General features: G+C 36.8%; 3 protein-coding genes across 4 annotated transcripts; 2 read left to right on the plus strand and 1 right to left on the minus strand.

The window, feature by feature from the left end:
* Positions 1-3,178: 3,178 nt before the first annotated feature.
* On the minus strand, positions 3,179-91,848 carry LOC593255 (vacuolar protein sorting-associated protein 13A). Its single transcript, XM_030994176.1, has 72 exons — positions 91,684-91,848; positions 86,283-86,476; positions 82,923-82,966; positions 82,012-82,054; positions 78,368-78,571; positions 72,220-72,284; positions 68,667-68,765; positions 60,318-60,377; positions 59,207-59,351; positions 58,270-58,507; positions 57,394-57,625; positions 55,672-55,798; positions 55,163-55,272; positions 52,642-52,778; positions 51,314-51,662; positions 50,861-51,007; positions 50,085-50,172; positions 49,591-49,708; positions 49,221-49,293; positions 48,529-48,606; positions 47,685-47,868; positions 46,987-47,126; positions 46,259-46,484; positions 45,671-45,744; positions 44,862-45,004; positions 44,050-44,141; positions 43,380-43,572; positions 42,488-42,578; positions 41,746-41,910; positions 40,580-40,654; positions 39,901-39,930; positions 39,475-39,716; positions 38,259-38,406; positions 35,886-35,982; positions 34,956-35,128; positions 34,072-34,250; positions 32,947-33,074; positions 31,601-31,748; positions 30,844-31,030; positions 30,172-30,288; positions 29,615-29,770; positions 29,008-29,104; positions 28,680-28,864; positions 28,131-28,259; positions 27,746-27,953; positions 26,953-27,114; positions 26,080-26,214; positions 25,403-25,566; positions 24,159-24,245; positions 23,248-23,408; positions 22,241-22,370; positions 20,785-20,868; positions 19,166-19,246; positions 18,410-18,606; positions 17,216-17,327; positions 16,604-16,732; positions 16,304-16,390; positions 15,433-15,654; positions 14,835-14,918; positions 14,184-14,294; positions 13,380-13,532; positions 12,324-12,455; positions 9,991-10,124; positions 9,310-9,445; positions 8,455-8,566; positions 7,739-7,887; positions 6,933-7,175; positions 6,363-6,497; positions 5,353-5,504; positions 4,762-4,864; positions 4,046-4,168; positions 3,179-3,319 (listed from the first exon to the last, which is right to left on the minus strand). The coding sequence occupies exons 2-72, from the start codon at positions 86,380-86,382 to the stop codon at positions 3,179-3,181; spliced, it is 9,723 nt and encodes a 3,240-aa protein (XP_030850036.1). The 5' UTR covers positions 86,383-86,476; positions 91,684-91,848.
* Positions 91,849-105,672: 13,824 nt separating this feature from the next.
* Positions 105,673-117,278, plus strand: LOC100891604 (transcription termination factor 1). The gene is made up of 11 exons (XM_030995325.1): positions 105,673-105,718; positions 109,672-109,827; positions 110,388-110,464; positions 111,334-111,442; positions 111,867-111,945; positions 112,447-112,580; positions 113,125-113,293; positions 113,903-113,998; positions 114,644-114,712; positions 115,338-115,423; positions 116,036-117,278. The coding sequence occupies exons 2-11, from the start codon at positions 109,692-109,694 to the stop codon at positions 116,575-116,577; spliced, it is 1,497 nt and encodes a 498-aa protein (XP_030851185.1). The 5' UTR covers positions 105,673-105,718; positions 109,672-109,691; the 3' UTR covers positions 116,578-117,278.
* A 1,637-nt stretch (positions 117,279-118,915) lies between these two features.
* LOC753999 (dual specificity protein kinase TTK) lies at positions 118,916-137,715 on the plus strand. Of its 2 annotated transcripts, none has more exons than XM_030995145.1 (20): positions 118,916-119,002; positions 120,591-120,695; positions 120,916-121,141; positions 121,768-121,874; positions 122,175-122,315; positions 122,556-122,604; positions 123,390-123,482; positions 123,858-123,998; positions 124,311-124,631; positions 125,107-125,317; positions 126,225-126,323; positions 127,323-127,480; positions 129,084-129,238; positions 130,110-130,330; positions 131,669-131,845; positions 132,299-132,383; positions 133,158-133,264; positions 134,097-134,171; positions 134,550-134,795; positions 135,892-137,715. In XM_030995145.1, exons 2-20 carry the CDS (start codon positions 120,617-120,619, stop codon positions 135,901-135,903), a joined length of 2,703 nt encoding a protein of 900 aa, XP_030851005.1. In that variant the 5' UTR covers positions 118,916-119,002; positions 120,591-120,616; the 3' UTR covers positions 135,904-137,715. The 2 variants fall into 2 exon arrangements, with proteins under 2 accessions (XP_030851005.1, XP_030851006.1); XM_030995146.1 differs by having other exon boundaries at positions 134,553-134,795.
* Positions 137,716-144,179: the final 6,464 nt, after the last annotated feature.

The raw sequence follows: 144,179 nt of genomic DNA on the forward strand, positions 1-144,179 counted from the left end.
TTTGCTTCATGCACGCTCTCCTGGGATGTGATACTATTCCCGCGTGCATGGCTTCCCTTCACAAATTCAAAATCAGTGCCCACTTCCGTTAACAAGCAATTGTGTTTGACATGAAGACCGACAGCGTCCACCGATAATGTTGTAGATCCAAGCAGGAGAGAAAGCCATGGCATGCCTGTACAATGGGAAGCCTGCAGAGTCACTCAACCTGGCGCGACATAAGCGGTTCTGCTAGAAGGTCGCCTCCAGTCGTCATCTGTGTCCCTCACATGCATCTGCTGCAAGATCCTTGAGCACATCATTCTGAGCCACATGTCCAAGATTCTGGCAAAAAATGACATCATCACTCCAAATCCACACGGATTCCGGCAAGGGCGTTCCTGTGAAACCCAGCTTGTGGAAGCCGTTAATGATTGGGCTAGCAACATCAACCAGCAGCACCAAACTGACGCGATCTTTCTTGACCCTTGACCTTTGACTTCAACATCAATGGGAAAGCAGTTCCCAAAGCTACTTCCTAGAAATACCTCAGAGTCACAGTGGCAAACAATCTGAGCTGGAACACCCATGCACAGAAGATCCAAGCAAAAGCTGCAAGAACTCTTGGAGTTGTACGACGAGCATACAAGCAGCTTGTACGACCCCAGTTGGAATATGCCTCAAGTGCATGGAATCCACACACCCAGAAGGAGATCAAACTCATAGAGAGCATACAGAGACAAGCTGCCAGATTCGTCCTCCATGACTATAGAAGAGAATCTAGTGTCACCACCATGCTGTCATCTCTTGGCTGGGACACACCGCCGCTTGCTCAATCAATGCGAGCTGCTTTTCAAAGTACACCACAAACTTGTCCAGATCTCCTTGCCTCCTGACATCCGACTTATCACAGGCATCACCAGACCGCAACGAGCACAACATCAAAGCCACAACCTCAGATTCACCCAACCATTTTGCCGAGTTAAGTGCTACATGTACAGCATGTTTCCCAGAGCAGTCCGTGTCTGGAACACTCTCCCAAGCAACGCTGTCACTGCAAATACAATTCTTGGCTTTAGGGGAGCGGCACTACCCACCATACAGACTATGGCGCCGCCCCTGCCCCTGAAGATGTTGTAACGAGGGACACACCTGCACCACCTACACACTGCACCCTGCACATTGTATATAGTGCACGGAGAACAACCACCATCACTTCACCAACAGCACATCACCAACAGCACGCAACACAGCACAGCCCTCTCCAGGACAGCGTTCACGCTTTTGGGAGAGTAATTCTTCAAGGTTCAAGGTTCCAGCATTTCTCATGTGCAACCCCAAAGTCTACCGCCCACTTCAGCAGCAGCAAAACACCACAGCCTTCGTGCCTACTACCATGACCGGAAGTGGAAGGGCATTGCAGCTGATGAGCTACTACCAGATGACTGGGGTTGGCGGTGGACGAGTCGTGCCCGTACAGACGGACTTGCCACCAGCTCCGGAAGAGCTCCTCAAGATGATCCGCTGCAACTGCCAGATAGACTGCAGCAGTCTGAAGTGCACCTGCAAGAAGCAGAGCATAGAGTGCTCAGCTGCATGTGGCAACTGTAGAGGTTCAGCATACACGAACTCAACCCAAGTTGCATGTGACAGTGATGACAATGAATAGACTTTTTGAGGAAGATTGATGGATCGAAGATGGTAGTCTGAGGCTATGGAAACTACATGCAGTATTATAATAATTATGACCTATACATGTACGTTGTCCATCAGGCATACGGCATGCCATGGTATATAGTTGACACATCCTCAGAATGAATGCTTATTAAAAGGTGTGTCATTGGATTCCTAGCCCCAGAAAATGTATGTTTTGCACTAAAATTCTAAGCCTTGGGAAGCAGAAATATTGGGAATTAGCAGGTTTATGGCGGCCATTTTGTAAAATGGCTGCCGTTTCGGCTTTTTGGCTAGGTTTAGCTCATTAAAAGTTAATTAAGTTGATTCCTTGTCTCTGGAAAAGTATGTTTAGCACTTAAAATCGAAACTCTATGTTATTTAGAAGCAGAGATATGGGAAATATTAGATTTACAACAAAAATATGCGTTTAATATCGGTTGCTAGGCATATTATTACCATAGCAACGGGAACTAAGCGATATTTATCATTAACATAGGATGAAAATGCATCATTCGACATCATACTTCCTATAAAAGTAGTCATCTGCTTGGTGATAGCAATTTCCTGTGATATATTCTATTTCTCACGCCAATATGTTGCCGTTGCTAAGGAGAAGATAGCCCTTAGCAACCAAATTTGCCATTTTGGCTCATAATAAAGTTTCAACTTTAGAGCGCTATAACTTTTTAGTTTGATAAGTAATAGACTTGAAATTTAGATATGATATCAACCAGGATGCTGAACAATTTTTCAGCAAGTTTCAAGTCGGTTAGCATAATAATCAAATAAATATGGAAAAATATGTATTTTGGCGCAATTCATATTTTTGAAAAAAATTGTAAAAAATCACACTTTTGGCTCAACATTGGTAAGCAAATCATCCTTAAACCCAATGAATGAGGTATCATCTTGTAGGAAATGTAATTGTCTTTCATATGACACCTTATGCATGGTAAAATGAGGTGCTGTTAAAAAATAATCCCCAGAATTGTACAACAGTAATTATACATGGCGGCCATTTTGAAAAATGGCCGCCACGGAACTTTCCCCCACCAGGATTCCTTAAGACTTTTGATATGTTATAGAGGACATATTTCTGGGTATAAAACAATTGACAGACTTTCTGTTGCAATTAGTGGGAGGTTGACCCCTTTTTTTTCACGAAATGCCTGGACTATATTCACTGAAAACTATTTTGCAGGACACTTTTCAAGCACTTAAAGACATATTCATGTGCAATTCAAACATTCTTAATCATTTGATGATACAAATACCACTAAAGGTGATGTCCTAATAAGTCCTAAGTAAACAACTATAAAAGGTACATTTTGGGGACTTGCGAACTAAGGTACGGAAAGTGTTTCCTGGGACCCGTTTCACAAAGCCTTTTATCACTGACAAATGACAAAAATCAGTGACAAATCTGCTGATAACCAATCAGAAGCAAGGATTTCAGTAGCTTATAACAAAAACTGTCATTTGTCACTGATGACAAGTTTTGTGAAACACCCCCCCTGGTAACTTACTTGAGCTCTACCTCGGTGACCTCTGTAAGCGTTGAGCCGATACTCTCTAGAAGGACACGCCCTAGATCACGCTGGAAGGATCCAGGCTTATCACTGGTTATGTGTGGCTCTCCACTCAGTGATAGACTCACTATGAACTGAGGGTAAAAAGTACAAATGTTATGAGTAAAGTAAAGACTACTGTATGTACTGCACATCCAAGGTACATGAACAGAAAGGTTGGTTACTTTTGATGAAAGAGAAGGCTTGATGTTGAGGATTGGTATGGTCACTATTGATGACAAACTAAACAATAATTCTTCAGAGACTATAACATTTTAATTCAAGAGGCATTTCCTTTTGGCTTCATCCTGAATAATAACCAGCTTACAATTCAATAGGTTTAGATTAGAATGACTCCTTGATGTTAACTCTAGAGAAACTCTCTCTTTACAGATGGCATTCCAGTGATAGCCTCAAATTGGTAATTCATACACATATTCATTATGAAAATTCATCAGAAATCCAGTATGGTACATTTAAATTATCCAGCAGTACCAGCACATGTTATCTCTAGATAGAGCAATATGACACAATATTCAACAAGTTTCTGTCCACTTTTCCTTTTGGAATCATGACAATACTATTTGTGAGGCATGTGCGTGTGCATGTGAAACCTGTTTATAGAGACCACCCAAGGGAGACAAGAAAAGTGGTCTCTATTGGCAGGTGGTCTTTAAGTACAGGTTCCTTTAGCACATGTTTCAATGAGAAACTATTTTCGAGGGAAACAAAAAATGTGGTCTTTGTAGACAGGTGGTCACTAAAAGCAGGTTTGACTGTATCATGCCAGAAAACATTGAATGACATGTCCTTTGTAATACCTTGAGTGGAGATAGATGGAAGAACTCAAAGAAGATTGGGTTGGCCGTGCTGCTTGATATGGTGTTAGATGTCTCCTTGAGTGAACTCTGGATGTAGTTCAGATCCGTACGCAATGACAGCACCTACACAAAAAACAAAACCAAAATGATTGTTGAAATCTTGAATACAGAAAATCTTATATCAACCTCCATTTTCTACTTTTATGATGATGATCATCATCATCAACATTCTCAACACCTTTATCATTATCAGAAGCAGCTGTACTACCATCGCTAGGTGAAAGTGACTAGAAATTCAATTCGATTATGATTATACTGTAGTGCTGTATAGTCATATTTTACATGCGACACACTGTTTAATGAACGTACATTGTAAATTCAGAATGATACAGTACATGTACATTAGTATTACAGAATCAATGGAATATGACTAAAGTTCACAATTTATCAAGTCTTTATCTCTGCCCCCCCCCCCCCCCATTGGCAAAAAACAAGCCAAAAAAACAACAACAACTCAAAAAAATCTTCTATATTCCCGTAAGCACAACAAAGTTGTGATAAAAATTAAAAAAAATTAATGTAAAATGAAATTTCTCTGACTGGTCTTTATCACACTTTTCACTAACTTGAAATACAACTAAAAGCACAACTTCAATTTCAAACTGAAACAAAACCTGAAGTAGAGAATACAAGTAACTTTCTAATCCATCGCTTGCCTCATCTTGTTCCTCCTGCAGGTGTGAGAAGACATCTAGTACAGACAGGATGAAACCATTGTCAACCTTCAAGCTAGCCTCCTGCACCAGCACCTTGAAGTATCTGTAGACAATAAGCCAATCAATTTGACACATATTGTTTGCGAATTGTTGATGAAACACCTGGGAGAGCACTGATGTGGAAAACTGATGTGAAAATAAATTGTTGAGATGAAATCGAATGTACATGTAAAAGGCACTTAGAGAATTACATTAAATTAAAATAGATGATCATGGGGTATTTAAATATTTTCAACTTCATGCAAATGCTTTGCACTACATGTAGCCCATGCATATCCACATCGTGAAGAAGAAAGAATAGCTTTGTCACAAATGTGATGATTGAGCATGACTGTATTAATATTGCAAAAGCCCTCCAACTTCCATTTTTGTCAAAAAAAATAATGCAATTAATTTATATTCTTTAAAATGAATTTCACAGTTTTGAAAGAAGGTCTTACTCACAACACAATGCAACTCCCACATCCCTCTATGTTAATATAAAAGTAAAGATAGGCAAAAGTCTGGTAATCTATCCTTTCTCAGACTTACTTGATAGTGTCGGCACCATACTCTGGCATCTGTCTCCTGAGAATGGACACCTCAACGAATGGTCGGGGACCAGTCTTCTTCAGAACATCCTTGGGCAGGGCATTCACATGTAGTACATTGGGAAAGTAGGCATCAAACAGCTGGTTGTCAATCTGATAATGAAAGAAGTATGTGAGAAAATGCAACCATTAAATTGCCTCTTATTTGGTAGGAGGAGGGGGGGGGGATGTTAAGAGAGAAAATATATTTTGTTAAAAGAGTGTGAATTAATCTTGGCTTAATTTTCAGATGGTCTCTATATGGACACAAACAGATTTTGAATGTGTACATGCTAGTTTCTGTTGATACATAAATGTATTAGAACTCAATTGAAATATTTGTTACTTTCTTCTTTATTTACCAGCATCGTGATCATCAAAATTGACATCATGCTCATCACAATCGACATCATAATCAACATCAGAAGCATTACTACTCGATTCAGTAGCAGCATCATTTCCAACACAGTAATAACCTTAATTAATGATGATCTTCATAAAAAGTAATGGCATGATCATTTTTTTCCTCATCCTCCTGCTCCTCCTGCTCCTCCTCTTCCCCAGTCCCCATCCCAATCATCACCATAATCACTACACATAGCTTCACATCCTAACCACCAGCTTCATGGCAAGAAACATTTTAACAACATCGTCAAGGCCACTACCACTACTACTAGCATCTCCAACACTATCACCACCAACATCACCAGCCCATCATCACCACCACCACCACCATCATCACCACCGCAACCAGCCCATCATCATCATCATCATCATCATCATCATCATCATCACCATCACCACCATCATCATCATCATCACCATCGTCACCATCACCACCACCATCATCATCAGGATCACCATCATCACCATCATCATTATCATCATCATCATCATCACCACCACCACCAACCCATCATCACAACCACCACCACCCCCATTATTATCACCATCATCACCACCACCACTAACCTGTATCTTCTGTATCTTGAGATGCAGTCCCTGATGATGGTCAGACTTCCTGAAGTGGATCCACAACCCTGGGTTATGGATCCTCTTCAGAGCTCCCTGTACTGGCTTGGCAATGGTTTGAGCTCTCAGATCAGCCTACACGAACAAGGAATGAGTGAAAATATAGTTCAAGAATACATACAATGTGCAGATACATGTACATTTATGAAATGACTTTCAGACAACTCTTTATTCCACATATAAAGTGTATGAGATTTCCTTTGACTAACCATTTTTTTCTTCTTTCTAATCAATAACCAGCACCAACATAAATCGCTATTTTAAGTGAACAGTAAAAATGTGGTACATTAAACACACAATGGATAGTTGGAACTCTACATGAACATGTAACTATAAATGTCTAAACATCAGAAAGAACATCATCCTCCTCCTCATCATCATCACCATTGTCTTTGTTTTCTTCCTTTACATGAAATAATATGGAATTTATTGAGCACAAGTAAAAATACAGTGTAGATCATGAAAAATACAGTTATTTATATGAATCAGGAATCTCTCATGAGAACCAACCTGTATCGTTCCATTATCATCAACAATGACCTCCTGTCCGTGTTTCCAGGCGTTCTCTAGCACCCCTGTGAGCTCCATGCCCAGTGCCTTCCACCTGTTAGCCTTAGACTCCACCTCCCAGCGGGCTGGGGAGCTGAACAGACTCAGATAGGCCACCTCCTCATACGCAGTGTTTACCAACGATACACCAATGCCCTGAAGAGAGGCTAGGAACTCCAGGGTGGCCGGCTCGGAGACGTTGGACTGCAAAGAGGACAGGGGATAAACAAAGTACATGATTGATATTTACCACTTCTAACTTGGGAAATCAATGGGTGAATGTGTAGATGAGGGAAATCCTAGGCTGAAATTTGGCTTGAAATTCCCTAGTGGTTGCCAAAACAAAAGGAATAATTCTAATGGAATGGAGATGGTGCACATTTTGTGTGTGGGGACATAACTCTGATGGCAAGGCTAATGATACATGTACAATGATAGCAAGTAAAGGGTACATGAATGTGATGCTCTTTTCACCATTCTTGTGTCATTATCTCATCATCATCATCATCTTCCTCCTCCACCTGCTATTCCTCTTCCTCTCTATGCCCCACCCCCAAACTCCAGCCCCCTTTCCCTACCCACATCCCCATCATCATCAACATCACCATCTTCATCACCACCGCCACCACCATCATCATCACCACCATCATCAGCAGCATAAGTAACGTTAACAATGTTACCACTATCATCATCAATATCATCATCACTATCATCATCATTATCATCATCACTATCATCATCGCCATCATCAACATCTTTATCATTACCTGAGCTGCTGCTCTAGCTATTCTAGAGCTCTGTGTATAGACAAGGACCCTCTGTAGCCCATCCATGTAAGACACCCAGTAGATTGTTGTTCTCTGTTTCTTGTTCATCAAAGGGTGCTCGAGGAGGCCATCGGATTCTGTCACGCCCTCTGAACAAAATATAAAGAATGTGAAAATAAATCCAAAACTGATTTAAAAGCAACTGAATTTGGTGTAAAATTAATTTGGCACATAAAACTGTATGTAAATCATACATGTACGCAAATAATCTCTTCAGAAAATACAACAATCACGCTGAAATTGTATTTTCATTCAACCATTCAAGATAATAAAAGATTGACAATGACAAAGAAATTCAATACTGATAACCTTACATTTTCAATGAATTTGGGTTTGATGATTCTTTATTGATTGTATGTTTACTGGCAGAGTTTTGATGGTTTTCACTATTGCTTTGTTAAAAACACAGCAATAGTGAAAAAAATCAGAGAAAGAATATTGAAAAGAGGAGAATGAATTTCAAAGAGCTGCTAGTGTTCATTTCCTTTATGTACATGTACATGTACCTACTAAAAAAAAACACTTAAATATTCAATTCTATTTTGTTCTTCTCAATTACATGTATTTTTTCTAATAAATAATTATAGCCAAAAGTCCTTGTAAAGATAACTACAGAAAGTTGCAAGAATCATCTCATTCATATAATTCATCCTCACCATCATCGGTGCTATAGACGCTTGCATCATCTCCCTCTACATAGAGTCCATCACCAGGCAGTGTGCTTCGATTTACACTATCTAAGCTCACCATCACCTTACCCCAACCATCCTGGAGAAAAAAAAACAAGAAAAGTGTTTGCTGTTGGCAGTATTTTAAATTATGTGCATACAATCATATAAATTGCGGTTTGAAGGATGAATATTCACAGAAATCAGCACCACTTTCTCCAACTTTCCAATGCAAGGGAAAAATACACACTCATTTATCCCATAAAATTGAGTAAATGCAATGTATTGCATTTTCTTTTCTAATCAGATGCATGTTATTGGGGGTTTTATGTCAGAAGGAAGTAGCATTATAGAATTGCCAATTTGAAGAGAAATAAGTGATCTATCCTCTATGGTCCACATTTGTACTAATTCAGTGAAATTCAGTATCATGTTTAACAATTTAAGAAAAAAAAAATCAGACCTCAGACTAACTTACTTTACCCAATTTCAGACAGAAGTCTAAATAATAATAATAATTCTACAGCATTTGTTATGCGTCATCGATCTAGTAAACTATTCTGAGGCGCAGAGGGAGATTGTTACCCTGGCTTTAGCATAGCTACCATTACTGTGCTCTAGCATTTCAAGGAATTAATTTCTGCCAGGTACCCATTTACATCACCTGGGTTGAGTGTGGCAAATGTAGATCAGGTTCAAATTCCACCAGAATATGGGCCCATGTGTTTAAACTACATATATATTCCTTTTTAGGGAATTTTTCAAAATAAATGAATACAATTCTGAAACTTGACAAACTTTAGACCATAAGATCATTTTTACTTGAGTAATTGCAATAATTACCTGCTCAACTAGGCATTCAAAGCTCTTCTTATTCCTATTGTAGAGGTTCCACATCAGGATCCTCTCTGCAGTGGGGTCATCCCATGTGTACAGCAGACTGCGGTGAGGCCGCACTAGGTGACGGCTTCCATTGTTCCTGCAAAAAAGATGTTTCATAGTTTTTTATCACTTTAATGATTACCATTCAATTTTCTGTCAATTTTTACTTGCCACATTGTTACATGGCAATGAGAGGTCATCTGCACTACATAATTATTAATTATGAGTAAGAGATTTAAAATCATTTGCGACTCCTAATATAACACTAAAACGCAGATTATAGACGACTGGTTTGATGGCCAAGTATACCTTTCAAAAAGCAATGTGTAAATTTAGCTTTTATGACATACATGTAGATATGCAACTCTAATGCTAATTGCTGCTCATCCAACACTTCTGCATATATGCAGGTTCAAATCCTGTCAAACCAATCGTAATTTGATATTAATCTTAGCTCTGTACAAGTTGATAGGACTTTAGAACTTCATTGATTATTGTGCCTGAGAAACATCTTTCATCAGTTTAGAAAACCAGGAAACATGCCTTAATATATGGCAACACAGTAATGCTATGTTATTCCATGCATACAATAATAAGCATAAACACACATCAAATTGTTTTCTTTTTTCAGAGGGGACTTACTTTTGATTGATTCTAAGGTTGAGGTCATCACACAGGTTATCTAACCGGACTGGTGAATGTCCTGAGGTATATGCTAGGAATGTAATAGTAGTAGGCTCTTGAACACCTCCTTCAACTTGAATTGTGATACCAGTCTGTAAAGAGATATGGTATAAGACTGGTGAGTGCCTTGAGGCAGGCCTTAAATTAATCGACGGCCATCGACGGCCAGGCCGTCGATGCCCCTATGACTGGCCGCGGTGCCCTCCCAAAAAAAGATAAATTCACGGCCAAAAAGGCCGTGCCCTTTTTTTCAAACTGGCCGACGTGCCTTTTTTTCCAACTGGACGTGCCCTTTTTTTTTTTAATTTGCGCACATAAAACCACCAATTGCGCCCATAATCATCTAAACTAGACGGCAAGGCGCAAGTGTTTTCCGTGAAAATGCGCCCATAAATTATTAGAACAGTAAAAATACACGAATCACGAACAGTCTGCCGCCCACGAGCTCTCTTCTAGCTTCGTATTTAGTGCTTTAATAAGGCGCAAGTGCCGTGAAAATGCGCCCTTTGTTATTATATAGGCAATGCGCTAGCGCACGTACGTACGTTCATGCGATCGCATGATATGCATATGGTGCATGCTGTTGACGCACGCACGTACGTACGTACAAATCGAAGGCCAGGATCAAGAAAACAAATCGTCAAATGGAGAAATAAACAAGCATTCAAATAGTCATTAGAGATCTGTCGAGGTTTGTTTGTAGGTCTAGTTTATTATTTTATCTCAAATAGAATTTAGAATTATCTTATTACTAAGTTAAGAACACCTACGATGTTCTCGATCGTAGTTACTCTCATTTTGCCACCAGCCGACCTCGCTTCAAAAAGCTACCCCGCCAGCTTCCCAAGACGAACGTTTCGAGTCCCGGTAAAATTACGCGCTGCGAATCTCCGAGGGTGCATCGGTTTCGCTGGCAAACTTCCAGCCCGACAGCTTCCCACCAAAAGTGGCGAGAGTGTGTGTGCGAGGAACGATTTTGGTTTCGTGAATGCACGTTACGCAACTGAGCTGAGCGTGTCACTTTCACCTGTCGAATGTCTATAAGGACATTTTTTCATCTTATTTCATTAGTTAGGCCTATCTAGACCTTTCTATACAACAGTTAAAAAGATAATTTCTTCAAATTTGCTCCTACTACCGAGAGAGTGGCGGAAGGTTTGTGTGTGAGGTGCGATTTTGATTTGGGATACCCGGCCCGGTAAACTTGCCAAGTCCTTCTGACTTTCGATGTTTGTGAAATTGACAATTTATTATTCATTTGCTCATCAATATTTTTAGTTACTTTAAAATACTGTTTAATGTGCAAGTTTGATGTTCTTAATCAATCTTTCCTGTTCATATTGTTAAGATTAAAAAGTTATTAAATTGATCGTTCGATCTTTTCACATTATGAAATTAACATTTGTAGACTCTCTTTGAACTTATGATTAGATAAGGGGCCTATCTGTTTTTGGAAAATTGCCCCTTGCTCTGGTAAATTCCCGTGGCAAAGGGCAACTTAAAAAAAAATTGCCCCTTGCTCCTGGCTGCTAAATCTAAGGCTTGCGGGCCGCCGCCTTGTTTGTATGTACCGTAGACCTCTATACATTCTGTGAAGAAGCTGGTGCTAAAAGTCATGGGAAATTGATCCAGCACAAGTTTCATAAAATACACATGACATCTAACAAAAATAGAATCAATTTTTTTGGCCTCATACTCGATGCCCTTTTTGTAAAATATTTTGGCCTTGATGCCCTTTTTGTAAAAATATTTTGGCCTTGGTGCCCTTAAAAATATGAGGTACTCAAGGCCAAACTGGCCTTGCCCTAAAAATGACGAAATTTAAGGCCTGTTGAGGTCATGTGGGGGGGGGGGGGCTTAGGAGCCCCCTCCCCAGGCTATGCAGTTTCAAATTAGCCCAAGCTAGATAGGGTTAATGCTGGATATACAGTTAACAACAGAATTTTGTCATACTCCTTGTAAATTTGATGCTTTTTTTCTTCTTTCCGTTACTCACAAATGAAAGATGGACTGGATGAATGTTATTGCCTTTGTTGAATACTTTTAAGATGTAAGCTTTAATATGTCACATTCTCAAGAAACATAACTTGGGACGAATATCATAAGGTATTAATTATGTATATAGTTGTTAACTGTAAGTCCTTCAACTGTAAATGTAAGCACTTACAAGATGCCAATAATATCATTGATATCAGTCATTTTCCTCGAGTCATTTTACAAACATGTTAACCTTGCACACAATGTCCCACAGTACAATAATGAACGCTTGTAACTTCTGTCATGTGACTTACCCCTCTCTCCATTCTAAGAACGGTGGTACAGGGTCTGTCAATCAGGAAAGGTCGTGAACTCAGGTTATCAGGGGTCGTTGACCTCCGCAGTATGAGCTTCATGGACTCAGAGCCGGGCCAGAATGGAAGCACCTAATAAAGTAATTCAAGTGTGATAGAAAACTAGCATCAAGTAACGCAAAGTTCCTGGTTATCATCAGGAGGGTGTTTCACAAAACTTTTTGTTATAAGCTACTGAAATCCTTGCTTCAGATTGGTTATCAGGAGATTCGTCACTGATTTTTGTCATTTGTCATTGAAAAAAGGCTTTGTAAAACGGGTCCAAGGTCTTAATGGGCTTTTAAAAGGAAATCCATCTCACCTTTGATGACCTTGATACTGACCCAAACCCAGGCTTTGACCCCGTTAGACAGCATTGGACAGCTCTTGATTAGTATTCTTGTAGATATTTCATTTCATTTCATTTTGTTTACTTCCATTTTCAACAAAATAAATAAAGTACATGGGATTGCATTGTACATAGTAAAACAATGAAACAGATATGACACTGCCCCCTTCCCATCACCTCCTCAAACCTCTTTTTCCATTCCCCAATTTCCTTCACCTTCCCCCAATATTCCTTCGCCTTCCCTATCCTTTCCAAGCCCTTCTTTATACCTCTAAAGGTTTCATATTGACCCACATTCTAGCTTTGACCCCACCCTCAGGGTAGATAGCTCTTAGTCATTCCTGTTGTGGATGACTGCACTCCCTTTCCCAGATCCCAACCTCCCTCCTCCTCCCCCCCCCCCCCAATTCCCAACCTCACTACCCTCTCCCAACCATCCCTTCCCCCTCTATAACAACACTCCCACCTCATTTCCCCTCCTAACCCACACCTCCTCTCCCTGCACTCTTGTACATGCCCCCCCCCCCTCCTCTACAATCCATTCAAACCCTCCTTACCTCTGAAGGTTTAATATTGACCCAAACCCCAGCTTTGACCCCATTTTCTGCACATTCCATCTCTCCCTGCTCCCCCTCACCCCCTCCCCCAATCATTCAAGCCCTTATTACCTCTGAGGGTTTAATATTGACCCACACCCCAGCTTTGACCCCATCCTCCGCATAGGACAGCTCCTGGTCAGACTTGTTGTGTACGAGGAAGTAGGGTGTGAGGGTGACTAGCTTGGTGAAGGGAAGGTGAGACATACGGATGTCCAGCCAAAACTATAAGCAAGCACAAAAGAAATCACAAGTACAGTAAATGAAAGAAATCATTCAACGAAAGATCAAGTACAGTATATGTTAAGAGATATTATTGATGATATAGAAAAAGATATCAAATGTCGTTGCCAATATAAATGTGTCAATGTAAACATTTTATTTGTTTTTATTCATTGAGTTATGGCTCATGGAGGATCTTAAAGTTTTTATGACAATTTTATCTAACACAAAGCTTAGCAATCAATTACTATTATCATTATCATTATTATTATTTATATACTGCGCTTTTCCCAGAGTGGCCCAAAGCGCTTACAACAAAAAATCCTACCAAAAATGAAAATGAAAACTTACAGAATCCTAAAAATATGGATTACAAAAATAGATTAATTACTAAGCTGTGTTTCAGGGCTCCAGACAATCGTAGTTTAGCACATACATGTACCTGCATGCATGTTGTTTCTTTACAGAGCGATAACTTGAAAATAAAAATCCAAGCTCTCGGTTTATCCACTGACTCTTTCATTAAATATGTACAACATGACAGGACAGGACATATGTTGAAGTACACTGTGTGCTGCCTAGATATTCAGAAGAAGCATTTTTGCTGTAAATTAGCTTGCATACAAACATCAAATTCTCAAATCTTTGACTCACCTGGTATGTTCTGTCATGATCTTCGTCCTTGCAGATGACGACCCCTGAACTTCCTACCGTGTCCAATGAGAAGGAAGATGACCAGATGGAATCAAACACTCTCAGCTTGGCCTGAAAGAAAACAATAAATACAATGTAAATGCAAAATGAACCCATTGACTCCTGAATCCATTTATTCCCATAGGCTTGATACAGAAGCCACCCGGTTCACGTAGGCAAAAGGTTGAAGTCCTATTATAATAATAGTTCACTTGAAACAACCATGAAAGACCTTCTACAATATCATATGGGCATAGAACATTTCAACATGCATTCCCTCAACTATGGAACAAACTTCCTATTGATATCAAAGAATGTTCATCTCTTGATCTATTTAAGCCTCTGCTGAAGTCTTTCCTTTTTCAAACATACTTTTGTACCATTCTTTATACAATACAACGTATTATACAGGTAGTTTCCAGATTGGATATTTATCATGCTATTATGTTCTTATTATTTTATTTCTACTTCTCTATTTACTTGTAATTTGTGCTATATAAAAACTGGGTATTATTATTATTATTGTACAGAAAAATGTATACAGTGCATGGACATGTTAATTTGTGTATACCAAATATTAATCATTTTTCTACCAAGAAATTGCAAACTCACCTTTTTCCTCTTTGAGTTTGAGAACGTAAAGAGAACTGGATCACTCAGGGAGTGCGTGCTGAAGATCTTCCTTGATCGAGATGCCTATTAGAAGAAGAAAAAAGATGCACATAAAGAAAGAAAGAATGAGATGGGTTTGAAGAAAACCTGTATGAAATAAGTTACATTGTCTCGTAAAGACAATTGTTCCACAAATATACAGTATCACAATTCTCTCCACAAGCATATGAAGAGCTTAATTCCCAAAGGAGCTAAATCCACTTTGATGAAAATTGAGTTATTGATATCAGAACATTGTTTGCTCCAATACTCGTCTTTCAACAAAAACATTTATCTAAATTCTGGGAACAATTATGAGAAAAATGCACCTTCTAAAATCACTTTTCCATAGACTGTACAAAATCTGCTAAACAATTTCTTTTTTCTCTGAAGTTACAAAAATGGATTTAGCTCCTTTTGGAATTAAACTCTTCATATAGAGATATATTTGATTAAACCAAATGGATCATTGAATTACACATGTGACCGACCCTAAGAATGACCATAATATTCAAATAAAAGAATGACATTGGCTCTCCTGGCGTATCAAAGCTCTCACCCTTATCTCAACCGGTAGCTCTGACTTGTTGACGAACCAGTACGGTGAGTAGAGGAAGATATCCCATGATCCTCCCTCGCTGGAGCTGTGGGCCCACAGCGTCAGGTACTTGCGCTGGTCAGAGTGAACCTGTTTGGTTGCCATGGTGATGGATTCTGTTGTCTTCATCTCCCTGGAGACCGGGAGATGCCCCTCCCAGTTTGCAGAGAGATACTGTTTGACCTGTCAGGAATACAACAAGAAATCGGGGATATTGTCATAAATGGTTGTGTTGCAAGTCTGTCCAATGTCACATTATTCTCAAGCAGGTCAAAAAACAACATTATCACTGTATTAAAGGCTAGTGTGTGATTTTGTCTCTTGTTTTAACAACTTCACAGCCAGGGATCATTAAACTAACAAGAATGTACATGTACAAAGCCAAAGATCTTTGGAAGTGCAAACAGTATATGATAAATATGTTAAATGCGCTACATACTTTAAGAACCAAAATATTATAAGTCTCATTATTATGTGTACATGTATATCAATACAAGCTGGATAAGGCGTTTAAAAAAAAATGTTGTATTGCCCTTTAGGTGCCAGCACATGGGTCGGTCAGCTAATAAAAAAAATAAAAAAATAAAAAAATCCCCCCCCCCCTCGATACGTTTCAGTTTTGAATGCTTTATTACATATTTTTTTATTAATTAAACATTTTTTTCTTAAAAAATGGTTTTAAAAAAGCTGACTGTATTTTGGGGTTGGTCGCAAAGGGCAAAACAACAATTTTTTAAAAGCCTAATAGGAATCTATTAAAATTAAATTATGTTACAGTCAAAACAAAAGAATGGCTTCTCTCATGTTCTTCCCCTTCCCCCTATATTCTTACCTGAATTTTCATGCTTTGGGGTTCAGACAGATCGGTGGAATATATCGCCATCTTGTCTCCTTTCAACAAGAACTTTAGACCTGTCTCCTGTGATTCAGTAAAATACACGAAGATTGAACGCTTCCACATAATGGAAACATGTACATGTACAATAATGCATGTAAAACAAGAATTTAAAGACATCTGATTGTAGGTTTCCACAGAGAATTTGACAAATATAGCTTATTGCAACATATGGAAAAATAAATTAGAAAGAAATCTGAATGAAATATCATAAAGTAACATAGTTCTACGACTTACTTCTAGGGTATAGACGACATCATAGGGGAGGTAGTTGTGTAACGTGACCGGTGGGTAGAGGTTGAGGGTGTAACAGGGGGCATCTTCTAACCCCTCTGGGCGAGGGATCTTCTCGTCTTTCCTCTTCACCTGTTGCAAAAAAATTATAAGAGAGAATTCAGGAAATAAATAAGAACATAATTGTTAACATCTTCATGAGCTAAGATGTTCTTGGCACTGGCAAAAGTTCACATATTACATGTGCATTGCTGCATACATGTTTATGTACAGTACTTCATACTTCAATGTGATGCACAAGTAGAAGCATGGACTGTTCAACTTACAAAAAATATTGAGTATAAATATCATTCTCTCTCTCCTTCAGTGTGGCAAAACAACATCCCTAGGATGATTCATCTTATAATGTACCGACTTGAACTATATGTTATGATTTCAAATTGTTAAAGTCCATCTGTACTAGTGTACAGGAGGGATAAGACCATGCTCCAAGGTCACTGACAGGTGGTTATCTCATCAAATCAGCATAAGAAAAAGAGGATCATGGGGGACCAATGTTTGCTATATAGAGGGCGCAAGTAGCTATAAGTAGTGCAGTGGGGCTTTAATACTGACCTTGAAGTAAAACGGTGGAAGCGCTCCTCTCTTGCTCGGTGGGCAGAGGTAGGACATCTCAGCAGGTTCCTGTAGATCCTTCCACAGGATGGGCTTCTCACTCACACCATACCTATGAACAACATGTTCAAGTCTGAAATCATTTTATTGATGTGAATGGGGCATGCATTTTCATTGCATGTATACAGAGTAACATATAGTGTGGTATGAGATCGCGTACATGATGTGAGTGGGGTATGCATGTAGAAATAGTGGCCAAAGCTGATGTCAGTTACTTGATGTGAACAGGACATACATATGCACTTCATGTGTTACCTTTGTACCTTTGTTTAAAGTCTGAGTTCACAATGTTTGTGTGAAAAGGGCATGCACTAAACAGCATGTGAAAAAAAGATAGCCAAATCATAGACTTTTTACTTGATGTGAAAGGGCCATGCACGCTTTTACATGAAATTGCATAGACATACATTTTCAATCCCAACAAGATCGTGAATGATAATCAAATCTAAAATAATATCACTGATGTGATCAGAGCAAGCATGAGCATGGCCAGAAAAAAAAATGGTAAAGATGAAAGTCAACTTCATGATATGAAAGAGATATGAATGTGCAAAGAATGAGAAGTTCTGAAACCAGTTAAACAGTGTAAATGAGGCATCTATCAATACTATCACCATCCTTCATCTCTTCCTCCTCCTCTTTCTTATCACCGCCATCATCATGATCATCATCCATTGTCATCATCAATCACCATCACTGTCATTATCACCGTCATCATCAATCATCATTATCATCACCATTATGATAACCATAATCATCATCATCATCATCATCATCACCACCATCATCATCATCATCAGCACCATCGCCAACACCATCATCACCATCATCAATAACCATTATCATCACCATTACCATTACCACCACCATCACCATCATCATCACCATCATCATCATCATCCCCATCAACATCACCATCATCATCGCCGTCATTATCACCATCACCACCACCATCACCATCATTACTCTCAGCACTATCACCATCAACATTTACAATCATTCCCACTATCATCATCATCCTTATCATCATCACCAAGACCATCAACATCAACATCATCATCATTACCATTATCAACATCCTCCTCCTTCTCCTCCTCTTCATCATCATCTCTATCCCTATCAATGTTGTCTTACCCCTGGTCTACTGGACATGCATAGATGCCCGCATGGTAGGCCACGATGACCGGTATGTCCATCACCTCGTCCGGCTGGATGATACCAAGACTGGTGAACTCTTCTTCATCCAACCCCGGTATGATGGCCCCATGAAGGGTCTGCAGGTCAAGCTTCTTGTAGAACAGCTGCACTGCCACCAAACAGTGGTTGGCTACCTGCTCAAGGAGACAGAGAGAGAGAGAGAGAGAGAGAGAGAGAGAGAGATTGTGAGATTCAAATGTGGCTAGAGATCATGGGTACCAAGAGTGATTTCTGACAATATTTTGTAGACTTGCAGTCAAAGACTTTCATGACACACTTCCTTTATGCAGTCTTTTACATACATGTAAACACCTTTAAGAATTTTAAACAACCATTTAATTAGCAGCAGCAGCAGCAAAAATAGCACAGCATAGCATATTTATATATTTTATATAACTTTAACATCAAGAATATGAACTACATAGTTTGATGAGACTTTTCCAAAATGATGTCCAATGCTTTTAAAGTTGATTGTGGGCATCGATGGCATGTGGAATATCATAATTTCATGAGAGAAGGAAGACAGATACAATATTATCAATTTCTGACAACTGCAATACAATGAAATGTTATTTATTCATAAGACTCCATATATTCACAAAAAAATATGTACCCCCAAAATTCTACTTAGAGCAATAACGGAATTAAATTGTATACTGAAGGATATCGTTTTGGCAGACAAACTAGACTTACCTGAAGGGGTGATCTGAGTTTGATTCTCTCTTTACCATGGCTGATCTCAACCTCACGTACAATCCCATAGATCTTGTCAGACTGTTTTTTGTGGGGAAAAAAATATATTTATTTCTCAAAATGTTAACGTCTTGGTTGAGAATATACGAAAGTATCCAAGCGCTACACATATAAAGTTCTGAAATTGTGGCATTTGATTGGCTGAGAGCAAAGTTGTCAAAGAAATTGAACATTAGTTATTGATAATGATTTCTATTAAAAAGGGCCAAGCAGTTCAAAGCAGGGACAGAAATGTCCTCTTTACTACAAGATTATTTTTTTAAAACTGCTTTCTACGATTCTCAATATGCGTAAATTGCATTTGATTATGTTACTGCACAAACTAGAATATATACATGCTTGTACAAAATGACTATCGACATTTCCCGCGAAATACATACTTACACAATGTGGAAACCATGCAGGGATTTCGGAGATATGCTTTACATTGTACAATGTTACTTTAATGTTAAATGCAATTACAAACAATAAAATGAATTATAGACAAATGTAATGATAAACTTCAATAAATTATGGTGAATTAGATATTAAGAAAATCTGCATATGATGAAAAACACTTGCAAATAATGACTGAAGGAGATGAAATATATAAATATTATCATCAAATAGAATCATTCAAAATATGAGTGAACATGTACGAAGATGAAGAAGAGTAATAATTAGAAATATGTATTTAAGTCACAGCTTGGATGAAATAATCCTCTAATCTAATCAGCTGTAATACGAACCTGATATTACTTACCTGAGGGTGAGAGGGAGAGTGGGGATAAAGATACATGTACCTCCCTGGCCATTTTTCACATATCTATATTTGTTATGGTATTTCAAGGAAAACTAGGCTATTTTTCTCAATTTTTTAATGGTAAAATATGAAAAATAAACAACAACAAAAACCTATACTTTAGGCTAAAGATTTGGAACAAAAGATACAGGAAAACTATATTCAGTGTTGATTTTTCCACTATTTTTTAAATTTGATTTTGACTAGGGCTGTGTAAACGGCATGGATGGCTGGGATCAGGAGGGGGTATTGTGGTCTAGTAGATAGGTCATAGAGTGTAGATCCCAAGGTGCAGGGTTCAAATCCTGGCCCGGCACTAATGTCTTCATCTTTATGTGCCACTCGACACCCAGGTGTATTGGGTTATTTATGAGTTATTTTGGCGACTCAGCTATAATCGGGGTAACGATGTTGAAGCATTGTAGCATGAAGGAAATGAGTGCTATACATATATATATATATATATATATATATATAAGATGCCATTATTAATATAAGAGGTATGATGGCTCAGTGGTAGAGCAGTGGTCTCCTAACCAGGGGGTACCGGGTTCGAAACCAAGTTGATGCACTAGTGCCCTTTGGTAAGGCAATAATCCTCATTACCAAGTCTCTTGGACAGGACTTAAAGCCATCAGTCCTCTGGTTGCTTACTTACATGTACAAGCAAAAACATGCATTCTTTAATAGAAATCAGGTGAAACAAACAATCAAACAAATACAGACAATTTCCTGTACATAATTTATGTACATGTAACATGCAGATGATATTACTTGCCTGAGAGTTAGAAGGAGAGAGAGGATAAAGAGAAGTGCCAGCTATAGCAGGAATCAGATTAGTCAGGGATCGGAATCCATCAACCTGGTCCAGGAGAAAATAAAGAGCAGATTTCAAAGTTGCTCATGCGTGGGTATATAGAGGGCAGCACACTGAGCCAACAGGTATTATGCTCCAGTGCGTACTAGTGTCCCTTTATGCGTACATGTACATCCGTACGGGAGCGTAATATCTGTTGGCTCTCTGTTATGTAGTGATTGCCAAGTTGCCTACTTCACGAACGACTATACCCACGCATGAACATCTTTAAGCAATGTTTGCAGAAAGTTTAATTGATTTTCTATGATGTAAAGATAGTAAATGGAGAATAATAAAAGTATAATCATGTAACTATTAACTACAAAGATTTCAAATCAACATGTTACTACTAAAAGCATTAACACTTCAATTCTGTAGTTTTCATACAAAATGAAGAAAAACAAGAATGGCTACGCAATATGAATACTGAAGAATCTTTCTAATATAGTGTATAGCCTGCAATAAATTTGCAAAATTCTTTTCAGGATTTGAAAGTACTAAATGGAGAAACAAAGAAGTAATTAATGCAATATTACATGTACATACGTTTTAAATTATATGTACCAGTATTACATACTGTCAAGTTATTAAAAGAATCTAGAAAGTTATCATGTTCTAAATGGATGAAAAGAGCATTATGAATGTTGCTACATCTGACTAATGTATGTACAATAGACCAAGTTTCATTTGGTTTTCACATTTCAGGATGTACAACTATTAAATGATGATTTAGACTGCATTCTTACAAATAATAGATTTTCAACACAAACAAATATATTAGAAAAACATACAGAGTTCAAAAGTTTGTACATGTATACACATTTAAACACAATCAACAGTCAAGTAGAGTTCAGTATTATATTGTTTAAGCAAATTAATTTTGTTATCACTCTTACTGTAGACTAACAAACAAAGTAAATACAATATATATCTGATTAGTAAATATTGATATTTACATGTATATTAAATATTGAGTAATCAATTTAAATTGAGTATATATTGATTTGTTAGTTGAACAGCAGTGCTTTTCTTTATAGTGAAAGATGTAAATGGCTTGGTGCCAATTGAAATATTACGTGCAATAATATATGTTTTTTAATTGTTGTTGTTTTGTTTGCTTTCTTTAATTACACGGAAAAAATACATACCGGATCCTACAAAATTTTGAATAGGAACTGAAATCTTCAAATTAGCAATACATTTATAGATTTAAAGAATTGTCTTCCCTAAAATTGGCATTTTAAAGCCCACATAAATTTCAATTAACGTATTTACATTTTAGATTCACAACCTTTCATGGGAATCGCGTAACAGAAAAAAATAGTGTTGCCAATTTGGCTTCGAAAATCCCCATCTACTATGTATATAACGAGCATACCTCTAGCGTGACTCCATTTTGATTGACATCCTGAGCTCCGCTGTCTGTCTCGTCTGCTGAAATGCAAGAGACATGTGACTTTTCCTTGCAGTACTTGGAAGTCCGAACCACCTCCTCTAAGTCATCAAGCCTAACAGTGATTGAGAGATAATAAGAGAGATTAATGATCATAATACAGTCAACCTGTCTATAGTGACCGCCCACGGGAAACACAAAAAGTGGTCTTTGTAGAAAGGTTCCTTTAGTACATGTTTCAATGAGAAACCATTTTCAAGGGAAACAAAACTGTGGTCTTTGTAAACAGGTGGTCACTAAAGCACGTTTGACTGTAAATGTAAATGAAAAAATGAATGTATTAAAATTTTGTGAATGAAACCACTAGCACAGTTTATACTCCAAAACCATAACAGAGATTGAGATTGAGGGATTAACAAAAGAAAGAAAAACTCAAGAGCTTTGAGTGATTTAGTTCAGGAAAGTCTGAAAGAGGTCTTGACAACTTCAAAAATTGCTCCGGTAAAACACAGGCAAACTGAATTTCATTTTGACATAACTTTACAATATATAAGCTTATATTCCGGTGCCATGCTGCCCGAACCATGGCGATACTTGGGCAGCAAGGTGCCCGAATATTGTCATATCATTATAGGGACATTCACAGACTTTGCTGTCTGAAACTATCCTGTTTCTAAATTTTGCATGTGAGCGATGCGAGTAAGGAAAAAGGCACTTTCCTAACCATGAAACATCATTTCCTAAAATACCCAAAGTTATATACATTCAAGCATCATGCGGTTTCTGATACTTTGTTTCCATGAAATTGATGTTATTCTAACGTATCTCATTATATTTTCTCATATAGTTTTTCCTTTTCCTTCATCTCTCCCCCAGCTCTTAATGTACCTACGCACTGCTAACATGAATTAAATATATGATACTTAACAATTTACACACTCATGTACGGTAATATTTGTCAGAGTGGGTTGTCCAGACAGTCCATAACTTACCCCTCTGTTTCTAAGGGATCCTCGGGATCGGGCGAGGCTGTATCAGGGGCGTCGACCCCGTGGGTCTCCTCTGGTGTGAGGGGCTGGTGGTTGGCCCTGCTGGGTGCCACCAGTCCCCCATTGATGGGTACAAGGCTGATACCCACAGACTCTGCATTCTCCTACATGGCATAATGATGAGAGGGGGAAATTTGAAAGATTCCAGAAACATGCAGCTTTCAATACACATTGACATAGACATACACACTGTACAGATTTCTTTGTAATGTATGTTATTTTGTTTTTATATGTAAATGTATGCGATACTGTATGCTATTTTATCTAAATGTTTTTTTTTATGAGGAGTGAAATAAATTTGACTATCTATCTATCTACAATTTATAAGTTGCACATGCATCATAAAACATTATGCAACTTTTATTTATTGAATTCTCTAAGAAAATGAAGTACAAGAGTAGAAAAATAAAAATACCCCTCCCAAATCATCAAAGAGACAAAGAACCCTTTATGGCTCACATTTATAAGATAACTAAATGTATATGAGAGTAAAATGACAATATGAAGTATAAATGTGCGAAAGTACAGTATACAGTATATATTGTTTTAAGTGATATTTGATGAATCATATGCAGTGTATCGTCCGTTCAGAGCCAGAAGGGCGTTATCTGTGTGTTAAAGTATATGAGTTTTAATTTTCAATTCAATTCAATTTTGTAGGAAAATAAGAATATCCCTCCCAGTTAACTCTCTTCTGACTCCCAACAGACTGCATATTGCAGACACAGGAAGAGAAGATTTTGAAGCTACATATGTACATGTACATTTGTATGCATATATACAGGACTATCAATTTACAATTGGATATTTCATTGATTGTATGTAAAGAAAATAGATAATGTATATGTACTTACAATGAAAGATGAAGGCACTAGTAGTCTTGCATTCAAACCTGTTGTGTTGACTATTTGAGTGGATGCTTCTGGTATATTCCTCATTATCTGTTAGAAAGATTTCACATCAATTTCATAATCATCATTACCACCTAAAATAAGTCCATCCCTGCTACACCTGCACATCCTCCTCCTCCTTATCATCATCCTCTACATCACCATCATCATCCTCCACATCATCAGCTTCATCATCAGTACCATCATCTTCCTCCTCCTCATCTCCATGATCATCAACATCATCATTATTCTTTTCATCATCATCCCCATCTTCATCATCATCATCATCGATATCATCACCGTCCTCTATATCACATCAACACAATCATCTTCATCACCATTATCAGCATAAGCATCATCATCATCACCCATATCATAGTCAACATCATCATCACTAAGATCGCCAGCATTTTGTCATCATATCATCATCATCATCATCCTTTTCATTATCCTCATCACATTCATTGACATACTTATCACTGTTAGAGTGCTTAAATCTTCTCAATCACCATCCCCAACCACTCAATTACTCCATCAAAAGTAGAAAACAAATCATGCATCAAACCAATAAGCCACTACAGAGATACTATCTGATCATGGACAGATAAATTTTAATTTTACAAAACCCATAGTAATAACTGCTGGATATGTGTTCATGAAAGTTGTGTAATCATCATTCATTTATGCACCGCGGTACATTCTTTTTTCAACCGGGCAAACAATAGGTAATTCATGAAGCACCTCCATCACTTTGGCATTGTTATTCTAAAATACACAAAGTGTGACGTCTCCATGTGTAAAAGATCTGTTGTTCTTATTGTTGGTTTTAATGGCGTTTTCCATCGTTGTTGGATGATTTTCGCCAGGCAATGTGAGAGGGCATAGTTTCTGGTCCTCTCTCGTATATTTGCTCTGTTGGATCGACGATAGCCTGTGGTATTGTGTTTATGAAATTTATAATGTCAGTAAATTTTCAGTAGTTATTTACTGTTGTTATTTTAAAGAATAAATTAGGAAGGAAAGGATGAAGTGGTTGAATATTAGTTGCCTTCAGTTTGTTATGTTAAGACGTTAAATTTTGATATTTAATGTGGATATTTAGGGGTCATTAGTACAATTGTATCTCCAAGGTGGGTTATTATTGTCAAGACTCTCATCATCTTGACACCCCCTATCAGTCATCCCACCAGCCTTTTATTAACCCTTACCTGTAGCTGTGGTTCTGGAACTGTACTGAAAGCCTCAGCAAGGTCCTTCACGATCCCCAGCGAGACAGGGGTCACCGTCACTTGGAGTTTGTCCTGTGAGTTCACGATGATGTAGTTGGCCATCGTCTCCACGTCGGTGACCTCTGTATCGCTATCCATTTCATCTGGAAGAAGAAATTACTTGATGTTATTTGATATGGAATACAAGAGAGAAAAAAACAGCAATAACAACAAAACAATGAAAAAAATAAAATTCTTGTTGTATTTTGCTTGGGTGAGAAAAGGATGCTTGTATTCAGGGTACACATGGCTTCATATTCTATCTGAGGGACTTGGTAATTGAGGATGCATTCCTTGCCCAAAGTTTAACCCCTCCTCTCCATCTCTCTCTCTCTCTCTCTGTTCAACTCTCTGTGAAATATTAAATATTTCACAAAACTCTTGGTTCTGAGCTAGCTAGTGAGCTATATATACCCAGTGAGTTTGAGTTCCTGGATGACGATGATGTTCCACTGTTCCAATACCTCTCTAACTTCCAGCCCCTCCATCCCCTCTTTCCCCCTCTCTCTTTCTTTCTCTTTCTCTTTCTCTCTCTCTTTCCCTTCCTCCTCTCCCCCTCTTTCTGTTTCTGTCTCTGTGTCTGTCCCACTCTGCATAACCTCAATTATTTGACAAACCTCTTGGTTCCGAGCCAGCTAGTGAGTTTGAGTTCCTTGCCGATGATGATATGCCACTATCTGACTGCCCTGTATTCACTCCTGCTGATAGAGCCAACTCCATTCTCCTACCGCCATCCGTTTCACTTCTACCTCCTACATGATAATCAATATTAAAACACATAAATTGAAATCTTTGTTTTATAATATAGTAATTAAACTATAAACATACATGTACATGTACTTGCTATCTCATTTTAAAGAAAGATACCTACACTTCCTTCAGTCAATGATCATATCAGCATGCACCTAGCAGAAGGACATCAGCACATGTTTACGCCTCAAAGCAAAAAGTTCTGATAATTTGCTCATGATTTTTTGACTGATTTGAACACTATTATTCCAACTTGTAAACATGACAGAGATTTCTCTCTTTATCAAGTAATAAAGCAAAGGAATGGAATCAAAATACCTAATTCCAGTAGTAACATGTCAAATAAGCACATATTTTGAAGACTCAATACAATAGTGTACGCCCACATTTTTATCAGAATGTCGCAACGCACGTAAGCCCTTCTGCCAGCCGCAAGATGATACTTTCCCCCTCATCACCATCTTCCCCGTACAAGGTTATCTTGGGTGGTTGCATCTTCTTCTGCTGGGCAGTCTCTCTACTCATACAATGTACAACAATGCAATTGCATTCTTTTAAAGATATTTAGATTTCACAATACAATCATGATTATTTCCCTCAAAGAATAATTCTTTTCCATGGGTGATTAAACAAACTCAATGTAATGAACACTCCCTTTATTGATTTTCAATGCGAGACATGAGATAGGTGTTAAACTATTTTCCTCTCAAGGCAGTGTTAACATGCATTAGTATACAAACCTCCAGCAGCCTCCTCCTCTTCCTCCGAATCACTCGTGAATATGTCCCTGAAGATATTCTCCACCTTGTTGAAGAATCCTCCCTCGTCTTCATCATCATCTTCGTTCTCAGACTTGCTCTCCGTCGGTGGGTTCCTGTCTTCGTCCTGAGGGCTAGCAATGTCTGAAATTCATTTCCAAATTTAAAAATTCATTTAAAATTCATAGAATGTTAATATTTCTTGTTAGACACATCCTCCATCTACAGCTTCTCCATGGATTTCTTACACAAGTTGAATTCTAAATTTAACAGCTTGGACTAAACACTATACTACATGTATGTCAGAAAACGTTTACCATAACGCTATTCATACTCTGTATCTTGAACAAAATAAATTTCAAGCCCTAAGCATACATCAACTAGGTCATGTTTTGTATAAATGTACATGTCATATTACCAATTTTACCGGTGAGTGTTTTAATATGTTAGATGCTGCTTATAAGTATCGGCTTGCATGGTGATGTAGATATACAGTAGGCTTACGGTTATACCGTGAGAGAGAGGGGGAGGATTGGGGAGTCCTGAAAAGGACTGTCAGTAATCTTTCTAGAGCATATAGTTCTAAAGAAAACTATAGCGCCGGTAGGAGAGGAGGGGTAGTAGTATCATCGTCAAGATATAAATATATTACATAGAACAATACATCAATTACATTTTAATTTACTGCATCTTCTTTGTTTTTCTTTCTTGGGCTGTTAATGAATCATTGCCTAAATGAATCACTTAAAAGAAGGTAAAAATGAATGAAACTCACCGCTGCTGAGGAAGCTACTGCTGTAATGTCCATCCCACTCCAGCTCTGTCTCACTGGTCGTGTCACTATCAGAGTCTGTCTCAGTCACCGGGTAGGAACCAGGGGTATGGACCAGCTGGATACCTCCATCGACACTGTCCCTCGGACCATCAGGGCTCCGATCACACATGCTGTAACACTTGATCGGGTGACTCTCTGCCCGGGTCAACTAACAAATAAATTCATAATGATAATACATCATTATCATTATATCATCATTGTCATTATATTATTATCATAATCATCATCAGTATCATCATTACCATCACCATCACCATCACCATCACCATCACCATCGCCATCATCATCATCACCACCACCATCATCATCAGCACCATCATATTACCTTTGCAGTGACTTCCCATGGTCTGTAATCTCCCTCTTTTGCCATGACAGGTTCAATGATGGGCTCCCACACTGAAAGCTTCTCATTGAAGGATGTCATACCCAGATGCATCTCAGCCTCGGCTCGCAACTGAAATAAGAAAGAAAAAAAAATGAATTGAATTGAACTGGTTTATTGATTTAAAAACATAGCAGCTGAAGGCTGAAACAAGTTGAAATTACTGATATAAAAGATTCTTTTAAAAATAAATCTAAATGCAATACAATGCGCGCAATGTGCACCATCAGAACTCCCTGGAGAGAATTCCTACCATATGGTCACCATGAGGGCATATGGCTATTACTAACACAAAGGGTTTCGTCATCCTACCAGAGGTCAGCCTCAGCAGGGCCACATGGTCTAGGGATTCCTCTAGCTCCATGGAGGCCTAAAACCTGGGCAGCTGAACAGTCAGTCACATGGTTCATTCACCAACAAACACAGGCAATGAGTAATTAAGCTTTCCCTCTCGCTCTCTCTTTTAGTGCGATTCTCACAGTCAGTACTTACATTGAAGGACCAGTCAATGACAGAAGCATGGAAACCACAGGTCAGCCTCAGCAGGGCCACATGGTCCAGGGATTCCTCTAGCTCCATGAAGGCCTCAAACCTGGGCAGCTGGACAGTCAGCTTCTGCCTGGGTGTGGTGGTGGGTTCAGTAGGTGGGGCAAAGTCTACCATGTTCTTCATACTCCCTGCAAGGTTGTCGAGATAAACGAATGGTGAATGTAAAAGAAAAACAACTTGTACATGTTGTTATGCTGTTCAATGATATTTGAATTTTGTGAAAGACACACATTTCCAGAGACAAAGGGCTGATATTGAACCGGATTATTACCTTTCCTTTTATGGAAGCTGTGAGAGAAGATTGGTTTAGGACCCCATAGATCCTCATGCTCATAATCTTCAAGGAGCTGTCGGCTACTGGCAGGTTTCTGTATAATGAGAAATAATTCTTTAGTTATGACACTATTCACCATTTAAAAAAAAAAGCAAATTCTAGTTTCCTAAATGCACAGGGGTACTGTGGTACATTTTGTATGATTAATGTAGAAGTCTACAAATTGAAAACAGACTTTGCAAAGTTCTGGCGTAGGCTACAGATACTGTATATACATGCAGTAGCACCTCCTTGCAAAACAGTATCCAATTCGAGGTTTCTTTCAGCTAGTATTTACATGTATGGCTATACAGTGCAAACAATGCTCATGCACATATTACAAATGGTTGAGCACCAAGTTAGACTATTTTCAGCCAGTCGCACACTTGCCTCAATACAAATGCCCTTGTTTTATATAAACAGAGCAACTGAGCAAGTTCCAAGTAAATTTGAACGGATAATATTATCACCCCAGTAATTGGATTCAATTTCACAATATTGCACGTATTTACAATAGTGCACACATACATGTAAACGTAGAAAAAGCAATGATTTTTTTTCTAACCTGTGTGACGGATGTAAGGGCCTCGGATACCCCCCTGACGACATAAACGACTCTTGGTGATACATGAAGACATACATCAGTCAGGTCAGCGGTCATCAGGTCACCCTGGTCAGGGGTAGTGACCCGGGTAAAAGTCACTGCACAAGGTTCAAGCACCTGTTTACAAAAAATACACAAGTATTAATGGTATTTTACAGATGTGTAGTCTAACAAAAAATCTTAAATTTTTCATGATACATTGTGTATATCCACATCACATTATGAACCAGTCAAATAAAATGACATTTTTCATAGTATGACAAAGACATGGTTCTACTTAATGAAATATTTTCATGGAGATATGTCATTACATGTAATAATGATGAAAAATAAATAAGGTTATGATCATTATCATAAATAAACCACTGATTCATGTATTAACACATTCAATAGCAGTTTGAGAATTAAATAATTTTAGGGGGAATTCAGTACACCAAGCACATGCATAAGATAATGACAATAATGAAACGTTGCTTATAAAACACTTTCCACCGGAGTCTCTAAGATAATGTATTTACCTGATAAGCTGTCCTCATTGCTTGGGAGTAGACGCAGGAAAAGACCTGTACTTTATCCAAGTTGGCAACTACCTGCTGTCCAGATTCACTGCTCTTATAGGCAAATTTGCCCACACTCTACAGGATGAAAGATTAAATAAGAAAGGTAAAAAACAGATAAATTTCATGCAATGAAGGATTTTATAGCATCATAATAAACACTTAAGGTAATATAAAGAATATTCAGGGTTCATAACATGTCATAAAAACTAGATTGCTAGATATTTCCCTGATACAGTATATCCTTGACTTTCCCCCAAAATAGGCTGTGGCAACTGTTCTTCTGAGTAAGATTCGGACCAACAAATCCTTCACATTAAAAAATACACAGATCATATACAGGCACTACCCTATTTTATCTATTTTTAATCAGAAAGGCAATGAACTTTAGAATAAGATTTATGAACATGAATGTCCAACACCTAGGGCTAGGGTTAGGGTTAGATTTAGATTTAGGGTTAGGATTGGAGTTAGTGTTACCTAAGAAACTTAGGTTTAAGAATTTGCTTCATTGGTGAAGCGTTAGGTAACCTAGGCACGTTTGGTCAACTTTAGTGGTGGGGTATTCTGAAGTTGCTCCAATAACTTCAAGGCAGAAAAAATATGATATAAAAACATGAGCAACATGCCTACCCTAAGGACAAGACATTGGCTATTCTGACTGGTTGGGTCATCAAACAGCACTACCTCTGGCCTCCGCAGCTGACACTTGATCTGAAGTGACCTAGAGGTCGGTTTTGCCGGGGTCGCAGCCCTGAGGTTCAAGCCCTCTGACTGACTCACGCTCTGACCGACTGGACCGCCTTGCACCGACAGTGTCCTGCAATTTGAAAGACAGCAAGGGGAAAAATATTGATCATGAACCAACGTTAAAGGCTCGTTCATATATGTGGTAAAGCTTGGCGTTTTGTTGTTGTTGTTATACATGTACATTTCTGTACTATACTGTATATCACACAGATACATGAGTATACTGTACATAGGACCTTTGTTACGAGCAGCTATAAAATGTGTTTCATCTCCTCTTGCGACTCATCAACACATAAAAATAATGGCGCAAAATCTTTGTTTCTTTTCTAATAGAAAAGATATGATTAAGATTAACATCATCTAAGCAGCAGCAAACTAATTTCAAAGGCCATTTTTTAGACTCTCCTTACAGGAACTTATGGAATGAATGACTGTCCACTGTTATGGATGGATATCCAAAGTAGCCACAATGTGTACATAAATAAAAGTAATCTCCCTAGTTATAGGTTACATCTTATTTGACTTTGACCTTGATATTTCACTCTGACGCGCTGCATACTGATAATCATGCCTTGTAATTCATGCCTCAAAGTGGTGTCACGACCAAAAGAAGGGGGAGGAGGGGTGGTATAATACGTACCTAGATGTCTGTCTGGATGTCTGTCCACCGCTGGGACTGAGCGGTGATTCCAGTTTGCTCTGGGTCAACGCACTACTCAGGAAGTTATAGATAGCCAGAAGATAGTGCACAAAGATGTTCACTCTCACACCTTCAATGATGAAGTCAACTGCAAGGGACAGAACAAGAGATAAATAGGTGTAATATGTGTGTCTAGATTTGGACATGTAGACGTACAAATTGCATAAAGAATAAAGAACAATAAATGTTTCATAAACTACTGATTTATTCTCTGTTTGAACATGTATAATTGGACATCTTTTCACTTAAAAATGTAAGTAGACAACCCATTCTATGATTATTATCAAATTCATCAGAATCGGATCTTTCGCCTAATGTACAATTACAAACACTGGTTGAAAAATGTTCTTTTTACTCAGTCGATTCAAATGTACAGTATACAACCCCATTCTCTCGAAGCTGTCATAATGTCATCTACAATGTATGACAAACTCAGTCTGACGAAGAAAGCCGGTGACATTCAAAATTACAAACAATTTCAAATTAGTTGTGTAAAAAGAAGGTTTTGACCAGTAAACTACCAATCAGATGACCCTGTTTTCAGAATTAGGATCACTACGTAGACTGCTCTGATACTGTACAATTCCTTTTTACTCACAGCAGAGATGCCAACCTTCTTCAACAAAAAAAAAGTATTCTTAAGAGCAAAAAACAGTATTTTTGGACAAAAAACAGTATTTTTGAAAAAATCTCTCAACTTAACATACAGTGTGTATCGCCCAATCGAGCAGCTTAAAAAAACCAGGCAGTACCACGTATACGTACCCCGATCGGAGCGCGACGTGCATACAATTAGACGTAGGTTGTTCGCAATGTGCGCAGTTTGGGGCCCGTATCACCGTCCTGCGTGCATCGTTTTAAGATGTAGGTGCATAATACACTTACGACACAAAGCCCATGATCAGAAATTAAGAAAAACATCGCTAAAAAAAAAGAAAAAAAAAAAAAAAGAAAAAAAAAAAAAAAAAAAAAAAAAAAAAAAAAAAAAAACGTAACAAAACATACAAAAAACGTACTGCGTACTGCCGTATTCATAGCGAAAAAATGGAACAAATACGGCAAAAACGGAACAGTTGGCATCTCTGTCACAGGTCTGTAGAGCTGGTTTTCATCCTGTGTGTAGGTGAACTCTATCATCAGGGTTACCAAGGTTTGAAGGTATCTTTATTTTTCAACATGATATAACATAATCAAATGAATATGCAATATTTACAAATTCAATAACATAATACAATTATTTAAATAGATCATTTAAGATTGATACTGTACAGTTCCCTATTACTCACAGGTTTGTAGCTGATTTTCATCCTGAGTGTAGGTGAACTCTATCATGGGGGTCACCTTGGGTGAGGGAGGGCTCCCTGGAGCAGCTGATGTGCGCAGCCGAACCTTCCTACTGCTCTTCAGGAGTAATCTTACAAAGAGAGAAATGAGAAGAAAAAAAGTAACAAAGATATTAATGAAAAGCATAATTTTTTTTTTGCATTGTAGCACCATTTTGTATTCTGTATTAACATTTATTTCCTTCTTAATGGTACAATTTGAAATACAATGTATATAAATTATATCTGTCACAATGATTTCAACATATACTGTAGAGTATACAGTAAATAATTCAGATAACAGAAAGAAGCAAGAACCTGAAAAGCATAGCTTGAGTTGGGAACGCCCATAATATAATAAGTTAACACAGTTACTGAGAGATTATTATGAAAAAACAGCAAATGGAAGAAAAACTGGGAACCATTCCATAGATCCTATGAGATGAAATAGTTTGCTAGCAGTCTTTAATGTAATATTTTGTTTGTGCAGTTACATGTACATGTATGTGAAAAGTGACTGGCATTCTTTATCATTCAATTTACATATATGTAAAATCAATCCACAATTCCACAATGTTATAAAATGTGAAGTTGATAGCTTTATCCATCAATATTAGCTGAGAAAGAAAAATTGGTGAACATATGTTTTCATTTTAACTACTTTATAAGTATGTTTTGACAAAAATGCAGTCACTAGTAATTCTACAAACCTCAACATTGAGAGATTTGTGAGTGCTCATGGAGAAAGGGATTATAAGTTCATTGTGAGTGACCTTTAATAACTGCTTTATAATGTATTAAAGATGCATGGGAGTGGGCTCTCATGGGGAATTTGACACTGCTCGGGTGTTTAACCAATAACAAGTGTTGTCAATCACCAGGATTAGCCTTCAGTTTTATGACCAACGGGCCTTGTGTAATGCTTTGACATTTTCCTCACCCTAAGACTCTCTGAGAGACTAGGGTGTATTGCCGTGTACAAGACTTGTACACCTATTAATGGTCTGGTGTCAGCGAATTATGGCCTTCTGCATATGGAAACCTAGGGCCCTCTCCCTTTACATGAGCAACATGGAAACATTGTCTTACTGTCTGATAGCAAGTGGGCTGTTGGGTCGAATGTCTTCCAGGGTGATTGTGAGTACGCTGGCTGTGACGTTCATGGCTCCTGTGCTGTACGCAGACGCTGATCCATTGACCTGATGGAGTCTGAAGCGAGACAGGCCGTTCCTCGGGTCACGGGAAGATACGCCCTTTCCACTCCTTTGCTGAAATGTTATCAGGAAAAGAGAGAGAAGTGGATACCTTGCTTATGAAACAATGATATACAGTACTGTTGAAATGGGGATTTCTATCATACAAGAGCCAGGGATGTTAAATGGTGTTTTCTTATGCTGATAGCTGGCAGGGAAAAAATTATTCAAACAATTTCGGGGCTACTTTTCAACCTTGATTGCATGAAAATAACACTCTTTATTTGTTTTGCACTGAACTCTCGCAAATTTTTTGGGGCTCTTTTATGACTTTCTGGGGCTCTTTTTGGCATTTCGGGCTACTTCGTCCAAGCCCCCATGCTTTTTTTTCCAATGGTAACTGGTACAAAGACAGAGACAAGAGAGAAGGAAAATATTAAGAGAAAGGTAGAGTGGGCAGAAGCTAGAAAAGAGATACACACAGAGAAGAGAAAGAAAGATGATAGAGATGACACAAAGAAAAGATCGAAAGAGGAAGGGTTCAAGAGAGACAGAGAAAGGGGTAAAGGGAGAGGGAGAGGAAGAGGGAGAGAAGAGATGAGTAAAATTGTGAAAATATGGGGGAGAGAAAGGAGAGGAGAGGTGAGGAGAATGGAGGAGACATGAGACAGAGATTGAGAAAGAAAACAACATGGGAAGTAAAAATTAAGAAGAGATAATTTATTATTTAAATGACAGGGGGGGGGGGGAATAGAAAAATAAAGAGAGTAGTTCTCCTACCAATCTTTGTTCATTGGTATAGAACTCGAGCTCAGCTCCATCCATCACAAACTGAATGAACATGGTCTTCCTTGGCTTGGTATCCTTGGGAGGAGTGGGTGTAGGGACCGGTGGAGTGACACTGGTACCTGGAAGATTTTCATGAACTTCTGCCTCTGTGGTAACCATGGTTTCTTGAAGAAAAAATATATCGGTAATGATGATGATGGTAAGGTACATTCTAGGCATCAAAAAAAAATATTAGAAAAGAAAATACAGATATTTAACACTTTGTACTTCAACGTTTTGATGATTTTGTGCATATAGTTATTTGAAGCTGTGAAGTTGAATTTTAGTGAAAATTAAATGGAAAATTTCAAACAAAAACCAAATATAATTGAAAATTTACTCTCCGGTTTTCAGTACTGTATGCTTGGGATATTACAAAAAGAGAGACCGTGAGAAAGAGAGAGAAAGAGAGAGAAAGAGAGAGAGAGATGAACATGATGAAGTTGGTTGGGACAATGGTACGTAATTCTTTTGACATATATCTGCTAGATATGATTCCTTTGCTCAAAGCACGGACACACACCAACAAAAATAACCATATCTTAGGCTTACTTATGCAGCATTATTTTCTAAGAAATATTATTTATTTCTCTAGATATAATGACCACGTCAAAATGTTAAATAATTTAACATTTAATAATCACATGGACATATAAATATTGAGGCTTGAGATATTTATTTTGACAACTTCATTGGTTAAGGAAAGTTGTTGCTGTTTCAATGGCGAGTACAAGAATAATAATAAATAATAAAACGGTGCTTATAAAGCGCTTACCACCAAAGTCGCTATAACAAACTAAATACAATGATAAACAATTATATATTAAACAAAACAAAAAGAAAATGGAAATAAACCTACAAAGAGAAAAGAACTTGACTCACCTTCAATCACTGCTTCTGCAACAACCCTAGGGGGCGCCATCAAATTATCGCTCAGCGTCGCCAAGATTGTCACAATGTCTTGTTCTCCAATATTGATCTGAAATAGATGGGTACATGTACATGTATTTTGTATTTAAAGCATGTCACGAAGAACAAGAACCTCCATGTGCATGTGCATAATACTAAACACACAGTATACATTTATGTAAAGTCACTATAACAATCATTATTATTATATTCTATGATGCATATATTGTACTTATGTGCTTTTTTGCATCAAAATATCTTGATATCTTTTGATAGATTATCAAAACCATATAAGCACCATATTTTTAAATTATCAATGGCAACTTGGCAAGTATAAAAAAGAAGTATAAGGATGCACAATGCTTTCCTGATCAAACGCTAAAGAAATGCATACATAAGCATTGTTTCCTCATCCCAAAAATTTACATACACTCATAATCATGTCAATATACATGTAAAGAATAGTTATACTGTTGCTCATAAAGTTGGAGTAAATTTTCCCTTCCTCATTCCATGAAATGATTGTGACACTATGATTTATTCTCTATGGATAAAGTTTGTATCTTCTCGTAGCTTTATTGATCACACATTATACTGATCATTCTTTATCGTTGATCAGTAAAGTTCTAAGAAGATATAAATCTTATCTATCAAGAATAAATCATATTTTCACAATAATTTCATGAAAATAAATAAGAAAAAAAAGTTTCCAACTATATGGGCAACAGTGTATTAAGAGTTTCATGAGAACAAGAAATTAAAAATTTCAATGTAAACATTTTTTTCTTCCAGCATGCACATATATGAAGATAAGAAGCTGAATGGAAGTGGAAATATTGAAAATAATAGCAAGAGAAATTTCATGTGAATATGTAGATGGACACCAATGCATATACCTAGTTTTAAAATAAATGTGTTTAGGGAAATTTAATTCTTATTTCATTTGTGAATACATAAAAATACATAAACAAATAAATAAAGAAATGAAGAAGCAAACAAACAATTAACTACAAAATAACTAAATGAATGGATGAATAAATAAAAGACACATAAATAAGTCAATAAATGGATGGATACATAACTGAGTTTTAGCTTAAGTACATATTAAGTACATTAACATTATTCTTAGATACTGCATGCAAGAAGATATCATAAAAACAAATCCCCAAATGAATACAAAGATAAATGAATGAATGAATGAATATTTAACTACTGAGTAAAGCAAATAATAAATAAACTAGATGGAATTTTGACTGCGCGCAGTCGAAAATGATGCCTCCGCCATAGAGCAATTTAAACAAGTTTGGAGTTTAAATCTCCAGTGGTTCTTGAGATATCATGATAACAATCTCAATGTATGGAATTTCATAAGTTGACCTCTGTGACCCTTGACCTTTGACCTACGTGCTCCAAAATCTAATCAGATTGTCTTCCTATGGTGATACACACTATCATTAAGTTTGAAGTTTAAATCTCCAGTGGTTCTTGAGATATTATGATATGGTGATACATACTATCATTAAGTTTGAAGTGAAAATTCTCCAGTGGTTCTTGAGATATTATGATAACAATCTCAATGTATGGAATTTCATAAGTTGACCTCTGTGACCCTTGACCTTTGACATACGTGCTCCAAAATCTAATCAGATCATCTTCCTATGGTGATACATACTATCCTTAAGTTTGAAGTTTAAATCTCAAATGGTTCTTGAGATATCGCGCTAACAAACTCAATACAAGGAATTTCATAAGTTGACCTCTGTGACCTGTGACCTTTGACCTACGTACTCCAAAATCTAATCAGATCGTCTTCCTATGGTGATAAATACTATTCCCGAGTCTTAAGTTTAAATCTTAAATGGTTCTTGAGATATTGTGATAACGGTCAAACGGGACGGACGTACGGACGGACAACCCGAAAACATGATGCCTCCGGCACCACCTTCGGTGGCGGAGGCATAATAAATTAATTAATTAATAAAACAATCAATCTATGAATCAATATACATTTAAATAAAGGGTTCAAGCCCTGGCATGGCACCGATGTCATTTGGCAAGACATCAATGTACCAGTGACAATTTCTGTGCAGTTAATGTCTAGCAAGAGTCAATTCCATGCTTTTACCCTGGTCTCTGGAACACTATCTTGAACTTTGACCCAAACTCCCAACCCAACCTAACTCCTGATCGCAACCTAAGGCCCGACCCTACTTCATTGACAAAATAATAAAGCCCAGAGCAAGAATCTATTGGATCAGAGTTTTAACTAAACTACATGAGTAAAGTTTCATTATCATTATGTACTTCTTGCAAGAAGCTCTCATGAAAACAAATCAAAAGTCAAACCTGCACGATTTCCAGATTTGCAGTGACTCTGAGCGGGGTCACAGCGGCTACGTTGGGGTCAACAGGTCGGCTGAGGTCAACACGGAGTTCAACGGGTTCAATGATGAGACGATAAGAGCCCACAGTCTGATTGGAGTGGATCACAGCTCTGAATATCATACAGAGGGAGAGAGATAAAAATAGGGATAATAATAATAATATCTAAGATTTATATAGCGCTGGTATACATAAACAGTTTCTAAGCGCTTTACAAAACAAATGAATATTACATTTAATCTCAATATGTAGTAAACATCAACAAGAAACATGAAATAAACATTGATCATTTTGTGTTTGTATTCATTAATATAAATTACAGAAATAAAATGATCAGTGTCAAAAAAAACTTTTTGTGTTAACCTGAACAGAATGATCTTTTTCTTTTAAACTTCTGTTGTAAGAGTTACAATGGAGATTTGTTTGGTTAAAGAGTTTTTAATTGTTGTTTACAGTCTTTACATATTATGCTTGCAATTATTGGTATGTGAAGGAGAGACAAGGCAATCATCAAGACAGAAATAGACAAAGAGTGCCAGGAAATAGAAAAACACAGACAGAGGAGATTGATAGAAAGAGAGAGAAAAAGGAGAGAGATGAGATAATGTATCATAGTAATAATAATCTTAAAACCTATGAAGATTTATATACCGGTAGAAGCAAATTAAAAAAGAAAATCTGTTCACCCATTCCCATTTTGTAAAGCACATTGAGAATTACAGTTGACTATGCATAAGTCGAACCTGTTTGGACTACAAAAATAGTTTGACTTTCAAATCTGACTTAGGAAGTGTAAATAACACATGTTTGGCATAGTTCTGTCAAAAACATTGATTTGACTTAAAAGGAAAATTTGACTTGTGCAAGTTATGAAGAGTTAAATGTGATTTGTAAATTGTAATATACTCTACAAATTGATTTCTATCCTTATTCACCTTGATATCTGCACTGAAGTATAAATAACATGTTTTGCATAGGGGAATACTTGACTGATGCTACTGCCAGTTATGTAGAGTTAGTTGTAATTTGTAATTACAGTGAAATCTGTCTATAAAGACCACTCAAGGGAGACAAGAAAAGTGGTCTTTATAAGCGGGTGATCTTTGTAGACAGGTGGTCACTAAAGCAGGTTTGACAGTGCCATGCACTTTACAAATTGATTACTAAGATCCTTATTCACCTCGATATCTGCACTGATGTGAGTCTGGTGGTGATGTACATCATGAGGGGGGCCGTCACCTTGGCCCGCCCATCCGGCGACTCGATCCCGCCCTCGGTGTCGAAGGAACTGATGATTGACAGGTTGCCCAGGTTAGCAACCAAGGCGTGGGCGGAGCTTGGCTTCTCGGGGACCAGGATGATGGGGGATCGGATCTTGATGTCCAGTCCCACCTTCACACCAGTCTGCTGTATGTCATCCACCTGAGGAGTGAAAGGAGAGTGTGTATAGTGTTAGACTGTATCAAAGCACATAACCTTCAGTGGTTGGAATTCAGTTTTTGTCCCTTTATGATGCTGTACCAAGATGCAGGCATGCTTTATGATGGAAGAGAGATGGAGATATACGTATGATGATAGAATAGTTTGGATAATTTTCGTCACCAACCTGCTCAATCTTATCTCTCCTGTCATCTACCTGAATAGTAAAGGAATAATAACATATGTATACATATTAAAACATTATTCAGGATTCAAGTGTTTACATGTGTTGAGCAAACTCTATACATACATGTATCAGCTTTAGACACAGAAACTTTTCAACTCACATTGAAAGTTTACTCAAAGATAACAAATTCGAGGTAGGTCTGAATATTAAATATGTTCCCTTCACGCTCATTAATTTAATCATTTGAATACTTAGAAGAGTTGGGGGTTATTTCATAGTATACAATTGTGACTGGTCCTCTTACACAGTCTTCAAAGGCAAAGTTAATGGGAGAATACATACATGTATATGTACGGCAACAGATACTTCACCAAAAGTCTATTCCATATGAAGTGATCATGGAGAAATAAGTTATTCCTCCCCCCCCCCCCCAAAAAAAAAAAAAAAAAAAATCTTCATCTACAGAATAATAATCAAACACGAAGACGCATGATGGCTCAGTGGTAGAGCAGTGGTCTTATTACAAGGTGGTCCCGAGTTCAAAACCAAGAGAGGCCTTAAAGCCGTCTTTCCCCTGGTTGCTTACTTACAAGCACCTATATGATTTCTTTAATAGCAGTCAGGTAAAGCAATCCTCAAACACCATCATCACAAAAAAGAATGAAAAGAGATAACTTACTGTCTTGACTGCTATGCTGGATGCCTCTTTGGCTGTATCTATAGCACCTTGGTTGAGGAATGGCTCAAAGAAAGACTAGAGACAGAGGGATATCAGTAAAAAGAGAGAAAAACATTGTCCTTTTATTAGCCACTAAACATATTACATTGCTGTTCACATTAAATTTACTACCCCAAATGTGTGTCCACCCATTCATTTTGCAGCGCACACATTTCTGTCATACCCACACTCAAGAAAGAAAGACTACCTAGAGTCCTCTTCAGGACTCCCCAATCCTCCCCCCCCCCTCTCTCACATGGTGCAAACGCAAGCCTACTGTACAAAATAAATTATTTCACAAGTGTATTATTTCATGTTGACGTAGAAAGACAGCACCATTGGACGTAGAAAGACAGCACCATTGATTTTAATCATATGCCTTAGTTTTAATTTTCATATGACCATCATATACATTCATTGATACCCCAATAAATAAATCAGCAATGGAACAGAGAAGATGTCCATGCTCATTTCAATAATAGGGTACGACAAAATTGTAATGCATTTTATCCAGTTCAAGTGCATTGTGCTCTAGAAGCCAAGTGCTCGGTATAAGTACTGCACTTTCATTTACTGTATCAAATAATATAAATTATATTCAACACCCTCAACCAGTTACTTTGAAAGTCTCGCAGCCAGAGAGTAGTGGATTTCACCACACCTGCAAACTTCGCCACAGAGGGGCAAAACATTCTAAAAATTCAGCGCCAAACATACCAAAGGGTTGATTCTGGCCCTGCCCTCTACCCTTTGGGTTGATTTTGATTATCAATTAATAAGAACTGGGGGGGGGGGGGGGTTAACAAAGATCCTAAGTCAAACTTAACTCTAAGTTGGATTTAAACATTATGGAGAGCCATTTGTAGCCTTAAAATGAAATATATTCAAAAGCAAAAATTCTAGTATTTTAAACTTTTCATAAATTTCACATCAAAAACATAAAATATCCTTGATAATAAAAAATATGAAAGACTTGAATCAACATTTCATGCCTTCTAAAATAATTTTTACAAAATATTTTCATAGATGCTAACAGTTTTCCATAAATGTTAAGTCCAACTTAGAGATAAGTTCAACTTAGGATCTTTGTGAAACACCCCCCTGAAGTGACAGAAAGTGTTCCTCACCAGTAGTTCCTTGATGTAAGGTCCGAGCAGCACTACCTGGATGCTGCCCAGCCTGACCTTGAGGCTGTAGTCCAGCTGGACATGGGTGGGTCCCGTAGAGGCCCCAGGGTCTGGGGGGATGATGGTGGGTATGGGCTGACGGGTGGGCTGCTTGAACTGCACAAACTGTGTTCAAAATGAAAGAAAATACATGTAGATACATTTAGTTATCATCCTACATCATCTAAGCCTTTTAACCATTGACTTCTTACTTTCACCTTCCCCTTTTCTTAATAAATGAGCATTTCTATTTATGCAGGCACTGGGTAAATTACTTCATTACTTTAATTTGACTTTATACATTTTCCACCATGTCAAAGAAACATACTGTGTGTAAAATAGGTAATCATTTATAAAGCATAAAAGCACAACTTAAGGTCACAAACAAATTACTGTATTGTTTTAGATTGGAAAAGTAGCCCATAGCATATGTCAACAACCTAAAATTGTAACTTTTGATACATAAAACTTGTATTTACAACCATTTTTGCAATTACTTAAACATACAGGTATTTGCCATTGATGAATTAATCAAAAATAATAAATAAAGCAGAATGAATATCTTTAAAGTAACAGCCTGCATTCCTGATAAATAACATTGCAAATATTCAGAATCACTGCTCCTTGGCAAGTCCTCTTTACTTGGTTGTCTCTCTTAAAATCTGTAAAACTTTAATTACAATAACTATTACTAAAGGCTTACCCTAACATCAATAGCAGTCTGATCCTGTAGACATATGATCTTGGGATAAGCAGTGTTAACTACTGCATCCTCAAAGGAGAAGTCTTTCAATCTGTAAAAAGATAAGTGGACAACGTTAGCAACCAAGTAGATAATGTGACTGGCACAATAACTCACTATTGTACATAGCCTTGAATAAATACACTATTTTTGGTTGTTGTATTTATTAAGATTATTTCCTTCTCAACAGTACAATATGAAACACAAATATATAAATTATATGTACATGTATGTAACAATGGTTTCAACATAGAGTATACATTCAGTAAATAATTCAGATAACAGAAGGAGACGAAAACCTGAAAAGCATAGCTTGAGGTGGTAATGCCCATACATTACAAAAATTCAAACCTGATGCTGTGTTTAGGCTTTTGTCCTAATTTGGGTTTAACAAACAAAATTAGTCTGAGGTCTCAGTTTTCCTTGTATTAAAACTGATTTCAATTCTAGATCAACTTTAACTGAATTAGAAGTACATAGATAAAAGGGAACAATTTGAAAACTCAATACCTGAAAATGAATGTACAATTGACATTCCCAAAGATACGGTTTACAGTTTAATACATTGGGTGGCACTCACTCATAATGCACTTTATCCCACTCCTTCCATTCATCCGTTGCGGGAAAAAATGGGTAAATATATTTAGATGCTGCACAAGTTCTATCATTGTCATCATCAATATCCTCCATCCTCCTTCTCCTCCTCCTCATCAACATCATCATCATCATCATCATCATCATCATCATCATCATCATCATCATCATCATCATCATCATCATCATCATCATCATCATCATCATCATCATCACACCATCATCACCACCATCACCACCACCACCATCATGTACACACCTTGCTTTCACAGTCATCCTTGTATCCTTGTCTATGAGTGAGAACTGTAGTCCCCTGATGTAGACGTTGGCCAGAGACTCATGGACATCGGTCAGCGTGATGCAGAGGTACTCCATGGTCGCCTCACCATAGAACCTTATCACCCCTCTGACCGGAGCCTTGGGTGCCTGAGGTTTGGTAGGTGGGTCCGTCTCTGCATATTATACATTTTGGAGCGATAGTGTACACATGAATTCTCTCAAAGAATGCAGATATTCAATTACATGAGGTACATATACTAGTATTAAGCTAAATGTAGTAAGCCTTTGGACACAAGTTTTGGGAACCTTTGAAATTGCAAATTTAACAAAAATATGTTGAGAACCTGATCTTTCACGTCTACTCCTAAGGTACATGTAAATCCTTTAAACACACACACACATGAGGGATGCTTCAGATATGGACGGAAGATTAAGTGTCATAAAACAAATGAAAAAGTGAAGATTAGATGACATCCCAATATAATTAACAGAAGCTATAAAGAGGAGGGGTCCAAGAAGACTTCCTTGGGGGAGATCACAAGAGAAAGGGAAAAACTTCATTAATTAAGTTAGAGAATAAGTAGCTGTAAGTAGTGCCGTGGGGCTTTAACATTCATGATCTTCCATGAATGGTATGGGATGGAACTCACCTTGCTGTGTTTCTGTACTGGGAGGGGTGGGTTCAGGGTCTGGTGCAGGTGATGTGCCAGCAACCTTCTCGGTCAGTGAGATGGAACTCAGACTACATGGACATGAGATGAATGAATAACACAATAGCTGGGTTTAAATCGAAATGTGAATACATTCAAGATTACTAACTGAACTTGGGTATACTGCTGTATTGTGCAAATTGTAATGCAAAAGAAACACGCTCTGACTGATTCCAAGGGGAAGATTATTGAAACAATGAAAAATGGTTAAAAATGCGGTTTCTTTGTAAAAATGAAATACAATCCAATTAATAGTCAATTTCGTAAATGTATTCAATGAGCTAAAGAAAGATATGTTGGATTTACTTGATGTGCACAATTATGAAATGAAAAGTGAACTTTAATAATAATGGCTAGTATATATAACATGGGTGACTGTGATTGTGTCGATATAACAATATAACTACAGAACATTGTTATTTTGGAAGTGATTCCAAACTGTTTGAATGATTAATTCATAGATCAGATGAATTTATATTAACTTTCTTTGTATTCAATGCTCTGCATTTTGACCTGTTGATTTCACTTCCTCCCCCCCCCCCTCTCTCTCTCTCTCTTATCTGCTCTATCTATCTTTCTCTCTCTTTATCTGCTATATCTATCTTTCCCTATCTCTGTATATCTGCCTGTGTTTCTTGTCATCTATGTCTTAGCTCCACTCTCTTAATTACTGCAACTCATTGTATTTCTACAAAAATCCAATTTGCCATTGTAACACTCATATTTCCAATTTAAACTGATTCTTTACGAACCTTGTAATCATCTCTGTAATGGACTTCTTGAGGAAGAGCACGGCTGTTCTGTGAAAGAGGATATTGAGAGCACTGAAGTTGATGACGACGGCCTGCTCTGTGGATCCATAGTAACCACTGAAGTCTGGGCACTTAGCATCAACCTGTACAAGTATAGTATAGTAGGATGAAATATTTAATGTGGTTGGATGAGCAAGTGTGTGCTTGTAAAATGGGAACAGGCTGGAATGCTCCCCAGTGAGTGGAGAATGTGCATACATTGTGTGCGGTTGTAATAATGTATTGGGCGCTATATAAAAGTGGAATATTGTTATCATTATTTTTGAAGTACACAAAGAAGCATAAATATAACCTGTAGATGTATTGATGTTGAAATACAACTTACAGTAGTACAGTACACTTGAAGAATTGTTCAATACCACTGTGGTTAATTTGCTACTGAAATCACAGATTTTTACAAGAAACTGTGGGACAGTGCCTTGGGCAACATTATTTTGTGGTGTTCGAGGTATACTGCTGTTAAGTGTAACAGATTCTGAAGAAAACCTTCAACAGAAAAATTCATGAAACATAAATGTAAAAATGTTGTATGTACTGTATAAAGCAATAATAAGAAAAGTCTTGTATAGTTCAGTTTCTTTAATTTTTTTCTTTTATTTGATCATTGCCTACTTTCATTTCATACTTTCTTCCACCTCTTGAACAAATTATTTGACCAGGATCCAAAGAATTTCATGGACAATTATTTCATCTATGACTGTTTAGTATTGACATGTTATTTTGTTGTAGTAACATTGGAGATTACACACCTTTCTGTACAGAACAGAAAACAGCTCTGAAGTAGCCGCTGAGCTGAGCAAATGAAGATAAGTGCCATCTGGACCTAATAAAAGAAAGAAGAAGAAAAAACATCTTACATTTTTACTTTCAAGGCCAAATGCTGTTGAAGTAGGAAAGGTACATGTTACTAATTGATTTCATGTGACAAAAAAAGAAGAAATTTAGCAATACAGTACTTAGCAACCACAAAGTCATGACTTAATCGAGTATTTTTCACAAAGTGGCCTTTAGGACTGATGTTGTACAGCTTAACACGGGCATTCCAAACTTGATTTTTGATAATGTGTGAAACAAATTTTTGCATAAATGCCTCCAGTCAACTGTAAAAAAATATTCCCCTCTCTCTCTCTCTATCTTTCTTCACTTTTCCAGTGTACCTTGCAAATGATAAATGTTCTTTTTCAAAGATTTACAGCATACTGACACACTTTAATAAATTTAAGAGTTTATAAGCATATTTAGTAGACAAGGAACCCTTACAAATCATTATCATGCAGTGTAAATCTCAATTAAAATTCCATCTCAGTTTGTTTCAAAACATTCAACATCTTGCTCACCTATATGGAACTTATCAATGACTTGGATGCCCCTCAGTCCCATATGTAGGGCCTGGCCGTAGGTACTGAGGGCCACGTCCACACACACAGAGTCTATCCTCAGGCTGAGATACTCTGACTCTCCAGTCTCGGTGGGGGAGGGAGGAGCTGGACTGGTGCTCCTATCTCCGGATGTAGCTGGGAGGGGTAGTATGCTGGTGCTCGGCTTAGAAATGGACACCACCACCTAATCAAATGGAGAAACACAAGACATGGTGAATTTTTTCGTTTGTTTTTAGTAATAAAATTTGCAACTTATATGTGCATGCTGATAAGATTGAAAATATATTTGAAGGTGTTGGGTGCTGTTATTTTGCTTGATAAATTTTTCCTCACTGAAATATAAAACAGGTACTAAACTGAAGAAATACCAACTACATGTACCTACCAAGGCATCACCCTTTGGATATTTTCTTATATACAAGTTTACTGTATTATTATTAGTAGTATTATATCAAAGGCATACAAATATAACACCAATATGCTTGGGCTTGAACATGCAGCTGTCAGGGATACCTCTGACAAGCTGGAGCCCCAAACCTTGCTGTAAAATATTTAGCCTAAAAAAGTTTGGAATTGGAAGGTGACAAGACCAGAAATCTGCCCATATGGCCTGAAAACTGGCATCCTTAAACTTTATATATTTAAAGCCAGAGTCAAAACTGCTCCTCCTAACAAAGACATATTACCTCTCTGATGACAAATCTGAGAAGTGTGTGGGTTTGGTTCGTAGCGGAATCGTTGTCGTGAAACTTTGGAACCTGTGACGAGGCTGCCCAATGTTGGATATCCTCATCGGAATGATCTGATGCTGTGTAGTATACATCACCTGTATCAAAGTAAAGGTCATATATGAACAGCGATATTAACCTTCTGAACAATTACACAATCACTACTGTACATGTACATGTACCAACATCAGGGTAGAGGTTAACTTCTTGTAGCAGATTGTTCTCATTATCAAATTAACAACATAAGAATCAACAGGGGCAACACTATAAACAGGGATGGGGGCCAACACATTCTCTCTAACCTATTCAACATTATTCTCTCAAAGCTGTCCAAATGCCATTGATGACAACCTTCATCTGAAGAAAAATGCTGTAAGCATTCAAAAGTAAAAAAGAAATTTTCAACCTGTCAGATTGATAGTTGTGTATCACAGGAATGGAATTTATGTTGGACTACAAAAAGTGATAAACACACAGAAAATAGCTTTGAGTGAGCCACATAACATGTGGTACAACAAATACCCACATACAGTGTACATGTACATGTATTTACAACTGGGTTGGAATGAAGGCTGTGCATGACACAACCACAAAGCTATCTACATGTATGAGTGGGACTACAGCTTCTGATAATAACAAAAAGAGTACATAATTACCTTTGAGTGGGGCTACAGGTGGGGTGGGTGGTTGGACAGAGGGATTATCTATATCGTCTACGTTGGTTATCTTCCTGGTCTGCAGAGTTGTACCAGCGATCCTGGTCTTCCTACTCCATAGCATGAGCCTCTTGGTGCGACGCAAGGCAGCTGCGGAGATCTCAGACTTCACTGCTTTGGGATCCTACACAAAAGAACAGAGTCGCACATTATATTGATTTTTTGTTGTTATATGTATCTGTTACTCTTGTTGTTGCTATTATTGCATTAAAAACACATCAAACAATATATTTGGTTCAAGTTTTGTAACCATCAATGTAGAATGTTCTTTTAATAGTGCAAATCAATCAATCAAAATACTTTTCTCTCCATGACTTAAATACATCACAGTTACACTTTAACTACAGTTAACAACTATTAGAATTATTCATACCTTATCAAGTTTTGTAATTGTTTAAGTATTGATTTTCCTGATTCATGTTTTTTGAGAGTGTGACATATTAAAGCTTGCATCTGAAAATATTCAAGAAAGGCCCATTTCAAACAGTTTACCTTTCATTATTAATTTACAAAAAACATAAAATTTAGAAAGGGCATGGATAGTTTAGTTCTTGTATCAAAAAAGGTATCAAGATTGCAGGGGAATGATTTGGTAACAGGAAAATATTACAAGCTTCTTTAAAATCCAGAAGGCTACTGACACTATGAGCCTCTTCAGTACAGAAGGCAATCCATGGTCCTGAAAGATTGAACTGGATAGTCCTTGATAGCAATCACAAAGCTGATTTGTTTTTGTATAAATATATCATTTATGATCAGAGTCTGTATATTAATCAAGACTTACGATAGAGGGCATTGGAGTCCTGTATGGAATGTCATTGGAACTTGCTTGTACATCTGGAAGTGGAACATTCTTGGCAAACTGTAAGAGAAAAGAACGTAAAACCAGAGTAAACATGAAGTCCTCATGTACGAATGCTGTCTAATCTTTACTCATAATAGTACAACCACTGGGAGAAAAAGAGGTCTACAGGGGTAATCATTATATATGTTCATTTTAATAGGTAGACCCTTTTTCATGATTTTCTACGAACTGTGCATAGTTTATATCTAGATTAAGAGTCAGCTGGGCACTGAATTTAAGCACACATGCAATTACGCAGCCACATTCAGACCAGAACGCGAAGAGCAAGCATCATAAACTATCATATGATGTCAAACGTATTAAGCCTTTATACAGCATCAAGTGTTATTGAAACAAGTTGTAGATATTTTCATACACGTACAGAGCTACCAAGTGTCATGCATTAGGTGTGACGTCACGCATTTCGAGGGTCTGATAAAGCTCTCACGCACGACGCGGGCGCTACATTTAAAAAAAACGCTATACCTTATACGTGTTATACCCTCACCCGTGCGGTCGCGCGCCGAGTTATGAAAATGTCACGCATTGCTGATCTTTGAACTTGGCGTCTCTGCATGTATGTACAATTTATAAGTAAGGCCTATTTCCTAATATCAGTGGAATGGTATTACCTTGACAAGAGCTTGAATCTTGGAGTCTGATATCGCAAGTTTGAGTGATGGTAGTACTGCTTCTATTTTGTGCCTGGAAGAAGAGAAAACAAGAAGAAAAAATGTGTGTGAATAACTGCATAAGAGCCTGTCTCAAAGGAGTTCACTGCCCCTGTGTTCCTTCAACCCTTCCCGCTGCCGTTGCTTCTAAATACAGTCAGAAGGTACGAGATTGTAATATTGTAAGACTACGGCAACATTACTTTTTCCAAGGAGAAATATACCAATAAATACATACCTATGGAGCAAAGCAAAATAATGTTGCATATCAAGTTCAATGTTAAAATCAAGTGGTAATGCTTGTAAGAAGTGAATACAGTAGGCTACTCACTGCGGAAGTTGTTTGTAGTCTGGCTTAGCACTGATGAAGGTGTTGACCTGAAGACTTAGACCTGGTAAGATGTGATGTCTGGACTCCCTGGCCTGAAGGGCTTCCCTCCAGTCCGCACCTGCATGTACAGAAATATATATACAGTCAAACCTGTCTATAGCGACTGCACAAGGAAAACACACAAAGTGGTCTTTGTAGAAAATAACACATGCTAAATTTCTATGACAAATTTGCTCTCAGCCAATCAGATACCACCGTTTCATAAGCTTTGTTTAATATTAAGTAGTATTTTAGAAACAAGTTTTATGATACAGGGCTCTGGTGATTTTCCCGGCAACAATTACTCCATGGATCTATTTCCTGCACTAGTCAAGTTCCTAACTTGATCTATTCTTTAATTGTAGTTTTATTTATACAGGGTAGCATTGGCATTGTAGTGTATTAAGTACATAACCAATGTTTTAAGAATGCAGTTACAGACAAAGTTATTATACCTTGCTCAACAAGTAGGACTTGTATGTCTGTGATTCTGATGACAAACTTGTCATAGAGCCTGGCTTCTATCTCAGTAGGCGTGGCGTCCTGAATGAAAAGAGATTTAAAACAATGATGGTCAAAATTATAAATGTGTATATTTATAGCTCAAAATTAAAAACATTACAATGATCAGGATTGCAGAAAACTCATCACATATTCAGTATATGGTCTTCAATATTTAATGTATACAAATACATGTAAAATGAACATAAATGGACAAATTTCAGCAATGTTTAAAGAGACAGGGTAGAAAGATAATTTTCATTCCTCATAATCATAAGAAACTTAAGAGAGTGTACAAGAATTGAATTTATTTGCAATGCATGAGTGAGAAGAAGCATATCTTTGTGTGTGCTGTTTGCATCTTTTCCATGAGTTACTTGCAGGAGTTTTCTCTTTAATAAACATTGTTATATGGATGCAGGCAAGGTATTATGTCCAGCATTATCTGTCTTTCCCCAAGGGAATCACACAACGTAAAAACTAGAAACTTTGGTGGGGATGAAAAATTCACAAATTTCATAAGTAGTTAAGATTCTTGAAAGTTTCATGCAGCAAAATGAGTGAAATTAAAGATGCAAACATTTGCAAACAGTTCCTGCCAAGAAAATCCCTCTTGTTTACAATTTGCAAATTCAACTGAAGTTTTATGACCAATCAAATACTTAAATAAATAAAGATACATATGGCAAAAGTTTCCTGGTGATATATATTCCGGTTTTTAAGTACTTACCTCAAGAGCAGTGGTGTCCTTCTGTAGCTCACTGTTAACCCTTAGACTACCAAGGTCTAGGATGAGCAAGTAGCCCCCGAGGTCCAAGGATCCATGCTCAGGAATGATGATGTTTGGTGACTTCACATCAAAGTCCACCTGGATAGTCTGAGAAATAAATGAAAGTATAACAAGTAAAGATACCCAGTCAAACATCTCTTTGAGTTAATATATATCAAACTATCATACAAGATTTTCTGGCATGTTGCTCTAAAAACTCTATATACAAATCAATCCTTTTGGAAGCTTCTAAAGATTCAGCTCCTACCCCCTCCCCCCCAAAAAAACAACAACAACAACAACAACTACTACAGGGAGCGATGTCTTGACATTTTGTTATAAGTGCAAGACACATCTGTTGCTACAGTGCATGCACGGAAGCAGTGTCGTTTCACTGGATCATACTGTACTTACTTTATGATGTTGTATTGCATAGAGAAGGTTGTTCTGGGAGGCCTTGGCAAGCTCCTGGACCCCAGCATAGGCAGCCGACTTGAGACCCGACAGATCCAAGCTATCGACCTTGAGGAAGCCAATGAGCTCCGAGACAGCATACTGGTTGTAGACTATGTCTACGGGCTCTGAGGTGATGGCAAGAGCCATGTCTGCAGGGACGGTCAACGGAGAGGTCTCAAAGTCCACACTGAAGACCTGGGACGTCATGGAGGTGTCTGGATGAAGCTTCTCGGAGGAGATCAGAGGAACTAGCTCTCGGTTGGGTAGGGCGCCCTCTACACGCATGGCATCTGTACTCAGCATCACACTGAAAGGAAGAATTGAAGTCAAATTTACTTCATATACAGTAGGCTTGTGGTTGCACCATGTGAGAGAGGGGGAGGGTTGGGGAGTCCTGGAAAGGACTCTCGGCCATCTTTCTTGAGTGTGTGTAGTCCTGAAATGGACTGTTGGTATAGTCTTGAAAAAGACTGTTGGTTATCTTTCTTAGCTTATATCGCCGGTTGGAGAGGATGGATGGAGGAGTGGCTCGAAGTTTCTAACAGGTTGACTATCCGTCGTCAGGAGTGTTATTGCATGTAACAGTGTTTCTTGCTCAAAAGGAGATAGGAAGGTTTTTGATTCTGTATTGCTACTTTCACTATGTCTTAAAAATGAATATATTTGGGTTTTGATGAAACACCACACTGTAATTGCTTTATTATCCAGTATTCTTCAATGTACCTGTCATATTATTTGCATCCTTGTTGACTGGTCTGAGCTTGTACGTTCTGCAACAGGTATTTCAGAACAGTTCCATGTCTGTTTTGCAGAGACATTGGACAACCCCATAAGTCCACTAAAATTCTTACTGAAACTTGAGATCTCTGGTACTACATCATACTCGCTGGGCAGTACTGGACAGGTCCCAGCTTGTACATTCTGTAACAAGCCTCTCTCTTTCAGTATAAATCCATGTCTATTCTCAATCGACAAAACCAATAAGAAACACTACAGAAGCCACAGAGCACAATTTACTCACTGGACAGCATTGTTGACTGGTCTAAGTTGTACTCCAGCCTGTACATTCTGTAGCAAGCCTCTCAGTATGGTTCCATGTCTGTTCTTCATAGACATTGCACAATCCCACAAAACCCCACCAGAAACCCAACTGAAATCTAAGAGTAGAATAAACTTACTGGCTGGTTTGAATACCAACTTGTACATTCTATAGCAAGCCTCTTATGGTGCCATTATTACACATAATGTACAACCACAGAGAAACCCCAATAAAACAATATACTCACTGGACAGCATTGTTGACGGGTCTAAGTTGTACTCCAGCCTGTACATTCTGTAACAAGCCTCTGAGTATGGTTCCATTCCTGTTCTTCAAGGCCACAGTGCAGCGGTCAAGGAGGAAGCTCACTTTGGTTCTCACATACTGAACAAAAGACACAAGTACATAAGTTTATAATAATAATAATAATAATAATAATAATTGGATTTATATAGTACCTTTTCAAGAGGATACAATGCGCTGTCTCTTAGTCTATCAACAATTTATTAAAGACGACTTGTACAGGTATGTTTTCAGTTGTTTTTTGAAGAAATCTAGTGAATTACTATTTCTTAAGAATGAGAGGAGTTTGTTCCAGAGACATGGGGCTAAGGACTGAAAGGATTTGTGCCAGGCTTTATACAAAAACAGTAACATCTCAAAGTGGAGATCAAAGGTGTTTAAGTTTCATTTACAGTAAATGACAACAACAAAATTCTAAAATATGAAGAGGTCTACATAAAATCAGGCAATTTAATGAAAAAAATATGACTTTAATAGCAGTTTAAGAGATCATAATAATAATAATAACTAGATGGAATTCGACTGCGCGCAGTCGAAAATGATGCCTCCGTTATAGAGCAATTTTACAAACCAAAACAGAAAAAAAAAATTGAATTCACGTTCAATGGTAATCCATTGACAGGTTCTCAGAATATTGTGATTACAAGCAATTTCTCATATACATATATGACCCTTTGATCTTTGACCTCATGACCATAAAATCTACTCAGTTCATTGGCTCTGCAAGATGTTCTGAGTTAAATAGTAATCCATCTGTCAGTTCTAATGAGAATGCGTTCACAAGCTATTTTTGCATACATAATGGGCCCATGACCTTTGACCTTTGACCTTATGAACCAAGAATCTACTCAGTTCATTGGCTCTGCAAGTAACAAACATGACCTAATTTTGGCATGAATCCATCAATCGGTTCTTGAGATAACGCGATCACAAGCTGTTTTTGCATTCATAATGTGCGCTGTGGCCTTTGACCTTTGACCTACGTGCTCCAAAATCTAATCAGATTGTCTTCCTATGGTGATACACACTATCATTAAGTTTGAAGTTTTTACATCTCCAGTGGTTCTTGAGATATCATGATAACAATCTCAATGTATGGAATTTCATAAGTTGACCTCTGTGACCCTTGACCTTTGACCTACGTGCTCCAAAATCCAATCAGATTGTTTTCCTATAGTGATACACACTATCACTAAGTTTGAAGTTTAAATCTCCAGTGGTTCTTGAGATATCATGATAACAATCTCAATGTATGGAATTTCATAAGTTGACCTCTGTGACCCTTGACCTTTGACATACGTGCTCCAAAATCTAATCAGATTGTTTTCCTATAGTGATACACACTATCACTAAGTTTGAAGTTTAAATCTCCAGTGGTTCTTGAGATATCATGATAACAATCTCAATGTATGGAATTTCATAAGTTGACCTCTGTGACCCTTGACCTTTGACACACGTGCTCCAAAATCTAATCAGATCGTCTTCCTATGGTGATACATACTATCCTTAAGTTTGAAGTTTAAATCTCAAATGGTTCTTGAGATATCGCGCTAACAAACTCAATACAAGGAATTTCATAAGTTGACCTCTGTGACCTGTGACCTTTGACCTACGTACTCCAAAATCTAATCAGATCGTCTTCCTATGGTGATAAATACTATTCCCGAGTCTTAAGTTTAAATCTTAAATGGTTCTTGAGATATTGTGATAACGGTCAAACGGGACGGACGTACGGACGGACGTACGGACGGACGGACGGACGTACGGACGGACGGACGTACGGACGGACAACCCGAAAACATGATGCCTCCGGCACCACCTTCGGTGGCGGAGGCATAATAATAATAATAATAATAATCTTTTAAAGTCCACTCCAAATTTTTTATTTAAACCGAAAATGAAAATTCTTTTTGCCCAATTGATCATGAGCCCGGCAGCCACTGAGCAGCGCCAGATGGACGTTGCTCTATCCCTTATTGTTGAACGCCAAACAAGGTAGCAGCAACTCCCATCTTTTAACGTCTTTTGGTATGACGCGGCCGGGGTTCGAACCCACGACCTCACGTTTGTGAAGCGGACGCTCTACTGACTGAGCCAACACTCCGGTATACATGTACATCATATCATATCCAGTGGGTGTAGCAAAAGAGGAAATCACTACAGTCACTGAATATATTTCAGTCATCTACAAGTAATTTTTGTTCTTAACAAAAATCTTTAACTGCACAAGGTGCTGCATCAAGTTCAGAACACAACAAGTTTCTCACAAATTCTCCATTGAATTTGTCTAGCACTTCACATCAGAGTATGCTCATTCAGATATTTAGCTTTCCATACATACTACATGTATATGGGCAAACCTTGTTGGTTTTGCAATAAAAACTTGAATCAGTCTGATGAAGAAATATGAAAGCAAAAAGCAGGAAAACTTCTAGCCATATAAATGTATTGATAAAATGACTGACCTGTACAGGAATAGGGCTACCATCCACACTGCTACCCTCTCTTGACTCGTTATAACCTATCCCAGCATACACCTTGGCCTTCTCTTCATCTGTCAGCTGAGACCATAAATCTGTAGACGTAAATAAGAAGCTAGATATCATATTTCATCCATTTTCAATCATCTTCCATCTATATAACAGAATTATTTTGTTATTAAATATGCATACAGTAGCTGAAAGCCTTAGCTGAAAGCCATGCCAATTATTTGTACTCAAGAATTAGTAACATAATATAATAAAGTGCCCTATACAATAAGGGAATGTTCTAATTGTTATTCTATTGCATCTGATAACAAAGCTCACTTTATTAAAGCTATTGGACATAACATATGTTGCAACAAATGAAAATGAAAATGATACCAAAATTATCTGTGACATTGCCTTCCTATATTGTTTTCTTCTTCCTTGGAAACTCACTCTCCCTTTCTCTCTAACTCTCTTTTTCTGAATCATGCTTAATTCAAACTGACCTTCATCATCGTCCTCTTCCTCCTCCTCCTCCTCATCTCCGTAACCTAGGATACGCATGAACCAGTTGGTGTCCTCTGCTTTCTTTTTTCTCCTTGCTCTGTCTCTCTCTGGTTTCTCCTTGATGAACTACAGTGTTTGCGGAAAAGTGATTCAGCATAAAGATAGGAGACATATTTTAAAGGTTCGCAATATTAATTTTAAAAAGTTCAGTACTAAGTTGCCCATTTGGATATGTCTGTTCGTCTGAAAAGGAATATTCCTATCTTGACTTTTTTACAATCATTTAAATAGTTCAACTAGGTCCATTGATTTCAATTCAGCACACATGCAAAAGGATGATATTTCAGTCAACAGCCAACATGATGTGCATTCTCTCCCCATGCTCGTCAAACATTACTTTAATTTCACTCTTTAATTGTTTATGATATTGCTACATACATAGTGTTCAAGGCAGATGATTTGTTTTGAGGTTATAACTTCATTCTCCTACAGCATCTATTACATGCTAAAGTGAGTCAAACTGAAAGACACAGTAGTACAGATTTGTCTATCACTCTCATGTCATTTATTGTCATTGAGTATTAAGACGAGAGTCCAGATGCTTCTAACACCATTCAATTTCATTGTGGCACATTTGTCGGCTCAGATCTGCTACTGCTAATTTCATTTCTCGAGTCATCAGGTCTTGTCTAATTTTCAGACCTTTCATTTTACTATCAGTATTGCTTTATTGTTTGTTCATATACATGAAGTTTCATAATTATTTAAACAAAATTATGGCATGAAGAGGTTGCCACTTGGCTCTCCAGAAATCAGGGTACTTACTCTGCCCGCTTAGACATGGGGAGTGTTTTACAAAGACTAAGATCGACTTAAGGTTGGACTTAACTATGGCAGACCATTATGATCTTTAGATAATATATTTTCCTTCAATAATGAATTATCAAACAATGTAAACTCTGTAGATTTGTGACCATGATTTGTACGTCACTTGAGAGACCAATGCCAGTATAAAATGGTGAGAGCAAACAGTAGCACGAATGGCCTGCCATAGTTAAGTCCAACTTAAAGTTGATCTTAGTCTTTGTGGAACACTCCCCATGACTTGTTAAACTTAATTTGCTCTTTTGACAGCAAGTCAATGACAGCCAGCTGTTTTTTACACTACCGTAAATCTCCGTGTATAAGGCGCACTTTTTTTTTTTTTTTTAATTTCGATTTATGGCGCTATGCCTGGCAGTGTCGCATATGTTTTCTATGTTTTCTATGTTTTCTATAACAAATGGTGTACCACAAGGTTCTATCCTAGGTACTCCATTATTAGAAAGATAGAGGATGCTATTCATATCATGCATGACTATTGATGTTTGGCATAGAACACAGAGCTTCTGCTAGGTGATGTGAAGAGGCTGGTGTGGGACACTTGGTATCATGAAGCCTTAGACTGTTGTTACTATTATTTGCACCTCGATGTAAAATGAAGGTCCTTCCCCGCGTGGGTTTTCGGCAACAAAACAACAACAAAACAAAAAACGATTTTTTTTTTTTTTTTTTTTTTTTTTTTTTTTTTTTTTTTTTGGTTGTTGCCCCCAAAATAGGGGTGCGCCTTATACACAGGTGCGCCTTATACACGGAGATTTACGGTATATTCATACAATATTTATTGAAAGATCTTTACCGTCAAAAATTTTGTATGAATATATCACACTTCCATTATTTACCTCTGTCTTGGCCCTCTCTCTCCCTGCGATGATGTTGGTCAGGTCTAGTCTATCCTCCAGACCCTTGATCTTCCTGTCGAGAGCCTCTGTGCTCTGCTTGGCTTCCTGCAGGACCAGCTTCTGCTTGTACTTCTGCCAGTAGGTGTTGTAGACCTCGAGGTGGGCCTCTATCCTGGGGGCGGACCAGGGACGGATGTGCTCCTCCAAGATGGCCTTGTATGCATAGTGCCACCTGGGGTACAGAGTGCATGGGAAAGAGAGAGGGAGGGAGGGAGAGAGGGAGGGAAGAGAGAGAGAGAGGGAGAGATAGCGAAGAAGAGAGAGCGAGGGAGAGAGAGAGAGGGAAGAAAGAGGGGGAGAGAGAGAGGGATGGAGAGGAGAGCAGAGAGAGAGAGAGTGAGGGGGAGAGACAGAGACATAGGGAAAGTGGTAGAGAGATATGGAGAGTGGCAGAGAGCAAGAAAGATGGAATGCCAGAGGGTTAAAGTAAAAATAAAACACACAAAGACTGATAATTTATTTGTTCTTAATTTTCATGGTGCAATTTCGTATCCTTATATTAAAGGCATTACACTTGATAAATCTCCATGTATCATCATCATCATCATCAACATCATCAGGATCATTATTATACTCATCATCACCACCATTATTATCAGTTTACATGTACATATACATGGACACTGCATGAAAACTGAACTTATTTGTTCATCTGCACAACTGAATAAATTGCTACTTAGACAAACTAATATTAATAATTCATTGCAATTCTTGCATCAATTACAAAAAAAATCATTAAAAAAAAAATCAAAGCTGATAGGACAAAGAAAGAAGAGGAACTGACAAAAATGATTCCCCAGGGGGTCCAACACTGACCATTTCTTTGTGTTCCCTTGGACGTGGACACCTGGCCTGTACTTCCTGTATCTCTCGTTGACCGCCAGCAGCTGCATGGACTGGGCGAGGTCAATGATGCAGATGTACTGCGGCCGTGTCAAGGAGATGGTCAAAGCGGAGGTGAGAATGTCCAGGATGATCTGTGGGTTGGTGTAATCCGTCGGAGGGTCGGACTTGTCGAAGGTCAGGCGGGCTGTGGTGGTCACTGGCTCAACAACTGAGAATGAAAATAGCAATGATGATTTTGTCAGTTTTATTTCCATATCGCTGATAGTGGTTACTACACAAACCATGTACAGAGCAAGAAGAACAATAATGTAATTCGCATCATTTACATGTAACACAAGGATAAATCCTTCTGGGTCTATACAACAAACAAGGCAGAAATTTAGAGGAAAATCTTAGATGACAATTGCAGTGATTTTTTATACATCTACTACAATTAAGCAAATATCATATAAATAGCAACAATAAAACAAACAGCAAAAGAATCAAAATCACTGCATATTTTATTTTTGTGACATGGAATCAATATCTTTAAAAATCACAAACAGCTGTATGGTAGTAAAAATTAATTTAAAAAGTAAAATCTTGATCATCTTTGAACAAACATCAAGTTAGATGCTGCTTCTAAGTATCGGCTTGCATGGTGATGTAGATATACAGTAGGCTTGCGGTTGTACCGATAACCAACAGTCTTTTTCAAGACCACACCAACAGTTCTTTTCAGGACTATACACACTCAAGGAAGAAAGATTACTGAGAGACCTTTTTAGGACTTTTCAATCCTCCCCTTCTCTCACATGGTGCAACCGCAAGCCTACTGTATAAACATCAAGTTTGTTTTGAATTCCTATGTCTTGTAGAAATTAATGATCATGTGGCTGTTGGGGAGGACTTTTTCCATGTGACTCACCGAAATTGAAGGGTTGACCTTTGACCTGGTGGCTGAGGATGGAGCTCTTGAGGATCTCTTTCCATTGTCCACTCCTGACATAACCAGAGACTGGATGCTCCACCGATGTGTTCCAGTAGGCAGAAAACCCAATGGCTTCCAACAGCTGAAAGAGATTAAAGGGCGACAATGTGAGAAATGTAGAGAAATGTTTATAAAGTGACTGGACATTAGGGAAAAATTATAATATAAATATCATACTACTGTCAAACCTGCTTTAGTAACTACCTGTTAACAAAGACATATTTTGTTTCCCTTGAAAATGGTTTCTCATTGAAACATGTACTATTAAAGGAACTTGTACATAAAGACCACCTGTCTATAAAAGCCTTTCCCTTGCATGGTCTTTATTGACAGGTTTCACTGTACCACTAAAATATACATTAGAGTCTAAGGACTTGCTTCAGATGTTGGGCCACTGATTTGAAAACTTCACTTACAATATGTAATTACATCATGTGATATGTGTGTGTACAAAAGTCAACAGGAAACAGAAAGGAAAGCCAATAATCACATGGAGAAGAATGATGGACTACCTATTTACAGCAGCCTGGATCAAGCAAATCGAAAGCCAAAGAAAGAACGCAGTGGAGGAAACTCGGGGGTTGCTTCCTCTCCAGGGCCCCCGTCTCACAAAGAGTTGATATCAATTGCACCTTATTTGCGATTGATATCAATCGCAACTATGTAAATAAGAGATAGGAGACTGCAAATTTGCGATTGATTGGAGGAATTTCGATTGATTTAGATCAATCGAAACTCTTTGTAAGACGGCCGGGGCCCAGAACAGGATGATCCAAGGTCTAAAGTCTTAGGTTGGTACAAATGAAAACTGTTTTGACTATTTTACTCATACAGATATGTACAGGACAGTTCTCCCTGTATGACATCACATGTTGTGACCTAAGATTCCAATAGATCACAAATATAATAGTTGATCGCAACTTCTGAAAATGGCAAAATTCACTTATTCTTTGTCCAATTCTTTTCTCATTTTCTTTTTTTCTGCCCAGTCCAACTTTCTCTGATCTTCAAAGGGATGTTTCCTGTATGAAAGTCAAAGTTTTCTTACCTTCCTCATGATGGTGGCTGAAGCATCCAGCTGAGTGGGTTCCCATTCTTCATCGGTTGTCTGATAATGGAAAGAAAAAATAGAAAAAACATAGAAAGATAAAATCTTCAATTCATTGAATGAATCACAATTCAATCAATTGCAAGGGTTAGAAAAAGAGAAATGTACACATCTACTTTGCAACTTTCAATGACAATGTCTCATGATAACCAAAATATTTTAGGCAGAGAGACAACTTACAAGACAAATAGAGCAAATAGTTGTTTTCTTTACAAAAATCAAATTTGAAGAAAATGATATCTGTCTAAAGTCATGTGTTTTGGGGATATTCGGTAGACAAAAACAAAGAAACAGATGACATCATCTCTAGAAATGGAAAAGTACTCTTAGAGTCAGAATTGCCTTGTCTATAACATTTGAAAATAAACTAGATCATGTTATTAAATCCAAGAGAATAAGAAGAAGGAAAAGAAGGAGAAGAAAATGATAAGGAATTAGAAAGAAAGAATCAGTGAGAGATGAAACAAACATGTTCCTGAAGTAGTACGGAAAATTAGAAGGACATGTACACTGTATGATGTAAAGTTGTAATTTCAATGATTAGAAAAAAAGCAATTGTATGTTTTCAATCCTCTATCAATGGAAGATTTCAAAAAAAAAATTAAACTTTCTATAAATTTTCATTTCAATCACCTGAATTGTGCGGCAACAATTCAAATCTAAAAAATGTCCGCTGCTAGATGACGACACTAAATTATGCATGATCAAATCTTAAAAACATTTCATATACTCAATAAAAAGAAATATGATATTGTATTTTTTTAAAGGATTTTGCTTAAATGTACCAGCAGCAATCCTTATGCCAAGGCACCAATACAAAATGATTAAGAGACAATGATCGTGTTGGTGGACATATGATACGTGACATGTACATTATTATTTATGGCCGGGGGCCAGGTGCTGCATAATGGCATAACCTTAATAGCTAAGGTGATATATATTTACATGTATGCTTTAACCACTGACCCCGAATCTTGTACAACACAGAGATTGTAAACAAAAACAACAGATATATGAGATACATTGTCAGTGTTAAAAACAGTCTCTTTAAATAATCAAAACACTAAAACTACCATGTCACATTTGAACCAAGCCCATAGGAAAGAAATGAGCCTGCCGCATACTCCTGCGGCAGACTTGCCGCAGATCTGCAGCAGACCTGCCGCAGACAGTCATCTTTTTCACATGCAAATTAGTTTTGCCGCAGACTTGCTGCAGACTTGCCGCATACTCTTTCAGTATGATGAAGAGTCTGCGGCAGGTCTGCCGCAGACTTGCTGCAGACCTGCCGCACACTCTTTCAGTATGATGAGGAGTCTGCGGCAGGTCTGCCGCAGACTTGCCGCATACTCATTCAGTATGATGAAGAGTCTGCAGCAGGTCTGCCGCAGACTTGCTGCAGACTTGCCGCATACTCTTCATCAGTATGCGGCAAGTCTGCGGCAAGTCTGCGGCAAAACTAATTTGCATGTGAAAAAGATGACTGTCTGCGGCAGGTCTGCCGCAGACTTGCTGCAGACCTGCCGCATACTCTTTCAGTATGATGAAGAGTCTGCGGCAGGTCTGCCGCAGACTGCCGCAGACTTGCTGCAGACTTGCCGCAGACTTGCCGCATACTCTTTCAGTATGATGAAGAGTCTGCGGCAGGTCTGCCGCAGACTCTTCGTCATGAATATTCATATCTCATATAGACCTGCTGCAGACCTGCCGCATACTCTTTCATATCCAGTACGTGGCAATAAAGTATGCATGTAGAAGAACCAGTGATAAACTGATTGATACTTCATAATCGATATTGGCAATATCGATATTACCAATTAGGTAATACCAATAGATATCGATATTACCAATTAGGTATATTCTATTCTCAATTGTATTAACTTCATCACATTGATCATTTGAAGTGTATTCAAGAGTAACATTTAAAGTGACACAGGCTCGTACACATATATATACTAAATATGTATATTGTTTCTTGGTTAGTAATCATAGTTTCTTCGTTAGTAATCAATATATCTATTGCTTAAACGTGAATGTAATTGTAACATGATCAGACAAAATAATCTATTGGTTAATAATGGCAAAAGGAAAATAGAAATCACAAAAATGATGTGCATTGTCTTAATTTGCTTAACAAATCATGATAAATGTATTGTTCTGTCACACGTGTAAAGTAATAATGAATATGCATGAGATGATTGGTTTCAATTGGCCCTATTAGACTTTAATGGGATTTCCTGTGGCAGACCTGCCGCAGACTGTTCCTGTGGTGTACTGGTATGCGGCAAGTCTGGAGCAAAGTTTCGCCCTGCCGCAGATCTGCCGCAGACTGTTCCTGTGGCATACTAGTATGCGGCAAGTCTGGAGCAAAGTTTCATCCTGCCGCAGATCTGCCGCAGACTGTTCCTGTGGCATACTAGTATGCGGCAAGTCTGCAGCAAAATTTCATCCTGCCGCAGATCTGCCGCAGACTGTTCCTGTGGCATACTAGTATGCGGCAAGTCTGGAGCAAAGTTTCATCCTGCCGCAGATCTGCCGCAGACTGTTCCTGTGGCATACTAGTATGCGGCAAGTCTGCAGCAAAATTTCATCCTGCCGCAGATCTGCCGCAGACTGTTCCTGTGGCATACTAGTATGCGGCAAGTCTGGAGCAAAGTTTCATCCTGCCGCAGACTGTTTCTGTGGCATACTAGTATGCGGCAAGTCTGCAGCAAAATTTCATCCTGCCGCAGATCTGCCGCAGACTGTTCCTGTGGCATACTGGTATGCGGCAAGTCTGCAGCAAAATTTCTTTCTGCCGCATACTTCGGCATACTCTTTGCCGCAGACTAAAGGTCTGCGGCAGGTCTGCGGCAGATCTGCGGCAGGTCTGCGGCAGGTCTGCGGCATACTTTTCACTTTCCTATGGGAAGATAATCCTATATATTTTAGAGAAAGAAAACAAAAAACACAATTGATGTACGTCAGTATTTGTCCGTCATGTGTACTGAAGAATATACATAATAAAAGTTTACATGAACAGAGGCATATGCTGTAATCCTTTAAATCCACTTGCAAATAACTCCCCATCTGTGGTATAGTTGCAATGCTTATTACGCATAATCTTGAATTACCTTTTGAGCCACTCTGTCTGCCCTTTCTAATATGCTACTCATGCAGAGCAGTATGGTATTTGTAGGCTGCCTAGATATTTTCCTTTTCACCACCAAGTCTTATGTAATGTTTAATCCTCCCCTGAAATCAAACTAAGAAGCTCCTCAAAAGTCAATATGATCACTATATTGAATACACAAACACTACTACATACATGTACAATGCACAATAATTTCGGCAATATAGAATTATGTAAATGTAGGCTTTCATGTATAGAACAAAAGCAAAAGAAATACTACTACTACTTCTGTAATATGTGATCTTATACATTGACTCAATGCTACATGCTATACACACAGTTAATGTACACTGTGGTGTATGGGCTCTTCTATACACAATATAACCAGTCATGCTGGATTGCAACTTCACTCTGATGTTTCTCTATGTGTCTTCATTTGAGTACTAACCATACAGCTAAACAACCCCACATTATATGGTGGCAGCGATATAGAACCTACTGGACAATATTTGTGAACTTTGCATCATTTTGGAGAGATTTTGGAGGCCATCTTATTGACACACTGTCATTGGATCAACAGGTGCTCCTTTCTACAGTCCCATATGATGGTTTTACTGTAAGTAAAATGTGCATTGACATTTGCATTACTATTGGAGTTTGAGTAGCTGGTATGAACTATGAATGAATCATTTACACCCCGCATGAATTGGGAAGACCCCGACAGAGCCAATGCTGTTAAGATTTTTCATCAGCAGTGTGACTTATACTTCTCAGTCAAGAATGTTGCGATTGGTAAGCAAGTGGATCATGTTCTTTTATTCACTGGTGCCACGGGTATCAAGCTTTACAACTCGTGGGGTCTGGAAGGTGAAGATAGGAAGAATCCAACTGTTGTTTGGGAGAAGTTCGAGACACAGCTGAGGCCAAGGGCAAATTTCCGTGTAGCTAGGCTATACCTTCAGAAATATGTGCAGAAAGAGAGGGAAAGTGCAGATGACTATATCTCGCGTCTGAAGCTGCAGGCATATGACTGTGAATTTCGTGATGACACTGAGCTCCAAGAACGCATCATTGAGCAGTTCATCACAGGCACTAGATATCCTGAGCTCCAGAAAGATCTTCTAGGGAAGAACAAGTCCCTCACTCTTACACAGATGCTTGAGCTGAGTAGAACATTTGAAGCATCGCAGATGCACATGGCTCAACTAGCGCAAGTACAGACACATATTCAGCCTGCATCGATTGATGTAGTTCGTCGGAAGACTAACACTAGTAACAAGTGTCCTAATTGTGGTGGTAATCATGCTCGCAGTCCACGGGAAGCATGTCCGGCTTATGGCACCAAGTGTAACAGCTGTGGAAAGTTGAATCACTGGAGGAGTGTTTGTCGGTCTCCAGCTCCAAGTACACAGCGGTCTGGGAGATCTCCAGCTTCAAGTACCCAGAAGTGGAAGCAGAAAGCTAAATACGCTACGCCACATCGTGGAGGCAAGCAGGTGCAATCCATCCACAGCACCAGCAATATTGAGGCAGCAGCAGCGGTCCCACTACTGAATGACGCAGTGGATGTCCTGTCATTCAATCGAATTATTGTGTCAGGTATCAGTGCTGTAGAGGTGGATGACAGGGACGACCTAACAATAGCGTACGTGGAAGTCAGACGGGATGAGAGAACCATAATGAAACTGCGTTCGAAGGTTGACTCCGGTGCGGAGGGCAACACACTTCCTCTTCGGATGTTTCGTGGGATGTATCCTGGCCATCTCACTAAGGATGGAGTTCCTCACCCTCAATCAGTGCATAATTCAAGTGCACGGTTGTTCGCTTACAACGAAACACCAGTGATGCACTTCGGTTCGGTTCGGCTGCCCTGTCGTTTCAACAACTCAACTTGGCTTTATGCTACATTCTACATCGTTGAGTCCAGGGGTCCAGCGATTATCGGATGTGACACAGGCTTGAAACTGAAGCTGCTTACTCTACACACACGCATCAACGAGATCAAGCATTCAGCACAGATAAGCTCTACTGATGACCTAGTAAGGCAGTATCCAGACCAGTTTGACAAAATTGGCAACTTCCCAGGAGAATATCATATTGTTCTTGATCCAGACGTTCAGCCTGTTGTCCATGCTCCTAGACGGTGCCCAATCCACCTACGAGATGAACTGAAGCGTGAGTTTGATGACATGGAAGGTAATGGCGTGATCACTAAAGTCATTGAGCCTTCAGCATGGGTCAGCAGCATCGCTGTTTCAAGGAAGTCGAATGGCAAACTCCGTGTCTGCTTGGATCCCAAGGATCTCAACCGAGCTATTCGACGTTGCCATTATCGCACTATCACGACAGATGAGGTGATACACAAGCTATCAGGTGCTCGACACTTCAGCAAACTCGATGCCAAGAACGGTTATTGGTCTATCAAGCTCGACCATGACAGTTCACTTCTGACTACCTTCAACAGTCCCTTTGGACGGTACAGATATCTCAGGATGCCTTTCGGTCTAGCAATGTCTCAGGATGTATTCCAGCAGCGAATGGACGAAATCCTCGAAGGTTGCCCCGGCACAATAGGGATCGCTGACGATATTGTTGTGTTCGGCAAGAGTGAAGCAGAGCACGATCAGAATCTGCACCACCTCATGTCCAAAGCTGTGAAGTACGGTCTGCAGTTCAACAGTGGCAAGTGCAGCATAAAGGTCAACCAGATTTCCTTCTTCGGTATGATCTACGATGCAGATGGCGTCCATCCGGATCCTCACAAGGTCGAGGCAATCAAGTCAATGTCTCCACCTGAGAACAAGAGCCAGCTTCGTGAGTTCCTTGGTATGATAACCTACCTTAGCCCATTCATACCAAATCTTTCAGCCCAGACTGCAAGCCTACGTGGTCTTTTGAAGCAGGACGCTGAATTCCAATGGACTCCAACGCACCAGTCTGCCTTCAATGATTTACGTGACAAGGTATGTCACGATGCAACTCGGGCGTATTTCGATGTTAACAAGCCTACGGTACTGCAGGTAGATGCTTCTCTGCAGGGCTTGGGAGCGACTCTACTGCAGGATGGAAAGGGTATCGCGTTTGCATCAAAGGCCCTCAGTGATGCAGAGACGAGGTACGCCAACATAGAGCGAGAGCTGCTTGCAGTGGTCTTCGGCTGTGAACGATTCCACATCTTCCTGTACGGGAAAAGTTTCATAGTTGAGACGGACCACAAGCCCCTGGAGATGATCCAGCATAAGCACCTGGCAGCGGCTCCACCTAGACTCCAGCGTATGCTCCTTCGTCTACAGCCATACAAGCTGACAATTGTCTACAAGCCTGGTAAGGATGTACCAGTAGCTGACTGCCTATCCAGACGTCCTCTTGGTCCTCCAGAACACATCCACCTTGACCTGCAAATCAACTTTGTACAGTTTGCTCCTGACCGTTTGAGTCAGTTGAAGGAGGAAACAGCCAAGAATGCAGAGTTTGCAGCACTACAGACGGTGATTGTGAAAGGGTGGCCAGAGAAGAGACGTGAGCTACCACGGCAGCTGCAGAGATACTGGGCCTTTCGAGATCAACTTGCAGTTGAGGATGGACTGATCCTGAATGGTGAACGAATCCTTATTCCACACTCCATGAGGGAGTACATACTGAGCAAGCTCCACGAAGGTCATCAAGGTATCGAGAAGACACGACTTCGGGCTAAGGCTTCTGTGTACTGGGAATCAATCAATGACGATATCGAGGTCCTGGTGAAAGGCTGCTCAGTCTGCCAAGAGTACAAGCCCTCGCAGCCCCATGAGACTCTTCTCCAGCACGAGATACCTACACGATCCTGGCAAGTCTTAGGTACAGACTTATTTCACTTTGAAGGGAACAATTATCTCATCATTGCAGATTACTTCTCAAAGTTCCCTGTCATCCGGAAAATGCCTCAAGAGTGTACCAGTGCTGCAGTAGTCAATGCGACCCGTCAGGTGTTCGCAGAACAAGGAGTTCCAGAAAGAATCGTTAGCGACAACGGAAGACATTTTGACTCCTCAACATACAGAGATTTTGCTACACAGTGGGGATTCAGCCATGTTACATCCTCTCCCCACTACCCCAGGTCAAATGGCTTCATTGAGCGAATGATTCAAACTGTCAAGAATACGCTCAAGAAAGCTAAAGTGAGTGGTATCGACCCCAACATGGCTCTACTATGTATCCGTGCCACTCCAATTGACAGCCGCATTCCAAGCCCAGCTGAGCTTCTTTACGGGAGGAAGATGAAGGACAACTTACCAACTCGAATCCGCAACAACTCCCCTGGTCGTGATGATGTTAACCATCGTATGCAGCTTCGACAGCAGAGCCAGAAGTATCATCACGACAAATCAGCCCATGACCTAGCACCACTCTCACCTGGGCAGCTTGTGAGAGTCCAAGACCAGACATCACGTCACTGGATAACAGCTACTGTTCGTGAGCAATGCCATGAGCCTAGGTCATATCTCGTCGAGACGCCTAATGGAAGGGTGCTACGCAGAAACCGGCAACACCTCGCTGATATTGAGCCCAGGCGTATCCATCATGATGAGGAGGTAACCAAGACACCCGATCCTCATACACGCGAAGAGATGACGCTTGATCCAACGCCCGACATCAGAGGTTCTCCTGCCCCAACCCCTGCCCCAAACCCTGGCCCAAACCCTGTCCCAATCCCCAACCACCAGCAGACCACCCGCAGTGGCCGGGTAATCAAGAAGCCAGAAAAATTGACTTATTGATAGGACTTCATCTTTGGATACTTCAAGTTTGGACATTATGGACTCAGTTTATTTTTCTGTAAGGGGGATGTAATATGTGATCTTATACATTGACTCAATGCTACATGCTATACACACAGTTAATGTACACTGTGGTGTATGGGCTCTTCTATACACAATATAACCAGTCATGCTGGATTGCAACTTCACTCTGATGTTTCTCTATGTGTCTTCATTTGAGTACTAACCATACAGCTAAACAACCCCACATTATACTACTAATACTAACAATAATTAAGTAAGAATAACAATAACAACAGTATCGTAATAATAATAATAACAATAATAATACTAATAATATCAAATTAAGAAGGAGAAGAAGAAGAAGAATAATTAATTCCATTATTACATACATGTAACATATCAATGAGTATAGTTTACCTGGGCAGAGACTCGATGCAATGCAACACCAAAGGCGAATGGCTTCCCCGGGTAGGTACTATTATCTTCATATCGAATGTGTACGTTGGAGACATTCACCTAATACAATCAGGATAAAAAAAAGATACCATAATCAATTCATTATGAGACAGAATTACTTGATCATTTCATTCCATTTCATGTGACATTTTTTAATTTTTATTTATTAACAGGTCTTGCACAGCCATCCAGTATAACTGTGATCAGACATGTAATTATACGCGGCCATCCAGTATAACTGTGGTCAGAAATGTACATTGTATATCAAGCAGAGAAATTTGTATTGTTTTGTATTAGTTTAACCATAGGACAGACAAAAACAAAACAAAAAGAGAAAGATAAATGAATGACCCATAAAAAACATAATAAACTAAATCATAATCAAACTGTATTACTGCCCCCATCACACAGTTTATACAATGGTTTATTTACGAAGGACATAAACATTTTGTTGTTGTTAATGTGTCTATGAGGCATGTATAAGAATATCATATGCCGATTATTGAAGAGCCCTTGAAATCAAAATGATGAAATAGAGGGTTAGAAAAAAGTGCTTGACAGCAATCGTTCTATTGATTATGCTGGCTGGTTTATATCAAGTACTTTAGACACAGTACCAGCAAAAAAGTACAATACATCATGCTTCGCTTTGGTTTGTGGTTTGAAATGCTAATCTACTTTTATTATTCAATATTACATGCACTTTTTACAAGCATATGGTTAGATTGTTTATTTATTCTATGAATATAAACAATATCTTCACACAATCTTTCCAAGGCACATATTAGCCAAATAATATAAAAAGGCAATTTGTGGTTGAAAACAATGACATCCTTGATAAAATGTGAATGCATTTGGAATTTTTTGTTTAATATTCTATGAAACCAAACAACCTACTTCACAATATGTATTACAGAATAAATCCTGAATTCAGAAAAGTTTCAAACATGGAATGAGTTTCAAGAAAATATTTAGGTACATGCATGTAACTGGTCAACCTAAAATAATCCACTCATCAATCTGAAAGCCAATAATATCCCATTTATGAAATATTTCTTTCATCTTGAAAATACCTCTCTAAAAATGTTATGGTTTGTAAATTAAACATGAAAAAAACAAAACAAAACAAAACAAAACAAATGGGAAAGTGCAGATAATGAAGACATTGACAGTCATATTTGTTTTAATGTAATTTGGAAAACAATACATGCACATTTAATACTAGAACACTCCAAAGGTCTTCTTAAAGTATACATGTCTATCATTTAATTTTCAACATGCAAACATGTAGCTTAACCCTGTTCATTTTCACTAGAAATTTTAACTGGTGTCTTTAAAAGTCAGAAACACAATATGGTTTAGCCCCAGCATGGACTACAATGCATAATACACCTAATCTTGTCTCTCCCTCTGCCCTCTGAGATTCTCAAATTAAATGTTGATGTTCAATCTATTCACAGGGGTATCACATGACATGTTGATCCATGGTATAGTTCATGAATAATTCATGAGTTAAGGTGAGCTCTGCCTCTATGCCAAATGTCAGATGTCAATTTGGTCATTCAGTATGGCTGGCTGGCTGAGAGAAAGCGGGAGAGAAAGTGAGTGGGAGAGAGGGTGAGTGGGAGAGAGGGAGAGAGAAACTAAAAGAAAAAAATAGATAGAGGAATATATTTGCCAGCTGATCAAATTACTTTTATTTATTAGCCATTTTTTCTGACAATTTTTTACACATTTCTCATGAAAAAGCCAGAATAAAATCATATTAGACCTACGGGTACAAGTATTAGCCATTTTTAAATAAATGTTTGACACATCTTGCATAATTTATATAATATATTGTAAAATGAAACAAACAAAAGTCATACTGGTTTTATATCTTGTTTTCTAAAAAAACAGGCACAATGAATTTTCATTTCACGGTTGAAAAGCAGCTGCTGATCTCTACCAGCACATACATATACATGTAATATGATGCTAATCATGTGGTTTCACACATCTGGAGTGGTAATACAGCTTTAGTTTAATGCAGGATGACATTTAAGCCGCACTTTACATATTATTTTCATGCATTGATGGATCAAAGGACGCCTTTCCCCATAAATCATATCATTTTCTGCTATATGTACAATATGTAGCAGATCTCTACTTCTTTTGCATGTTGCTTTTATTATCTTTTGAACATCAGTCCATCTGTCAAACTGTACAGTTTTCTTCCTGTCATTTATTATCATTATCTTTATCATCATCATTATCATCATCATCATCATCATCATTGCCATCACCATCATCATTGCCACCATCATCATCATCATCATCATCATCATCATCATCATCATCATCATCATCAATAACCACAGAGTCTAATATCTATCTTCTTCATCCCTTCTCCATCCTCCCCTTATTCTGTTCTCTCTACTGTCTCCTTGTATATAGATGTATTACTACACTGTAATATATGCAGGGCTTGTAGTATACATTATATTTTGTTGTCTATTCATAAACAGATTTAGCGCAAAAGAAATCATGCAATTTATAAGCAGATTCATTTGATACATTATTAATCACGAAGCATAGAGTGACGAATGCTATGAACTATCATCAACTGCAAATTGGATCGAGGCAATTATTCTAATAGATAGTCAGAATGGATTGCAGCATACAATTTGATAGAGAGGGGAGGCGAGAGATAGGGAAGAGAGACAGAGAATGGAAGAGGGGGCTGGAGAGGGAGGGGGAGAGTAGTTGTAAGATAGAGAAAAGACACTAGCTAACTAAATCATTTTTCATGAAGTAAACATATAACAAACGCAGTAGAGTATATTCGTATAGTAGGTGTGCACACTATATAAATGGATGTATTATTATCATGTACATGTACATCTTTCTTGTATTATAATAATAATAATAATGATAATACTCAGTTTTTATATATTGCTTATTAGAATCACTAAGCGCTTCCAAACTTGGAGATTATTACCCCGGCTTTAGCTGTGCTGCCATTGCGGCACTTAACGAACGAGAACAAATCCCTTTAAAAAGAAACTAGTCTCTTTGATAGTTACATGTGTCTTCTATTTTGCAACAATTGTATTAATTTAAGGAATGATATTTCACTGCATGTACTATACATCTACTAATTGTTTTGGCTTTACAATCAACTTTAATATAACCACAAACTGCATAACATTGTACACAGTACATTTATGTATTTAGATTCTTTAATGGAACCAGACCCTTCAACTTGAGAGTATGTTTTTTTTTTCCCTGAGTGACAAAGTAAATGCAATTATACATACTTCATAATAAAAAATATCAGAAAAAATGAACTTTGAACACAATTCCGTAGTTTAGCATTAAAATAATTAATAATAAACACATCGGTGTGCTGCTTTCAAACAATAACTTTCCATTCAAATTTTCAGTCAATCATTTACTAACAGCCAAGCAGAAGGCAACACATTACCAAATCATTTTTTTTTTAAATGGTGTTATGTCTCTTTTAGGTGTTTACCTGTATATTGTTGATGATTGCTGCAGTTAACTTCTCGGTGAATGACAGATCGTGACTCTTGCTACCTGCAAAATGCATCATAAAAACAATAAAATTTAGAAGATTTGCTGACTAAAATGCAATAAAATGAAAGAGCATTGGAAAAAACAAAGGGTGCATATGAATCTATAAAATTACAAAACAATTTTTTATTGAGTCTCACATGTACCTTGTACGGTAAATTTTAAAGGCTTGTTTGATACGTGTGTTTACCATGGTTACGTCATTTTCTTCAGTAAAGAGAAGATTTAAGTTAATCTACAAGTACTGTAAGTAATAATTCTAGTCGACTTCTGACATTATACAACCAAAATAACCTTCATTTTCATGTCCATACATGTATTTCATACTTACATGCAGACAAGGTTATATTTATGTGCATTGTGCAAGTATAAAACTGATGTGCATGTAAAGAGATCATAGTACACATCCCTCTATAAAAAATTACAAAATCCAGAAAATACTTTAAATCTCTAGAACAGAGTCTGCATGAATTAAAGATATACATATACACTGTATGCATTAAAAACAGCCCCATATGTTCTCATGCAAGAAAATCATATTACACACACATCCCTCCGAAGAAAGAAAAAAAATTCAAGAAGATACTTTTTATCTCTACAACAGAGTGTGTGGTGCATACATGTACATGTATTAAGATATAAGCAGCCCTATACATGTATCTTCACATCCACGTAAGGACATGGCCTAAATGGGTATATACGGACAACCTTTACATGCACATGTCCTCTAGGCCTGATAAAGATATCAGTCAAATGCAGGGATGCACACCTGCAAGCTACATGTAGCACCCATCTATCTCTTCCCCAGTGACATATGACTGAGACGATCTAATGTAACAAACAACCTGCTGAGGCTTGTCTCTCATCTTAAAGGGACAGATGCTGATGGCTGTTTGTCATTTATTTTCTCTAATGACAGAATGCCCTAATAATAGTGTATGCATGGTTTATTGTCTGTTCAGGGGTAGAAAGACACCGACTCTGTGCTCAAGTATTTGAATTAATGCCCTTCTTGCTCTAAACATTGCATTTTAGTGGTGCAAAAATTGCTATTATGAGTGTGTTATTAGTAGCTATTCTAGAAAAATGTTTATATAAAGCAACTTTCGATTTTCATGTTCATTACAAAACAGCTACAAAACTTTGCAGGAGTAGTGTGTATTATAATAATAAACATGAACGATTAATTTGAAATAGGAAATCTAAAAAAAGCCCCTAATTTTTTTAGATCATACATTCATGGACACAAGGCTCTCATGGAGATCTAATTTTGCACCGTCATATCGAGAAATGCTATGAAGATATGCCTTCAAATTGTACTTAAATAATGAAATTTATACATGTATTTATATTGATTTTTATATACATGTACACTGTACATGGGAAAGTAATTTAAATGTATTCACAGGCCAAGTTTGATGATTTAAAAAAAATGATAGTGAAGCCTTGACGAAGAACATCAATAAACAGGTGAAACAAATATTACTACAGATGTTGAGACTACACCCTGTAGAGGTAAAGATTCCATTCCATCAAATCAAATAACTTACAACTATGAATCAATTCCTCAACGATCTTTCAAAATGGGGATTTCTTTTCCATATGTCCAAAATGGAAATGGTGACATGATAATTGAGCTATTACTGAACCAATTGGCTGCATGGCCCCAGTCTTGACAGTATCCATGGTATACAATACATGACCTCTCATGTTACAGCTGCATATTAATTCAGGATGATTAGCTCCGCATGTAGAGTAGTCTGTGGTCATTGGCTTAATTTCATACAGTGAATATAATGCCCGTACCTCATGTGTAAAGGCAATTATTAGAAGAAAAAAAATAGAATTATGATTGTGGACAAGTGACCTTTATGAATACAGATTACTAATCATTTACAAGGCCTCCTTGCCATCTAAAACTGCATAATATACATGTACATGTATATGTAAATCACCAAATTATTATAATTACAAATTTAATGGTCTTGATAGTTTGAAGGCCATCACATCTTACACATACACTGTACATTAAAGAGTAGAGAAAAATGTACTGTACATGTATTGATGTAGGAATCTACTTTAGTTGGGATCAAACGATTTTCCATAAAGTTGAAATTTAGTTTTCAAAAGGACAATATATTACCAAGTTGTGTAATGCTTTCACATCTAACCAAGATCAACCTGGGCATAATTTCTCTGACTTGTACACAAGGAGGGTGTAATTAATGATTGTTTTAATTTGACATTTACATGTAGGAAGCTCCTGAATCATATTTCTAGGGGTGGAGGTGAGATTGGAATGTACCATTATTTTCTACCTTCATATAGAGCCTTAAACAAGAATACATACATGTACATGTACAGGCCCACCCCAAAATATCAAGTAGTTTTATTCAAATGACTCACCTCAAAATTTGATTGCAATAACAGAATCAGATCACTAGTTTAGAACATCTTCATAAACTACTTTCATTTTCTTTTTACTCATTTCTTTACTGCACATTCTTGTACTTCTACAGTACATGTATGTAATTTTTCAATACTATCAGGAAATTAAAAAAAAATAATGTATACACATGCATTGCTTTATACATGTAGCAAAGTGAACAACCAGCACACAAACTCAGATATTGACTGAAAGGCCAATCACCTAGAGAGGATTCAAGGGCTGAATCTCAAGACGACACTTTCTCATTTAATTTCTTTCCGCCTAATCTTTGAAGTGCTTCTTACAAAGTAAAGAAGGTTCAAGTCATACAGTGTACATGTACATGTACTGAAGATAGGCAATGCATACTTGCTACATGTACATGCAGCTATATAATAATGATGATGATAATGATGAGGATGATGATAATGATGATGATGGTGATGATGATGATGATGGTGGTAATGGTATATTTGTAAAGCGCTTAGAGACATTTGTATTAAGCGCTATATAAAAATTAAATATTATTATTATTATTATTGTAAAAATATTTATTATGTAATAATAATAATGTAATAATAAAAATAGCAACAACAACAATAATATAGCACCTAATAATTAAAAAGTCCCTATGCATTTATGAATCACAGTATTGCAATGATAATGTACAGTACACTTATGTATACATCTGGCGTTTTGTTGGTGTTTATATATTTTCACATAAATTTGGAATATGTGATTTATGCAATACTCATCCGAGTCAGCGAGTCTACCCAATTTGCTAGCACTCATTAAGATCTATCAAGTACTGTACAGTCATTCAGATTGTCTCTAAATTGAATCTAAGCAATATTGTGTGAGGCTGTGAGCAATGAAAACTTGGAAACTGCGCAGCCGTGGGATGATAATTCTCCCTTCCAAACGGCCTTCTGCAGGAATACATTTTGGAAATTCAAAGTAATATAATATTCATTAAAGAAGCAGGATGTGAAGATGTTGTACACTGAACATGATTGTGCATCATGCATGCTATTCACATGACACATGTACCATGAATATGACTCATAATCACAGCACCATATCCAGCATAGGGCAGAGCAAGTACATGACCCCCCCCCCCTCCCCCTCCTCCTCCTCCTTCTCCCCTTTCCTTTTCCATACCTACATGTAGAAATAAATAAAATGCCTTTTTTTAAAATCTCTTTGAATAGCAAGACATGACTCTGATTGCTAGGAAACAAAAAAATTAATACTGTACATGCATTTCCAATGCCCACCCCCGAATTGTGGGGGCTAGACAGCCCACTCACACTGTACCCCCCCCCCCCCCCTCCTCGTTACTATTTGGATTTACATGTATGCCAGTGCTGCATCCAAGATAGGAAGATCACGAACATGTATCTAAATTTATGGGGGAAATAGATTTTTTTTATAATAATAATGATAATAAAACTACAGGTAATTCAAGGATATGTTTACATCTACTGTAGATTTCAATGTGACTCATTCATGAAATTCTACGAGAAGCATCTGTCTCACTGAAAAAGACTCTGATATATATGTACATGACGAGACAAGAACAACTCCACTACTACATGTAGGTGTTCATGCATTACTAGAATTATATACAGAGGTTAAGGTACATGTAGCATGACTTATCTTTTAATTCCATTAACAAAATATTCAAAAATTTAACTTTTGAAATTGAAAAGTGCAAACCCTGCTGTGTTCGGGACACATTCATGAATTCCAAACAAAAGCATCGGTGTCGCTAAAAAGGACTCTCGATACATACAATAACAGCAATCACTTCACTGCCTACATGTACTGTATGGATCACCAGGTTCATGTTTATGTACAGACTACAGAGAATATAAAGGTAACATTACATGGGGGCCCCATCTCTATAGCCGTGTAGCATCTCTGACTGTGATTTGTTCAGCATGGGCAGTGAACTGGAGCCATTCAATCGGGCTTGAATGAGAAGTCCATTTGGAGTGTAATACGCTTGTCACCTCAAGGGCATACGCTTCCAGACTTAGACGGGCTCTTAAATAAATCGTACGTCTTGGAATTTCTTCTAAGGCGTGTTATTGGAGACCAAGATCAGTCAGGTTTAATAATATACATTGTGGGAAGTGGGTGATCCATGTACTTCACAGACATGGTCAACATGAATGAAGATAAGCTAGATGTACATGTACACATGTTTATTTACAGAGATACTTGTAAAAGTATCTAAGATTACATGTACAGTACCGGTATGTATGTGCACAACATACATGTACTGTTAATATACATCTATTCTGTATCCAAATTACAGAGGAGAGTAGGAAAATAGTTCATGCTGTTAGCAATGTAATTAAAGGACATTACAGAGGCTTTTATTGCTATACATAAGCCCAACAAGAACCCTGAATGTGCAAAAATGTTGATTATGAGAAAAAACGGGATTTTTTTTTCTTTTTTTTCTCCATATTTTACTACACTTCCACATACATATACAAGAAAACGTATATAGTGTACATGTATATCCTACCATGAACTTCTTTCACAAAAAGTACATCTTGTATTTTCATAAGCCCAACAAGAACCCTGAATGTGCAAAAATGTTGATTATGAGAAAAAACGGGATTTTTTTTCTTTTTTTTTCCATATACATGTATGTACTTATACTACACTTCCACATACATATACAAGAAAACGTATATAGTGTACATGTATATCCTACCATGAACTTCTTTCACAAAAAGTACATCTTGTATTTTCATGGAAAATGTGTCTTTCATTGAATACACTCCACACACATGAGGGGTATAAGGTACACATGTAATTCAGTTGCAGTGGGTGAACAGGTGTTTTTAGTATAATACTCCATGTTTGGATATTCCTAGCATGCACCCACTGCCCTTTACACAATATGGAATCTCCATCATCCCCCAAGGCAGACATGCTACAGGATCTGAATAAGAATTACAAGTTGTTATACTTGTAAGACAAATTATACATGTCCAAGTATATAAGTGTACATGTACATGTACATTGTACATGAAATGTTGGCCAAATCATGTTTGCATCCTTGCGATGCATGTGCATGAATGTTCACGACCGAATGCATGACATGTATGTTGAATTAAACAGATGACAAATTGAAAGTAGAGATCTACACGTGGGTGGGGCTTGACACGCACATGCACCCAGGACTCATGGGCCATAAATGTGTACCTCCAGACCCCACATGTATTTTCAAAATGTCAACAGGGGGAGGGGGGGGGGGGGGGGGGCTCATGCATACAGACACTTCTTCTTATTCTTATGAAAACCAAATAGTTTGTAGCACTGGGCCCCATTGCATCATACTTACCACAGAGGGTAACTTTGCCAGCAATATTATCTACCACGGCAACATTTCTCAAAAGCCAACCAAATCAAGGTTTCCATTGAAGTTACCAGTGATGTCAAAGTTACCATTGATGCTAAGTTTTTATGCAACTGGGCCCTGCGGAAACCAGAAAACTGGGCGTAACTGCATAATACCCCATGCATCAGTACAATGTAATAGGGTTGATTTTAGGGTTAGTATCAAGTGTAGTATGAGATAAACATGGGCAACTCTGCAGTTGTTTAAAAACAAAAATTGTAAACATGAATGTCTTACTTGTGTCTGAGCTTGAAGAGGCTTTCTTGGCCACTTCAATCGCTGATAGCTTCTGTTGCTTGGACGCATTCTCAGCGTTTCTCGCTTTCTCTTCATCGTATGGGCGGTCAGCAACTGGACTGACCAGTACCAGGAGGTCTTCAACATTGACCACTACCGGTTCAGAGAAAAGTCCAGTCCAGGAAAAGTCAATGTATATCCTTCCTGCAAGATAGATAAAAGAGAATATTGAAACATGATGTTAAATTTGAGTTAAAAGTCATACCAACATCCTGGTATCCAATAGGACAAAAAAAACCCTGGGAATTAGCCCTCTGAAAAATCTACCCCCTCCCAGCATAACTATCCTTTTAGGACAACTGCCCACTTAGAAAATGATCTCTTGAAGTAATTTCCCCCTACATGTACATTAATACATGTAGAAACATTTAGTTTTCTGAGAATTACTGCTGGAAACAAAATATTCATGGGTTAATTGTAAAGAGGGGAGGGGGGGGGGGTAGTTTTCCAAGAATTTCTGGTTCTGAAGGTGGGCCATTCCATGAGAAGAAGGACATGACATAAAAAAAAGAGATGTACCTCTTATGTTAATTCTTTGATTTATCACTAACCTTATGCCATGGATGTTCATAAAACATTAGGGCCTTTCAAATTCAATACAATTTTTTTTCATTTTTGTTGATTTCCTAAGATCTCAAACTATCATCAAAAACGTACATGTGGGACTGTAGCTGAAAAAAAAACAATTTATTGCAGATTACACAGGATTCTTGTAATATTTTTTCCTGAAAATTTCGCTAAATGGAAAAAGATGAATATATTTCCATATTCTAAGGGGTCCTGTGATATTTAATCTATTACATAGGGGTGAAAATGGCCTCCGGACAAAATGTAACGCGAGTTACCGTAACGTGAGTTACCGACATATTTGCTTCCTGCATTTTACTAGTCCATTGTTTCTTATCTTTAATATTGTGATCTTATACTAGTAAGTCACAACCTACTATCAAATTAAAGTAGGAAAGATTTTGTCAAGATTGTCTAGTATGAGGAGAAAAGAGGGTCTCGTAGAATTGACCATGTCCTTTTTTTGTAACGCGAGTTACCGAAATTCAATAATCCAAGAATCTAAAAATGTTTGTTCTTCAATTTTCTTTTTTGTTTCATTCAGTTGTTCTATATCTACCCTGTCCATGTTTGAAAAAAGTATCTTGTAGATCCTAGCAGTTCTAAAGATATAGGCACATTATCGTGTCAATGTACCCATTAAGTGTAACGCGAGTTACCATGGAATGGCCCAGGTGCATCTGTCTTAGGAAGGAGTTGTCCTGACATAATACCAAATTTTGTAAGTCTGGAGATGTTGGATTACTACCTGTATGAATGCCAAAATCTAACATTTCCATCATAATCAACCACTGTATCAATATCTTCAATGAACTAACAACCTGAACTTTGGCTGATTGAGTATCCCGCCAACAAAATACAGTGTGCATAACAAAGTCAATTTGCACACTTTACATGCTGCAATTACTCCTTCTGAATCACAATTTAGAACATAAACTGACTTTATTAATACTGCATGGTCAATTTGTACAAAATGACATTTGGCATATTACTTTGCTTGAAATGTCAAGATATGCAGTACCTGTACATAATTGTACAATATATTAATAGAAATTGTTCCACTGACATACTGTACACAGTGTACATGTATGACCTGCATGTTCAGAGATCTATGCATTTAAGATCTATTAAAAATAAAGATGAGTTCTGGTAATGTGATGGCATTGTGAAAGAAAAGGTGTGGAATGGATCAGAAACAGTTGATCATGTAGCATGTAAGTATTGGTGTGCACTGGAAGGTTCTGGAGTCATCAAAATCATAATAAATTTGGCCGAGTCTTGGTAAAGTAACAAGCACTGTACACAGAAAGCTATATATGGGACAACACACATGGTGTCGGGGCTAGTACTACCTTGATTTCATCGTCTTTCTATGCTCATTACTCAGCCAATATACATTTTCTTCCAAAATTGATTGGCACATGCCATTTATTTGTAATCTTGAACATTCAGTGTCAGTTTCGTTTGATTCTGTGAGAATTAATTTTCTTTTTTTCACCAGTTTATCTTTAAACATGAAAGATCACAGAAGCAATCCAGCATAAAGATCTCACGAACACCTCAAATATTTGCAGTGGAAATTGCTCATGCACTATTCCAATACTACAAAGCAAACAAATTGAACCGATTGCACTCAACACACTGAACCATTGCATACATGTACAGATGTTAAACAATATACAGTCTGATTTTGTGGAGAAGATGTTTTTTCTTGTAACTCTTCAAGAGCAAAGATAGGGTTTGGCTACATGTACATGTACATTCAAGTCATTTAGATTTCATTTAATTGCATAATAGATTCATGAGAAGACCCTTTAAGGTATTTTGCAAAATAATGTGGGGAAAAAGAAGAAGGAAATATGCATTGAAATGTTTTAATTAGTAGCACTTTCAAGGATTTGTGATTACCGTTTTGTATGAAATATTTACATATAATATATACAATTAATCGTTTTCAGACAATTTTTGGTCTGTCCAGTTTTATGCAGATACATGCATTTCGTTGGATAAGTTAACAAATAGAGAAAAATGCCACTGTTGCCAATCAAAAAAAAAATGTTGTTCTTGATCGACTAAAATGAAGTGCATCTCAAAATAACTTTCTCAACTACAGCGTAAATGAATAATCAGGCTTCTATGATAATCTATTTTAGTTGAAGAGACAAGTACTGTGGTTTAAAAACAGAGTTAAACTTCACCTACTAAATTTAGGTTTTAAGATGAGAAAAAAACTGCACTGAGAGTATAATGCAATTGATCAAGTGAAGCCTGTGGCAGGCCTGAAGTCATTCACTCTACCAGCTAATTTACTTCGCTTCTTATTATTTGATTAGGGAGAATGATTGAATTAAGGCTGTGCACATTATTTTGAGCATAATGGAATAACAAGCCATGCGTTTACCACATCATATGACTCAATCAACAAGTGATTGGTGAGCTATGCATGAACAAAGTAAAATCCATTTTGGGAATATGTTGTACACACACAAAACCTTTGATACCTGCAATTTTTATTTGGACATCAATATATTAAATCATGTTTGCACTGCAGGGATTTGTTTAAATATACATGTTTATTTATTTACAACTTAGTCTGCTTGGGCAATCACAACATGAATCCTTCATGTTTGTTATCATTTTTGATGTGGCAACATTAAGCAAAATTTTCATCCATAGAATAACAGTGTTGTTTCCTATGCTTGGGATGGAGCCATAATCCAACTAATGAAAAAGTAAATACAACTTGCTTTATTAAAGGGCATACAACATAGACAACTTCACAAAAAAGGGCTAAGGCAAACGAATATATGTCTAGTATTCAACAAGTCGGCTACAAAAATTATTAGCATGCACAAGTGAGTAAGCTTTAATAATGTTGATATAAAATGAAAGTTTTATGGACAATCAAATTTTAAAATGGTAAGTAAATAAGCCTTCCCCCCCCCCCCCATCCCCATTTATCTGATTTTATTTTATTTAGTAAAAGCAAATAAAACATATAATTCATGGCATCTCACCTATATGGCCAGCAACTACTTCTATGGGGAGATTCAGCTGAGCCTGTAAAGAAAAAACGAAAGGAAAAAAATGGCACAAGATCAGCTTGCAGCCAAAAAGCCACTGAACATGTTTGAAGTGTTTCATTTATAGTACTTCAAAATTTAATAGATTTTCACAAACAGTCCAGTGAATCACAAACTCTGATACACTGATTTATTTTCGACTATAGAGAAAAGCTTACCAAAATAGAAAGATTTTGTAATATCTTGTCAATTTAAATGTTCAATATTTACTAATATCTTGAACACAAACAGATTTACATGTACATTGATTACAAATAGTTAATAATCTGTATGTACAGTACATGTAATTCCTTTTTTTCCCCCTTCTTCTTCTTCCACTAATGGGAGGATTAAAATGGGAATTGCTCTTGGCGAACATCTTGCATACATCATCTTGACATTTCATAACTATTGTGATCATTATCAAGGCATACAGTGTATTAGTAGGTAATACCATTAATCATTGTTATGACCGAGCATTTGTGTATCTAGGCCTTCAGGGAAAATTTATTTTTGTCCGTTCACGAGCGACATGGAATTAAGAGATTATATTAGCACTTTATGCTAAAATCCCTTCCTAAGCCATAATCTAGGATCGGCTGTAAACAAGTCATACATGTACATATAGGACAGAGTTTCACAAACTGATGGAGTATACATTTGTAACAAACTATACAATGTAGTGAATCAGGATTTTTTTTTGTAAGCAAATCAAAAAAGCAAACATTACAAATATGGAAAGAAGATTTTGAAAAAACATCTTGTAAAGAAATACTACCATAGTATTTAGAAAACATGAAATTTACAAATGAAATGTTGTACAAAATGGAAAAAACATCACAAAGAAATTCATTTACAAAACATACCAATGCCTCTGGCTTTATCTCTAGGTCTGTCAGTTCTAAGCTACCTATAAAACAAAAGGGGTAGAATTGAGAAATAAACAATAATGATAATGATAATTAACAATCCCATGTAATGTTTATGCATGAAAATAAAAGGCAATTAACTAAAAAATAGTGGAAGTACACATTACATGTATCTGTAATAAACACCTCACAATTCAAGTTCACTGTAGCTATTCAACAATCAACAAACAATTTACATTTACATGTGAATGCATTTCTGAATTCTGCTCCAGATTTCAATTTGGCTAGAGCAGCCAAATACCCAAACCTTTTTCCATTGTCTAAATAAAAAGAAATCCCTTGCGACACAACAATGTACAAATTATCCATTAATGTACTATGTTATAAACATACATGTAAATGTGTTTGAATATGTGAACATAGTAGACATATAATTCTTAATGAGAGTCTCCAGGGAAGAAAATCCATTAGCCACTCAGACACACCTGCCTTTCATCTAAACACAAGAGGATGATACAATATATTAGACTGATATATTATATCCTGCTCTAAGTATGAGGCTCAAGGCTACAGTATAGATAATATCTGGACAAGCTTTGTAATGCAATTGCATTTTGAGTTAAACTGTCTTGAATTCATTATGAATGTATTAGATGGTTTGTTTGACTGGCTATTAGTATCAACAACCTAATAAAGACTAGCTGAAGTTGTGAATTTAGATTTGTCACATTCAGGGAAACCGTACAGACTTCACTTTAAATACTGTACATGTTCATGTACAAGTATTGTACATATTTACCGGTAATACATTTAGATACTGTGTGTATTCACATGGTATGGACAATTCTCTTTCTTGGCTCAATACTCAGAGATTGTAAATTGTCTGCCAAAATTGTTTGGCAGAGATGGATCATTTCAAGTCTTGAAATTCAGTGTAAGTTCCATTGCCAAGGCTACATGTGTTCACCATCATCATTTCCAAAGACAGAGTATTTATACTCAAATAATTCATCAAACTGATAATGTACATGTTTCTCCTATGCCTGATTGAATAATGGTCCATGAAATAAATATTCTTTACATGTACAATGTACATGACATGTAATATATATGTCTCTCCTTTTTAGTTGAGAAGTGGGAGTGAGGCCTCACATTATTTATCCATGGAAACTTGATCAAGGTCAGTATTACAATACAAAGGGTTTAATATTCAGTTCATCTCTAAAGCAAGGGAATATCAATCAGTGAATTTATGTGCAGGTACATTCAATGTTTAGGTACGTACATTAATGGATAATGAAACAAGGATGCTTTTAAAGGTCAATACATTTTGTGAATTTACAGGTATACTGTACATGTACATGTATGCTGTTTAAATTTAGAAATACATGCAAAATGTACAGGACTTGTATATATCATCCAAATTATAATTACATGTAGATGTACAGTACATGTACATGTACACTTGATCTCTATCTGAAGTAGATATTAACCTCTTTCACAATACATGTAATTTACCTGTAAATGTTCATGTACTGTACAGTATACGTACATGTAGGCCTGTGCATGTATAATTACAAATATGTGAGAATAAGTATTCAAGAAATGTGTACATTATGTAACACTTACATGTACATGTACATGATGTAGTTATTGTTTTACCTTAAGATGTGGTTTACAAAATAATTGTTTAACAATGTTTACATGTACTTGTAGATGTACAATGTATAAACGTGACTGTGTACAGACAGTATAGTGTATGTGACCATAATATATACACAACACACACCCACACATATCCATACAAGACATGCAGTCAATGATGGCCCTAGATGAAGAGTGGAAGATACACAGGGTGACAACCAAGCAAGTGGTTGGTTGTGGCTGGCTCATACTGGGGCGATACAAAACCATAGAGCAACTCAATTGATGCTCAACAGCATATTGATTGCGTGTGTGCAGTCAAGACAAGATGACATACATGTACTGTACGCACTGGTGTTCAAGCAATACACTGAGTGGACGGGCCACAGTGCTAAGTGCATAACCATACAGGTGCACCTTCTGATATCCTAACATATGTTCGCATGCATACTGTATTTATTTGAAGCTCGAGTCTTGGAGCGATAAATGTTTGGTGTACAGGAGTACACTGTACGTGAATATGTAGATTAGACATGTAAAATGTACTGATTTTCTTTTTTAATTTCATTTTTACTGGGTGGTAAATTTGTACATTTCTAGCCTATATTCTTTCCTTTCATTTTTCTAAAACATCATTTTAGTCACAGTGAAAACAAGAGAGCAATGTTTTTTGTTTTAGTTTTCTTTTTATTACAAGCTGTATTTTTTCTACTCAAATTTCATATTTGTTATTAATTATACATGTATATTATGATGCTGAGGACATCTTAATATCTTTCTTGTACATGTACGTGTACAATGCACAGTCAAGTAAAAACTTCAAAATATTAAAATTGTATTTATTTACATGACTACATGTACATGTACATGTAGAAAGCAAAAAAAAAATTTTAATGTAATTCTACACTGTAATATTCCTAAATTTAATTATGGTAATTACAAAGTTAATGGACTCTTTAATCAATAAAGAAGAAGCAAAGCCTTCTTCATGCATATTCATGTACATGTACAATGTATACAATGCTTCAATGCCCCAGATTAGTTACAAACCAGTGCGGGTGAATACATGCAGCTGAGTTAGACATTATTTGATTTTAATTGCATGAGGATTAGCAAGGACACAGACAAGTTCTTGATCAATGGTACTGAATGATTAGATTGTCCCAGAATTTGAACAAAGTGGCTTGTTACTAAATGTGCTCATGGATGCATGTACAGTGTAATTTCTGCAATGAACATGGACTTTTACATTAGAAAGCCTGAATAATAATGTAACAAGTCTCCATTTGCATGTGAAATCTTTGTCTAACATATACCTGTATACAAGCATATATTCAGCGTGATCCAAATGGTCAGGAAATTGTGGCGAATTATTCATCTTATTTATTTATTTATTTTTGTTACAAATTTTACGTACATGTACATGTAATATATTTTTACAAGGGAATTATGCTTTCTAAACACTCTTTACAAATGATTTTCATGTTAGATATGCCCATGACTTTCATTATTTTATAAAACAATGTACAATTAGGTACAGTGTATTAAAGTCTCTTACCATTTCATTATTAAAATTATTGCTCCTGCATCAAAAGTTTCTTTTTTCATAGCCTCTGCATAATATTCTTAATAATTACCTTATTGCAAACAAAAAGATTTAATAGAAACTTCTTCTTCTTTTTTAACAAAGAGATAAAATAAGAAATCACTTACTGTCAAAGATGCCAAGTTCGAGATTATGACTGTCCAAGTTCCTGATGTACTTGCTCAGGTACTTGTTGAGCACACCGGATAACAGGGATTCCAGAACCATGGTTGGTTTCAGATCTCACTCTAATGAACAACAAAGTCTGCTCCTAAAACTACTTGCAATAGATATCTGTGGCTGACTGTTGCCTGTCATTAGGCTAAATAGAAAGAGAATGATAAAGAAAAGGGAAAAGTAAAGAAATAATATTTCACTATTAAATGATACAGGTACTCATCTGGGCCCATTACACAAAACTTACCATTGATGGTAACTTTACTATCAATAGTAACTACCATGGAAACCTTGATTTCGATTGGCTGTTGAGCCCTGTTACCATGGTAATTGCCATTGATGGTAAAGTTACCATCAATAGTAAGTTTTATGCAACGGGCCCCCGGTGAAATTTGGTTATGAGCTATACATGTATTTCGTTTGACCAACTTTTTTAGTCTATAATTTACACAGACAAATACAGTGAAGCTCTGACAATTTAATGAAACGTCATCAAGAGAGGCCCTGTACAGGTACATACAGTATGTTTATTTGCGTCTTTCCAAAACAAAGAGATTCAACAAAATGATCAGTCTAAATACATGTACATGAATTTGTAAAGGATGTTATCAATATTGTATTTTACAGCATGAAATAAACATAGAAATTAGTGAGCAGCATAATTATAACAATGCCATTCCTGTTAATATTCAAAGTACAAAATATACATTTTCAAACGCATAACAAATCAGAAAATGAAAGGAATTTTGCATTTTAAATAAATTTGACAGTTTAATTAATAATCATTGACATGAAGATGAAACAGTAGACAGCTGTCCAATAATCCTTGTTCATTTCCTGTCAGACCAACCAATGCGTTAAACCTTTAATACCCCCTTGAAACACGCCCATATTTGGTATCTGGTATGCGGTAGTTTACACTTTTACAGCTGAAATCCGCAAGTTTTCGCCCCAACAGGTGATTTAAAAAATTAAAAAAAATCTTCAGTGACATGCTGACCTTTTTTTATACAAGAGTTCTTGATATTTAGTTCGGCTGCTGTAACCCAAATACTGTTACACGCAAAGTACATGCATGTACAGAGGTGTTTTTCGTATTGCCAATTTGATTTAGTGTACTATTAATTCACTGAATTTAGGGAACTTCCTGCCGTCGCGCCTTTTTTACACTTATTGCTATTATCGTATCAAAACGGGTGATGACAAATGCATTTTAGGTTTTGGTTACATCAACCTTTCTCTATCTTCTTCTATTCTACAAGTAAATGTATGTACATTTGTATTGAGTAGTTCATTAATCCTCATCCTACTCGGTTGTCTTTGTGAACAGTCATCATTTGAGACATCCAATGGGTTTTATGATTCCGTTCATGATTAGGCCATTTTTTAGGTTAACTTCCTGTACTTTATAAGAATATTGATGAATTTGGTATCAGTTTGTAGAAGAAAAAAAAGTGTTCTACGAGAAAATTATGATTATTTTGTTTGGTCCGTTTGTTTGTTTTTCCTTTTTTTTTCTTTCTCTTTGAAAAGTCAAAGTTGGGGGTGGGGCTTATGTGGCGCTGCGGCCTTATCGCCGGCAAATACGGTACATGACGTATAATGTATATGTACATTTAAGTTAACCGAATACATTTATTTAAAATAATTTTATGCATTAATGTTGGGACAGTGCACTTGAAATTGCTTTATCACTCTAGTCACTTGTTTATTGTACCATTGATGCATGGCATGACTACATGCATATTATGTATTTAGCACTTCCTCAGGCAATGTGTCTAGCATAGCACCATCTATTGCTGTGCACTTGATACACACTCAGAAGTCAACATGATTTGGTTGTGTTGTGAGGATCAAGGATCCCCTTTTTGCCAGTGCATCATTGGGATTTGAGCCATACGTGTAGTCTTGTCATAAAGGCAGGCTAAGAGGTTTGATAGATTTTTTTTATATTTAGTGTATTTTTATGAAAAGTGAGTTTGTAATTTATGTAAAGCCATAATGCAGATGAACAACAATAATAACTGAGGGTATTTTAATAGGTTTAAAAATCGTAACACAATGTACATTATGAGTTTCTCCAAGAGACTGTATTTTTGCTATGAATTTGATGATGCTTTGATGTATTTTTTATCCTTTATTTGTGTCATTATTCCACGGTTTTCACGGAATGGAATGGTATGAAGTATAATGAAGCAAGATTTCTCCAATCATTAAAGCTACATGTACAAACTCCCATAGAAACCTTTGTCCAGATCAAGATCCAGAAAGTTATTATTACATGTACATGTATATGATTATAAAAATATTTCTTACAGTACAGTATGTGCATTACTGAAATCTCTCCAAGAATACTCCTTTTGTCATAACCAATTTACTTTTTAATTATGACAAGAAGCAGCCTTGACATCAGGAAAAATTTCTATAGCCAGAGAGTTGTAAGCAAATGGAACAAGCTGCCACAAACTGCCATTGATGCTCCCACACTCCTCAGCTTCAAAAACAACTATCCAACCTGGGTTTTTAAATGGGTCCCATGGGACCCCCTTAACCCTGCCACACCACACTATCTACTGGATCTACATGTACATGTACATCACCATGGTGACGAGGTGTGGACTTCAAGGTACTGTATATTCAAGGTATATAATGGTTACAACTTTATTGAAAACAATTTCATTTACATTATATTCTTGTGTCCCATTATATTAGCTTAGGGTGATTAGACTTGCATGTACATTTGCATGTACATGTACATGAACATGTACAGGTATGAATCTTGTATTAACTCTCCTGTGCATCCTTGACCTTCACTACTATTCAGCCATCATTTTTATCTTGCCATATTGGTTCACCCATGACCCATCAATTTTGAAATTTGAAATTTATTTGATTTCCAGGTACATGTATGAACAAAATAGAAATGACAACACAGAGCATATAACATTAAGAGTTACCAGACAGAGAAAAAGCCACCAGCGGACGCCCGAGGATTACCTAAAAGAATTTCCATTCTGTCATGAGGTTCTCCACATCCACTGGTGTTACATATAAATAGATTTAAGAAGTAACGGTAAAATAACATAACATAATTCAAGTTCATCCATCAAGCATAATAACTAATAGAATGATTGCATGTATGTTGAACTTTGTGGCATGAAGAAAATAACAATCATGTACGTCATGTAACGGTAAAATAAAATAACATCAATCAATTTTGGTGTTTCTACTGTCTGGATTATTCCATTCTCTCTTCCTTTTCAAGTGAATGTAATTCATTGCATTTGCATATTTCATTATGCCATGGAAAGGGAGGTCTGCTGTGCTGTGCAGGCAAAAAATAAAAACACTACACTCTACATGCATGCAGGGCATCTCACTGTTCTCAGAGCTGACATCGTCGGCCGGCTGGCAGAAGGGCGTTAGAGCGCAAGCGACTCAAAAACTACTTTTCAAATTATTCGCATTTAAAGATTTGTACTATATTTAAAAAGCTTTCCGTCCCAAAAATTGGTTTAAAACTTAAAAGACTAATAGAAATAAGTAGAACATGGCCACAATTTTTGAGTGGAAATGAGTCAGGTTTATAAAAGTTTGAGGCAATTTAGTGCTAACGCCTTAACGCTTCATTTTTTACCTGATATTCGAGCTAACGCCCTTCTGCCAGCCAGGCGACGACATCTCTATTTTGAGTAGAGTCGATAGATCTACTTCTGTTAGGTTGTTCAGTTAATTAATTTGTACGCTCTCACTAGACTAGTTGTTTATTTTGACCGAGTTTGCTTCTTGTTTATAAAGATATGGGGCATTGCAAGAAAGTTACGGTTGATTGCAAGTTGCGATTGATTGCAAGTTGCAAATTTTTCAACTGATATTTGCAATCGATTGCAACTCGTGTTTCTTGCAATGCCTCACTTAATTTTGTCTCCTAAATTTCCTAGGATTTTGTTAGGATTAATAAAGTTTTAACAATTAAATTAAGTAAACTAGATCCAGCTTTTATTCTCCCCTTTCTCTCTCTCTCTCTCTCTCTCTCTCTCTCTTTCTCTCTCTCTCACTGATGGGGGGTTGCAAAAAAGTTGAGTTGCGGTCAATTGCAAGCAAAGGTCTAGACAGCAATAACCATCTGATTTGGGTCATTTCTTTAATAAAACTGACATTTGTTGTCATTCCCCAATACAGATGGCAACCCAGAGATCTCGTACCGTGTGGGTGGCTATAGGCCTATATGTGCATATTTTCGTCCACGACATTTTCTCCCCGATTTTCTTTATTTAGATCTAATTTCCTGATTTCTAAATCAGATGTAAATTAGGTCGGTATGTCATTTGTCCTAATTACAGTTATCGAAATTTGATAACTCAATATTAAATGGATAATTTACGGACTTACTTATATGAATTATCTAATTTGTATCTCCGAACGTTCATGCACTCGGAACATAGGGCTATATGACCCGGCGGCCAAAATATTTCCGGGTCAACCTACCAAAACATAGCCAAATGGCCAATCAGAGCACTCGTTTTGTGGGAGTTCGTTGGTCAAGCTGGGCTTACTCGTACGGTAGCTATTGGACGTTCGAAAAGAAAAAATGAATATTCATCAACTAACACCAAGACGGATAATGTTGACTACGAGACTTTCTCGGATTAATCATTAATTTAGGATCTAAATGAGCAAGCTATCGTAAGTCAAATAAGCTACATATATGTTATTTTTAATTTGTGTTATAATTGCAGCAGTTGTGAGGATGTAAAGAGTGAAAATCTCGTTGCATATCTCATTCATCGCGGTCCGGTCGAACCGAACCATTTGTTCCGTACAGTGCCTCACAGAAAGAGGTCCCCAGACTTCAGTCTCTATAATCGGAGGTCTAGTGGAGCCAGACGTAGTCTCAGTGGAACAACTGACGATTAGAGAGACTGAAGCTTTCGGTCTAGCTTAGGTCTAGATCTAGGTCTAGCCAGGGATCTACGCTTGATTTGGGGGATTTGCAATTGATTGCAACTTTCTTGCAACGCCCCACTACACTACAGTGTGATATGATTATGAACACAATAGTATGAGTATGACTCTGTATGAGAATTGAATTGTTTATTGTCCATAAAAAATGAAAATTCGTTGTTCACTGGTACAGGTGTGTTACAAGTCTGGCAGAACACCGACTTACCCGCACAATGCACACACATATATGCATGTCACAATCACACACAGAACGTCACAACATACGGTACAAACCATCCAGGCCAGGCCCAGCCCAGGGACGGCGCCTTGTTTTCTGCTGTCACTCCGCTGGTACAATCTGGTTGTTTTTCTACCCTGTAATGCTTATTCATTCAACCTCATACTCACCATGTATGCAATTTTGATGAATTTTCGTGAACATCATAGAACTTGAGGTAAATTCCAAGTGTATGACAGATGAAAACAATAGAAATTACGACGTTCCTTGCCTGCTTGTCTCAGACGAAACGGGAATCCCCAATTTGTGCAGCGCAGATATCTCAATTATGTGTGTGTGTGCAGTGCAGTGCTAGTAGTATGTACGTGTACGTGTGGGGGTGTGTGCATGTATTATGTGTGTCTTTGTGTTGTTGTTGTAGTTGCTTTTCTCCTTGTTGTTGTTTTGACATGTGAGAGTTCTTTCTTTTCCTATTATTTGTATATGTAAACAATTATTTTCCTCTTATTTCGCGTTACATCTGCGCCCCTTTCTAGATCGCCCACAACATTATCGTTTTGGTGGGGGGGGGGGGGGGGGGGGGGGGGGGGGGGGGGGGGTACTCAGATTTGGTTTGGACGGGGTGTGTGCCGCTCTTGAAGCCTCGAAACCCATTCCCATTTTGTAAGGGTCATTGCCAAATGTTTTTCTCACAATTTTCGGGTCCAAATTTTTTGAAAATTAAAAAAAAACTGACCCATATATGTTTAGGTACCGGTATATTTTTGGTGAAAATGGGACCCATTATAGAGCGGCACACCCTGTATATATATATATGTCCCCCCCCCCCCCCCCCCGGGGGGGGGGGGGGGGGCTCTTGTTCTCCTTCTCTCAAGTTCTTCTCTTATTTCTGCAGCTTCTCTGTATAACTCCTCCTCCTTTTTACGTTCTCTTTTCCTTCTAATCATGCTATTCTTTTTTCTCTCACTCTTGTCTCTGTACTCCCCTTATATTTAATGGACACTCGAAAGTTTTGGAAAGTCTAACTGTGCCTATTTTTTCCGGCGTGTAGGCCTACCCCCCCCCCCCTCCCCCATCGTTCCACAATGATTCTGTTAGGACTCTGAGCTGAGTGGAACATTTGTCATTTCTCAGTCCGTATCAACACTCAGAACTATATGCAAACACACAAATGAACTACTAGGAACTGAGTACGAATTCTACATAGATTTCATGATATTTCTTTTCTTTATTTAATTCATAAAGATCAGTGAAAACTTGATTTTGAAACATATTCACGTCTTGCCTAGCGTATCAACCTCCTACAACTTATTTTGTTAAGCTGAAGTAGTAGGCATCATAAAGGCAATATAATGCATATGTTTCAAAATCACCCACTTTACATGACTCCCTTTGTGCACAAAGATCGAAGCGACTACTAGTCTAAAAAAAAAACACACTATAACTTGATATATAAGTAAAAAGAAAAAAAATAGTCTGAATTTGAATTTCTAATTCGTATTTTGGTCGGGTTCGAAGACCTTTTAGCAAATCGTTGTATTACACCCGTATTATAACTCACATAAGATTGTGTTAATAGTGAGTATACTAAAAGATTGGAAAAAAAAGTTTTCTTAATGTTAAGTTGTAATTTAAAGCCAACTCCTTTTGAATGAATCACTGGCTTCCACATACTATAATACCCATTTAGATTATATATAAATTATATACGAAGATATCAGGGTAGCTATTTCAAAAGTAGTTAGGATCGTGTTATGATTTTTTTTTCCCCTGTAAACTTTGTATGTACATGTATGTGAGCGAAACAATAATATCCACGACATACAGATGAGATGAAACGAAATGAATAAGAATTGCACTGTGGCTATATCAACCAGAGCTTAATACTATGATACTGCATTTTTTTAAATAAAAACAAATAGGGCTAAAACAAATGTATATCTTTCATGGCATGATATTTTGTTCTTAAATACAACTATATATATATAATTAACGACCCATTATTGGTATAATTGGAAAGTACTAAATGTAAAAACTTGAAACAAGATAGAGAGAGGGAGGGATTGAGAGAGAGAGAGAGAGAGAGAGAGAGAGAGAGAGAGAGAGAGAGAGAGAGAGAGAGAGAGAGAGGAGAGAGAGACGGACATACAGACAGAGACAGAGAGACAGAGACAAAGAGAGAGAAAGAAAGAAAACGACAGGAATTATTGGACGTAGAGGGGGTTATTGCATTTTAAATTGCAGTACAACATCGTCGTTTTACAGTTCTTCTCTATTTTCCTTCTCTGTCTCTGACCTCGCAAAGCCGTTCTCGACCATCAAATCATTTATCTGACCTCTGTTCATCTCGGAGAGGTCAATTCGCTATTAGAAAGAAGAAAGAAAAAAGAAAGTAAAACAAAAAATAAGAAAAATCATTTTGATTTATTTTGTGTGGTGCCAATTAAAAATGTCAGAAGTAAAAATCCCAGTCTGGGTAAAAATGTCAGAGGTAAACACTGAAAACAAAATAATGTCAGAGGTCTGAGGATGGTGGTTAATTAGAGGGATATTCGTACTGTCGCTTGTCTGAATCTTTAAATTGAATTATACAATTGCTTATATTGCGTAACAAAGATGTAGGGAAAGAATAGTTCATAGTATTGCAAGGAAAAGAAACGAATATTAAAAGGTCTGGCCATCGAATCAAAATCAATAAAAAAGCGTTGTCATGGATACCTGGTCAATGTTTCCTTCTGAATCCAGGATGAGTAGGTCTGGATTGGCGCCCCCCATAAACCTTAAATCTACTTCATGGCTGCAGATGACCAAGATAAGGAAACATAGTATAATGTTAATAATAATATTAATAATAATAACAATATAAGGCATTGAAAAGATAAATGTGTTGCTAGGTGCCAGCACCTGGGTCGGTCGGTCGATTTTCTTTTCATTTTCTTTTTTGTTTGTTCACTCTTTGGGCTGATATTTTTCAGTTTTTAATACATCATTTTTCTAAAAAAACATTAAAATATTTTTGGGTCGGTCTCACAGGGCAATAAAACACCTTTTTTTTTAAAAGGCCTAATAATGAAAATAATGATGATAATAATAATAATAATAATAACAAATGTCCACTAAGAAAGGTGCTAAAGGCGCTCCAATAATTCCTAAAAGCTAGCTAGGCTATCGATTTTGGTGCTCATACTATAGCCTTCTGAAAGTTAAATTCCCGTCGATACCTATTTTTCGTTGTTTAATACCTATAGGTGGAGAGTTGCAAATGTAGATTTATATATTCCCAAAGGACACCTGTGTCGCGCCGGGGTTCGATCCCACGATATTCGCATCTTCAGTCAACCAAGTGTTAACTATCTTTTTTTTTTTTTTTTTTTTTTTTTGGTTTTTGTTGTTGTTGATTAACCTTTACATGGAAAAAGACCATGATGTAGTAGATTTGTAGGAAGATATTAGTTTTATTTTGTTGTTGTACTCCTATATGGAAAAGACCATTGATGTAATAGCAGTTGATATGCAGGAAGTCATTGGTTTTATTAACTGGAATGTACAAGTAGGGAGATATGGCTTACTGTAGTTTGAAATGGCAAGATGTATGTACAATGAAGGCAAGAGAGAATAGTGTTGAATTGAGATGGAGACAGCACAGAGGAAATGTATTTACACTGTAGAAGCAACTTGAACTTAATATTTATTGATGTAGTGATTTTTTTTTTTTTTAATTTATTTATTTATTTATTTTGTTGTTGTTGCTGTGTTGCTGCAAATGTTAAAAGAGAAGTAGTTTCTCAATGCAATTTTACTAGCAGGAGTTTCAGAACACTACCTTAATCCAAATGTTAATGAGTTACAATGCAGTCGATCTGTAGTAAGGTATTTGTTTTGAGAACTGTTGAAGGTAGAAAGAAGGGGAGATATGGCATAGTCTTTGAATTGTAAGTGTTATACAATGAAGGCAGGATAGAAAAGTTTTGAATTGAGATGGAGATAACACAGGGTGGTTTATCCTTTTTTTTTTCTTTTTTTTTTGATTAACCTTTACATGGAAAAAGACCATGATGGAGTAGATTTGTAGGAAGATATTAGTTTTATTTATTTATTTTTTTTTTACAAGGAAATGTAGAAACAAAGGTCAGACAGTGCATAATTTTCAATTGCAGGCTGTATGACAAATAAGTAGGAAAGCTAAATTAGGGGAGAGGGGAGAGGGGGGAGGGGACTGCCATGCAACGTTTGCAAAGGCAGTCTGGTTAATCATTATGTATGATTCGCCACGCGAACTCTGTTATTTGTCTGTTTCATGTTGTCATCTTATGTTTTCTTGTGTTCTTTTCCTTTTATTTCCTTTTCTTTTTTTTCTTTTTTTCAAATATGGGTTCTCGAATATTTGTAGTAGTCTCATGTATTTATACATATTCTTTTTCTTTCTTAGTTTCCTTTCATAGGGAAGAGGGTCGTGAAGTTGTTTCATTAAAAATATTAATTTGCCAAGAGATGATCCCTTTATCTGCAAGGTCGGAATTTATAGAGGGTCCCAGCTCATATATAGATAAGGGTTTATTTCAACAAAAAAAAGATGGATAATAAAGGGAACTTGTTTTCATGTAACTATCTTACACTAAAAGTGAGGGGAATTAGAGATAGAAGCAAACGAGAAAAAATGTTTAATTGGTTTAGGACAAAGTCTATAGATATAATATACTTACAAGAAACATACAGTACACCTGATATCGAAAAGAAATGGCAATTGGAGTGGGGCGGGAATTGTATCTTTAGTCATGGTACAAGCCACAGTAGAGGAGTTTTGGTATTAATAAATAGTAAGTTAGACATTGAAATTAGCGACACTTGTGCAGACATAAATGGAAGATATTTATTGATTAGATGTAATATACAAGGTCAGAAGATGTTGCTAGGAAATGTTTATTTTCCTACTGGAAATAACGAAGGGGAGCAAATAAAATGTTTAATGGATTTAAGGGAGTTGTTGTATAGAAACAATTCAGAAGGGAACCCAGTAGTTCTTGGAGGTGATTTTAATGTTATTAGAGACAAGAACTTAGATTATTTTGGACAAGTTACAAAGAAGCAATCAAAATTCAGTAGCAAATTAGAAGAATTCATGGATGAATTTAAATTAAGAGATGTATGGAGAAATAAAAATAAAGATAAAAAACAATATACTTATAGACAAGGGAATCCATTTATGCAAAGCCGTTTGGATTATTTCATTATATCAGAGAATTTAGAACAGATAACATCCAAATGTGACATTATTCCCTCCTTAGCACCCGACCATTCAGCTGTTAATTTGGTTCTGCATGATAGAACGTCTAGACAAATTCAGGGTAAAAGGGGTTATTGGAAGTTCAATAATAGCTTGGTAAATGATAGAGACTATGTTTTAAAGATGAAGGAAGAAATACAGACTTTAAAGAACAAAATGTTATCTGAGATAAAAGACAAGAGAGTATTATGGGACTATATCAAAATGGAAATACGCAGGTTTACAACTAAATTTTCAAAGGAAAGGGCAAGGGAAAGGAAGGAAAAAAATAGAAAAGCTAGAAAAAGAAATTGAAGACTTGGAAGAGAATCTACTATCAATCAATAATGTACATTATAAAGATATCCTTGAACAACTGAAAATTAAGAAACAACAACTAAGAGTATGTTATGACTATATTAATGAAGGTTTAAAAATACGATCAAGGGCCTCTTGGTATGAATGTGGAGAGAAGAATACAGCATTTTTTAAACAGCTCATGGAAGCAAATAGAAAGAAAAGTGTAATACAGAAATTAAACGTAAACGGAAAGATTGTTACTAAGGAAAAAGAAATTGTCGAGGGAATAAAACAGTTTTACAGTCAGTTGTATAAAAAAATAGAAGTTGTACTAGATGGAGGTTTAGAATTTTTCCCTAGTAACATGCCAAAATTGAACGAGACCTTAAGGGGTTTAGGTGAAGAAAAGATAGTAGAAAGGGAATGTATAGAAATATTAAAAAATATGAAATTAAATAAATCACCAGGAAATGATGGCTTAAGTGTAGAGTTTTATCTTAAATTTTGGCCGGTAATTGGAGATCTAATCCTTGCATCTTTTAATGAAGCCTTTAATCATGGAGAACTATCGGCCTCTCAGAGACAAGCAGTTATTACCTTGATACATAAAAAAGATAAAGATTCAGATTTTATTAAGAATTACAGACCGATTTCTCTTTTAAATGTGGATTATAAAATTTTAACAAAGATACTTTCAAAGAGATTGCAAGAAATTTTACCTGATATTGTATCTTCTGATCAACTTGGATATGTTAAGAATAGAAACATTGGAGAAGCCATAAGAATAATAGATGACATGATTTTTCATACTTCTTTTTATAAGGAAAATGCTTTTTTGATGGCCTTAGATTTTGAAAAGGCATTCGACTCTGTTTCTCATTGTTTTCTATACAAAGTCTTAAATTCATTTGGTTTTGGACCATTGTTTTGTAAATGGGTGAATATACTTTATACTAATACTGAAAGTTGTGTTATGAATGGAAACGCATCAACAGGTTATTTTAAAGTTGAAAGAGGAATTAGACAAGGAGACCCATTATCTCCATACCTGTTCATTTTATGCATTGAAATTTTAGCTCATACGATTAGAAACAATCAATTGGTAAAAGGAATTTGTTTTGGAAATACAGAAATAAAGCAAGTATTATATGCTGATGATATAACACTCTTCATCAAAGATATGAGTTCAGTTAAGGAAATAGAACACGTTTTAGAAGGTTTTTATAAAATATCAGGATTAAAGTTAAACAAGGATAAGACATATATTCTGCCCCTGGGCCCACAGGTGTCTAATAACACATTTCCGTTTGGGAAACTTGTAGATGCTGTTAAAATATTAGGTGTTTATTTTTCAGTTCATGTAGATATCAAGGAAAAAATGAATTATAAGGAAATATTGAGCAAAATTAAAAAACTACTGACGTGGTGGAAACAGCGTGACCTAACTTTAATGGGTAAAATTCAATTGATGAAAGTATATGGATACTCTAAATTGACATATGTAACATCACTAATGCCAGTTCCAGAGTGGGTATACAAAGAAATGGAAGTAATATGTTTTGATTTTTTGTGGAGAGGTAAAGATAAAATTAAAAGAAGTACAATGATGTTAGACTATCAGCAGGGTGGGCTCAAAATGATGAATTTTAGGTTGTTTGTAAAAGCACAAAGAATAATGTGGATAAAAAGGCTTGTAACAGGAACTCATGATATCAAGTGGAAACAATATTTTAAATATTTAATGAGACCGATAGGAGGTAATTTAATATTTTATTGCAATTATTGGAGAGATACAGTGAAACTTATGTTACCTTCCTTTTATCAGAATCTTCTGAAAGCATGGATAGATACGAAAGAATATGTTAAACAGAAGAGAGATACAAAGGGAATGAAATATTGTATAATAATAATTTTATTCAACTAGAAGGTCAAACCTTATTTGAGGAAACTTTGTTTTTGAAAAATATATATCGAATTCATCACATTTGTGAAGAAAATGGAGAATTGAAACCTGAAGCTCATTTTATAATGTTAGGTTTGAGCAGAGTGGAAATTGATAAAGTAAAACAAATTTATAAAGTAGCCCCTTATGAATGGAAACAGAATGTTCAACCTTTAAGAAAAGCAATTCACACTGGCTTTAGTTTAGAATTTATTTTTTCAAAGAAAGTGTTTACATTTGAAGATTTAACTGCAAAAATGGTATATAAGAGTCAAATTAAAAAGAATGTAGAAACAAACTCGGCAGGCGGCAATTTAATGACACTTTACAATATTCCAAGAAAAGAAGTAGAAAAGATATATGTTCAACCAAGGATGTGTACCTTAAGTAGTAAACTGCGAGAATTTCAGTTCAAATTATTGCATAATATTTTATATACAAATCATCATTTACATAGATTCAGGTTCCATGAAAATGGTTTGTGCTCATTTTGCAAAAATTTTGAAGAAACTTATCAACATATATTCTTTGAATGTAATATAATAAAGGAAGTCTGGGGGAAATGTGGAGATAGACTTAATTTACCAATTTTGAAGAAATTATCCTGGAAAGAAATTCATATAGGAATAGATGACACTACATTTAAAACAGAGCAATTATTGAACCACATTTTAATTTTGATTAAATATATGATTTTCCACAGTAGAGAGAAGGGAAACCCTCCAAAAGCAAAAGAAATAGAATATAGATTGTTGGAAAATAGAAATGAAGAGAAAAAACTTTCAATGGAAAGAGACACACTTTCAATTCATTTAAGGAAATGGGAAGCTTTGGAAAGTTTAGAATAAATGTTTTCATTTTTTTTTTTTTTTTTTTTTTTCTCAATACACAACTTCCTGACCCTCCCTCTCTTCTCTTTTTTGTTTTTTTGTTTTTTTGTTTGTTTTTTGTTTTTTTGCTCGTTCTTTGTTAGCGTGTGTTTTGTATACTGTTGTACATGTTATGTGTTTAAATGTTGTGTGGGGTGGGGGGTAGTAGGTGTTTTGTAGCTTTTTCCCTTTTTTATATATATAATTTTTTTTTTTTGTCTCCAAAGGAAAATGAAGAGGTGTAACTTTTGTATGTAAATGTAAAAGATCATTGGTAAATTTATAAAGAACTATGTTAAATTATTTTGTTATTTTGTATCCAATGTATTATGTTATAAATGTACAATTTTCTTTGAGAGAAACGAATAAAAACCTATGAAAAAAAAAAAAAAAAAAAACCACTTCACTACGACACCTCTATACGACGTGGTTTTATAATCCAACTAACGCCTCTGGCTTAGAAGATTTGTGAAAAAGAGTTTTTCCCGCCCCCATCAACCCCCACCCAAGCCGGACTTTGGGCATGTACTGCAGAGTAGCTTTTCTGTACTTTTTCAAGTACCCCAAAAGTACTCTTTTCTACATAGGAACAGTGCCCCCTTTTACTTTGTGAAGTACCCCTTTTCCTTTGTAAGAAGTGCCCCTTTCCCTTCTAAAAAGTGCCCCTTTTATCCCTAAATAAGTGCCAACTTTGTTGCGCCATGTGCCCCTTTTCCTTTTCAAATAAATGTCACTTTTCCTTGTGATAAGTGCCTCCTATTTTTATATATAAAATAAGAGCCCCTTCCCTATTAAAATCTGATAGGCGCCCCTCTTGCTTCGAAGAGTAAACCACTTTTTTCTAATAAGTACCCTTTTCCCCTTCTGATAGGTGCCCCCTTTTCCTTTAAAAAAAATAAGAACCCCTTCCCCTTCCCCTTTTCATAAATGCACCATTTCATCTGTGATAAATGCCACTAATAAAATCTGAAAGGTGCCCATTTTCCTTCGAAAATGCCCCTTTTCCTTTCTCACTAGTGCCTTTTTCATCTCCTGTGAGTGCCCGGCCTTTTAAGTTGCGTGAAATGCCCCATTTTCTTCTCTGATAAGGCCTAAAAATAAATGTGTTGTATACTTGTATTGCGCTTTAGTTGCCAAAACATGGGTCGGTCGGTCGGAATCCCCCCCCCCCTTTTTTTTGTCCTCCCTGTTTGGGCTAATAATGTTTCAGTTTCGAATGCCGTATTTCATGAAAAGATCGCGCTTAACAAAACAAAAACTAATAAGAGTCTGGATCTTGTTCCTGAATTACTGTCGATAATATTTCCAACCTTTCCTACTGATGCTAAAAATAATTTTGAAAAAGTAAAAACATAAAGAAAAAAAGTGGTTTTGAAAAGACTCTTGGAAAGGATACTAATAGGGAAGGTCTTCAAAGATGAAAGCCTTCACCGCAGGGAGCGAGTTCAACCTTCATCCACGGCAGCTCTGTATGATAATAGGAAGAGGCATAACAAGGAAAGAGACAGGGTGGAGAGATAAGGAGGGGGAGAGAGGGGAGAGAAAGAGAGAGAGAGAGAGAGAGAGAGAGAGAGAGAGAGAGAGAGAGAGAGAGAGAATGGAAAAAATGATAGTGAGAGGGAAAAGAAAGGGAAGAGGAAAGGGGAATTTTAGGGGGGAATTTAGAGAAAAGAATCAAGAGAGAAAAGAGAGAAAGGAGAGAGGAAATGAGAGGGAGGGGAAGGGAAAAGGAGAGAACAAACAGAGAGAGAAAGAAAGAGAGAGAGAGAGAGAGAGAGAGAGAGAGAGAAGGTGGAATGATAAAATAGGGGTTAATTAATTATAAATAATAGATAATTATGATAAGCATAAACATAATTTATGTTCGGATCAAAACACTTTTTCTGTAATTGATCCTCTTATATAAGCTCTATGTTGTGCATCACGAACCAAGCTATTGAATGTATAACAATGGTATTTTCCCTTTTCTATCTATTCACCAGTGGAAAAGGTTTTACAAATCAATACACAGTGGACTTCTGATTAAACTCTGAATATCATTTCAAAAGAGAAAACATCCACGTGTATACATCCATCTTCCCAACCAGTATACAGTAGCACAATACGTCATGACCTTGTCGGTGAAATACTATTGTATTGTTTTCCTCTCATATACAGCAGACGGCGTGCGACCTTCAAAATCCCAGATGTTCCAAAACAATGTGGTTAACAATAGATATATATCTGTATAGAATTATAACGTTTGCTAATTCATAACATGGAAACAAGTATAATTCAGTATCAGAATCGTACCATATTTTTATTTATGAATTAATTTCGTCTGCATTGGAGCCAAGAGATTTATGCTCTTCAAAAATGTTAAAGTCATAATGGATACATTGAATGATTTATTATTGTTTTAATATGATCAAAGGGAATAAAATAAATGCTATTTCCGATTAAATTAAAGAAAGAACTTCCTTCTAGCTCAAAACGAGCACACAACAAATTATGGGGTGGGGGTATTATGAGTGATGATCAACAGCATTTGTATGGCGTCATTAACTGTTGCAAACATTCAAAGGCGCCCGCTCCTCCAATAGTCATGGACTACACATTAAATTTGCTTGAAAAGGTGGATTTTGAGGCCTGCCTAGCTTGTCGGTGTTGCGAGGAATACAGGAGGGAGGGAATTACAGAGGCTTCAAGCAACTGAAGAGAAGGCACTATCACCATATACATTCATACGTACATACATCCGATTAGCACTTTTAAATATTACATGGCTGAAATCATTACACCGTTTTTGCTATATCGTTCTTGTCAAGGGCATTATGATCATTTTAGACATAATATTATAATCATTAAAAAGAATGACAGTTCACTATTGAACATCAAAAGAGCAGAGAGTGAAAGATACTGTTCATAATTGTTAATACCGTGGTGCATATATTCAGTATAGTATCAGTAGTTACCTCAGATGACAGGAAAATTCGTATTTCAATATTTACTTTGGACCCGGCTCCACCCCCCCCCCCCCCCCCATCACGGAGGCAGTGGTGCATCCAGAAATATAGAAGAAAATAAACAAAAAAGACACATACCTCTACTCTGGCAAGAAATTTTGTGTTTTTAGAGTCTTCTGCCTCAGTCACAACAATGGTTGTCCCAGGCCAGCTAACAAATAGCCCGAGCACGATTAAAGCGAACATCGGAAAGTTCATCATCTTGGAGAAGGTATAACCATTCGCAGTAACCTCTGAAACACGAACTGGAAACGAATTTGTGTAAGAGTGATTTTTGTTAGTCCCGATCCAAAACTACCTATCACTATATTCCACGGGTTAAAAAAAAATCAATATGATTGGTATATATCAAAGCATGGTCACAGGAGAGAATGAGAGAGAGAGAGAGAGAGAGAGAGAGAGAGAGAGAGAGAGAGAGAGAGAAATAATTATGCAGGTTCTTTTTGTTGAGGGGAGGGGGTGGTATAAACAATGCAATACAATGCAATGCAAAGTTTATTAAAAACATGTAAACCAGCCCAATGGCTGCATTGGTCATGACTGTGTACAATTAAAATACTCAATGCATATTTCAAACATATAGTTACAATTGATTTGTCAATATCGAAATATAATAGTTAATATGATAAGATTGCTTGGGCAGCAAAAAATAAGAAGAAAAAAATCTAATATGAAGTCAGGAAAACGGAGAGGAGAAACATGAAGAAAAGAAGTAAAAGAGGAAGTTGTAGAAAATGCATGTAAATTGCATACATGTATTTTTTAATAATCATTAAGACAATATATGAATATAAAAAATAGAAAAGAACATATTCTTTTCATTACGGGAAAGGGAATAGAATTGTGTAATTTTGGTTTGTTATTAAAGGTGTTAAACTTGTGTTGATATATAGATGACCCGCCATCACGTTATTAAAGGGAAAGTCCACCCTGAAATTAAGTTAGTTTCAATAGGAGTAGAAAAATGAGAGAAACAAGTCAGTGAAAGTTTGAGCAAATTCCGATTAAAAATAAGGAAGTTAGGATTTTTGAAGTTGTGATCAATCAAACACAAATTGGCAACTCTATGACGTATCATGCGAGCTCAACTTCCATTTGCTCAGTACTAAAAAAATCTAAATTTTTCATTTTCCCTCAAGAAAAATTTCAACCATACATGCACCCTAAATATAATAATTGCAAATATGTTTCTATACTCCCCCTGCAAGGAACAAATATATATTCCGTCATCAATAACGAAGAAAACATGATTTTATGGAATATTATGCACAAAGCAAATGAAGGAGAGCTCGTATAATAAGTCACAGAGTTGCCAATTTGTATTTGATTGATCACAACTTCACTAATTCATAACTTTCTTATTTTCATTCAGAATTTGCTCAAACTTTCACTCACCTGATTTTCTTATTATTCTGCCTCTATCGAAACAAACTTATTTTGGGGGTGGACTTTCCCTTTAATAGGTTACTTGATAACAGTTTAAAACTCAGTTCCCATGAAAATCTGCATGAAAAACTTCAAAATGAATAGAAGGTATGAAACTCAGTTCGAGAGCCCATTTGGCAGATTATCTCCTTCTAGCTTTCCTCGATCCTAGGCTTACGTTAGTACGTGTAGGTCACAATAATTCATGGTGTGTTACATTGGTATTGATATTGTTTTTGAGTCGGGTTATCGGGTGGGGGCATTGATCATGTGTGGGTATTGTTAGTGTTGGTATGCGGAGTTAGCGTTGGTATCAATTAGAGGGGGGTGGCTGTTATTTTGATATTATAAATTAATGATCATGATAAAATGAAAGTGTACAAATTTAAAAAATCTTTCCAAAGAAGTATAGGATTTAAACCTGAGTCCCTGGTTTATAAAGCTTTACACTCGGCTATACTGAAACTATTTGATTGTAATTGAGGTGTCACATAATATATTGATAATTAGTAAAACCGTTGCGGTTATCAATTTTGTATAGGTGCAGATCGATGGCCGGGCCTGATTCTGAATAATAATTGTCCTCGGTCTACGGTAATTTATATGATTTTAAATATTAAAGTGTGCATAAAATGATAGGATATATTTTGTCTTTCTAATAGGCAAGAAAATAAAATATCAGAATGCCCTCCACAAAGGAAGCATTATGTCTATATCAAATTTGATTGAATGACACAATGAGCTGCATATTCCCTTCCCTTTCCCTGCCCTTTGTAGTTAATTGTGAGTATCGGTTCATGTATCCCTGTAATATCCCTTTCCCTGTTTTAGCGTGTATTTTTATTGCATAAACCTAACTTTAGTTTATTATGTCATTTGTATAGTTTAAAGAGCTATCCAAAACAAACTCTGCTTTTCCATAGGATCCGCCACTATATCTTTCTGAATCTTGTGTATTGTATATACATGTATATTATAATCATTTTCAATATGTTGTTACACTCTTTGTAAAATGAGATATTGTGGAAACCAATAAAATAATCTATAAATATATTCATATTAGATAAACCAGAAAACAAAATAATGTTATGAAGTTAGATATATTTTTATTCAGCAATGCTCATATCGTATGACAAGATACAAGATAGTCTATGTCAATAAAGTATTAATTGTCGCAATTTCTACCCGTTATTAAAATTGTGTGTGGGTGGTTCATTCAACTCCCCCCCGCCCCCCCCCCCCCCCCCCCCCCCTTGGAGGATTTTGACCATTTTGACCACTGACCTCTACTTTTGACCGACTGCTTTCGTATCGCGCGCCCATGCCCATGAATCAGCTGAGAAAATAGGCACACCCTCAACGTTAAACCGGAGACAGTCCTTGCCTTACCTTCTAAACTAAGTAAGAAAATAACGTTACTTCTGTGAACTAAGGATTATTTAGAATAATGTCAACTCTTTTTGGAACAATTGCAGAAGACCCCTTTTCAGTTGTTCTAATTGGCATATAAGTGTTTTGAGGAGGATACGATTACAGCTAAAACTAAAACTAAAAGACTCAGCATTTTATATTATACTAGTCCCACGCGTTGCATTTTAAGTTTTACGTAGACAGGTAGAACCTATTTTAGTACGTTCTACGCTGGTTTAGTGGTAGATTGAGCGACTTTCACCTAGATCTACTATAAATCATAAGTCTAGTGGGCGGATCCAGGGGGCCGAAACGGCCGCGCCCCCTGTTGGCGGCGCATGAAAAAAAGAATGGTGAGAAAACAAGGAGAAGAGAAGAAAGGAGAAAAAAAGAAAAGGGAAGAAAAAGAAAGAGACTCGGCGGAGTCTGAGAGAGAGAGAGAGAGAAAAAAAAAAAAGAAAAGAAAGAGAAGAGAGAGGCCGGCCGGGTGAGAAAGGGAGAAAAACAAGGAAATGGCACTTAGTGACAGTAACAACAGTAGCAGATTCTTCTCTTTCTTCAATGCTGTGCGTGATCCTTTTCTCCTTCATCATCACCACCAACCATCATGATGATGATGATGATGATGATGATACGAGGAGAGGTAGATCCTGTAATACTCGGTCTCTTCTTCAGGGTTGGTTATGTTCTAGAGTTAACTTATTGCACATGCGCAGAGTTGGGAGGGTTTTGATAATATCAAATTAACTTAATACGAATCGCTCAGACCACCGGTGCTTATCCAGTCTCATCTTGAAGATATCGATGGAGTTTGAGTCAATTATTTCCTGAGGGAGACTATTCCAGTCGGACACCACTCTGTTGCTGAAAAAGCATTTCCTTATGTTTAGACGAGACCTTTCCTTGAAAATCTTTAGAGAGTGTCCTCGGGTTCGAGTATCGAGTGATAAGGTGAAGAAGTGACTTGGGTCCACTCTTACTAAGCCCTTTAGAATTTTGAAGACTGTAATGGCATTGCCTCTCCTTCTCCTATAGTCCAAGGAGTGTAGGTCAAAAATCTTTAGCCTGTCTGTGTTGGGAAGTTTTCTTGTCTCTGGCATCATCTTTGTCGCTCTCCTCTGAACCCTTTCAACTTTGTAGCCATCTTCCTTCCAGCGTGAGTGCCATAGGATGTTACCATATTCTATGTGTGGTCTTACTAATGTCTTGAGGTGCCGGAGTTTCCATTGTACAACATACTCTTTGTTGTTACAGCAGGCGTCATTACTAGTGAGGCATTCTTTACAAAAGCAAGAAAGGTTTTTGGTCTGCACTTGATAAGGATTCCCAGTTGATCGTATGCAATGTACTTTCCTTGTTTGAGGAAGAGTAGCCACATGTTTAGTGCGATCTCTGCTTGTCGGTATCTCTTCGATCAAAGAATATACGTCTGCTTTTTGTGTGTATGGATGAAGGGCCTGGTTGACTGACATCTGCGAGCACTTTAGAAGCCCATTTGTAGAGATCCTTAGCGTTATTGATGACTAGAGTCTATGCCTTGCCCGTGTACTGCAACATCAAGTTTGGCTTTCAGCGTACCTGTCTCACTATCGGATTCACCTTTCCCATTTTCTGACCCATAGAAGCAGCGTTGGATGACAAAGTTGAAATCCTGTTCAGCATAGCTGATATCGGTGAAGTAGGATCAGAAATGCCAACCAGTACGATTAAATCGTATTTAGTACGATAATAAGAGTGAAATGTGATAATTTCATTTTTCAAAAAAAAAGAAAGAAAAAAAAACCCCATAAAAACTGCGGAATCGCATAGAAACATGTAAGATAAGATAAGATAAAATAATTTATTCCATTCATCATAAAAAACATTTAGATACAATCACAAGATATAAATTATAGTCAAAATAAACAAACATTACATATGATAATAATACAATATAAGGTGATCTGGACAAAAACATAGAAAAAGTGAGTAATTATGTGAATGAAGAGGCAGCTAACCGTATTCTAGTTTTTAGGTTGTGCTGCAAAACTGTGTCAGAATTCAGCTTACCGGTACTGTCAAAAATTCTAAGCATGCTTGTTTTAATATGTCAAGCCGTAGTGCCTGCGAAGGTTACTGTAAAAACAGTTCTGAAAAGACTGCCCGGTCCCTCCAAAGAGCGACAGAATGGTAATCAGGAAATTTGGGGGTCATTCCCAAAGGCTTGGGGGCTGGCCATATGTAAATTACAGTGACGGTAGCTATGGATTATGGCAAAAGGAGAAAGGGGTGAACATATGAACTGCAAGCGTATTGGTAATGATCATCCTATCATTTTAGGTTTTGGGGCGAAATAACTTCTGTTCTCTAAAAACAGTTCAGAGCAGTGTAACGTTAACACAAGGAGTGACAGAAAGAGACCATTTGTAGGAGGTAAATCTAAAAAGGAAGAAATAAAGAATAATATAAGGAAAGATAGAAGAGAAAAGGATAGCATATATACAAACAAAGAATTACAAAAGGAAAGATACTAGAAAATGATGGAAAGATATAAATAAAGAATAACAAAACGATAAGGAAAGATAGAAGGATAAACCGAACGAAAACATAATGAAAGTTATGAAGAGAAACCAAAAAACAAGAAATACATATCGATTATCAAATGAATGAGAAGCCTAAGAAAATACCTGAAAAAGAGGGGCACATGACTGTGCGTTGCAGTCCCCAGAATCAAAATGGTTTACAAATGAGGAATTGAATTGAATTGATTTGAACTTTATTTGTTTCCAATCACCGTTAAAATTCCATTTATACATTGTTGTAAAAAATGGGCAAAGAAACTACATTGAAATATATATATACATTGGAGCAAAAAAGAAAAAAAGAAGACATTATTAAAACTACTAACATCTGTGAGGTCTTCGAGAACCTGTTCTCCGTGTTTTGCAGTAAGGCAACATGGGTCAGGAGGTAACTGGTACCATAGATACTTGCAGGCTTCTTCAAGGGGAGTTGTGTACCTGTTATTAATGTTGGAGAGATCTGTCCATTTGACCTTGAATCTTCTTAGTATAGATCCATACGGCTGCTGGTTCTTGCTCATAGTCGTATGTTTGGAGGCTGTGCTTGGGATGTTGATCTGCCATTAGACGGGAAGATTATCTGATACATGCTGGTTCTTGCTCATAGTCGTATGTTTGGAGGCTGTGCTTGGGATGTTGATCTGCCATTAGACGGGAAGATTATCTGATACATTCTTCGGCATTTCTGGTCCGATTTTAAAGGATGAAAACAGGTTTTTAGCCTCCTTGTTGACGATGATGTAATCCAGGTGGGACTTGCATTGCCCATTATCACTACAAAATGTGTACTGGTTATGACATGAAAATATGTCATTTAGGCTTGTGAGCTTGTTGTGGAGCATGAAGAAGGCTAGGTCTTTTGCTTGCCTCTTCCATTGATGTTTTGGGGTCATGATGTCAGCATTAAGATCTCCAGTGATAATGAAGCTTGCTGAAGGGGAAGTCTTCGAGATGTGGTGTGTGACCTCATCTAGAAGAGCGTGATAGAGGTGTCTGGAGTCTGTGGTGTTTCCTGTTGGCATGTACAGTGTACACATTCAGCAGGATTATCTTGAAGGCTGGATTGACAAATTTTATGGAGACTCCAATAATTCTGTCAGATTCTGTGGAGATCTGTTTGATATAAGGTTCTAATTCAAAGCCAGGGTGGTACACATATTGATCATTAATTTAGATCGAGTATAGATTCTAGATCTATTTTAAGTTTAGCTTTCACATTGTTTTATTATTATCATCATCATTAATATCAATCATGTATTGTCAGGTTTTGAACTTGAGAGGTACTCAAGTTGAAATTTCTGGTCATTCCTTAAAGTCATTCCTGCCACTGTAGGATATGAAATGCGAATGCCAGTATCACCGTTTCTCTTTTTAAATACACAGTTCAACTTGATGTCTTTGTGATGGCAAACGCAGCTCAAGTGCAGACGACTGAAAATGCATTCAGTAGTGACAGTGAAGAGGGCTCTGAAACGGAGTGTTACGGGACACGTATCAACCGTCTCGATGCTGCCGAAAGACAGGAATTGAGGGACAGGGGTGAGTACTTCGTAAAAGAGAAATCTAACCATATTTGTGCTTCGAACGAAAGCAAGAAAGTGAGAGACATATTGGAAAAAGTTTCAACAGTTTCAAAGTTTGGATACCGGTAAACAGTAAGAAAATTTATGGTAGAATCACTGATTTTAGGGGGAGGGGTGCTCAAATCAATCATATGATATTTTAGTCCTGTACAACAAATAGGAAAATAACTTGTTCCTAAACGCCATAGGTAGTTGACTACTCTGCCACCTTGTTAAAATAATTAATATCTTTTTCAGTTTTTTTCAATTTATTCATACTGCACTAATATTTGGTTTTATTATCTTACTATATTTCTTGGTTTAGTTTGTAAACAAATTTGATTGCTCGTACATATAACTGAAGGGGCGGGGGCAACCTGGAACACCTGTCACCAGTCTAATAGTGGTCGCCAACAGTGTATCCCAGGAAGAAATATGTGCTACAAACCTGTCTAAAATGGCCCCTTGACTTTGTGTTTTCATTAGCTATTCTTAATAGACTGTGTTTAATATAATTTTGTTTGTTGCAAATTATAGGCATTGTTGTGAGAGAGGGTGCATGGACAGGGCTGGAAGACGAGAGGCTGAAAAAAAATATGCGCCACATATGCAAGGTGAGTTTGTGTTCTGTGTTACATTGTCATACTGTGAATGTTTTACAAAGACACATCTTAAATGCTTGCATTATTGTATATATATATATATATATATATATATATATCGTGGTAATAAAGATTTAGGCAGCCATTCATCTATGGCAGCAGAGATGGACTTCCAAACTAAACCCTTATTAAATGGGCAAATTAAATATTTGTTTGTCAGGGTAAGGAATAGTTATGCTTTCAAATCAAGAGATCAGCTGGAAACAAAGAAGTGAAAATACAAATCTGTTAAAAAACAGGGGGGAGGGGCTGTGAATAATGGTGGCCAGAAAAGTAGGAGTTGAATATTTACTTAAAGCTGTTTCATGTACCCAATTTATTTTGTACTTCTTTATGGATAAATTGTTTGGCTTAAGAGTGTTTAGCTCTCACTTAGCCGAGTTGGAGCCTCGAGTTGTGGCGAGCTGGTGCGAGCTTATGGCAAGCCGTTTTATCATTAAAACATATTTCTTGATATCAAGAAATCAATTCTTGATATCAACAAATAATTTTACGTTGTAAAGCAATGGTAATGCTTGATATCAACAAATATGTTTTAATGATAAAACGGCTTGCCATAAGCTCGCACCAGCTCGCCACAACTCGAGGCTCCAACTCGGCTAAGTGGGAGCCCTGCTTAAAATATCTGTAGGTTGAAAGCAACTATTCACTCTCTCCCTCCCCATCTCTCTCCTGCCATCTTTGTCCCTTCCTATTTCTGTCTTTATCCCCTTCTCTCTCCCTTTAATCTCCCTCCCTCACTCCCCCTCACCCCCTCTCTCTCTCCCTCCCTCCCTCCCTCCCTCCATCTTCATTTCTCTTTTCTATTTACTTTTCCACAGAAATATGGTATAGATGATCCCAGAAAGTTGATCTTTGCAGATGATTATCCTGATGAAGCCAAGGAGATAAGAAAGCTGTTTGATGAAGAGCTGATACACATGAAGCTCAGTGAGTATATTACTTGCTCGCGTTTGCTCCATACATGGAGTGGATGTTTCTTTATATTTAATGCTCAGGTAGCTCAATATAAGGAAATACATGAATTAGAACTGACACATTGAGAATTTTCTGTGTGATGTTATATTTCACTGAGGCTGCCGGCAGAGGTTGAAATGTAATTGCATTAGAGAAAATCTGACTTTGCAGTTGAATATACATGTATGTTACATGGAACGACAATGTGTTCAATATTCTTCATGTAAAATTTAGGGCATTTCCGATCTCATGCCTTGTTTGTTCTTGAGCCATCCAGCCTTACACATCAAATGCTTGTGACAAAGACAATGCAAACGATGGGTACATGCAGGGTTACTGGATATGCCGGATGGTTTCTGTAACACTTATCTTCATTTCAATTTTGTTCGCAATACAGGAAAAGGAATCCAACGTCCTGTTTATAATGTCTACATCAGAGCAAGGAAGATCTTTGATCCTCAAAATTATCTCGGCAGGTGAGGGATTGCATCTAATACATGTAGTTCTGAAGAGAAGGAACCTTGAAAAAACAAACATAAATTCTATAATATTCTGTGTTAATTACTATAAAAAAACATTTACTACCATTTGAGCTGATGTTTGTATGATATCGCTGTTCAGTTTCACTTTGTTAATTTATCTTTGTTTATTTTTGTACTTCTCTTTATATGATATTTTTGGACATTATTGTCTATCTTTGTTTTTTAAATTTAATTTATGTTTTAGCTTGTGTATATGTAACTGTGTTGAAATTTTGCAGTTCTAAACAACAATTCACAAGAGATCTCATTTACTCCGTGGTCAATAAATGCAAAAAAGGCTATATGAAGTGTTACTATTATTATTATTATTACTATTATTATTATTTATTAATATTAATATTATTATTATTATCATCATCATCATCATCATCATCATTACTAGAAGAAGTAGTACTATAATTATTATTGTTATTATTACTACTGCTCTCAAAACAGGTTTTCTAATGAGGAGGTTCACAGGATGAAGAACCTAGCCATGAGGATGGGAACCAGATGGAGTCAGATAGCCAAGAAGATGGGACGCAGTGGGAGGTCACTCTGCGACAGATTCAAGATCTCAGGAAATGGAAGTATGTTTTAATAATGATAAAAGTTGCTACATTAAAATTGTGAACATGTCCATCCCAGGGGATGATCAAAGCACCTACAAAGTCCTATCGTTTGCTGGCTTTATCTGCCCAAGCTGCCCTCAGGTATTGAAAGCATTTATGAAATAATTTTTTACGAGATACTCTTTTACTACACCTGGGTGGAGAGTGGCAAATGTAGATAAATGTTTTCCCAAAGGACAATTGGGCAATTCCATGGAAACTGTTCACTTGTCAAAAATCATAAAATAGGTGATTTCTCCATAGAGATTTAGTATCCTCCCCCTTTTACTTTTTTTAGGGCTGACATTATATTTCATTTAACCCTAGATTCTGGTTTTTGGTCTGATGATAGAGGGAGCGACTAGTGAGGGTTGTCCAGGAATTGTCCAGTTTCAACCAAAATCAGGACACTAAGAAGCTTTTCTTCAACATTCCTAAGCAATCCTAAGACCCCAGCTAACTTAGACACAATTCTCCCGCTTTAACTTCTTTATGGCTGATATTATTTTTCATTTAACCCTAGATTCTGGTTTCTGGTCGGATGAGGAGAGGGAGAGACTGGTGAGAGTGGTCAAGGAATTGTCCGGTTTCAACCAAGACCACGACGTTGAGAAGCTTTTCTTCAACATCCCATGGGTCAAGGTCGGGGACGCCATGGAAACCAGGAATGTTCATCAGTGCAGGATGGAATGGTAAACATCAAGTTATATTACATAATGTATTTGTTCAAGATTGCAAAATACTGTCACCAACGTTAATTCCTTACCCTGACAGTTTCTTTGACATTGTTATGTTCAGTCCAGGCCTGATAATTACCCGATTAAAATCGCTTTCCAGATTATTTTTCCAGATTTCTTTTCTTTTCTTCTTCCCCCTGAATCCTATTTTTTTTAAAGGAAAAAAAAAAAACAATTAAAATTTTTATTTTTTTATTTTTAGTGCTCACCATCACCCCTGTTCAGTCATGCATTTTCATCACAGATATATGGACTGAACAACTAAATTATGCATACCCTTACTAAGAATTGTAATTTTTTAAGTATGTAAAAATAGATTTGTCCAGATTTTTATGTTTCTTAATAACGTGACATATTATAGCTTACATCTAAAATTATTCAAAGCCCCAAGTCAACCAGTCCACCTTTCATTCTTGAGTTACGAACAAATACAAAACACATCAAATTTACAAGGGGTATGAATAATTCAGTTGCTAATGGTACATCTAGGCATTTCATGTTGCTGATATCAGTGCTGACAATAGCTCTAATATGCATGTCCTATATTCTCTCTCACTATATCAGGATTCACATTGTATCATGGGTTGCTGCTGACTACCAAACTCGCTATACCTCAAAGGGGCGCTGGAATGTAGAGGATAACATCAGGCTTATAGAGAAGTAAGTTTTGAAGAACTATGTGCTTTGCATACATCACTTAAAGCCCCTCTGCACTAGTTTGGCTAGGAAGGATTAGACCTCCCTGCATGGTCACTGGCAGGTGGTTATCTCATCAAATCACATAAGAAAAAGGGGACCATGGGGGATCAATGGTCACCGATTAGGCATTGTTTGCTATATAGAGGGCGCAAGTAGCAATAAGTAGTGTCGTTGGGCTTTAATACTCCTTCCATGTTCCAATTTGACATATCTGAATATTTGTTTTTTGACCACTCTGGATACGATTGCTCTACCACTGGGTCATTGTGCCTCCATTTCATCTCCTTCATCATCGTCATCATCGTCATCATCGTCGTCGTCATCATTTTCGTCATCATCATTATCATCATCTTCATCAGTGTTGAGAAGCATTTTGATGTTCTTTGTAATTCAGAGATCCAATTATAAATTAAGTGCATAGATCCATGCAATTATGCCAATGTGTTATGCACTATAAACAAATGTTTAATGTTATTATTTATTTTCATTATTAATATTATCATTTTGCCCCAGATATTTTGCTTGGATATTATAATGTGGCATCCCTCGAATGTGGAGAATACACTCAATTTGACTTTCATCTTTTTTTCACCTTTTTCTGTGCAGGGTATACAACATGGATATCCATGATGAACAAGATATAGATTGGATGGCTTTACTGGATGACTTTCCAAGGTAATATTAATATTTTCAATACAATTTTTTTTCTTTCTTTCTTCTTTGATAATGGTTAACATTTTTATTATATATCATATGCTATTGCATGTATGAAGAAGATGAAATATTAAACTAAATAGTAGTTTGGAAATTACAATTTAAATTTAAAAAAAGTACATACTTTGGCCGGAAAAAAAGATTTTCAAAGAAAGCATTTTTCAATGGCCAAATTGGAAGATATGGAGCACTTTTCTTTTTTTGGAAATTTGATGATTCAGTTTTTGTCCAAAAAAAGAAAAGTATAAAAAAAAATTGTATTTTCCAACTAGGCATTTTTGCAACTTTTGCGACAAACCACAGATTTGTTTGTTTTTTGAATTATTACCGCCATGATGGAATTCATTGCCTTGTATGCTGTGAACAGGAGCACTGAAATCGGTATCCAAGACAGAGCCAGTTTCGTGTTAGAGTACAGTGAGTTCCATTTAAGGTTTAGGTGGATATGTACGCTACATTCTACCAAAATATTCATTATGATAGATATCATTATCTTCATTACTTTTTAATTTATTTTATTTGCTGAATTATTGAATATATTTGTTGAGTGATTGTACAATATTTCTTTTTTTATCTTTTCTTCCAGGGTACCATCCCCTCAGAAGCTTACCTATTACTGGTACAGACTCAAAGTGAAATATGTGCACAATTACAGGTTCAAGACTTATGAGGGTATGTGCAAGATGAAAATGGGCAAAGTAATCTCTGAGGATGCTATTCTATGAATATCTTTGGAAGAATGTATTTCCAATTCACCGTTATCTAAAATCTAATAAAATGAATCCACAGATTGAGGGGAAATATCCAAACTACTGAATGACTCTTTGCTCCTTTTTAAAAGTTTGGGAAAGCTATTTTTTTTTAATTCACTGTGAAAAAATATGATGTAAATAAAAGTGAAGGTATATAAAGAAAATGGTACATTGTGCTACAAGCAATTTCACCATATGTGAAGGGAAAGAAAAGACTGTGCACTTGAGTAAAAATTGTAAGTAATTTAAGATTTTAATGCTGGATTAATGAGAATGTTTCATTTGATAAATAATTATGTATTGCATAGAACAGTTGCTCTTCGGTCTTTGTATATTGTATGTTGATTGAGTGTTTTGATTGAATAGCAGAATGGCCAAATGCTGTGATCCCAAGTAAAATAAACAAAGCTATAATACAATTAAGCTTTTCTCCATGTAAATCATGTTCAGAGTTTGAAAATGTGATCTTGTTTTCATTTGCTAGGGATGCATATTGACAAAGTCATTGTCACATTCATGTTTTATATTACAGATATTGTCTGCCATCTTCACGACACTAAATTGCCAGAACTGAGGGAGAAACTGAACCAGCGTGGGCAGAAGATCGTCTCGAGGGAGATCGTGGACGAAGAAAGCGACTCAGGAGGTGATGAGACACAAGCTGTAAACGAGAGGAATGTTGGTCAGAGTGATGGTGTATCCATGACAACCAGCAGAGGAATATCAAATGAATCTCGCACTGAAAGAGCGAATGAGCAAGGGCAGGAGGGTGAAGATACAGAAGAGGGCAGACACAATGGACATGATGAAATGGAAAGTGAAGAAAGGAATGACAGACGGAGAACAAAAAAGAGAAAGAAGAGAGCGAGAAATGAACATGAAACACACAATGAAGGAGATAGCAATGTAGAAAACAGGATACCTGGTCGTATTCCAAAGAAAATAAGGATTGAAAAGGTTGTAATTGATAACAGTTTGGAGGAAGAAGAGAGGATAACGGACACAAGGAAGGAGAAGAAAAAGAAGAAGAAAAAGAAGAAGAAGAGGCTTTCTGATAGTGAAATACCAGGTTGAAAATATTCATGCAATACTTATGAAAAGGAGTGATGAATTAGATTCTCCTGGTAGAGAGGCGAGGAGAATGAGAGAGATGCATAGATGATGATGTAATCAGATTTACACAACTGATAAAGACCAAAGGAGCAGCTCTATAGTAAAGGGGATTTAATAGATTCCTGAGAGCTTACAAACACCAATGAATATGGCTGCTCCTTTTCACAAAAGGGAATTTGACTTGAATCTCGGCATCAAACACAAAGCGACTATTTATCAAGAGGATATATCAGTCAAATATACCAACCTGTGTTAAACTTATTTGACTGATGAACTTGGCTTTTCAAAGTATCATCCAGCTTTTATCTTCAGATCATTAACAAAATATATCCTCATCTTTTACAGTCTTGTGTGTTTAATATTTATTGTGTTTCAAAATTAGGTTTAACATTATACTGTTACATTGATGATGATGAAGATTATTATTTTCATTATCATCATCACCATTATTATTTTATTTTGTCAAATTAATGTGAAATAATATTACAGGCACAAAATTTAACTGGAGTAAAATCACTGTTGCCCTATTCAGCTCTACAGTACAGGTAATTAAATCAGTAAATAATGTTTTTCTTTTCAAATGCAATCTTATTTCAATTATCTCTGTACAGCAGCTCTTCATATCCAGTTGACCGTATTGCAATAAAGTGATAAATCTCATCCAATTTACTTCCTTCTTGCAGTAAATATAGTAGCCATTTGAAAGGGAAATTGTAACATGTATTTGAGTGTGCAGATGCGTGTGCGTGGGTAGGTGTGTACCGAGGAGAATCGTAAAAACTTTACCTTAACTTTGACGACCACTTGCAAAACAAGGACGTCCTCGGTTGAGAACCTTGTAAATTTTTGGTTCAAAATTTGAGGATCTTTCATCTAGGGGTATGTTCATTTAGGTGCTCAATTTGCACAGAAAAAAGTAGGTCCTAGGTTATGCAGTAAATTTCCAGATCATCCTTGGAGACTTTGGAGTGTTATATTACCTTGAATATGTGATATTACATACTGATGTGTATTACGAATCCTTGATTTACACCACAATCTTTGTTTTAAAACTTGTAAAATGATCTGTGATATATTTTTAAATCTACTAGAATAAAATGGGTTCTTGTACAGGTAGGCAATCTCATTGGTCGTATGACACCATGTCCAAAAAAATTTCTTTCCCACCATGTAAAAACAATTTCTGTTGAAAATTTATTTATCTACATAGAGTTGGGCCTAACACTGAGAGTGTTATATATTTCCCTAGCCTATACATATAATATCTATTAGCATGTTATTCATTCCCTTGATGATTCTCCTTTAAATTTCCTTTATTTGTCTGTCGGTCTATTAGATTAAGAGAGAGAGAGAGAGAGAGAGAGAGAGAGAGAGAGAGAGAGAAGAGAGAGATGGAGACAGGGGCTGCCAAGCATTTTCCAACGTGGAGGGGGTGGGGGGGGGGGACCAACAAAAAAAGGGCACCTTCTGTAAAAAGGGGCATCTACAAAGGAAAACTTTAGAGGGAACATACCATTTTTAGACATATGCCCCTACGTTGTTATGGCTGTGATTACATTATGGATAATACGAGGGTTAATATCAATATGTGTTTCTCTGTTTGCATGGTCCCAGATACTGCTTAATTAGCCTCGTACTTTGCAGTTGGGTGTGATGGTCTTAATATTAATTTGCGAGTGATGGAAGCAACCGAGCAACAAAATAAGATTTGTGAGGTTGCAGTGTGTAAAATGACATCTTAATTGTAAAGAGGATAAAAACAAATCCTGATGAGTTTTATAAGTAACATAATTACATGTTTATCAATTATAAATAAACTTGGGGGGGGGGGGGGTGGATTAAAGAAAAAAAGGGGGCTCTAAGTTGCTTTTAATTTAGGGTACAAAAAAGAATTGGCACTTTTCCTTTGTAAAAAGGGGCACTTTTGGAAAACTTGAAAAAGTGGGGGGGGGGGGGGGCACTGCACTCCCTGTTATAGTACAGTAATAATAATACCAACAACAATAATAATTATAATATAAATATAAATAATAACATCATCATGATGATAATAACAGCACTAATAAAACGATAATATTAATGATAATGATGTTGAATTAGATCTTATATTAATTATGATAATGATATTAATACAAAATAATAACAATTATAACAATAGTGATGATGATGATGACAATGAGAGGCACTGGGATTGTTTACCTAATTTGTGTGGGCATCTTCCATCGACAATCGAAAATCACGGACTGATCATCTAGACTATGAAACAACAACCAATCAGCTTCCATTATGAACGTCACATGACATTTTCAGCTGGTGGTGAATTTAAATCGCCGTGAAAACAATTTTGACACACTGCTTTGTTATTGAAAAGGAAACAAGTTCCCAGGTAAGTAAATGCATTTTAATCCATTCATATAATAAATGATTGTGATTGTTGATTGGTTGATAAATGTGGTTGTATGTACAGTTCCGCTAAATTTAGCGTAAACGACACGCTGCCTGAGCTGACATGCTTGATTCCCGAGGAAAGTCACGCCGGATCTTCGCACGTAGGCCTAGCCCGGGCCAGGCGGGGCGTACGGTGCCCGTTGGCCGTGGGACGGCGGCTCATAGGCTAACGTAGCTAGCGTAGTGCTGTCTAATTCGGCAACGGGACCGAAAATGTCTGTCTCTTTCGTTCGTTAACCTCTTATTTGGGTAGGGTGACTAGGGTCGGCTCCTCCCTTTAGACTTTAGAGACAGAAACTGAGCACAGGCATAAGGTCTGCTTTCTAGTTTCTTTGTCAACTTTGCCCTAGAAAAGTAGCCTAGATAGTAGACTCTAGACCTCTAGATCTAGTCTAGCCTACATCATGACATGTAAATAAATGCCAAAACCGGGGCAAAATGAGCCAAATAAATTGGCAATTTTATTTGTTAGTGGATTCAATCGTATCCAACGCATCTAATAATTTTATTCTCCAAAATTAGGCCTAGATCTAGGCTAATAATAACGATATAGTCTACTAGGGGCCTACGTCGGTTCTATGCACTAACCCGATTGGCGCTAGTTCAGAAGTCTAGTCTAGCCAAAATTTGACCTGTAACTCCGACGTGGAATGTCGTCCCTCCAAATACATGTGTTCAGTTAGTTTACGGTCGCTAACTGAAAACGCGTGCGCGCGCCCACACCCCACCGTCGAAAGGGTATGCAATTGTATTATGCTGCAGTTTGCCGTGAATCCTGTGAGAAAGTGCATAGATAACTAGATCTAGATCTATAAGTCTTTGTTTTTAGGAAAAATACTACGAAAAAGATAAGAAAATTGACACAAAACAGATAACAAACATATGGACTTTATAATCATGACCTTTATTTGGACATTTGATGAATATTTACTTTCTTTTGCCAGTTTTGGGTACCGGTATGTTTTAGTAGGGTACAGTATGTCCACGCCGGAGTTACTGGTCAAATTTTGGCTAGACTTCTGAACTAGCGCCACCAGATTGACTGTATGATGCATACTTTAAGGCCTAGTATAAGGGTCTTTTTTCTGGATTTTCTTCTTCGAAATTGAGCTCCATGTTGAAATTAAACTGTTAGGCTACTAGTGACTAGTTGTTACATGCCCATGAAAGAAGATTATGACGACGTCATCCATATTTTTTCTAATTAAAGTCCAATAATATTATTCCACATTTCCACATGATATATTCTATAAATCAAGCGTACCTGCCTGAGATTGTGAGTGTGACATCATAATTCATATCACCCTTTTGTAATTTAAAATTTATTGTAATATTGATGAAAAACATTTTCCTCATATTTACAAGAAAAGATAACAGGACATTTTTTAAGTCATTACAGGTTTCCTTTGAAAACATTCTTTTCATAACATGGGATTCAATAATTGAATTGAATTTGCATATTATTAATAATTATGGCTTATGCAATAATGTTTAAAACATACTATGTTATTACCTCAAATCTCCAGGCATATTTCTTCAGGAGTCAGAGGAGATGGCTCAGATGAGTGGCAATACACGGGACAACACCACTGGCAACTTGACCAGTCTGGCAAGATTTCACAGCATGACAGGCAAGTTTTTTTGTAGTTTGCAGGGTTTGACAACATTGGGCTGTGCATGGGTAAATAGCTCTCAAAGTAATATTCTTTCTATGTTCTTAAAGTTAAAAGTAATACTAATAGAATGACTTTTACAATCATAATCACATGTTATTTTCATTTTCATAAATGTGACATAAATATAAAATAGTAGTATTGATCAATGACTCTTTTATATGATTCCCATGCACAGACCACACAGAGTGTATGTCTGAGCTTGCACGGCATGGCAACAAACCCTGTGAATGGCTCGCCTACCTCTCCCTGGTGGAGTCTCACACGGTACACGCAGAGGAGACCAGTCGCTACCGATTCCTGAGCCTGGCCTTCAACCGTGCCACCAAACAGATCCCCATTGACAAGTACTGTGAAGACCCGGCGTATGCCAGGATCATCATCAAGCTTGCTCACCTCAAAGCGTAGGTTTCAACTTTCTATTTTTTTTAATTTTTGCTTTATTTATTTGTTTACATTGAAGGGCAATCCAACCCTTGTAATAAGTTGATTTGCAGAAAAATAATAGAAACAGAATGGCAAAATTTGAAATGAATCGGATTAGTAGTAAGGAAGTTATGAAAGTTTGAAATATGAGATTACTAAGTCTATGGGCATCTCAAATTGGTAGTGTACAAAAATACCACCTTTTTCTCATACGTTTCTTCTCCCTTGGGGCTCTACTCAAAATTGATCATAGATAGCATATTATTATAGACTTCTAGGACCCTCAGCCATTCTTTTTTGATAAATTTAAATTTTAGTCATTTTTATGTGTTGGAACAGATGGGAAAGTAGTCCGGCACTACATCACATTGACATTACCGCTTCAGCCAATTTGAAGTGCCCATACAGTGTACGTATAGTGGTTACAAGTTTCAAAAATACTTATATTTACAGTAGTCAGATTTCATTGAAACTTTCATCAGTTTGCATCTCCAATTTTTCTGCTTTTTTTTGGAGTAGTTGTCTATTTGGATTGGATTTTCCTTTAACAATTTACATGTAAGCAAGAAACGAAGCTCAAACTTTTTTTCCCTCCATGTTTTAGAACCCATGATGTAGATGACGGGCGCATGATGTTCAAGTTTGCGAGGGCCAACGTCCGGAAGCAGGCCATTGTGCATTTGGAGGCAGCAAAATTTGAAGAAATTCATGGTAAATAAAATACATGAACGTGTATAAATATAATATTGCATCCTTCAATGCAGTATGTTTCTTACATTTTGCTCTTAACCCTACATTAAACATGCAGTGAATTACGCATTTCTGTTGTATATAATCGCCAAGGTTCAGGACATTAACGTTCTAGGTATTGCATTCTTTCATGTAAGTGTGAAATGTGAACATGTTTTGCGGGAAACAATAATAGTTCATGGAATGTCATGAAATTCAGTTCCAAAATTTCTATATGAACCCTGTTTAACGGACTGATTTCATATATTTTAATCCCCACAGGTGACATGAAGAAGTGTTTTGGCATCTTGGAGAAAGGTTTCAAGGTTACCTCTGACCCCCGGCTCTCAGAGGCCCTCCATCGGGTCAAGAACGGACTTCCCATTCTCCTAGACTCACAAGAACCAATGGAGTCACAAGATGGTCAGTTATGTCTTCATTCGTTTTCAGCTCATGTATGAATATAATGATTGATAATGATACATTATGATGATTGTTATCTTAATAAAGTGTCAAGAGCTGTGCATTTGAATACACATATTTTACCTTGGCTCAATGACAGCGGACAATATTTTCTTATCTAGGAAGGAAGAGGGAGAAAACCAAATTATCCAATTCTTTTAGATTATAAGAGGACAATTATGTCTTGTTTTTCTTTATCAGGACCACAAACTATGAGTGCAGCACCAGCCCCTGTACAGCCTTCTCACAAGTAAGTGTCATGGGAAACATCAACCATCTCAATTTCAAATAGACCATTATTATAATGTAATCAAATTTAGAATACAAATCTTTTTTAAGTGCCTCTTTACAACTTTGTTATATACATGTTATAAATAATTGTATTTCAATAGTCAGAATGCGAATTGCACACATTAATTGTTGCTAGCTAACAGCACACAATGTATGAAATTCGCATTCTGACTGCTGGTATCGACTATTTTTAAATGTACAAAAAGGTGTGAAACGTGTAGTAAATTGGTCCAATAAGCATTTTGACCAATTTCAAATTTTGGCGTTTGCACTGACATGGGTGTGACCAAAATTTTACCCATGACGTCAAGTTTATGCATATCAAATATCATTCATAAATGACAATGTATAATGGAAATATGGTTAATAATAAAAATTAACAAAATGGCGCCTAAATGATGTCATGCATCAGTAATACAAAAGATCTCTTCGTTAGGATCAATAATAATGCATATGGCACATGTCATTCATGAGATGTGAAGCAAACAAAATCCATACAGAAAGAATAGGAAAAAAAGATTAAAAAAAAACTAAATCAATGGTGATCTGCCGCAAATTTTAATTGCATTTTATCTCACTAACATAAAATGATCAAATGAATCTCAGAATACTGCCCCTGTTCTTTAGCCCCAACATATGCATAAAGAATAAAGACCATTCTTGGGTGGGAATTGCCACCCACATATTAAAATGATTGAATGATTCAATTTTTAACCTTGTTTCCTTCATTTCCTTGTTCTGCAGTGCATCAGAAGAGAAGATATCCCCCCATGTGCCTAGTTCCATGGAGTATGTTGACACCACTATTAGTTTCAGGAGACCTGAGGTTGGGTCAAGGTGAGAGAATTCTTCTGCTTAACATACATGTACATGTCATCCCCCAAAATGATTGTAGGAATGCCTTTCGATATATACAATATTCTTTACAGAAATGTACAATAGAGATATATAAATACTCAAGAGATACAAAGCACATTAATGTAAAACAACAGAGTTGTACTTTATTTTCAAACGTTAAATTACTACACACTGATTTCTGTAAATAATGACACAGTCTAGAGAAGGGTTCTTAACTTACAGTTATCATTGCCTAAACTAATGCTTTTTATTTTACATGATGGATATATTATAAATACTTTGACCCACTCTAGCACTGCCTATTCTGTTTAATCTTTTTTATTTACTGCCCTGTTTTCTATGTTTCTTCTCCAGAATATCTTCCCACCCAAAGTGTGATAGTGATCATGAAAGTGACACAATGCCCATTAATGCCGGATCAAGGTTTTCAGGATTACAGACTCCCGACGTCGCCAACAAGTTTGGCGTCTTTGGAAGTAGCAGACGCAAAAGAAGGTAAAAGAGATGCAAGACAATTTTAAAATAGCTTGACTTAATTGAGTTTTGTTTTTCATTTTTACATGCATATCAGGTCATGCAAATTCTTCTCCATTTTTCAAATGTATTTGAACTTCATTGATGTTTAGAACTTCATAAAAACACATATTTCTACCTTTTGAGAAAGGCTTCATAAATGCTTATAAAATACTCACAATTAACAGAATTCTTTCGTATTCAAATTTCATATTTGTGATATTACTAATTCACTATGTACATGTAACTGTTTCTTTGGATATTTGATGATAAATGCTTTTTGTAATGTTACAGTGGTAACATTGGTATGCCGATGAGAGTCAGTAGGACCAGTCTGCCTCAGCTCAAGAAGGAATCCAAGGATGATGACGACGACGATGATGACGACGATGATGATGACGATGACATCAGACCACTGAAGTGCAGCCCCCAGGAGACAAAGCCTGGACCTCTAGCACCGATCACGGAGAAGACCAACGAAAGCGATTCGGGCGTCCAGACGACACCTAGGGATCTCACCCAGACGGACAGGAATCCTTTTACCTTCAAAGAGAGGACCATTGAGATGGGGGCAGAATCGACTGTGCCGGGCCAATGGGCCAACTCGATGCAGAGGTACTTGTATGTTTGTGGTCTGTTGAGCAAAAAAGGTGTTAAATTGTACCCTTAAACATAGATGCCCAAATTCACAAAGGAGGTTTGAATATACCCATGGTTTAAACCCTCATTTACATAACCCATGGTTTGAAATTAGCACAAATTAAGCGTGCCTTGAATGCGTCAAATATTGGACCTTTGACTGTGTCACGCTTATTTTGGGCTAATTTTAAATCATGGGTTATGTAAATGAAGATTTTAACCATGGGTTAAATTAAAACTTTGAGCAGATTATGTGATGTTGAAATTTAATAATATTTACTCAGCAATGGTGTATACAGGCATTGTATAATAAGCCATGTTTTTCCTTATTTTTATAGTCGAAGGGTCCATGCTCTTGCCATTCTTTATATATTTCATAAACCTTTTATTATTATTCCATTATTATTGTATTCAACTCTTTCCTTTTTTTACATACCATTTTCACATGCAGACATGACCCTCTAATGTCAGTTCAACAAATGGCTCATCCTCAGATGCCAGTACAACCACAATGGCAACAACAGCAACCACAACATTCAGTGCCACAAATGAGCATGCCACATGTAGATGTACAACGAATGCAACCTCTTCAGCAACAGCTTTTCCAGCAGCCTACCCCTGCTGGCATGCAACCCAACTATCAATTACCTGCACCACAGATGGTGAGTCATGTCTATAGTCAATTTTTGTTTGTTTAAGGCAAGAAGAATACAATTTGGAGGATGCACAGAGAATTCTACAGATCTTTTCAAAGGGTTTCTCATTAGTGTCTAGTTCTTTAGAAATCATAATGTCCATTGATATATTGCAGCCACTATACAAATGTACTCTACTGCGCTTCATAAAAAGGATGATATGATCAATCTGGTTGTAGCTGAAGTGTCATGATAAGGTGCTAAAGCGTTCAAAGAATTTCCTTGTACCAGCTCCCTATACCATTCACCTGGGTGGAGAGTGGCAATTGTAGATTGATGTCTTGCCGCCAAAAGATACTAGTGAATATCAAGTCAGATCTTGTACTTGTACACAGTATGTAATCGTTCCAACTCACGTGTTTCAAGTTGCTTTCCAGTAGACTTACCCCTTATGTCTTTACATCCCATTCCATGCTTGTGTATATAATTTATCTTGTTCTTCATTTATCCATTGTTTCTTGACTACATTAGTTTCATGAAGATTCAAATCACTATAGAAAACTTAGTGTTCATAATCACATTCAATATGGGATGTTCCTTGTTGTTTAGCACCAAAAAAAGGGAAGGAGAGGGAAAGGGAAAGAATGGTTTGAAGAAATTTTTAGATTTATTTATATACACATGTGTAAATGTCAGTCCTTTGCTCATTACATTCATATTAGTTTTCAGACTCGTGCCTGATTTTAAGCCTGCCACCTCCTTTTCAGATGTTTTCATGCTCCATATTGCACAAAAAATAAAGGACATTGGCATGTTTTTGTCACTTTTTGTCTCTTTTCTAGCTCAAAGAATAAAATCAACTGGTAAAGTATCCTTACATGACAAATCTTTAATTTTTAAAAAAAATATAAAGTTCTTGTCCATTTCTTTACAGGTGGCCCCCGTCCCTCAACCCAAGTCTAAGAACTTGATACAGGTGAATGGCAAGGGATACTCCATCATTAGACTCATCGGTAAAGGTGGCTCATCCAAGGTGAGAACAAGGATTTAAAGCCCAACTGTACTACTTACTTGTAGCTACTTGCTCCCTCTATATAGAAAACAATGCCTAATCTTCTTGTGTCATTTGAGAGCTGAGTTGATGAGATAGCCACCTGTCAGTGACCTCGCTGTGTGGCGTTTAAAGATGGCCTTTAAAGGGAGAGAGTTGTTGGTTTCCATCTGCAGAAGGTCATTACTTCGCTGACACCAGACTTGTTGGAAATATCATTAATGGGTGTACAAGTCTGCACAAAGCAAACCCATAGGCCAACCAAGAGAGCCTCAGAAAGCCTTCATCTTCCGGTGATGCAAATGTTAGATGATGAGTTTACCATATGGGGAAAAGGCAAAGCAATGCTTAAAGCCAGTTGGTCATAAAAAAATGAAGGCTGATCCTGTTGATTGACAACACCTGTTATTGGGTAAACACCCGAAAAGTTTCAATTTCCCCATAAGAGCCCACTTCTATGTGTCTTTACATGATGAAAATAATGACATTGATCGTTATAAAGATGATGATGATGAGGATGATGAAAGAGATGATAATGGGCAAGATAAAGACAGTGATAAAGATGAGATGATGATGATAACTTTTAAAATGGTAAGATACACAATAATCAAGTTTACACAAAGATGATGAGCTAGAGACATATACTGGGACCCGTTTCACAAAGCCTTTTTTAAATGACAAATAACAAAAATCAGTGACGAATCTGTTGATATCCAATCAGGATTAAGGATTTCAGTAGCTTATAACAAAAATTGTCATTTGTCATTGATGACAAGTTTTGTGAAACATTTCCCAGGTATAGCAAGAGAGTGAAAGTAATCCAATGGTGTGTAGATGTCTAGATGATATAGACTATAGCAGAGAAAACAAGATAGGAAGGATAGGGAATAACGACAAGAGTTACACATGTATTCCATAAGAGATATGACATGACTGATATCATCAACCTCTTTTCCATACCCTTCTTCCTATCTTGTGCAGGTTTTCCAGGTTCTCAGTGAAGACAGTAAGAAGCTGTGGGCTTTGAAGTACGTGAAGCTGGACTTTGCTGATGAGATGGCCATGCAGAGTTACATGAATGAAATCACTCTACTAGCGAGACTCAAAACATTCAAAAGGATCATCCACCTCCATGACTAGTAAGTAGACGAAGAATCTTACTACATGTATTTTTATTCATTATTTTGATTAGTGCTGTAGTCAAACGTTTAATCGTCTGGTATCCGACCATCCATGGCACCATCCGTTTTCAATTGGACGGTTTCGTTAACCTGTTTTTTTTATATTTAAAAAAAAAAAAAATTTAAAAAAAAATTTCTTTTTATAGGAAAATCAAAGGAAATCACATTTTCAACAAATAATGTACATAATTAGAGACAAAATAATTGAACAAAAACAAGTTTGGGCAACATTATAGTCATCATAAGTCAGCCCTGACTGTTGAATGTTGAATTGCAGAGCAACAATCTACACGATAACAATCAATTGCAAGAATGTAGATTGAGAAGTTGATGCGTAAAAAACTAAGTTCCCAGCCTTGAAATACATACACAATATTTCACTGATGCCATTTAAATCCCAAATCCTGACCTCTGTAATATCACGATCGTGAGCTATAAACATGAATACACTTGCGTACTAGATTCATTAGCTTCATAAACAAAGTGAAACCCAGTCATTGTTCCAAAGCATGCCCGACAGTAAAGTCTTTGTTTTTGTTCAGTGATTTGTTTCTAATTATGTACATTATTTGGTTATAGTGTGATTTCTTTTGATTTTCCAATTAAAACACAAATAAATAAAAAAAATAATAATCATTAAAAATTTATTTAAAAAAATAAAATAATAATAATAATTTAAATTAAAAAAAAAAAAAAAAATTGTTTAACCGAAAACCGTCCGGTTTTGACTGGCGATTAAATGGAATTGGGTATATCCATGATGTTACAACACTAATTTTGATATGGTCTAGATTGGATAGATTTAGATGGCCTTGCAGATTTTCTGACTTATCATTTCGGTGTACACATTTGCTTTGTCGTTCGTAATCTAGGCTTTATTTTGTTGAAAGAATCGGGTTGCAAATGGGTTTTTGGTTTATTTTAGGGTTAGGTATTGTTAAAGATAAACTTGAGTTCTGGATAAAAAAGAAAATGAATTCTCACAGAATCAAACGTAACTTACACTGAATGTTCAAGATTACAAATAAATGTCATTTGTCAAACAATTTTGGTAGAAAATGTATACTGGCTGAGTAATGCGCATAGAAAGATAAGGAGGTCAAGGTAAGCAGGCCCGAGACCATTTGTGTAGTCCAATAAACATCTTTCTGTTTACAGGGCTTGTTACTTTACCATGACTGGGTCAAATTTGTTATGATTTCGATGACTCCAGAACCTTGCAGTACACACGAATACTTACATGCTACATGATCAACTTTTCTGATCTATTCCACACCTTTTCTTTCACAATGCAATCGCATGACCAGAACTCAACTTTATCTTTATTCAATGTAAGGAATTCAGTTAGTGTAGGAAGCAAGTGTCCTACAACCCAGACAAAATCATGTTTCAGACCAAGATTTTTTTTAACTTCCAAATATTTTCAGTGAGATAACCGAGGACTACATCTACCTTGTAATGGAATGCGGTTCCATAGATCTGGCAACATTCCAAGTGTCGTACAACTCGGAGACAAAATCATGTTTACCAAGTTTTTTTTTCTTCTTCCAAATATTTTCAGTGAGCTCACAGAGGACTACATCTACCTTGTAATGGAATGCGGTTCCATTGACCTGGCTACATTCCTCAAGAAGAATAAAGACAACCTCTCCCCTCATCACATGTGGTGCTACTGGCAGGAGATGCTGGAAGCTGTCGATGTCATTCATAAAGAAGGTGGGTTGTTGTGTCACCAGGCTTGATGGCAGGAAATAGTTTTTTCTTGGTGCTTGTTTATAGAAGGTTGAGTTCTGGTAAAGATTACAAAATGATTTGTAAGCTCTCTCTCTCTTTATGTCGGTATGGAAGAATATATTATGATAGTTCAAATATATACAGAAAGAAATGTCAAGAAAAAGCTCATTGTTTGGACCAAACATTTGTGTGATGTTCAACAAACTTAATCAATTTAGTTTTATTCTGATCAATCCAAAGCCTCACAGTATGAGTCAGTTCTTTATATAATATGGACTGGCCTTGAGGGAGATACAACATATATTTCCCAAACTAGACTCGTATTGCCCCGAGTCAAAGACAAGGGCAATATGGGTCTTGTGAGGGCAATATATGTGGTATCTCCCGAAAGTTAAGCCAGTCAATATTGTTATTGTTATCAAAATCAGACATCTAGAGCAAATACATAAATCAACCATGACAGTCTCAAAGAACTGAAGAAACTTTGTCAAACCAGCACTGTGCATCCAGTGCTTGACCAAATTATTGATACACTGCAAACAGTGTACCTAATTTGGTGTGATTATTGCATCACAATAGAGTGCGCGCAAAGTTTGCAGGTTCTCGTATGCATAATAGATGCCCATTGAAAATGACACAATATGGCGCAGTGAATATGAGACTTTATGTTCTGCTTTTTTAACTCGTAAAGTCCATAGGCTTTTCATGAGAGAGTAATATAGTCTCATATTTACTGATTATCTCTTTTAGGATTACAAAAAGTGTAATATGATTTTGTAAAACCACTGCTCAGATGTCTGATACGGGTAATAATATGTAATAAATTATAATTCACTTCCCCCATTGCTTCTAGGCATCGTACACAGTGATCTGAAACCGGCCAACTTCATCTTTGTGGAGGCCAGTCTGAAGCTGATTGACTTTGGGATCGCCAACGCCATCCAGAATGACCACACCAGCGTGGTCAAGGAGTCTCAGGTCGGGACACTCAATTACATGTCTCCCGAGGCCATTCAAGACACCTCTCCGGTCAATGAGGTCAACGAGTACGGACACAAGAAACCTAGACTCAAGGTAGCAATATTTGTCTTAAAGCCCCACCGCACTAGTTTCACCAGGAGGGATTAAACCTCCTTGCATGGTCACTGACAGGTGGTTATCTTATCAAATCAGCTCTCAATTAACATAAGAAAAAGAGGATCATGGGGTACCAATGGTCACAGATTAGGCATTGTTTGCTATATAGAGGTACAAGTAGTGCAGTGGGGCTTTAACCCTATCTTAACTGGGCTATTTCAGACCAGGTTTTTACTGGGGGGGGGGGGTCAATTTGACCCCCCCCCCCCCCCCCCCCCTAAGATCTCGGCCGTTTCACCGCCGATCGCCGCAAAAATTTGCATGCATGTCAAGTGAAGTGTAAAGAATACTATGGTAATTTCAAATTTTTGAAAAATTCACTCATTTGCATATTTATGCTAATTTATGCAAATAAGGTCATAAAATTCACATTTCTGCCCATAAATCATAGATTATTCATATTTAAGTATTCTTTTTCACTACATATATTTATTAGACCATTTGGAATAATAATACAACACAAAAAATTGGAAGAGCCAGGTTATTCCTTATGTTATCTCTTGTTTTGATAATTTCTTATGTATTTCATTGTTTTTTTAACTTATGTATTTTATTGTTTTTGTTGTTTTATTTCATTTATAACTACAATTCAACTATTTTGACCCCAAAACAAACATCTAAACTTTAAACAAGACTCAATAACCAATGTTTTATCTATTTTTAGGAAAAATGACTTTTACATATGTTTTGTACACAAATCATGAAAATGAGCGATTTTCGGGCTGACATGCAAAGACAAAAGGTCACGTGACCTTGTAACCGTAGGTCCGATTTTCGAAAAAATTGTTTTAAAAGATGCGTAAGACTCGAAAGTAAAAAGTCGTGAAAGGAAAATTTTATATCTGCCGCGGTTTCGGAGTAGTCGCGAAATTTCTACAGGGGGGGTTCAAATTGACCCCCCCCCCCCCCAGTTAACATAGGGTTAACGTTTTCTTCTTCTACTCTTCTTTTTATCAGCACATAACAGTTTAGAATTTTCTAATGGTCTCACTGTCTCTGCAATTTTAAGTCTCCATTATTCATTTATTAAGAAACAGTAAATTCCTTAATGCAAATTTATGTTCAAATGACAAAAAACAGCTATTTTCAACAATGTTGAGTCTGTGGTATTCCTTCCATTAATGCTGGAGATTTGTGCAAGTGCTCAGCCACTGGGTTACACTTTGGTAGACATCTCAAGGAGAGGCCATCAGTTCCCCCCCCAAAGTTTCGAACCTGAGACAAAGCTTTTATTTACATGCTTACACTCTTTCATCTTCCTACCCACCGTTACAGATCAACTGCAAGAGTGATGTGTGGTCTTTGGGCTGCATCCTCTACTCCATGGTGTACGGCCGCACACCGTTCCAGCACATTGTGCACCGGCTGCTCAAGATGCAAGCCATCTGCAACCCTGACCATTTCATCGACTTCCAACCGATTGAAAATGAACTCCTCCTCGATGTGATGAAAGTATGTATTACTGCTATTATTTAGCTAATTACAAGATATTTCACTGTAAACAAATTATGTGTTGTATGGATATTGCCCCCCTCAAAAGAAAAAGTTATACATGCTCATACTTCTTCATATGTAAAGATTGTTTCTTCTAAACTTCAGAATAATTGCAGTGGATCCTTGTATTGAAGATCACTGATATAACAAACTCTAGCATTATAGAGTAAATATTGTTGGCCCCACTTCGTGATATGCACATATTTAGGGAATACTAGCTAGATTTCTGTTTTTCTGTACTTCTTACCTGCTGTTTTACTCTTCCTAAATCATTGCTTTGTATTCGTGAACATGCAGATTTCCAAACTAGGAAGAAGAAAAAAAATCCCAGCAATAATGACCTGAACTCAAGCAATAATGAACTGAACTCAAGCTTACCCCTTCATTTCAATGATTTTTATATATTTTCAGAAATGCCTAACAAGAGATGTGAAGAGGAGGCCGTCAATAGAGGAGCTACTCAACCATCCTTATGTGAAGAAACCGTTCCCTGCAGGTACAAGGTTTCTTCTACATACTTCAGCAAGTTTGGCAGCTGTGCCCCACCCCACCTGATTAAAAGAAACCTCACCCCATGAAATAATTTTAGTTATTATGAGAGATTTATTCTATACTTGCCCATCAATCTAGAAGGTTACCACTAAAGTGTATGAGAATGAAAATAACAAAAAAAAGTATTTACATAAAAAAACAAATAATACTTAAAAGAAACAGATTTCCACCAGGTCTTGATAATCGATTTGAAGGACATTATTCTACATTGCTGTTCTCCACCAAGGTGTAGTGAAAGGGTCAATTCCTAGGAAAAATTTCCTTGAACGCTTGAGTGCATTATCATCATTGTAACTGGGGTAATAATACAATAACAGGCCCTTTTAATAGTAAGAGCAATATTAATACTGATGAGGCTACCCTGGGTAAATATGGATGCGTAGTTATCAATAAGTTTTGTTTTATTTATGAATTTCACTGTTGCCACTAATGTTATTGTTCTTCTTTCTCATCCTCCACTTCTTCTACTCCTATCATTCTTCTTCCTCTCCCTTTTCTTCTTCTTCTCCTTATTCTATTTTTGTGTGTCTTCTTCTTCTTCTCCTCCTCATTCTCCTCCTCCTCCTCCTCCTCCTCCTCCTCCTCCTCCTCCTCCTCCTCCTCCTCCTCCTCCTCCTCCTCCTCCTCCTCCTCCTCCTCCTCCTCATTTTTCATGATGATGTTGTTATATGTAGTTGTTACTAAATTAATGTTAACATTTTTCTTTCAATATACTTAGCGGAGAAGTCCACAGCAAGCCTCACCACAGAGCACATAAGTGCCCTAGTCTCCCAGCTCAGTCAGAGTCAGATTAACTCACCAAGGAGTATAGCCAGACTTGCACAGGTAACCACATTGCAAACTGCCAACTCTTTTGTCCTAACTTTCAAGCACCCTTTCTCAATATGTTTTGTACAGAAAATTCACAAAATTTCTATTTTCTTGGCTTATGAAGAGTTTGTCTTTGTACAATAATTATTTGTGGGGTACTTGTACAATCTTTTGGTACAGAGCAAATAGGACTAGATCTTGAAAGATACACATGTACATCATAAGGTTGCCAACTTGTAGTTTCATTGACCATAACTTATCTTGTGTTTTATTGGATTTCCTCAAACTTTCTCTGATCTTATGTCTCATTTTCTGCTTTTATTGATACCATCTTAATAGCATAGGGTGGACTTTCCCTTTAACTGAAAGTCTGTTACATTGATTGAACAGGTTGCTAAAACCAAGATGAAGCTTGAGGTCCTTTGCTGTGAACTGCACTTGGGTAATTGAGGAGGACTCATTACTAAAGCATAAAATGCAGGAAATTGGTTTCAATCCTCAATGGATTTTTAAGAATGTCACTCATTCCCACCTAGTCCTATACATGTATGTGTAACTGCCTGTTTTGGAGGCATGGTTCTCATTTTGGGCCCTCAGACTAGTGTTATGAAGCCTATATATATAGTAACTATCTTTTTCTGGAATCTGTGAAAAAAAAACATTATCCCCCCCCCCCCAAATTAAAAAAAAATGAATTCATATATTTACTTTGAGAGATTCCTTTTTTGTTGTTGGAAGGTATAGATGTACTGTGTCCTTGTTGTAGAATAAGAATTCAGATATAGGTATTTATAATCTAGCATAACAGCAAAAGAATTTGACATCGTTCTCTTGTACTTGTTGACAGGGTGTGGTGGAACAGATCAGTAGAGGGCAGCAGATAGACATATCCAGTGCAGTGAAGGGCAATGCTCAACAGCAGGTAACCTATCTATTCATCAGTGATAACATTTCTCAATATAACAATCTATTTTAAAGTTGTGGTGTTTGATTTAGCTCCAAGGGTGCTCGGGTAAATTGAAAAAGAGCTCCGGTTAAAAAAACTATAAAAATACTTTACTATCACTGTAAGAACATTTATTATTATTATTATTGTTATTATTTATTCGGCAAAAACAAAGGAAATCTTTGAATACAAAACAGGAGTACTTTTGGAAAAGAGTCACATAGATACCATACAACTCCAAATACTTAAAGAGCTCCTACAAACATAAAAATGTTTATAAGGATTAAACTATATTGTAAGTTCTAATTGTACTGATTTCATTGTGTATTTTGTTCTGTTGTTTATGATCCACAGCAGATTCCACAAGCTCCATCACAATACCAGTACCCCCATCAGCCACACCCTCAACCCCACGCCCACCAGCACCAGCACCATCACCAGCAGGGGCAGGTATCGAGTCATGATGGGGGCTACCGGTCCCAGCAGCGCGCCCCTCTGAGGGTCATCAACTCCTCAGACATGGCCTCGCATCACTCGCTTCTCAAGCCTCTCTCTCTAGCACCCAAATATGACATCAGTTCTAGTCAAGAAAATGGACAGGTTTGTTTTCTTTTAAATCCCCAAGCATTGCACTACTTATAGCTACTTGTGCCCGCTATATAGCAAAGAATGCCTAAGCGGTAATCATTGGTCCTCCATGATCCTCTTTTTCATATGTTGATTGAGAGCTTATTTGATAAGATAACCACCTGTCAGTGACCATACAGGGAGGTCTAATCCCTCCTGGCCAAACAAGCGCAGAGGGGTTTAAGCTCACCAAGCCTTGACTCAAGCAACTTAATTATGTTTAATATTATGATACATGAACATTTAATATCATGTACAGTGTATGCATCAGTCAAAGCTCAAGCCTCTATCAATAGCACCCAAATATGACATCGGTTCTTGTCAAGAAAATGGACCGGTTTGCTTTCTTTTATGCTCACCTCACAAAATACAATTTGTCTATACGATTTTTGAAGAAATCACAATTGCTAAGCTGCCAATTGGTTTTATTTTGGAGGAATGAGTCCTATTTTTTTTTTTTTTCTGAAAACATCTGCACAAAAGCATGTGTAAATTACCATGTACTGTATTCCTAACTTTGGCTAAGCAGATTCCTAATTTTCGCTGTGGAAGGTCAGCAGGTATATAATTTGATTGGATATGAAAATGTTAATTATTCTAATCTACCTGATTTAGGTTCTCTGATTATCCATTCATATAGCTATTCAGAACCTCAATCATTAAAATGTTACATCTTTGCATGGTGAGCATACACAAACAAGTCTTGACTCAAGCGCCTAAATTATGTTTAACATTATGATACAATTAACAACTCAATATTTATTATTATTAGATTTGATGTTTATTGTGATTTTCGGAACTCAAGATAAAGGTGGACTATTAGGGCCTTTGTTGAATACTTTTAGATGTAAGCTTTAATATGTCACATTATCAAGAAACGCAAATGGGGACAAGTCATATTTTCACATACTTATAAGATTACAAAATTTGGTAAGGGTATGAATAATTTAGTTAACTGTACATGTATGTGTAATATCATGTATGTATATTGAATTATCCATATTGCTGAATGATCAATAGATAATGAATGAAAAGCGCAAGACCTATGTCTGTTTCTTTCCATTTTCAGATGAACACCTGAATATATGTAGGTCTTACCATGACAAGATAACAGAATGAGCTTTGATCACTGCCTGCAGGAGCAGAAGATATTTGTGAAGGTTGCAGAACTCTAGAGCTGCCATACCAAAGAAGCCGATTGAATGCTGAAGCTGAACAGAAAGACAAAGAGAAGAAATGATATACTGTATCATGTGCGAAATCAATTGAAATTATACCAGGATAGTCAGATGATTAGGTGATAGGATGTCATGGTCCACATTGGATACTGATCACATAGATTCAGCAAAAAAAAAACTCAATTAAAACATAGTATATGTCGTGCACAGGAAATAATTCTTTAGGAGAATTGGTTTTTACAAAGAAAGACACTTTATTATTAGGAGGCAGTGTAATGCAAAATTTGCAACTAGTACTAGACAGGGCCTTACTCTGCAAGATGGATCTTTTTGTCATATTGGTGTTGTCTTTTATTATATAAATCATGTTCAAATTTGAAATCAAGGACTGGCCACCACAAACTGTGAAGTGTAAATTGGAAGTGTAATGTAGCACAGCACAATAATGTATTCGCAGGAAAATTCTCCTGTCCGAAACCCACAAAGGTTGAAAAAACATAATTTGATCACGTTAAGAGGAAGAGCCGTAATATTATGATTGGGATCTTGTATACATTCTCACTATAAACAAGTACCGGTATGTTCCCCTTTTAAAGCTAAAAACAACCAGATCCGTCAGTCTAATACTTGAGATTACAGACATTCACCATCGATCAATTAACCCTCATAGATTCCAGACGTTGATTTCAATGTCACTCATTTTCACTAAGATACCTAGGTCAAGATAAATATGTATTTGAATGTCATGAACTGCTTATTTGTGTATGTTTAGAAACACTAATTGCAAGTGCCTTTTATGTTTCTCTGAGGCATGTTTAGAGGTTAAATTTTATTATGGGAGAATGGAATACTTCTATCTCAAATGCTTATGAATAGAGTTGGGCCAAAAATAGAAATATAGATTTCAATTTTAAATGAAATGCTGGTGAACGGTTATTGATTTATTATACTATCTTGTACAGTAAGTAGGGAACAGTATAATACATTAAAAAAGAGAACTGACTATTGGTCATTGTGAAAAATAACTAGTGACTTTCTAATTCTTGAGTTTCTTCTTCCTCTGTTGAGTATCATCCTAGCTGCAATGTCACCTAAAATGATGACCAATGAAATGCTTTCATATTTCAAATATCTAGTATTCGTACTTGCTATAGCTGTATGCTAGTCTCTAGCCTACAACTTGCTGCCTGGTTGATGAAGTCAATTTCTTTTCACGCTCTATCAAAATGAATTATTCCAGGCATATATTTATATATCAACAAAGAAAATCAATGGACATTACATTTTTTTTTTTTTACGGTAATGTTGACAAGTTGACATCTACATGTATCATCCTTCCTGTTGTGCATAACAATTTATTCACAGTGCTTTATGTTTGTCTTGGCTTTAGATATTGCTATCCTGCTGCCCATAGCGTTGATTGATTGTCGCCTATTACTTAAGAAATTGAAATAATACTATTCAAAAGGGAATACGTTAGGTATATGCATGTAATCATAATCTGTTTTATCCAGCTATCAGAGTCAAAGAGGGACTAATCAGTAGAGGCTCATTTCTATCGTGAAATAACTCCTATTCACAGACAGTGAACAGAGTGTTTGCTTCGTGTTTAGAGTGTTAAGAAACAAAAAATGTGGCTATCATGTATATATTGTATCTTGCTGTAATTATACACTTCATGAAATATATGAATATATAAGTTAACTATTCAAACATTTGTCAGTCTATATTATAATTGTTTATGTTAATTGTTTGCATTCCTGTATCCTTGCTTGCATGTATGTTTGCCTGTGTGTGTAATGTGTCAAGCTGAAGAGCATTTGATATGATATCTGGAATGTTATCCTAACGCATATCATTTTGGGATACATGCCATATTGAAAGACTTGCAAGTTTCCCCCTTAAATGTCATTTAACATGGGCATTTTATAATACATGCCTTAGGTAATGGCTATATTCAGATTTTTAGTATTTGAAAAATTGTCTTTTACTCAACAATCAAGTGGTTTATAAAAAAAAAAGAGAATGTCACATACAAATGTAATTCATTTATTTCAAAAGGTCTTCAGAATACAAATACATGTACATAGCAACAACAAGGTGTTGGATAATGCCTGGAGAAAAAAAATGGACAATTCAAGGCAAAAATAAATAAACAAAACAATATACAGCCTAGAAAATACAGGTATAGAAATTGGTCGCATACCGACAGATTCAGGTCAAAAGTAATTCATATAAGAATATCTGACTTGGATTGGAAAGTAGAAAATAATTTATGAGTGCATGATTGTGGAGTACAAAGATTTGGGAGGGCTCTGAATGACAGTATGTGGAAAGAGCGAATTAAATGTTTAGAATGGTGTTTCAAATGAATGGTAATGATACAAACACAATCACAACCACCCAGGTGTTAAAATGGGTACCCGGTAGGATGCGAAAGCAAATGTGCTTAGATAAGCAAGTGTGCGCTTGTAAAAATGACGCCTGGCTGGAATGCTCCCCAGGGAGTGGAGAATGTGCATACAATGTGTGCAGGTAAGCCTGAATCCGATAACCGGGGTAATAGTATGATTGTAGGGCCCTCAGGGAGAACAGTATGAATACTGATGAGGCCAACCTGGGTAAACAAGACATATTATTATTATTATTACAAGTATTTTAGAAGAAAAAAAATTATCCCATAGAAATCATATTAGCACATTTCAATAGGTGACGCAGAAAGTTATTTGAATTGCCATAGGTTGATTTCTCTAAAGTAGTTGCGATCTTGTGTAATATTACTGTGTCGTCTAAGACTAAATACAAACATGCAACAATGATGTAAACAATTTAGAAGACACACAATAAAGTGAAATTCAATAACAAATCCGTATTATGCAAGTGACGACCGCGTGGAACAGAGACATGAGTTCCACAATATATTTTTCCATATCAAGAACAAGAATGAAGAAAAATGTCCTGGTAGAGAAAATAAATATTTACATGAAAACAGAAATATATCACCTTGGCAAGCTATGGTAATTGAAAAGATTTTATTGAAATTAATTTGCAGCCAAATGGCTGAATTGCAGAATTGTGTACATTGCGTAAAAACATAAATAATCATACATACATAAATAAACTAACGTAAAATTATCCAGCAAATCATATTCAGAGATTACACACAGTGATTGATTTTTCTAAATAAATCAGTAATACTGGTAATAATGACTTAGTTATTCACTTTTACGAAGTTCAAAAGCGTTGGGGTCTATAGGATAATGATTGATAGGGTGGAAGTTGCCTCTTTTTATAACAGTATAATATGTCATCTTGAAAGTTTTACAGGGATTCACGCTTAAGTGCGAAATGGCACACTCCTTATATCAAAAACTTATGATAGAAAATGAGCACGATTACATTTATAAAAGGGACACTATCATGTAGGTTACTGTTAGCGTTTTCCCGGAATTTTGGACCTTGTGCTGTAAGATCCACCGCCTTCCCTTGTATTGCGGTGGTAGCAATAAAGGCTAGCTTGACACACATTATACGATTTGACTACACGATTCGATTTTGGTAGATTTAGCAATAGCATTTGATGAACATGGATCAAGGAACTGAATATTAATATGTTTAAAAAGGTCTAAACACACCAAAATTCCAGTTGTTTAATCAATCAGAAACTAAATCGGGAATATGATGTTTGTTTAAATTTCTATATCTAATACAATTGACATTTCTTCAAAAATTAGATCGCGGGAAGATCGTCTGGGCATTACACAAAGCTACTCGAATTCATTGATTCTAGATATTGCTAATAAATATGGCACATACTGAAAGTGACATAGGGAAATAGAGGTTTAAAAGGGGTCCTTATCAAAGTAAAATGGGCACTTATTAGAAAGAGAAAGGGCACTCATTTGAAGGCCAATTATAATTTTCGCACATTTCAAAAGGCGATGAACAAGGCCCCTGAAAATGCTTTAGGTTGTTTTTCGAAAGTCTTTACAGTTGTGATAAGAATGACAACCTTTTATGGGCGATTAAAGGGAAGAGAGAACGAGGGGTGGCGGAGGGGAGGGATGCGGGTGACAGAAGAAATGGGCACTTTTTTATCTCCAATCTTGCTGCAGTTATATTATCAAACATTGGATCTGTAATAAAATTGATTGTTAGTTACGTTTACTGTAAAGCTTCATTATTTGAAGGAGGTGCAATTAATTTGGAGACATACCATTAATCGAAATTCTTAATGTTACAGGGCTCTTTTGCTTTATATTTGAGTTATCCCATTATCTTTATCAAGTGGCCTCATTCATTTGTATTTCTCAGCAATCTTTTGTAGAATTTTTTAATGTGATAATTCAAAAAGATCAATTGAATCAAAATGAACAATGCTCATATGAATTAATTTGCAGCTGCACTGGCTTAATTTTTTATTCCTTTTTTTTCTTCTTGCATTTTATTCAAGCAGTGCAAATTCAAAGTCTTTTAGGCCATTATGGCTCACATTTTCTTTGCAATTTTGAAAATAAAAAATAGTAACAATAGGCTCCTGGATATATATATATAACATCATAAAGTTTTAATTTATACCAAGTCACTACTTTCGCAATATCCTTAAAATTTCTGTACAAATTAAACTTTAAATACTAATCCACATTACATAAATGCATTGGGACTCACTGAAATTGAAGTTGCAACAGATAGTAATCTATAACTATAGCCAGAGTGCAGTGTGTAGTGCAGAAAACAACATAAAGTGGAAATCGAAGCACGTGTTTCCATTCTCACCGATTAAGTGTTAAAATCCACACAATTTCCCTTGATCGTTAAAATGCTTGAACTCCAGAAAATATGGGAAAATCTGTATTTTCATGGGCGTGTCTCTCAATATTGGCGCGATAGGGAGTTTAGGTTTTCATTCAATTATCAATTGCTGCTCACATCGTCGAGAAGGGTGGATTTTTAGGATATTTTACAGCTGAAAAATGGTAAGTTCCAGTCCGAGATCTCAGTTTTACATTATTAGAAAGTATTAGAAATAGCGTAATATTGTAATGAAGTTATTATAATGATAAGTTATTTGAAAATTCCTCATATTAGTTTAATCTCCAATATTAAAATTTTCTCTCATTTGCGAGAAAATAAATCGAGGTCATTACAAGAATGCTTTAATATAGTGGAGATAAATATAATGGATACCTAGAATACAATGGTATTCCTCCTCTACGGATATAGTTATTATTTTTCTTCCGCTACATTCATGGTAAAATTAGCTAATCTGTTCTATCATTTGATTTAATTTCTTATTACCTTATGCTACGGTCACAAAGGTTCGTACGAATCTCCCTGTTTTTCCATTGTCTTCCCGAATTTCCATTGTCTGAAAATCGTTCGTACGGCGTTCGTAGCTGTTCGTAATGGCATTTGTGACCGAGACTTAAGGTGAGAAAGAATGCTTGAGTGAAATGTATATTCAATGCCACCATATGGTGTTATTTGAAAATGATGGTTATTATGAGGATGAGCCGGGAGATTTTACCTCGGCTAATTATTAATATTACATATATTTTGAGTAGTGCACCAAGGATGAAGACACTTGGGAGAAAAACAAATTATTGAAATACAGTGCGAATCAATAAAAAGTGTACTCAACTTTGGTAGCTTCTAATTAACAAGTTATAACCTATATAACCTTGGAATATAGTTCATGGTAAAGAGTAACTAATACCCTGTCTGATGATACCATATTCATAATTGTACTGCTACGGACGAATTTTCAAAAAGTATTGTCAAAATCCTCTTGTACCACGTTTCGGACTGAAGCAATAAATGTGGGTCAAAAGCCATTATGTGTCTGTTATCTCATTCCAAAAGCAATTGCTCACTTAATATTTACATCGACTATTAGGTATGTGAAAAGAAAAGGGGATAATATCAACTCAAACTAAAAGAATTTCTTATTACAAACACAGTTTATGATATTCTCTTCTTTATGATGATAACAATCTTGACTTCATTCGCATCCCTTGTTTAAGGTAACCCTTCTCAAGTGATACAAAATTGAAGTTAAAATTAGGATGTTATCTTTTATGTCAGAGTCTACCCTCAATTTCTTTGATGATCATCATCATGTGTGTTCTTTCTTGCATTTGGGTTTAGCAACCTTGAGTTTTCGACTATTCGAGAAAACAACCTGATTCTATTTTGCGTGTGAAATGACGCAGCGGACAAGTGAGCAGAGAGAACTTAGATAAAATGAGACAATAAGCAGTTATAGTAGGCTGTTCAAAATAATCAAAGGTTATCATATGGACTGAAACAAGGTTCCATGAAAGCCTAGATACATTGGATCATTTCAAACAATTAAGCACTGAAGCACGAGACATAATTTAACTTAAATGGATTTAAGCACGAAGAAGCACATGCAGATGGCCTGACCCACATTAGTTCCATCGGCCCAAACTTGGTACAAGGCGATTATGACAAACTTTTTAAAAGCCCTGGTGTTTAGTCATCCGTAGCAGAAATATTATAAATTGGATATTGTTGACAAAAAACCAGTTACTTTTCATCGATTAATAGATTGCAAGGTCATTTTGGTTATGATTTTATAATAAGGAGCTACCAAAGTTGTGTACATTTATGTTTATACGCACTGTATATGTATTTGTACACGGCGGACGGGAGAATTATCCGTCTCTATACGTCACAATCCACTGACAAAATTGCCAATTTCAGAATAAAACAAAATACAGTGTTTAGTTGCTGGTATGTTGGGCAAACCTTGAAAAAGTTTTAATAATTTACCGAGATTTTAGAGGGAAGTTCGAATGAATAAATAAACTGTAAAATTCAAATACAAAGTTCTAAGATTTCGCAATAGTTTTACGGGAGAGTTATCCGTCTCTATACGTCACAATCCACTGACAAAATTGCCAATTTGAGATTCACATAGCTGTAGTGATCTCATATCTCAAACCTTCATAACTTAATTCCTTATTATTGGACCGATTTATTTCAAACCTTCGCCATCTGTTTCTGATTCTCTGATTTTTCTGCTTTCATTCAAATGAACTTATTACAAGGGTTTGGTTGCCCTTTAATGAATGTACACATCATTTTACGCATATTTTGGTTGAAGATGAAAAATTATTTTATCTTAGGTATTTGTGACACTTCAATGCAGTATTCGCATAAATATTGTGTGTGATTTCATACGCCATGTGTAATATCTGTGAATAGTTCTATTGCACAAGGATCGATATGTGACGCCATTGAAAAGGCCCATGTGAATTATTTCTTGCCACGTGATGCGCAATTGACGGGGCAATTGGCCAATCAACTTGTCGGATTCTTTTTATGGCGGATGTTATTACCTTCTTTAAACAGTTATTTGTTGAGTAAATCAAGGAACATGTACCCTCTCATGCATGAGAGCATCTTTATTCCGATCGAATCAAGAGGGAACTAATCCGTTTCAGAATTAAAAAAAAAGTTTTTAGTTGCTGGTATGTTGAGCAAACCTTGAAACAGTTTTAGTAATGTACCGAGATTTTAGAGGGAAGTTCAAATGAATAAATAAACTGGTAAATTCAAATAAAAAGTTCTAAGATTTCGCAAAATGTTTACAAATAAAAATAATTCCTCTTCCTCTCTACTCTCTCTGTCGCCTACACCAGCTAGACCACTCTTACGTACGTATTTGCTCTTTTCCTGTCAATCCGACGTGTTATATAATGTTTAAGATTCTACTCCACTTCTAATCTTCATTTTTGTTGCTTGCCAATTTTGGTGAAGATATTGAACAGAACTATATTTTGATTATTTTGATTTCACAAGGATTTTTCTATCGATAAATGGAAATGAAAGAGCGAAAATATATATAATTCAACGATTAAAGTTGTTTAAAATTTGTACAATTTAACTTAGATTAAACAAATATAGAGGCTTTGTGCTTGTAAGCAGTAGGTCCATGTTGTAAGTACGTACATCTACTACCTTTCAGCTTTACATAATTATGAAAGGACAGAAATTTTATACCGCACAAAGACAAATTCATCGAAAACAAATAAAAAATAACCTCCAGCCACTATTGATGAATAGTAGACTGTTAAATACACCCAGAGCATTGTTAGCAATTTCGAGTTTGACCTTCAATTACTTGGAACTATTGTTAGGAATCCAACACAGC

The sequence above is a fragment of the Strongylocentrotus purpuratus genome, unplaced genomic scaffold, assembly GCF_000002235.5.
Source record: "Strongylocentrotus purpuratus isolate Spur 01 unplaced genomic scaffold, Spur_5.0 spur5_scaffold_21, whole genome shotgun sequence".
In the NCBI taxonomy this organism is placed as follows: Eukaryota; Metazoa; Echinodermata; class Echinoidea; order Camarodonta; family Strongylocentrotidae; genus Strongylocentrotus; species Strongylocentrotus purpuratus.

Coding starts and splice junctions, on each gene's coding strand:
- LOC100891604 (XM_030995325.1), top strand. CDS start 109,692: ATGGCAAACGCAGCTCAAGTGCAGACGACTGAAAATGCATTCAGTAGT. Junction 113,999..114,643: donor AACATCAGGCTTATAGAGAA/GTAAGTTTTGAA, acceptor TTTTCTGTGCAG/GGTATACAACATGGATATCC. Junction 114,713..115,337: donor TTACTGGATGACTTTCCAAG/GTAATATTAATA, acceptor CTTTTCTTCCAG/GGTACCATCCCCTCAGAAGC.
- LOC593255 (XM_030994176.1), bottom strand. CDS start 86,382: ATGGTTCTGGAATCCCTGTTATCCGGTGTGCTCAACAAGTACCTGAGC. Junction 50,173..50,860: donor AGGACACCACTGCTCTTGAG/GTAAGTACTTAA, acceptor CTTTTCATTCAG/GACGCCACGCCTACTGAGAT. Junction 30,289..30,843: donor GCCAATGTCTTGTCCTTAGG/GTAGGCATGTTG, acceptor TTCATCCTGTAG/AGTGTGGGCAAATTTGCCTA.
- LOC753999 (XM_030995145.1), top strand. CDS start 120,617: ATGGCTCAGATGAGTGGCAATACACGGGACAACACCACTGGCAACTTG. Junction 124,632..125,106: donor TGGGCCAACTCGATGCAGAG/GTACTTGTATGT, acceptor TTTCACATGCAG/ACATGACCCTCTAATGTCAG. Junction 132,384..133,157: donor GAAGAAACCGTTCCCTGCAG/GTACAAGGTTTC, acceptor CAATATACTTAG/CGGAGAAGTCCACAGCAAGC.